This window comes from Coregonus lavaretus (genome assembly GCF_964263955.1).
Source record: "Coregonus lavaretus genome assembly, chromosome: 40".
NCBI lineage: Eukaryota > Metazoa > Chordata > Actinopteri > Salmoniformes > Salmonidae > Coregonus > Coregonus lavaretus.
This window is the reverse complement of record NC_140027.1, coordinates 10,566,495-10,695,098: the sequence shown is the minus strand read 5'-3', so window position 1 is coordinate 10,695,098 and position 128,604 is coordinate 10,566,495. Positions and strand designations below refer to the sequence as shown.

Sequence of the window (128,604 nt, the reverse complement as noted above, 5' to 3'; positions counted from 1 at the left end):
CTCATGCCACGTTCAAGACAATTAGGAACACGGAAACTCCTACAATTGAACGCAGCATAAGAGTTGCGGGGTAAACCACACATCACTCGAGGAACAACATTAATACCGTGTTCAAGACAACCTGGAACTCGGGAATTTGAGATTAGTAAACTAGTTGTAGAGAGATGAGGTCCGAGTTTCCCACTTGGAAATGATCAGAATCAACCAATAGGAAGCTCTATGCAAAAAAACGTATGCAAATTCAAGTTGTCGTGAACACAGCATAAGCGTAATTCAGAGTCCACAGACACAGACACGTGATAGTCCGGTGTCCCATTGTGACTTAGCTGACAGATGGGATCCACTTTCAGCGATCATTTGTCTAACCACGTTAGCTTTGCCCAGAGTGGCTCAATATGTGGTTGCTAGCCAAGTGGTTGCTAGCAAATCGACAGCATGCTAGGTATCAACACCCAATCCAGTAGGGGCTGGAAGCTATAGTGAACTTCGATTAGTCAATCACGCCACGATATTGCAGAGTATCCCGCCCTGTTCACGTTCCCTCGCCCATGCTCACATTGCCCAACGGTCCCCTGCCCACTTCGCTTCCCTCCATTGAAAATTAATGGCTTCTGTTTTTTCATCGCCCCCTATCGTCATCAGTGGATACCTACTGTGGACACGCAGCTCGAACATGCACCTTCAAACAATTGGGCGTGGATTACTCACTGTTACCTTACTAAATACTGCTACGTTTTTTCAAACGATTGGACCTTAAAGGTTGTATTTCCAGACAGAGGAGAAGGACACCACAGAAGACCTGTATAACGACATCATCACAGACAACGACCTGATCGAACCTGGTTCTCCTGTGACAATCACCCCGACCTCAACAAGCAACCCATCACTCACCAGCCAGCACCTGCAGCAGCCTTTCCACCATCTGTATGTAAGTACAATCCTCATTATCTTATATGGAGCTACTTGATTGTCAACTAATTTAGTAACCCCACCACCAAATGAAACAGCAGATTCCCATTTTTGAATTGTTCTGTCACCTCTGTCCTGAGCTACTACTAACACCACAAAACATGTGAGACCTGAGGCAGATAGACCTGCAAAAAGGAAGAAGCATATAAGTCCAGGGGAGGAGGCTAGAGAGGATCAACAGGGAGAGAATGTTGCTGACAACGAGGATGAACGATTCATGAATGCCATCATCGACCTCCTCGGGAAGCTACCGCCTCAACAAAAGACTTCGGCCAAACACAGAATGCATACTCCACCTATTGTATTAGATAGGCAAAAACCAGATAGATAACTTTTGAAAAACTGGTCCCAGAACTACATTATATATACAAAAGTATGTGGACACCCTTCAAATTAGTGGATTTGGCTATTTCAGCCACACCCGTTACTGACAGGTGTATACAATTGAGCACATGGCCATGCAATCTCCATAGACAAATATTGGTGTTAGAATGGGCTTACTGAAGAGCTCAGTGACTTTCAACGTGGCACCGTCATAGGATGCCACCTTTTCAACAAGTCAGTTTGTCAAATTTCTGCCCTGCTAGAGCTGCCCCGCTCAACTGTAAGTGCTGTTATTTTTAAGTGGAAACGTCTAGGACAAACAATGGCTCAACCACGAAGTGGTAGGCCACACAAGCTCACAGAACGGGACCGCTGAGTGCTGAAGCGCGTAGTGCGTAAAAATAATCTGTCCTCAGTTGCAACACTCACTACTAAGTTCTAAACTGCCTCTAGAAGCAACGTCAGCACAATAACTGTTCGTCGGGAGCTTCATGAAATGGGTTTCCATGACCGAGCAGCCGCACACAAGCCTAAGATCACCATGTGCAATGCCAAGCATCGGCTTGAGTGGTGTAAAGCTCGCTGCCATTGGACTCTGGAGCAGTGGAAACGCGTTCTCTGGAGTGGTGAATCATGCTGTGCCAACTGTAAAGTTAGGTGGAGGAGGAATAATGGTCTGGGGTTGTTTTTCATGGTTTGGGCTAGGCCCCTTAGTTCCAGTGAAGGGAAATCTTAACGCTACAGCATACAATGACATTCTAGACGATTCTGAGCTTCCAACTTTGTGGCAACAGTTTGGGGCAGGCCCTCCTGCTTCAGCATGACAATACCCCTGTGCACAAAGCGAGGTCCATACAGAAATGGTTTGTCGAGATTGGTGTGGAAGAACTTGACTTGCCTGCACAGAACCCTGACATCAATGTCACGGATTCAGCCGAGGCTGCCCCTCCTCCTTGCTCGGGCAGGCTTCGGCGTTCGTCGTCACCGGAGTACTAGCTACTACCGATCCATGTATCTATGTTCAACTTGTTTTGTCTTAATTGGTCACACCTATTTAACCCTCTGTCTCACACTGTGTGTTGTGCGTGTTTGTTCATGTTTTGGTTCGATAGGCAAAATCCAGATAGATAACTTTTGAAAAACTGGTCCCAGAACTACATTATATATAAAAATAAAATACAAAAGTATGTGGACACCCTTCAAATTAGTGGATTTGGCTATTTCAGCCACACCCGTTACTGACAGGTGTATAAAATTGAGCACATGGCCATGCAATCTCCATAGACAAATATTGGTGGTAGAATGGGCTTACTGAAGAGCTCAGTGACTTTCAACGTGGCACCGTCATAGGATGCCACCTTTTCAACAAGTCAGTTTGTCAAATTTCTGCCCTGCTAGAGCTGCCCCGCTCAACTGTAAGTGCTGTTATTTTTAAGTGGAAACGTCTAGGACAAACAATGGCTCAACCACGAAGTGGTAGGCCACACAAGCTCACAGAACGGGACCGCTGAGTGCTGAAGCGCGTAGTGCGTAAAAATAATCTGTCCTCAGTTGCAACACTCACTACTAAGTTCTAAACTGCCTCTAGAAGCAACGTCAGCACAATAACTGTTCGTCGGGAGCTTCATGAAATGGGTTTCCATGACCGAGCAGCCGCACACAAGCCTAAGATCACCATGTGCAATGCCAAGCATCGGCTTGAGTGGTGTAAAGCTCGCTGCCATTGGACTCTGGAGCAGTGGAAACGCGTTCTCTGGAGTGGTGAATCATGCTGTGCCAACTGTAAAGTTAGGTGGAGGAGGAATAATGGTCTGGGGTTGTTTTTCATGGTTTGGGCTAGGCCCCTTAGTTCCAGTGAAGGGAAATCTTAACGCTACAGCATACAATGACATTCTAGACGATTCTGAGCTTCCAACTTTGTGGCAACAGTTTGGGGCAGGCCCTCCTGCTTCAGCATGACAATACCCCTGTGCACAAAGCGAGGTCCATACAGAAATGGTTTGTCGAGATTGGTGTGGAAGAACTTGACTTGCCTGCACAGAACCCTGACATCAATGTCACGGATTCAGCCGAGGCTGCCCCTCCTCCTTGCTCGGGCAGGCTTCGGCGTTCGTCGTCACCGGAGTACTAGCTACTACCGATCCATGTATCTATGTTCAACTTGTTTTGTCTTAATTGGTCACACCTATTTAACCCTCTGTCTCACACTGTGTGTTGTGCGTGTTTGTTCATGTTTTGGTTCGATAGGCAAAATCCAGATAGATAACTTTTGAAAAACTGGTCCCAGAACTACATTATATATAAAAATAAAATACAAAAGTATGTGGACACCCTTCAAATTAGTGGATTTGGCTATTTCAGCCACACCCGTTACTGACAGGTGTATAAAATTGAGCACATGGCCATGCAATCTCCATAGACAAATATTGGTGGTAGAATGGGCTTACTGAAGAGCTCAGTGACTTTCAACGTGGCACCGTCATAGGATGCCACCTTTTCAACAAGTCAGTTTGTCAAATTTCTGCCCTGCTAGAGCTGCCCCGCTCAACTGTAAGTGCTGTTATTTTTAAGTGGAAACGTCTAGGACAAACAATGGCTCAACCACAAAGTGGTAGGCCACACAAGCTCACAGAACAGGACCGCTGAGTGCTGAAGCGCGTAGTGCGTAAAAATAATCTGTCCTCAGTTGCAACACTCACTACCAAGTTCTAAACTGCCTCTAGAAGCAACGTCAGCACAATAACTGTTCGTCGGGAGCTTCATGAAATGGGTTTCCATGACCGAGCAGCCGCACACAAGCCTAAAATCACCATGTGCAATGCCAAGCATCGGCTTGAGTGGTGTAAAGCTCGCTGCCATTGGACTCTGGAGCAGTGGAAACTCGTTCTCTGGAGTGGTGAATCATGCTTCTCCATCTGGCAGTCCGAAGAACAAATCAGGGTTTGGCAGATACCAGGAGAACGCTACCTGCCCCAATGCATTGTGCCAACTGTAAAGTTAGGTGGAGGAGGAATAATGGTCTGGGGTTGTTTTTCATGGTTTGGGCTAGGCCCCTTAGTTCCAGTGAAGGGAAATCTTAACGCTACAGCATACAATGACATTCTAGATGATTCTGAGCTTCCAACTTTGTGGCAACAGTTTGGGGCAGGCCCTCCTGTTTCAGCATGACAATACCCCTGTGCACAAAGCGAGGTCCATACAGAAATGGTTTGTCGAGATTGGTGTGGAAGAACTTGACTTGCCTGCACAGAACCCTGACTTCAATGTCACGGATTCAGCCGAGGCTGCCCCTCCTCCTTGCTCGGGCAGGCTTCGGCGTTCGTCGTCACCGGAGTACTAGCTACTACCGATCCATGTATCTATGTTCGACTTGTTTTGTCTTAATTGGTCACACCTATTTAACCCTCTGTCTCACACTGTGTGTTGTGCGTGTTTGTTCATGTTTTGGTTGTCGTTAGTGTGTGGGTTTGTTCCCTCCCTGCGTGGAGGTTGTTGTTCATTATTTTACCTACGAGTAAAGTACGCCTTTTGATTAGCTCTGTGTCCTGCGCCTGACTTCGCCTACCGCATTACACTGACGCCTTGACAGATACACGCACCTTAACATGGAGTCACCAGGTACAGCAATGCCAGCCGGATCAATGGAGGAACGCGTCCAACAACAAGCGGCCATGATCCAGGCTCTCGGCACCGCGATGGAACGAGTGGTTAATACCATGGAGCGATGGGAAAGAGGAGGTATCCCTATACCTCCTCCAATTACACCACCACCAACACCGCTGTCCTCCTCTTCACCATCTGGGTCCAGTGGGATTCGGCTCTCGCTCCCGAGGGCATATGATGGTACAGCTGCCGGGTGTCAGAGTTTTCTGCTCCAGGTAGAGCTCTACCTGGCAACCATCCACCCGGCTCCCTCGGGATACGAGAGCGTGTCCGCCCTCATCTCCTGTCTGTCCGGTAAAGCGCTGGAGTGGGCCAACGCCGAGTGGGGGGGAATAGATGCCACAACTGTAAGCTATGCAGAGTTTACCCCCCGCTTTAGGGCGTCTATTCCACCTCAGACAGGGGAAGAGGAGCGCGCAGGAGTTTGTACTGGACTTTCGGTCTCTGGCTGCCAGCGCAGGATGGAATGAGAGGGCCCTCATCGACCACTACCGTTGCAGCTTAAGGGAGGACGTTCGTCGGGAACTGGCCTGCAGGGACACCAACCTAAACCTGGACTAACTGGTGGATATGTCAATCCGACTGGATAACCTGTTGGCCACCCGCGGACGTCCGGATCAGGGGCCGTCCATTTCATCCCCCAGCACCTCCGACCCTACCCCTATGGAGCTCAGAGGTGCTGCTATGAGGGGAGGGCATTCAAGGAGTCGAGGCAGTAGGCAGAGCACTGGTGGACCGTTTCAGGTGAGTAGGCACCCAACTCACCCAGAGCTCCCTGTTGCGCATATGTGTATAGATGTTGTATTTCCCGAGTTTTCTTCTCATTCCCAGCATAAGGCGGTAGTAGATTCAGGCGCAGCTGGGAACTTTATTGATCGTCAGTTTACCCGTAGGTTAGGGATTCCTATTGTGCCAGTTGATGTGCCCTTCCCTATACATGCCCTAGATAGTCGCCCTTTAGGGTCAGGTCTGATTGGGGAGGTCACAGTGCCTCTCTGGATAAAGACGCAGGAGGGGCATGAGGAAACAATTAGTCTATATCTGATTGATTCTCCTGCATTTCCAGTGGTGTTGGGGCTTCCCTGCTTAACTTCTCATGACCCCACTATTTCATGGCAACAGAGGGCTCTCAAGGGATGGTCTAGTCAGTGCTTGGGGAGGTGTGTAGGTGTTTCCGTAGGGGCAACTACGGTGGAAAGTCCAAACCAGGTTCCCACCATGCACATTCCACCTGAATATGCCGATTTGGCTCTCGCCTTCTGTAAAAAGAAGGCGACTCAATTACCACCCCATCGACAGGGGGATTGTGCGATAAACCTCCAGGTAGGCGCTGCGCTTCCCCAGAGTCACGTGTATCCTCTGTCACAGGAAGAGACGGCGGCTATGGAAACATATGTCACCGAATCTCTGAGACAAGGATACATTCGGCCGTCCACTTCCCCTGTGTCATCAAGTTAATTTTTTTGTGAAGAAGGATGGTGGCTTACGCCCGTGCATTGACTACCGTGGTCTTAATCAGATCACTGTAAAATACAGCTATCCACTACCTCTGATTGTGAGTATGACGGAGTCATTGCACGGGGCGCACTTCTTCACAAAATTGGATCTCAGGAGCGCGTACAACCTGGTGCGTATCCGGGAGGGAGATGAGTGGAAGACAGCATTTAGTACCACCTCTGGGCACTATGAGTACCTCGTCATGCCATACGGTTTGATGAATGCTCCTTCAGTCTTCCAATCTTTTGTTGATGAGATTTTCAGGGACCTGCACGGACAGGGTGTAGTGGTGTATATTGATGACATTCTCATATACTCCGCTAGCTGGGCCGAGCATGTGTCCTTGGTGCGGCAGGTGCTTGGTCGACTGTTGGAGCATGACCTGTATGTAAAGGCGGAGAAATGTCTGTTCTTCTGAGAGTCCATCTCCTTCCTAGGACACCGCTTGTCCGCGTCAGGTGTGGAGATGGAGATTGACCGCATTTCGGCCGTGCGTAATTGGCCGGCTCCAACCACGGTGAAGGAGGTACAGCGATTCTTGGGTTTTTCCAACTACTACCGGAGGTTTATCCGGGGCTTTGGTCAGGTAGCGGCTCCCATTACCTCCTTGCTAAAGGGAGGACCGGTGCGTCTACAGTGGTCAGCTGAGGCGGACAGGGCTTTTGGCCATCTGAAGGACCTGTTTACTTCGGCTCCGGTGCTGGCTCATCCGGATCCTTCCTTGGCATTCCAGGTTGAGGTGGACGCGTCCGAGGCTGGGATTGGAGCTGTACTGTCTCAGCGCTTGGGTACGCCACCAAAACTCTGCCCCTGTGCTTTCTTTTCCAAGAAGCTCAGTCCGGCGGAGCGCAACTATGATGTGGGGGACCGGGAGCTGTTAGCTGTGGTTAAAGCTCTGAAAGTGTGGAGGCATTGGCTTGAGGGGGCTAAACATCCTTTTCTCATTTTGACTGACCATCGTAATCTGGAGTACATCCGGGCGGCGAGGAAGTTGAACCCTCGCCAGGCAAGGTGGGCCATGTTCTTCACTCATTTTGTGTTTACTCTCACTTACAGACCAGATTCCCAGAACGCTAAGGCAGACGCTCTGTCCCGACTGTATGACACAGAGGAGAGGCCCATTGAGCCCACTCCCATACTTCTGGCGTCGTGTCTGGTGGCACCGGTAGTGTGGGAGGTTGACGCGGACATCGAGTGGGCGTTACGTATTCGAGCCCACTCCCCCCCAGTGTCCAGAGGGTCGGATGTACGTGCCGCTCGAGGTTCGTGATCGATTGATCTATTGGGCTCACACGTCACCCTCCTCTGGTCATCCTGGCATCTTAGTGGGAAGTACTGGTGGCCCACATTAGCCAAGGACGTGAGGGTTTATGTTTCCTCCTGCTCTGTGTGCGCCCAGTGTAAGGCACCTAGACACCTGCCCAGAGGGAAATTACAACCCCTACCCGTTCCACAACGGCCATGGTCCCACCTATCGGTGGATTTTGTGACGGACCTTCCCCCCTCACAAGGGAACACCACGATCCTGGTCGTTGTGGATCGGTTTTCCAAGTCCTGCCGTCTCATTCCTATGCCAGGTCTCCCTACAGCCCTACAAACTGCTGAGGCCCTGTTTACACACGTCTTCCGTCACTACGGGGTACCTGAGGATATTGTGTCGGATCGGGGTCCCCAGTTCACCTCAAGGGTCTGGAGGGCGTTCATGGAACGTCTGGGGGTCTCGATTAGCCTTACCTCAGGTTTTCACCCCGAGAGTAATGGGCAGGTGGAAATAGTTAACCAAGATGTGGGTAGGTTTCTGTGGTCCTATTGCCAGGACCGGCAGGGGGAGTGGTCGGGTTTTATCCCCTAGGCAGAGATGGCCCAAAACTCACTCCGCCACTCCTCTACTAACCTTACTCCTTTCCAGTGTGTGTTAGGTTATCAGCCGGTCCTGGCACCTTGGCATCAGAGCCAGATCGAGGCTCCTGCGGTGGATGAGTGGTTTCGGCGCTCGGAAGAGACCTGGAACGCTGCTCATGTACACCTGCAGCGGGCCATCAGGCGACAAAAGGCGAGCGCCGATCGCCACTGCACTGAGGCATACACCGGGGGACCGGTTCTGGCTCTCGACCCGAAACCTGCCCCTTCGCCTGCCCTGCCGGAAGCTGGGTCGGCGGTTTGTGGGGCCATTTAAAGTCCTGAGGAGATTGAACGAGGTTTGTTATAGGTTACAGCTTCCTCTTAATTACCGTATTAACCCCTCGTTCCATGTGTCTCTCCTCAGGCCGGTAGTAGCTGGTCCACTCCAGGAGTCGGAGGTACGGGAGGTTCCTCCGCCCCCACTGGACATCAAGGGGGCACCGGCGTACTCGGTCCGTTCCATCTTGGATTTGAGGCGTCGGGTGGGGGGCCTGCAGTATCTCGTGGAGTGGGAGGGGTACGGTCCAGAGGAACGGTGCTGGGTCCCTAAGAGGGACATCCTCAATCCCTCCATGTTGAGGGATTTCCACCATAGTCATCCAACTCGCCCTGCTCTGCGTCCTCCTGGCCGTCCCGAGGCCGGGGTCAGAGCACGGCTGGAGCCGCGTGTCAAGGGGGGGTACTGTCACGGATTCAGCCGAGGCTGCCCCTCCTCCTTGCTCAGTCAGGCTTTGGCGTTCGTCGTCACCGGACTATTAGCTACTACCGATCCATGTATCTATGTTCGACTTGTTTTGTCTTAATTGGTCATACCTGTTTCCCATCATGTAGTTATGTCTTCCGTATTTAACCCTCTGTCTCACACTGTGTGTTTTGCGTGTTTGTTCATGTTTTGGTTGTCGTTAGTGTGTGGGTTTGTTCCCTCCCTGCGTGGAGGTTGTTGTTCATTATTTTACCTACGAGTAAAGTACGCCTTTTGATTAGCTCTGTGCCCTGCGCCTGACTTCGCCTACCGCATTACACTGACGCCTTGACATTCAACCCCATCGAACACCTTTGGGATGAATTTGAACGCCGATTGCGAGGCAGGCCTAATCGCCCAACATCAGTGCCCGACCTCACTAATGCTCTTGTGGCTGAATGGAAGCAAGTCCCCGCAGCAATGTTCCAACATCTAGTGGAAAGCCTTCCCAGAAGGGTGGAGGCTGTTATAGCAGCAAAGGGGGGACCAACTCCATATTAATGCCCATGATTTTGGAATGAGATGTTCGACGAGCAGTTGTCCACATACTTTTGGTCATGTAATGTATTTATACGTTGAAATTGCGTAGAAAATTCCACGTAGAATGGTTCAAAATCTTTTTTTATCCTATATTCAATATACTGTATATTGGGTGGTTGAAATTGTGTTGAATTTCCATTTGATTAGACATACAGTATGTTATTTGACCTTGTTTCAAGGTTGATAGTAAAATTGTATGTTGGAATCAAATCAAATCAAATCAAATTGTATTTGTCACGTGTCCCAAATACAACAGGTGTAGACCTTACAGTGAAATGCTTACTTACAAGCCCTTAACCTACAATGCAGTTTTAAGAAAGAATATCAAAAAATAATAAAAATAATAATACAAAATAATACAAAATAAAAGTAACAAATATTAAATTAAAGAGCAGCAGTAAAAATAACAATAGCGAGGCTATATACAGGGGGTACCGGTACCGAGTCAATGTGCGGGGGCACCGGTTAGTCGAGGTAATTGGGGTAATATGTACATGTAGGTAGAGTTATTAAAGTGACTATGCATAGATAATAAACAGAGTAGCAGCAGCATAAAAGAGGGGTGCAAATAGTCTGGGTAGCCATTTGATTAGGTGTTCAGGAGTCTTATGGCTTGGGGGTAGAAGCTGTTTAGAAGCCTCTTGGACCTAGACTTGGCGCTCCAGTACCGCTTGCCGTGCGGTTGCAGAGAGAACAGTCTATGACTAGGGTGGCTGGAGTCTTTGACAATTTTTAGGGCCTTCCTCTGACACCGCCTGGTGTAGAGGTCCTGGATGGCAGGAAGCTTGGCCCCAGTGATGTACTGGGCTGTACGCACTACCCTCTGTAGTGCCTTGCGGTCGGAGGCCGAGCAGTTGCCATACCAGGCAGTGATGCAACCAGTCATGATGCTCTCGATGGTGCAGTTGTAGAACCTTTTGAGGATCTGAGGACCCATGCCAAATCTTTTCAGTCTCCTTAGGGGGAGTAGGTTTTGTTGTGCCCTCTTCACGACTGTCTTGGTGTGCTTGGACCATGTTAGTTTGTTGGTGATGTGGACACCAAGGAACTTGAAGCTCTCAACCTGCTCCACTACAGCCCCGTCGATGAGAATGGGGCATGCTCGGTCCTCTTCTTTTTCCTGTAGTCCACAATCATCTCCTTTGTCTTGATCACGTTGAGGGAGAGGTTGTTGTCCTGGCACCACACGGCCAGGTCTCTGACCTCCTCCCTATAGGCTGTCTCGTCGTTGTCGGTGATCAGGCCTACCACTGTCATCGGCAAACTTAATGATGGTGATGGAGTCGTGCCTGGCCATGCAGTCATGAGTAAACAGGGTAGTACAGGAGGGGACTGAGCATGCACCCCTGAGGGGCCCCCGTGTTGAGGATCAGCGTGGCGGATGTGTTGTTACCTACCCATACCACCTGGGGGCGTCCCATCAGGAAGTCCAGGATCCAGTTGTAGAGGGAGGTGTTTAGTCACAGGGTCTTTAACTTAGTGATGAGCTTTGAGGGCACTATGGTGTTGAACGCTGAGCTGTAGTCAATGAATAGCATTCTCACATAGGTGTTCCTTTTGTCCAGGTGTGAAAGGGCAGTGTGGAGCGCAATAGAGATTGCATCATCTGTGGATCTGTTGGGGTGATATGCAAATTGGAGTGGGTTTAGGGTTTCTGGGATAATGGTGTTGATGTGAGCCATGACCAGCCTTTCAAAGCACTTCATGGCTACAGATGTGAGTGCTACGGGTCAGTAGTCATTTAGGCAGGTTACCTTATTATTCTTGGGCACAGGGACTATGGTGGTCTGCTTGAAACATGTTGGTATTACAGACTCAGACAGGGAGAGGTTGAAAATGTCAGTGAAGACACTTGTCAGTTGGTCAGCGCATGCTCAGAGTACACGTCCTGGTAATCCGTCTGGCCCTGCGGTCTTGTGAACGTTGACATGTTTAAAGGTCTTACTCACATCGGCTACGGAGAGCGTGATCACATGTCATTAGCTAGGTTTCCTCCCAATTAGCGACAGATTTTAATGCAAATATTCCACCAGTTGTGTGTTTCCACTGACTTGTTGCAGATACAAATCAGTGCGTGATGACATAATGCACACAACATTAATTTTTTGCTTACGTTTTCATTTACTGAATAAAAATCTAATGTTCAATGTGTTTCCATCGCATTTTCAACTCTACCGATAGTTTTGTCACAGAAACTGTTGTGTTAAATAGCAAATGTGCCTACTCTTGTCTTGGTATGTGCGCTCTAGCCAACAACTCGCAGTGCGGGTAGGCTCTGCAGGTAGGCTAGTATACATTATGAGATTATTATGGATAAGAGTGAGAATATTTGTATTTGTCAAGCGACAGTCAAGTATTGATCATCATTCCACCAGAATAAGACCCTTGATATTTATTGGATAGGAGGATCAAGCTCATCACCGTGCACTTTCACCACCCTGTGAAGTTCATCATAACTTATTTAATCTGTAGCCTAATAAACTGCATAGTTTCCCAAGTCATAGTGGGAGGATGACATGCCATGTCATTGCGTGACTCCAAGTTTACTTCGATATGATGGTTATTATATCAATATTTGCGCATAAAGAGGACCGTTAGAGATATATGGAACTCACACGGACCCGAGGACAATCAGACCCGAACCCAAATGGACCCAATGACAACCAGACCTAGACCCATACCCAAATGGGTCCGGGTCTAGACTATATTTTAGAATATTCGCATGACAATCTGTCTCCAATTGGATGGAAACCTAGCTACTGTTCCAAAATGAGATTGTTACGCAGTTAACACACACTGCCCTCAAACCAAGGCACGCTGTTTGCTAATTATCTATAGGCTATGTTTCAACCTGTCAATTTTACATGATTTTCTAACAACAGTTTGAAATGAGGTGCATTCCGCCTCCTAATTAATTCACATAGAAGTAGCCCATTTCACTGTGGCGGACAACTTACGTTTGCTATGCTAATGTGAGACAAGGATTAGCTATATGAGCCGGACAAACTTCTCTCTTCTATGAGAGCCCAAGCACTACACCAGTGTTTCCTCAGGTCAAGTATGCATACATTTGTGCATCTTCAGTCAGAACAGAACCTGCCTGAACTTTTTCCCCCTGGCGCATTTTCCGGCTGGCGCCTGCATTGCCTTCATTGTTGTTTTCCTATAATAATTACTGTGTTCGTTCCTATCAAAGTAAGTGCTTTATTACCTTATCATGATACAGTTTCTGTATATTGTGTTATGTCATTTATACTGTAGCACACCGTATTTATGTAGGGAGCATAATGTATTCTGTGTGTATTCCTTTATAACCGCGGACACGTGATTTCATAACCTGTATGGTGTTACACTCAATTTTGCTGATGTAGATTATATTAGTTCTGTAAAACAATGCTAATGCTAATGGCGTCAAATAAGTATTAGCTTGTGTTGTATCCTTTGAAGCTGCCCTGGCCTTATCATGACCATTGCATTGGCCTGTGTATTCATTTGGCCTGCATAGCTCTGTGCTATCCCGTTGTGGAGTCTTTGTGGAGCTCTTCAGTTATCATGTTACTTGTAATATTGTTTTATTGCTATATCCTGATATTTTATTCGAATTACTAATAATTCCTCTTTATTATGTACTTTCAGAAACCACACACACACACAGTGTTGAACATATTGCCAACATCATAACTGGAACTGGAAATCTTTCATGCCGAAGATTGAGGATAGCTTTTATATGATAGCAACATACTTTTTTGGAGAGGGAGTAGGGAGGATGAGGGAGTGGAGAGGATGATGAGGGAGTGGGGAGGTGGGTGAGATATTGTCACTGTAATTGCATAATGGAACTGTATGTGATTTGAATGTGAACTGTATGTCCAATTACAAAAAACCTTGTTCAGTAATCAACTCACTTGTTCGCTGGCGGTGAACTATGTGGCCATTGAGGACAGCAGTGTCGATCAGATATAAAAATATAGTCTTATACCACTTGGTGGTTTTCCAAGCATATGCCACAAAGCTGTTTATCATGTCCGCCTTATCCACTGCCCCCATTTTGCAATTATAGTCAAGCACACATTCTGGTTTGATCTTTCTCTCTCCCGTCAAGGGGTCCACCTTCCCTGTGGCTCTCTTCTCATAGCGATTAGTCTCCTCCACTATGTTCCCAACCAGCTCCTCTGTCAGAAACAGCTTGAAGCACTCTGCCTTAGAGGGAGATGGCATGGGGCTTTGCACTCGAGACTGGGACTCATCAAAGCCAACAGCAGGGCCAGGAGGGATGAAATGGCTGCCAGCCTTCCAGCTAACGCAGACCTCCTGTACTTCACCCACTGTTGGTGTGCCTCTATCACCACCAGCATCTTCAGAGGGACCTGGGACTTCGTTGGTGAGCAAGGGGTCCTCAGATTCAGGTTTCTCAATGCGGTAGCTGGCTACATACATGAACAACAACACTGATTGGCTCCAAATGAGTGTCAGGGGTGACGTGATTGGCTGCTGGTGTGGTGAAACATCCACAGATGGTTTGTTTACATAGCAGGTAAGGATAATTAACATGGCAGGTTAGGATAATTAACGTGGCAGGTTAGGAAAACTAATGTAGCAGGTCAGGTGAATTAACGTAGGAGGTTAAGAGAATGAGGTTAAGGTTAGGAAAATAGTTAGGGTTAAGCTTAGCTACAACGCTACAGTTGTCAACAACTGTTGTCCCCGACAGGACCACTAGATGGAGCTGTTGTAGGCCTAGCTACTCCATCTAGCCACAACGGTAGAAACGTAAAGAAACCATGGCGACAAATCATCAGTAACGTTAGCACGGGTCACTTGTATCAATAAATCACTATCATCATTTTTTTGTGTGGTAATCATTTCTTTATTCACTGTTTAATTCACGTTTTCAAGTACTTGTGACAAATCATGCATTCCGATTCTTGTATAGATTGTAATGGACACATATGATGTGTGTAAAATACTTTTTTGAAGGTTGTTCTGATTATGTTGAGCTAATGCTAAGCTATTTTGTTGACATCATTCAATGCATTCTGGGTGTCACGTAAAAGCCTGTCCGACCAAAGATGCTATATCAAAATGAGGTAAAGGGATGGTTCACTCAATCAAACAAATGTATGTATAAAGCCCTTTTTACATTAGCCGATGTCACAAAGTGCTTATACAGAAACCCCAAAGAGCAAGCAATGCAGATGTAGAAGCACAGTGGCTGGGAAAAACTCCCTAGAAAGGCAAGAACCTAAGAAGAAACCTAGAGACGAACCAGGCTCTGAGGGGTGGCAAGTCCTCTTCTGTCTGTGCCTGTGGAGATTATAAGAGTACATGGCCATTAAGGCTAGATCGTTCTTCAAGATGTTCAAACGTTCATAGATGACCAGCAGGGTTAAATAATAATCACAGTGGTTATTGAGGGTGCAACAGGTCAGAACCAACAGGTCCGTCTTCTTCTTCTTCTTCTTCTTCTTCTTCGATTGGCAGCTAATAAATGTTGCATTACCGCCACCAACTAGACTTGCTTGAAAAAAAGGAAAATAAATCAACAAATACCATACCATCCAACCCTACACTCATTAAAAACCCACCACCCTACTCCACTATTTAAACCTATCTAGTCCTACCTCAGGCCAACAGCCTGAAAGGACGGGACACCACCACTCAACACACCCTGTAACTCTTCTGACGTCAAATCTCTTCTCTGCAGCTGCCACCACAACCTTTATTTTCTGCGTAGTTCCATCTCTGCAGTACAGTTGATAACCATTGTTATGAACGCTAAAAAGCCAATCTTACTGAAGCATATATCACTCGTTGACATTTCCCTCTGTACTGATACAGATCTACTACTCACACGAATCCTCTCAGGATCCCTCCCCTTGACCCATCTTCCTCAACTTTCTTCACTGCCTCAGCATACGACATCCTCTGCTCTACTCTAACCCTGGTAACCTCAACCTGCCTCTCTCGCACCAGACATTTCTGATCCCCAGCCCAATAGGCACCTACAATTAACACATACCGCTTCTTTCCCCAATGCTACACATTCCTTTGTGCCCTTCTGCACACTTATCACACCTAGGAACCTCCCTCCTATACACTGCTGCCACATGCCCATAAGCTTGACACCTGTAACAACGTAATGTATTTTGCACATAAGCTCGTACGGGATAACTGAAATATCCTAACATCACTTTGTCGGGCAAAGACAACATCAAAACTCAAAAGAACATACAATGACTCTTCTGTTTCACCACTCACGCCACCCTGTCACTTCTCCCAAAATGTCACTCCTACCGTCACAGACTCATCTTTATCCTGACCATCAGTGCAAGCCTCGGGCTCCGAGAACTTCACCACACCTGCCACCTCCGATAATTCGCCCTCATTCACTTCCATTTCTCCTCCAGACCTCGATCCGGCGTACGGCTCACTCTGCTTACACTTTCTACCATTCTTCTTCGACAAACCATCTCCCTTTTCCCCGCCATTTTTACCCAACTCAAGTTCACCCTCTTCCTCCCTCTCTCTCTTCAACCTCCTCTGCCTCTCCTTTTCCCTCCATTCCTCCTCCGTATTCCAAGTATACGTCTCCTTATGATAATATTATACTTCTTCTAACATTCAATACTGTTCAAAAGTTTGGGGTCACTTAGAAATGTCCTTGTTTTCCATGAAAACATACATGAAATTAGTTTGAATAGGAAATATAGCAAAATGCATAGGAAATGTAGTCATTGACAAGGTTAGAAATAATGATTTTTAATATAAATAATAATTGTGTCCTTCAAACTTTGCTTTCGTCAATGAATCCTCCATTTGCAGCAATTACAGCCTTGCAGATCTTTGGCATTCTAGTTGTCAATTTGTTGAGGTAATCTGAAGAGATTTCACCCCATGCTTCCTGAAGCACCTCCCACAAGTTGGATTGGCTTGATGGGCACTTCTTACGTACCATACGGTCAAGCTGCTCCCACAACAGCTCAATAGGGTTGAGATCCGGTGACTGTGCTGGCCACTCCATTATAGACAGCATACCAGCTGCCTGCTTCTTCCCTAAATAGTTATTGAATAGTTTGGAGCTGTGCTTTGGGTCATTGTCCTGTTGTAGGAGGAAATGGGCTCCAATCAAGCGCCGTCCACAGGGTATGGCATGGCGTTGCAAAATGGAGTGATAGCCTTCCTTCTTCAAGATCCCTTTTACCCTGTACTAATCTCCCACTTTACCACCACCAAAGCACCCCAGACCATCACATTGCCTCCACCATGCTTGACAGATGGCATCAAGCACTCCTCCAGCAAATGTTCTTCTTTGTGATCCGAACACCTCAAACTTCGATTTGTCTGTCCATAACACTTTTTTCCAATCTTCCTCTGTCCAGTGTCTGTGTTCTTTTGCCCATCTTTTATTTTTATTGGCCAGTCTGAGATATGGCTTTTTCTTTGCAACTCTGCCTAGAAGGTCAGCATCCCGGAGTCGCCTCTTCACTGTTGACGTTGCGACTGTTGTTTTGTGGGTACTATTTAATGAAGCTGCCAGTTGAGGACCTGTGAGGCATCTGTTTCTCAAACTAGACACTCTAATGTATTTGTCCTCTTGCTCAGTTGTGCACCGGGGCCTCCCACTCCTCTTTCTATTCTGGTTAGAGCCAGTTTGCACTGTTCTGTGAAGGGAGTAGTACACAGCGTTGTACGAGATCTTCAGTTTCTTAGCAATTTCTCGCATGGAATAGCCTTCATTTCTCAGAACAAGAATAGACTGACGAGTTTCAGAAGAAAGTTATTTGTTTCTGGCCATTTTGATTCTGTAATCAAACCCACAATTGCTGATGCTCCAGATACTCAACTAGTCTCAAGATGGCCAGTTTTATTGCTTCTTTAATCAGCACAACAGTTTTCAGCTGTGCTAACATAATTGCAAAAGGGTTTTCTAATGATCAATTAGACTTTTAAAATGATCATATTGGATTAGCAAACACAACGTTCCATTGGAACACAGGACTGATGGTTGCTGATAATGGGCCTCTGTACGCCTATGTAGATATTCCATTAGAAATCAGCCGTTTACAGCTACAATAGCCATTTACAACATTAACAATGTCTACACTGTATTTCTGATCAATTTGATGTTATTTTAAAGGACAAAAAAAATGCTTTTCTTTCGAAAACAAGGACATTTCCTAGTGACCCCAAACTTTTGAACGGTAGTGTACATCTCATTCTTGCCCTCTCAAGGGATGCCATTTTCTACAGCTCCCTTTCAAAAGACTGTCTCCACTTCTTCCTTTCCAGCCCTACCTGGGACCCACCTCAGCAGTAAATGTCAGTTGGCTTTTCATAGCCAAGCAATCAGAGGTCGAGACAGCATGTGCGGTAGAGAGAGAGAGAGTAAACTTCCAGAAGTGAATGATGGGAAGTGAATGATGGTAAACGACACACCCCCTTCGCCTTCAACATGCATACTGCAAACAGACCCAACTCATCTTGTCACTTCTTATCTTTGGTTAATGCAAAAAAAATTAACATGGTGGCGTGCACAAACTCTATCCACTGTGGGGTTACTTTTAACTTTTAGAAAGTGTTTTACTCAATTATTTCGATCACTGGTGAGCTCACCCGTGATATGATGAATTGCAAATAGTAATTGCCATTAGCTAATTCAGATTATGATTTCTATCAGCTGAGAGTTGGCTAAATATGACTCACTCTTTACTCAGTTAGCGCTAGGATGTCACGCCCTGGCGTATGGAAGTCTTGTATGTTGAGTCAGGGTGTGGAGATCTATGTGATGCATTCTATGTTTGTATTCTAGGTATTGTGTTTCTATGTTTGGCCGGGTGTGATTCCCAATCAGAGACAGCTGTCGCTCGTTGTCTCTGATTGGGGATCATACTTAGGTAGCCCAGTTGCCTACTATGTTTGTGGGATCTTGTTCCGTGTTGGCTTGTATTGTGTATAGCCTTGGACTTCACGTTACGTTGTTTTGGTTTGGTGTTTAATATAAATAAACATGTTCGTATACCACGCTGCTCCTTGGTCTGACCCGTCTCTCAACGTTCGTGACATAGGACTAATGTAGCCTACATTTTCCGAATTTGGATGATAATTGTGTTATGCTGTTGCTACTTCTGTGAATGCCTGAACATTGCATCTAAAAAATAAACTGCTCACATTGAGGACATAATGTTGTAGAGACTGTGTTTGTGCAAAATGTTTCTGTGAAAAAACAATGTGGCCAGCTCAAACGCTGACTGTTGTGTCAATCGTAACTTGACATTCTAATGAAGTGTTCCAATCACACTGGTTTAAGCGTACACTGCAGGGACCACTGTAGAATGATCACACCAGTGTGTGTTCCTACTAGTCAAAGGGCTCGTGTGAGAGTGAAGTGTTGCATCTTAATATCCAACCTAGTCCATTAATTGATGATATGCCCTTTTTTTACAGATGTTGCAAAACATTGCAGCTTTTGATTGCTGATAGTTAGGCCTAGTGCACAGTTCTGACTCTGTCTGTTTGGTGGCCGACCTGCCTATACTGTGCCCCTCCGCTCTCTCTAAGTCCCACGCTAGCTCGCTATGAAAGAGATGAGTGTTTGTGTTCTCGGAAGTACGGCAACTAATCAGTCTCTTCCGTTTCAAGAATACTGACACTCAGAAATGGCAGTCGACACCATTTTTGTCACATCCCTAGCCTAGTTACACCCTAACACAGTGGTCTGAAACTCCTGGTTTACAGGCTACATTAAGCGTGCAAGTCACATTATGCTGGCCTGCAAAGTAATATGTAATTCCTATTGGAATACAGCCAGAGTGAGGAAATTGAGAATGACTGCCGGGGTAGGGAAGATTGATTATTGAGACTACCTAAACCACATCAACTGGAACAGCCATCTCAGTAATGGGTGCAATAAGTCCAACTTCTAACAGATTGGATTAGTTTAGAAAATATATGTTATTTATGTTTGTGTAGCATAAGATTACTCAACCAATCAATGTATATGCAAAAACACAGGTATTGAAACAAACAATTCTGAAAATCAACCTGCAATACATGCTGTGAAATATGATAATGATGAGTGCGGTTTCGAGTGGTTTTTAGCAAACATTAATTTTTATTTTACTCAACAAGCTTGTCCAAATTCAGCTCACTTCGAGCAGTTTGTTTAGTAAACACACTTTAACACATTAGCAAAAATTATTTTAATTTTGCCCTCAACTCACAGAATAATTTTGATTAAGCCATTGGTTAAAATTGCTTTTCTACGGTGCGGATGATGTCACCATAGTCTAGGATAGGAAGCAGCAGTTGGGTTAAGGTCTTTCTAATGGATACAGTAAAACAGTTCTTAGATCTGTATAGTAACCCAAGCTTATAGTTAATTGTTTTTCTTAGATAATCAATATGCTTTCCAAAAGATGAATCAAACAAATCCAAATACTTTAAAAAAATCAACACTTTCAAGGATTATTCCATCAATTGCATGAATGAAAAAAATTGCCAGCTGTGGAGTTTATTCTTTGTCGTGTACCAAACAGCATGATATGGGACTTTGATTTAAAACCAAATGATTTGCTAGAAACCATTTGTGTTTATCTTGTAGACTTGCTTGTATCTGCAAAACATTTGAACCATACAGTATATCCATACAGTATATTTGGAGGACTATCGTCAGCAGACCTGGGTTCATATAGATGCCTTTAAGAGCCACATTGTTGACAGCGCTCTACAATGCGTGATCTAATTGAATCCTTGCCTTCGCCTTCTTTGGAATCTGTATCAGATACGGATGGTGGGACTGGATGCTTGCCCAAGTCAGCGATTGTTGATTGTGCTTATGAGAAGATGAACATGCCTCTGAGTGGCACAGATGGCAGAGAGGGAGGGTGCAGGCTTCCTATTTGACAACCAAAGTTGGATCGGATTTAATTAATATTAAATCCAAACATGAAATTAAGCTCTGGTGTGTGGAATATCTGACCTTATTAACATTAAATTGAAAGATTCAGATCATGATGCAGATGTGTACAATGACTCTGCCATCTGCTGTTGGTAAGGGGAATCCAACACCATGTAACACTGTCCAGCCTCAGACATGAGCTCATTTTCTGTATGCGTGTGTTCTGTATGCAAAGACAGGTCTCAGTATGGTTAATAGGTGCATGGTATTATGACAACGTGAGTATCTTTCCAAATTGAAACAGTAATAAAACAACACAAATTCTCTCAACACTCATTTAATAGCCTGTTTTCACTTACAACACTTCAAAACCCAATTTCTAAACAGAATTTCTTTACAAAAGAGCTCAACTCTTTTCTTAAAAAGGGTTAGAATCATAAAATGGCCATACAAAAACTTAATAAAGAGTAAGATGTAAATAAAACCAAAGATATTTCAATAAACAGAAACTGATATGAAACAATACATACTGACATCATAAAAACAAGAGATTTTACCTTGTATTCTTTAGTGGTTCATTTAAAAAAGAAGAATACTGTCTGTCACATCATTTCAAATAATGTTTGTGCAAAAACATCTGCAAACTTTAATATACTTAAAAGAGCTGTAAAGCTCAATGTTGGAGTTATTTGACTGTCCAGTTTTTCTTGGTATTACTTTGCGCCGCTTGACTTCCCAAAAGTAGTGCTATAATATAAATATGTATTATGAAGTAGTGGAACATATTTATGTATCAGTTATGTATACATACACTACATGACCAACATCTCATTCCAAAATCATGGGCATGAATATGCAGTTGACCGGGGCAGCTCTGGCAGGGCAGAAATTTGACGAGCTGACTTGTTGGAAAGGTGGCATCCAATGATGGTGCCACGTTGAAAGTCACTGAGCTCTTCAGTAAGACCATTCTACTGCCAATGTTTGTCAATGGAGATAACATGACTGTGTGCTTGATTTTATACACCTGTCAGCAACGGTTGTGGCTGAAAGAGCCGAATCCACAAATTTGAAGGGGTGTCCACATTCTTCTGTATATATATTCTATATTTGTTTTCATGAAATAGTGGAACATTGTACAGTCAAATGAGTGGGATTGACTGAAGACCTTCCCTCTTTCCGAGGCAAAAACATGAGACACCTTGACCATCAGAAATGCATGAAGAAAGGGTAAAACATACGGTAACATACACTGTTGTTAATACTCAGCTACCATGGTGAAGATTAACAAAAAATATGTCAAATGTAATACCTATACATGTAGTATCTAATCGCAAGAGAAGCCATCGTTTTCAAAGGGTTGAAATTGACAAATGGGGTTACACAGTATCCCTTCTCAGCACATGCAAAACACTTAAAATCTCCAAAACACACTTTCATCCAAATGAAATGCATTTTTCGTGTCCAGTCACATTAGACAACACAAACAAAAGGTCAAAAGATGGAAGCGAAATAACTAAGGAAGGAATCTTTGATGTTTTGACTTCCAGGTTCCTTCCAGTGTCCTGCATAGCCTCGACTGAAGAGGCACATGACGTTATTTCCCTCATAGGTCTATGAGAAAACACACCTCATGAAAAAACAACACACAATACAACAACATTCCTGACATTAAAATGGTACCCTCAAACTGCACCCAGACTCAATCCTGGCAATTCCCTCAAAACCAATGAAGCCTGTGGCCCTTTTTGACTCAACGTTATGAGTGGGTCTATCTTTGAAGAGAGTATAAAAACAGAGCACAGTAGACAGCAATTAGTTCATTGTTGAATACGGCACGCTAGTTTCGTAAAGGGAATCCAGTCTTTCAAGAAGTTAGAAAAAAGAACACCACTTCAAAGTCACTGGTAAATAGTTAATTCTTATACCATTTTCACACTACTGTACCAACCCAAACTGTACTGTGTTTAACTGTATTTTCTTTTCACATGGTCATTTTGAACACAGTTCCAGCAACTATAGTGGATGCGTAACCAGGCCAGTGCAGTACAGCTCGGCTTGGATCGACTCAGTAGTAGTGTGAAAAGGGTATTACTGAAAACTGCACTGCTGAACCCTTTGCAGAGACAGTAGGCTAACCAGGTGTGTTAGAGCAGGGCTACAAGACATTCGTCTCCTTCTTTCCTCTCCCTCCCTCACTCTTCTCTCTCCTATTCACGTTTGTGTGTATACATTCTTGCATGCACCTCTTCACAAATTCACAAGTGAAGTCACTGCATTGAACTCGCCTAAGGGTACATCCCACTCACTTACGCCTATGTTCGGAAGAATGTCTCTCGTTATACAGTGCCAAGTTTCTTGGTTACTGATTGTCCCTATTCTGTTTCCGTACAATGTGCTTCTAAATCAAGAAGGCAAGTATACTAGCTAGAAAGTAGTGTATGAAAAACTTGAGCAAGTCACTTTTCTCACAAAAATAATGATAACGAAATACATCTCTCCATAGCAACAGGGGTTCCTCTGCAAATTTCACAGCAATTCCTCTCTTAGCACCCCACCCGTTCCCCTAAAAATCAGTAACACACACTGCCACCCGGCACACATTGCGAACACACACTCCAACACACCCCTTTGATCCTCTTACATTATATACAGGACATTTACCCACATAGGATTTCACAGAAATAATAATATAGTAACAAAACAAAGTGCCAACAAAGCTGCCATTACAGGTGGCCATTATAAGTGTCTAACCACAATATACACTATTATCCTTAAAAGGCAGCATACATTTTTGTACAAAACGTGTTGTTATTTCCTTCTTTTTTTTGCTGGTGTATAAAACAGTAACATTTGACGTTGACAACAACATCCATTTTATTATACTGGGAACACAGGTTTGTAACTGGACAGTTTCCACAGGAAAAGGACTAGGGGGTTTGTTTAAGTTTTTTTGCTTAGTCAGAGCAGCCTTGGCTGGGTTCCAATCTGGTGGATTACTCCCAGCCTTCCCCACTACCTTTGGTAACTTGGAGAGCCCACAGAGAGCTGAAAGAGTTGGATTCATTTCAAACTTAGAAATATATTTCTAATAATTGCATTTTGAAACATTGGGAACAAGCATATAAGGACCTATAATCTTCACTTGATGGAGCTATTACCATATTGATAGCCATTATTGATATTACCATATTGATAGCCTCAATACCTAGTAAATACAAATATCAAAGGACAGAAAGGAAGGGAGTGATTTTTCAGAATGGACTCCAGCTTGTCTCTCTCTATGGGAGATGAGGACTGTTCAAAGGACAAAGGGAACGGAGTGATTTTTTCAGAATTGAACCCAGCCCCAGTCTCTCTATGGGAGATGAGGACCATTTTAAAGGACAGAAGGAAGGGAGTGATTTTTCAGAATGGAATCCAGCCCGTCTCTCTCTATGGGAGATGATAAGGACTGTTCTGGGGTCAGGGTTTAGGGAGGGTGTAGCTGCATCCCAATATGTCGACCGGAGTAAGGGCGAGTGGGTGTGTCGAAAGGGAAGTAGTGGGCATGTGGAAAGAAGTGGGTGTGTCAAAAGCGCTCTGCTATAGGCTAGATGGTTTTGATTGAGCAGTTTTTTTTGTCCGGTTCTTACCATACAACTATCGTACTGCGAGAGTTTGGACTTGAGTCTGAGTCGGCCAAAGGATGAGTATTTAGTTATTTTTACACAAATAATTGTACATTTTAAGTGGTAAAACGGATGATTTTTTATTTTTTATTAAAAGTACTGATGATGGGTGTACTGTTGCTTGTATGCGTGTGCTCACTGTGACTGTCACCCTGATATTGGCTACTAGATAGCTACTTCCCATGCTGGGACAGTGGTGCTTGGCAAGCGGGAGCAAGGACACTGTGTCCAGGTGTTGTTGCCCTTCATATCCTGCCCATTGAGTAGACTGTATGTATGTATCAATGTGAAATCTCTATGGTTATCAATAGTAGTTATTTATTTTGTAGGCTGCTATCCTACTTTAAATAAAATTATGGGAGAAAAAAAAAATCCCCCCATTAGCTACCGCTGGCGACAACGTGACACAGCTGCCCAGTGGGAAGCACCTCCGGTCGGCAGGCACCTTGATACAAAACCGGTGCACTGGTTGGTGGACTATCGACTCGGCGTGCAGCCCAATCAGCCACGCAAAACGGTCTTGAGTGGCAACAAATCTGCCCAATTAGCTGATTCGCTTTCAATACACCCACTCCTTTCGACACACCCACTCGCCCATAGTCCGGTCGCCATATTGGGCTGGAGCTACCCAGACTTGGGTTTAGGTGGCAGTGATATGTCACATGGTGGGCTTGGTGTAGCCGAAGATGCCAACAGGGAAGTGCTTGACGTGAGTGGGCCACTGGGCGGCCAGCTGGAAAAACTTGACGTCATTCCACTCCACGCCGTCAATGGACACTATGGAGAGAGAGAGAGAAAGGAGAAAAATATGCAAAAGTGTTAATTTTCAACCACTTGGTGGCGATACTGCACTTCTTAAAGACTCAAAAGATTGAATTGAGGCTATTCAGAAAATTCACATTAACCTATGTGTGTGTGTCTTCAGCACCTACTCTACAGTATGTGTATAAACAGAATGAGTATGTAGTATACACGTATGATTGAACATGTGGGTGCATGCTTGCATTGAAGGGTTGCAGAGTGGGGTGTGTGGGTAGGGCTGTTGCGGTCTTGACATTTTATCAGCCGTTTATTGTCGAATTACTGTCGGTCTCACGGTAACTGACAGCTAATTAACATAAACACATTTAGCCTCCAAGCATACAAGCCGCTGATGTGCAACTTTGGAACATCTACATTTAATATACACCATCAAAATCCATTTAATATACACCATCACAATAAATCCATTATTTATTTTAGGCAGGTCTAAAGAAACATTATTATATGAAGAAAATGTATTTCAGAAGAAGATAATATATGTATTTTGGGCCATGCCACAGGCTGTAGGCTAGTTCATTTAGCAGACAAGATATGCTTATAAATCCCGTGCCATTATTTTATATTATATGATTTTATAGTAAGAAGAATATAATTGAACTTAGCTGAATAAAATAGAAAGGATATTTTTCCTATTCCGGAGCGAGTGCGCATATGAAGTGGCTATGTTGAGCGTAAAAGTGATCATTTGAAACAGGTCCTATATGCTAGATTTAGATTTATTTGGCAATTTTAGTTGTGTTGATACAAACCTTAGAATGTCTTAGAAATCAAAACATATATGGGCTGCATGATGCGACTATAGCCTATTGACGATTTAAGAAAGTCGCAAAAAAAGCTTGTGCTCTGTTCCTTGCCTCAGGCTTCACACGCTGCACTCTCATCAAGTGCCTCGAATAGTAAATGGAGGCAGCTTTCCACGGTTCGTTTTTTCAATCATGCCTGGTAGGCTATTCAGGTTTTATAGTGGAGCATGTACTTAATATTAGCAGCTGAGAAATAAATATAGTAGCAGCTGGGATCCTCCTCTTTCTGCTTTCACACAGGACCGCATATAGAAAAGTCTGGTCTTATAAGAACACTTATATCCCTCCCATGCATCAACCACTATTTGAGGAGCATTCAGCCCCTCGCTGCGTGACAAGTGATATTCCGCCCAAACTATTTATGCTATGGGCTCTCCAACCCTGTTTCTGCAGCTACCCAGTGCTTAATTTGGGCGTTCGGGAACATCGATAGTAACATATTTTCACAAAGAAACATATTTCATTTAAACTGTTGACAGCCTCTCTCGCTGCACGCTCGAGAAATGAATGAAGGCGAGAGAGGAGGACATGGAAAAGCACAGTGGTGAGATATTATGTAGCTAAAGGTAATGTGTCAGCCTATTCATTATGAAAATATACAAAATTCCCTATTACTAGGCTTTTCAAAAATAAATAAAAAAAATCACTATAATTGTAGGCTAACTCTGCCCTACACAATCAATTAACCAAAAACCATGATTTTTGGGGGGTTTGTATCATTTGATTTACACAACATGGCTACCACTTTGAAGATGCAAAATATTTTTATTGTGAAACAAACAAGAAAATTTGAGAGTGCATAACTATTCACCCCCCCAAAGTCAATACTTTGTAGAGCCACCTTTTGCAGCAATTACAGCTGCAAGTCTCTTGGGTTATGTCTCTATAAGCTTGGCACATCTAGCCATTGGGATTTTTGCCCATTCTTTAAGGCAATACTGCTCCAGCTCCTTCAAGTTGGAAGGATTCCACTGGTGTACAACAATCTTTAAGTCATACCACAGATTCTCAATTGGATTGAGGTCTGGGCTTTGACTAGGCCATTCCAAGACATTTAAATGTTTCCCCTTAAACCACTCAAGTGTTGCTTTAGCAGTATGCTTAGGGTCATTGTCCTGCTGGAAGGTGAACCTCAGTCCCAGTCTCAAATCTCTGGAAGATTTTCCCTGTATTTAGCACCATCCATCATTCCTTCAATTCTGACCAGTTTCCCAGTCCCTGCCGATGAAAAACATCCCCACAACATGAGGCAGGATGGTGTTCTCGGGGTGATGAGAGGTTTTGGGTTTGCGCCAGACATAGCGTTTTCCTTGATGGCCAAAAAGCTAAATTTTAGTCTCATCTGACCAGAGTACCTTCTTCCATATGTTTGGGGAGTCTCCCACATGGCTTTTGGCGAACACCAAACGTGTTTGCTTATTTTTTTCTTTAAGCAATGGCTTTTTTCTGGCCACTCTTCCATAAAGCCAATCTCTGTGGAGTGTACGGCTTAAAGTGGTCCTATGGACAGATATTCCAATCTCCGCTGTGGAACTTTGCAGCTCCTTCAGGGTTATCTTTGGTCTCTTTGTTGCCTCTCTGATTAATGCCCTCCTTGCCTGGTCTGTGAGTTTTGGTGGGCGGCCCTCTCTTGGCAGGTTTGTTGTGGTGCCATATTCTTTCCATCTTTTAATAATGGATTTAATGGTGCTCCGTGGGTTTCTGATATTTCTTTATAACCCAACCCTGATCTGCACTTCTCCACAACTTTGTCCCTGACCTGTTTGGAGAGCTCCTTGGTCTTCATGGTGCCGCTTGCTTGGTGGTGCACCTTGCTTAGTGGTGTTGCAGACTGCAGACTTAGTGGTGTTGTGACACTTAGATTGCACGCAGGTGGACTTTATTTAACTAATTATGTGACTTCTGAAGCTAATTGGTTGCACCAGATCTTATTTAGGGGCTTCATAGCAAAGGGGGTGAATACATATGCGCGCACCACTTTACCATTATTTATTTTTTATACTTTTTTGAAACAAGTTATTTTTTTCATTCCACTTCACCAATTTGGACTATTTTGTGTATGTCCATTAAATGAAATGCAAATAAAAATCAATTTAAATTACAGGTTGTAATGCAACAAAATAGGAAAAACGCCAAGGGGGATGAATACTGTATAGGCCTATGCGTATGCAAAAGCTGAAATATGCGTATGGGGGTTTTGAATTAATCATCACCTTAGAAAGCGCTGTCCATTTCATTATGTCAGGCTTTGAAACAACATCCACAACAACCATGTCTTCCCCTCAGTTTCAACCTGCTGTTGAACTTCTTTCTTCAAATTGATCAATCACAGTGAGGTGACTTTTAAAAGCATGATTCTGTTTTGATGATAAGTGTTTGATGTGATTTTCGATTTTATTTGCATTGATGTCAGAGTGGTTAGAGGGACAATAGAGCCCTGAGTACCAGGCCATTAGGACCTGATGGTTGTTAGCTTGTTGGGTATTACTAACAGAGGAGTTTACCGTGACTCAACGGTCACGTGGAATTTGACTGCGGTCATGACGCGTGACTGCAGGTGTGGCGATAATATGGTCACCAGTGCTTGACTTGGACTGAAATAGGTGCCAGTATTCATTTTGGGTGCAGGTACTGTTTATATTTTGGTGCAGGAGCTCCACAATACTTTTGAGCACATTTTCTATTAGAGGAACAGGAGCTCAAGCAGTAGAAAATGTGATGTGCCGGTACTCAGCTCCAGTGAGCTCCTGCCCAAGTCAAGCACTGATGGTCACCGCAACAGCCCTATGTGTGGGTGTGTGTGTATGCTTACGTGTGTGTGTGTGTGTGTGTGTGTGTGTTTGTCAGGCCTGTACCTCTCAGCATGGTGTGCTGGTGTTTGGCAGTGCAGATCAGCCTACTGATGCCCTCGATCACCTGGCTCTTGGAGTCCACCTCCTTCTCCTTGGGCTTTTTACTCAGGAATATCACTGCTCATCAAAGCAAGAGAAAGAGAAGCGAGAGAGAGGACATCAGTGAAGTAAAGAGATCATTTGCCATACAGGCTACAAAATATAATAAATGTTTGTTTTACTAAAGATGTAAAGGTAAAGACGTCGTTTTCATGACGACATCAACACAACATCTGGTTGTTGCTGTATTTGGCCAGATTACATCCAGAAAAAGACGTCTTCTTCATCAGGTACACATTTACATATAGAAAGACATAACATGCTATGAGTTGTAAGGTCGCATACATGCTTATAACGGGTAATAACGCATTCAACCCATTGGCTTTCAGTAAAGCGCCACCCACCTTTCTTGTTCTTCTCCTTCATGACGACGGTCATGGCCATGCCGGGAGGGGGGGTCAGCTCTCCTCCGTTGGGGATGCGGGACACCTGCAGCGAGCGGAAGTTGCTCTTTAGGGTATTCTTGATGCCCACGTCGCGCTTCTCGCCCTCCTTCTTCTTGTCAGCGCCGTGACATGTCCAGTAGTCCACCTGGAGCCCCATCACCTCCCCGCCCGTCACCGGAGAGCTGCACGGCGGAGGTATATGGGAGAAAAACGTTTTAGGAACGTAACAGGAACGACATAGGAACGTAACAGGAACGTCATAGGAACGTAACAGGAACGTCATAGGAACGTTTTGTAGGCATGAAAGGTAAGAAAAGGCCCAAACTGCCAGGTATAGTACCATCTGAACTTGTGCGTGGATGTGTGGGGCTGTAGCCAGTTTATTATGGACAACTTCCAGGTCAAGTCATAAAAAGGAAGAGGAGAAAGGGTCCAGTAGAACTCCAGTAAAAGACACAGAAGACAAGTGGTCGTTCCCCCTTCCCCACCCAACATCTGGTCTCCAAGGAACATCTGGATGGAGAAAGGTCATTCAAAGTATGCGGAGTATGTGGAGTGGCAGGAAAGTGGGGTGGGGTGGCGAAGGATGGATATCCTCTCTCACTCACTCCAGATTGGTCCATCTTTGGCCTTTTAAATTAATAATATATACACTGCTCAAATAAATTATGGGAACACTAAAATAACACATCCTAGATCTGAATGAATAAAATAATCTTATTAAATACTTTTTTCTTTACATACAGTGAGGGAAAAAAGTATTTGATCCCCTGCTGATTTTGTACGTTTGCCCACTGACAAAGACATGATCAGTCTATAATTTTAATGGTAGGTTTATTTGAACAGTGAGAGACAGAATAACAACAAAAAAATCCAGAAAAATGCATGTAAAAAATGTTATACATTGATTTGCATTTTAATGAGGGAAATAAGTATTTGACCCCTCTGCAAATCATGACTTAGTACTTGGTGGCAAAACCCTTGTTGGCAATCACAGAGGTCAGACGTTTCTTGTAGTTGGCCACCAGGTTTGCACACATCTCAGGAGGGATTTTGTCCCACTCCTCTTTGCAGATCTTCTCCAAGTCATTAAGGTTTCGAGGCTGACGTTTGGCAACTCGAACCTTCAGCTCCCTCCACAGATTTTCTATGGGATTAAGGTCTGGAGACTGGCTAGGCCACTCCAGGAACTTAATGTGCTTCTTCTTGAGCCACTCCTTTGTTGCCTTGGCCATGTGTTTTGGGTCATTGTCATGCTGGAATACCCATTCACGACCCATTTTCAATGCCCTGGCTGAGGGAAGGAGGTTCTTACCCAAGATTTGACGGTACATGGCCCCGTCCATCGTCCCTTTGATGCGGTGAAGTTGTCCTGTCCCCTTAGCAGAAAAACACCCCCAAAGCATAATGTTTCCACCTCCATGTTTGACAGTGGGGATGGTGTTCTTGGGGTCATAGGCAGCATTCCTCCTCCTCCAAACACGGCGAGTTGAGTTGATGCCAAAGAGCTCCATTTTGGTCTCATTTTACCACAACACTTTAACCCAGTTCTCCTCTGAATCATTCAGATGTTCATTGGCAAACTTCAGATGGCCCTGTATATGTGCTTTCTTGAGCAGGGGGACCTTGCGGGCGCTGCAGGATTTCAGTCCTTCACGGCGTAGTGTATTACCAATTGTTTTCTTGGTGACTATGGTCCCAGCTGCCTTGAAATCATTGACAAGATCCTCCCGTGTAGTTCTGGGCTGATTCCTCACCGTTCTCATGATCATTGCAACTCCACGAGGTGAGATCTTGCATGGAGCCGAGGGAGATTGACAGTTATTTTGTGTTTCTTCCATTTGCGAATAACCGCACCAACTGTTGTCACCTTCTCACCAAGCTGCTTGGCGATGGTCTTGTAGCCCATTCCAGCCTTGTGTAGGTCTACAATCTTGTCCCTGACATCCTTGGAGAGCTCTTTGGTCTTGGCCATGGTGGAGAGTTTGGAATCTGATTGATTGATTGCTTCTGTGGACAGGTGTCTTTTATACAGGTAACAAAGTGAGATTAGGAGCACTCCCTTTAAGAGTGTGCTCCTAATCTCAGCTCGTTACCTGTATAAAATACACCTGGGAGCCAGAAATCTTTCTGATTGAGAGGGGGTCAAATACTTATTTCCCTCATTAAAATGCAAATCAATTTATAACATTTTTGACATGCGTTTTTCTGGATTTTTGTTGTTGTTATTCTGTCTCTCACTGTTCAAATAAACCTACCATTAAAATTATAGACTGATCATTTCTTTGTCAGTGGGCAAACGTACAAAATCAGCAGGGGATCAAATACTTTTTTCCCTCACTGTAGTTGAATGTGCTGACAACAAAATCACACAAAAATTATCAATGGAAATCAAATTTATCAACCCATGGAGGTCTGAATTTGGAGTCACACTCAAAATTAAAGTGGAAAACCACACTACAGGCTGATCCAACTTTGATGTAATGTCCTTAAAACAAGTCAAAATGAGGCTCAGTAGTGTGTGTGGCCTCCACGTGCCTGTATGACCTCCCTACAACGCCTGGGCATGCTCCTGATGAGGTGGCGGATGGTCTCCTGAGGGATCTCCTCCCAGACCTGGACTAAAGCATCCGCCAACTTCTGGACAGTCTGTGGTGCAACGTGGCGTTGGTGGATAGAGCGAGACATGATGTCCCAGATGTGCTCAATTGGATTCAGGTCTGGGGAACGGGCAGGCCAGTCCATAGCATCAATGCCTTCCTCTTGCAGGAACTGCTGACACACTCCAGCCACATGAGGTCTAGCATTGTCTTGCATTAGGAGGAACCCAGGGCCAACCGCACCAGCATATGGTCTCACAAGGGGTCTGAGGATCTCATCTCGGTACCTAATGGCAGTCAGGCTACCTCTGGCGAGCACATGGAGGGCTGTGCGGCCCCCCAAAGAAATGCCACCCCACACCATGACTGACCCACCGCCAAACCGGTCATGCTGGAGGATGTTGCAGGCAGCAGAATGTTCTCCACGGCGTCTCCAGACTCTGTCACGTCTGTCACATGTGCTCAGTGTGAACCTGCTTTCATCTGTGAAGAGCACAGGGCGCCAGTGGCGAATTTGCCAATCTTGGTGTTCTCTGGCAAATGCCAAACGTCCTGCACGGTGTTGGGCTGTAAGCACAACCCCCACCTGTGGACGTCGGGCCCTCATACCACCCTCATGGAGTCTGTTTCTGACCGTTTGAGCAGACACATGCACATTTGTGGCCTACTGGAGGTCATTTTGCAGGGCTCTGGCAGTGCTCCTCCTGCTCCTCCTTGCACAAAGGCGGAGGTAGCAGTCCTGCTGCTGGGTTGTTGCCCTCCTACGGCCTCCTCCACGTCTCCTGATGTACTGGCCTGTCTCCTGGTAGCGCCTTCATGCTCTGGACACTACGCTGACAGACACAGCAAACCTTCTTGCCACAGCTCGCATTGATGTGCCATCCTGGATGAGCTGCACTACCTGAGCCACTTGTGTGGGTTGTAGACTCCGTCTCATGCTACCACTAGAGAGAAAGCACCGCCAGCATTCAAAAGTGACCAAAACATCAGCCAGGAAGCATAGGAACTGAGAAGTGGTCTGTGGTCACCACCTGCAAAACCAGTCCTTTATTGGGGGTGTCTTGCTAATTGCCTATAATTTCCACCTGTTGTCTATTCCATTTGCACAACAGCACGTGACATTTATTGTCAATCAGTGTTGCTTCCTAGGTGGACAGTTTGATTTCACAGAAGTGTGATTGACTTGGAGTTACATTGTGTTGTTTAAGTGTTCCCTTTATTTTTTGGAGCAGTGTAGTTTACAAATAGTTCAACTGCTATACCCCATCAGAACCCAAAATACAATAAGAAACTAATTCATGTGGAAGGTGTGGTCTGTACCTTGTGAAATTGTTTTATTGGCTACTGTGGCCAATGGGTCTCTGTGGGGGTTGTAGCCATAGTTATAAGGTTGAACCTTCAGATCAAATAATGGTTATGAGAGAAGGAAAGATAAATTAATTAACAAGACAGCTAGGGTACAGTACGTACCCGGCTCCGGCAAGGGTGGCTGAGACGGAGGGGGAGGGGGGCGGGGTGCAGGTCAGGTCCTTCATGTAGGGTGGTCCCGGCTGGGGGGGAGGGGAGGCCAGCATATTGATGCTCCCCATCACGGCATCATCAGAGTCCACTGGATATTAGGGAGGAGGAGGTTTTGTTAACGCCTTTTCAGCAACCAGTAAAATACATCTTTATCTGGTTTAATCTCGTTATCTAACCAGTTAACAACCAAAATATGACGTCTGTCCCATGGCACTCTTGATCTAGTCATGAAAACGTTGCTTTACCTGGTTGTAACAGTGGTTGTAATCTAGTTATATTATGTATTTTAACCAGAAAACCACTTTACAGGCAAAATATTAAATGATTAAGACATTATGCATACAGTATTTTGCCCGCTGGACCCCTTCTCTCTCAGTCTTCCCTTCTTCCACCCATCTCATTCGAAACAATGGATTACCAGACAATACAAAGCAAACGTCAAAGTTTCAAGGTCAAAGGTCAAAGGAAAATAAAGAGTAGGATGTCTTACTTGAGGTCGAGAGGTTGTGCTCAACGATGCCCACTTTCACCAGCTGAGGGGGGACAAAAACCACAATTGAGATTTACATTTTGGTCATTTAACAGACACTCTTATCCAGAGCGACGTACAGTCAAGTACATTTAACCAAGGTACAATACATGACCAAAAGTGTGTGGACACCTGCTCGTCGAACATCTCATTCGTGCATTAGTGAGGTCGGGCACTGATGTTGGGCGATTAGGCCTGGCTCGCAGTCGGCGTTCCAATTCATCCCAAAGGTGTTAGATGGGGTTTGGGTCAGGGCTCTGTGCAGGCCATTCAAGTTCTTCCACACCGAACTCGACAAACCATTTCTGTATGGATCTCGCTTTGTGCACGGGGGCATTGTCATGCTGAAACAGGAAAGGGCCTTCCCCAAACTGTTGCCACAAAGTTGGAAGCACAGAATCGTCTAGAAGGTCATTGTATGCTGTAGCGTTAAGATTTCCCTTCACTGGAACTAAGAGGCCTAGCCCGAACCAATAAAAACAGCCCCAGTCCATTATTTATCCTCCACCAAACTTTACAGTTGGCACTATGGTAGCGTTCTCCTGGCATCCCCCAAACCCAGATTCGTCGGTCGGACTGCCAGATGGTGAAGCGTAATTCATCACTCTCTATTTCCACTGCTCCAGAGTCCAACAGCAGCGAGCTTTACACCACTCCAGCCGACGCTTGGCATTACGCAAGGTGATCTTAGGCTTGTGTGCAGCTGTTCGGCCAAGGAAATCCATTTCATGAAGCTCCCGACGAACAGTTATTGAGCTAACGTTGCTTCCAGAGGCAGTTTGGAACTCGGTAGTGAGTGTTGCAACAGAGGACAGACGATTTTTACATGCTACGAGCTTCAGCACTCAGTGGTCCCGTTCTGTGAGCTTGTGTGGCCTACCACTTCGCGGCTGAGCCGTTACGTTTCCACTTCACAATAACAGCACTTACAGTTGACCAGGGCACAAACTGACTCATTGGAAAGGTGGCATCCTATGACGGTGCCACGTTGAAAGTCACTGAGCTCTTCAGTAAGGCTTCTACTGCCAATGTTTGTCTATGAAGATTGCATGGTTGTGTGCTCGATTTTATACACCTGTCAGCAACGAGTGTGGCTGAAATAGCCGAATCCACTAATTTGAAGGCGTGTCCACATACTTTTGTATATATAGTGTAAGAAAAGAACAACCACATATCATAGTCATTGCAAGTAAAACTTTCCTCAATAAAGCAGCTATCAAAAAAAATCTGTTCTCATTGTGTATTATCGTTACAGCTTCAAATAAATGACAGGTAATTGCCAGTCTACCTGGAGATAAGCGCTGAAAGATAACGCTCACGTTATTTCGTTGCAAGTGAATATTCTTACCCCAATAAATGGCACAAACTTCTGACAGGAGTCCTCATCAGGGCTGAGGGAGAGAGAATGGATAACAAATAATCATGTTAGTCTCGCGTTAACACAACGCTCCAGGATCAACACACTCCCTGTTTTGGATGTGGTGGTGTGATGGGTCTGAAGGAAGAATGAGTGTGTGTGGCTAAGGCATGTCCAATCGGAATTGATGAGACATGGCAGCTCCCAAGTGGTTCTGGAAAACCCGGAACATTTTGGGAATTAAGGTCATGCCGTGATGGGAATGCCAGGGAACGCTCCTTACAACCGACCCCTAAACAGGTGCGTTGTAAGCCTGCCGTGATGTGAGCAGTGGAGGAGGGGTGGAGTGAGTGAGTGAGGGGGTTAACATTGTTGGTGACATTGAATGTGAACCCAATATACAGGGTGAGTTCTGCAGTCCCACTGGTTTTGGTTTCTCAGTACTTGAGGTTACTGATTGGCTGAAAAAAAAATAAACAAGGACGAAAATCTACAGAACTACGGCACTCAAGGACCAGAGCCGTCCACACCCGCTATACATTGTGGGGCAAATCCTAACTTCCATTTATGTACATTTTCACTTAGTCATTCATTGATGTCAATGGGAGACTAAGAAAAAAGTTGACTTAAGTGGAAGCTAGGATTCACCCCTGTATTTGTAAAGGGGCCTTTATAGACAGAGGGTTAAAGTACAATTAGCATATTTCATATGTTCGGTCCCAGTCAACTACTTATTTGTTAAGTTGGTAGTGCCGCCGTTGTCTTACCAAAGCTATCCTTGCCTATAACTCACAAATCCCCTACAAATTAGCTCAAAAAGCTGGATATGGCTGGTGCAAAACCAAAATAACCTGCAAAATGAGGCCAGAGAGGGTGTATTTTTGGAGAGCATGGTTAAAAGAGCTGTGAGAAAAGCATGTTAGGACAGCAAAGAGGTAGGACAAACAGAGCATGACAAGTTCATCTCCCTCGCGAGACACACTCGAGAGTAGCATTGAGGGTTTTCTAGAGTTTTTCGAGATGGAAGAAGCATTCTGAGACTTTGCACCCTTGCTTTTCAAAGAGAAAGAAGACAAGTAGGTACAAACATTGCACAGTAAGCAAACTCAGTCGGGCCCTTGGTGTACAGTACAGCTTCCCCTGCCTATCTGACCAGAATATTATCTAGGACAGGGCTCTCCAACCCTGTTCTTGGAGAGCTACGATCCTGTAGGTTTTCAATCTAACTCCAATCTAGCGCACCTGATTCTAATAATTAGCTGGTTGATGAATCAGTTTAGTTATAATTGGGGTTGGAGCAAGAACAACCCTGCAACATTGTTGGAGAGCCCTGATCTAGGATAATCTTCAGGTGCGTCGCAATATTCTAACGCGGCTTCCTCTCCTGCTCTCCTGTTCTTCAACGGCACTGATCTGAAAACACATGATAGATGAAGGCATTAATCCTCTCTGCAGAGTTCAGACTCGATCGGCTCTCTTCATGTTGTGACAATGCTCAGTGGACTCTGTCCCTGTCACCAAGGGGAGACCGGGAGAGACCGGGATTAGCCAATCAAAAGTCACCCTTCAGTGCCCCTTTGTGTCTATAATACAGTGCACTGCGCCTGTTATACGCCTGGTCATCGATAAGGTGACCTTTAAATGTTTCCGTGCTCATCCTCCCTGGTGGATTTAAAGTGTGTCTCATTACACTCTTACAAGGCCAGAATTGTTTCTGAGGTGGGTCAACAGTGACATCTGAGCAGGGATTTGAAAATAACGGTCACACACGCAGGTGTGTGTATCGTGTGTGAGAGAGTGTGTCACGTGGCTGGTGTTCTCTACCTCCGCACTACACACGCTTTCTTTCTTCCTCCCTCCTTCCATCTCTTCAAACCACCTAATTAGATCTCCACTGTCATCTCTCCTTCTTTACACTCGTCCTCCACCTTATTCTTAATCTTGTCTTATCCCCTCTTTCCTGATGTCCTCCACATGTCCTCTCTCTCTCGGAGGTAATAGGAAAGAACGCATCAATGTCAACCTTTCTCTCTTAGATCTCATTGCGTCAACAGTTTCCCTACTGTTCCCAACTTTAAAGAGGAAAGTGTGTGGGAGACCTTAAAGGTAGAGTCAGCAATGTGATTCATCAACCACAGCGGGTGACTTCCTGCTTACAGACTTCAACGATAACAGGGTTTCAATCCACCAAGACGGCCACTATTGGCTCTTCCCAATTTGCAATTTCGGCACTCCTTTAAGGCATGCCGGCATTGGAAAGATCCAATAACGGCATTCTTGGCAGATTTGACTTTTGTTGTTGACTTCTGTAGTCACCCCGCAGTGTATGATGATGTAATATTGCTGACTGTACCTTTAATGCGGTTGTATATTATCCAAAGTCCACATATCCAAACCAAATCCAAACCAAAAGCCAACCAAGCCAGACAAACAAGTGGTTAAGACATTAAGACATGCAAAAACTCTAATCAATACGGGGGTAGTCGATGCAGACCAGATGTGAAGTTAAGACGAACAGTGAGTGATGTGTGGGTGAGTTAGACATTAGACAACAAGGGGTTACAGGTTATATTGGTGGACAAAATGCAACACAGCAAGGGGGCGGGGTCAAACGAAAGGCTGCGGCCAGGTACCTGATGTAAAAATCAAAATACAAGCTTCTCTTCCTTGAATGCAAATGAAAGAAAGAAAAAGGTAGAAAAACTCAGTGTGGTAAAATGGTACGAGTCGTCGTTGTTCTTTCTTCATGAGTTCATGAGTTATGAGTCAACTGTCGCAAAATATGTGCCGTCAAAGTGGAGTCGACATGTTGATATTCTGTCGGTGCTAATTTCAATAAGCGAATGTTGTCGATGAATGTGATTGAATGTGGTTGAAATTAGCAATACTGGTGTTGCTTTTTCCAAAAATGCATTCATGAGAATGTAGCCTCTAAATAGACACATCTGAAGTGTAGAGGGAGATACAATAGATCATCCAAATATAGTTTATTGGAGAATAATAGCATACAAAAATATCTACATACACAATATCTACATTTTACCAGACATTTCATAAACACACGCACACATGCACACGCATGCATGCGCGCACACACACACACACACCCTTAAATATCCCCCATTCATGCTGCACTCGCATGCTTGCACACACACACACACACACCTTACCTTTTCTGTTTGTAGGTGAGCATGGCCTCAGAGATGGGACACTGGTGCGAGACGCTTGCCCCGGCCAGGTACTGAGACACGCGGCCTGCCACATCTATGTTGTCTGGGGAAACGTGGGGAAATGATTTTGTTTTTACACCCTTTTTAAATCCCATGTATTATTATTATTCTTCATGTATTGTATTATCATACAACACCTACAGTAAGGCAACAGTAGAAGCATCATCATATACTAATAGTGTGGCTCTGAGCATATTACACTTAAATATTTTATAATACTTCCTGCTATGAATACCCTGTACATAAATAATAACTTATATTTTTTGTAATAATGTTTAAAATAATAAATACAATATTATTATTATAACAAACTAGTATATTTTAAGAACATTTAGAACGACTTGTGACGCATAATGCACCATAATGCTGATAGATGTGTCACGACTTCCGCCGAAGTTGGTGCCTCTCCTCGTGAGGGCGGCTATCGGCGGACGTTGTCACCGGCTTTCTACGTTTCTGTGTTCTATTTGTTTTGTCTTGATTGTACATACCTGGTTCCCATCACGTTATGATTATTTCCCTATTTAACCCTCTGGTTCCCTCATGGTTTTGTGCGTGATTGTTCTTTGTTTGGTGTTTATGACTACTGTGAGCTGGTGTATTTCCCTGTGTGGAATTAGTATTTACTTATTTCCGAGTAAAGTTTGTCTGTTACTCAGTTCTGTGTCCTGCGCCTGACTCCGTCCTACCGCTGCACACTGACACCTGACAAGATGTTCCTGGGAAAATTGCAGTTGGCTCAGAACAGGGCAGCATGGCTGGCCCTTAAACGTACACGGAGAGCTTACATTGATGACATGCATGTCAGTCTATCCTGGCTTAGAGTGGAAGAGAGATTGACTTCATCACTGCTTGTTTTTGTGAGAGGTGTCGACGAGCTGAATGTACTGAGCTGTCTGTTTGGAATACTGGCACACAGCTCGGACCCTCATGCATACCCCACAAGACATGCCACCAGAGATCTCTTCACAGTCCCCAAGTCCAGATCAGACTATGGGAGGTGCACAGTACTACATAGAGCCATGACTACATGGAACTCTATTCCACATCAGGTAACTGATGCAAGCAGTAGAATCAGATTTAAAAAACAGGTAAAAATACACCTTGTGGAACAGTGGGGACAGTGAAGAGACACACACACATACATATAGACACTCACTCTACACACACGTACACATATGTGATAGTGGAGTAGTGGCCTGAGGGAACACACTAAATGTATTGCGTAAAGTGTTATGAAATATAATGTCATGTAATGTTTTAAATGGTATATAACTGCCTTAATATTGCAGGACCCCAGGAAGAGTAGCTGGTGCCTTGGCATTATGAGTAGATCCCTATCATACATGGTATTGTGGCTCATAGTAAGTGTTAGCTGTACCTGATGTTGGGGCCTCCTGTCTGCCAAACAAGTCCCTCCAGCCGGCGTCCATGAAGATGTTGTTGAACTTGCTGTCGAACGAAGACATGTGTTTGGCCAGAGGGTGAGTGCCTGCAGAGGGAGGAGCAGACTGATTAGAAACAGGAAAACGTTTCTAGTCTGTATGTTGTTAGCCTGCTATGATACCCAGGGTCCTATATCAGATCTGTTCCTGTAACTATTGTTTTGCGTGCAATTTTCTGTTTAACATCAATGCATGATTTAAGAGCGTCTGCTAAATGACGTGAATGTAAATGTTATGGGAGTCATGAGTTATGCGTGCAGAATTGGAAATAGGCCATTATTTTCTACAGTTTGTGGACTTTTCCAATGCACGAATGAATTGGAATGTATCCCCTAAATCTACTGAATTGAAATGGAATTGACGACTAACCCGACTCTGGACTCCATGGCGATTGGCTGAATTGTTGCTTACCGACAGGGATGACCAGGAAGCGGATGTAGCTGAGCCAATCAGGCGTCTTGTTGGCCAGCTGCTCCACAAAGCACCTGAGGATGGTGCTGAGGTAACTCTGGTCTCCGGCCACCGCCACTTTGATGGTGGGGGGTGTTTGGGCGTTGCAGTTACAGCTAGCCAGAGAAGTGGGGAAAAAACATTACGAGAAACAGTAACTTGTTTCCACTTTATTACCATGTTATGACCCCTTTATTCTGCACTGTAATGGAAAGGGCTACCAAAACGTTTCACATATCAAAAATGATACGTCCCTAATCATGATCATCATAAGATCCACTCGCCTTGGTGACCACTGAAGTTAAATTCACATTAAAAAGTCTACAAGAAACCAGTACATTTTTACAATGAAGCCAAGTTAAAGTTAAATAGATGTATTTCTCTCAACTACAACCATTGAATTAGAAAGAGACCATGTTCTGCAGAGGAAGCGAGTTCTTACAATCTCTGGATCCTGGTGACGATGGTGTTGAAGGCTGCATGGACATCCGCACCAGAGATGGTGCACACGATAGGCTGGCTGTGCTCATGGAGAATCTCAGATAGATACTGCAGGGAGGGAGGGAGAGACAGAGAGAGAGGGGGTGAAAGGGGTTTCAAGACAGAGGTGAGAGGGGGCTTGGGATCAACTGAGCTGGTCAACCAGAAGCCGAATCAAAAGACCTCAGGTCTGGGCGTGTGAGTGTACATGCGCGTGCGCCTGTGTTTGTGAGTGCACATGCTTCAGAGTTGCATTATGTTCACATAAGCAATGGATTCCCCCTGATTGCTAAGCCTTTATCCAGTTAGGCTTAGAGATATGAATGTTTAAAAATACCTGATCTTGCGCATGTTCCTAAAAGGAGTATGTTTGTTGAGTGCACAGTTGATGCAAATACTACTGATAGAATGAGTAGCATAATACACTAGAAAGAATATGGTAAGAGGGTCATTTCATAGTATTTATACAATACTGCAATTACGATTTTGTATCTTTCCAAAAAGTGCACCATTTGGTACCAAGTGGATACCAACTGTTTAGAATGATTTTCTACGACCAGATAGTGCCCCTTGTTCTTACAACATTAGGCACACAGAGGTAGCCTACCTGGCCCTGCCAGTCTATGGTGTTGATGAGGATGATGCTCTCGGGGAGCTGCTCGTCAGAGATAAGGATCTGGTTCAGCTGGTCGTACACAGACTTCCTGGGGACCTGGCGGAGGAAGAGGCAGAAGTCAAAGAGATGATCTATCTGTATACACATACAGTGGGGAGAACAAGTATTTGATACACTGCCAATTTTGCAGGTTTTCCTACTTACAAAGCATGTAGAGGTCTGTAATTTGTAATCATAGGTACACTTCAAATGTGAGAGACGGACTCTAAAACAAAAATCCAGAAAATCACATTGTATGATTTTTAAGTAATTAATTAGCATTTTATTGCATGACATAAGTCTTTGATCACCTACCAACCAGTAAGAATTCCGGCTCTCACAGACCTGTTAGTTTTTCTTTAAGAAGCCCTCCTGTTCTCCACTCATTACCTGTATTAACTGCACCTGTTTGAACTCGTTACCTGTATAAAAGACACCTGTCCACACACTCAATCAAACAGACTCCAACCTCTCCACAATGGCCAAGACCAGAGAGCTGTGTAAGGACATCAGGGATAAAATTGTAGACCTGCACAAGGCTGGGATGGGCTACAGGACAATAGGCAAGCAGCTTGGTGAGAAGGCAACAACTGTTGGCGCAATAATTAGAAAATTGAAGAAGTTCAAGATGACGGTCAATCACCCTTGGTCTGGGGCTCCATGCAAGATCTCACCTCGTGGGGCATCAATGATCATGAGGAAGGTGAGGGATCAGCCCAGAACTACACGGCAGGACCTGGTCAATGACCTGAAGAGAGCTGGGACCACAGTCTCAAAGAAAACCATTAGTAACACAATACGCCGTCATGGATTAAAATCCTGCAGCTCACGCAAGGTCCCCCTGCTCAAGCCAGCGCATGTCCAGGCCCGTCTGAAGTTTGCCAATGACCATCTGGATGATCCAGAGGAGGAATGGGAGAAGGTCATGTGGTCTGATGAGACAAAAATAGAGCTTTTTGCCCAGCGACAGCCCCGAAACCTGAAGGATCTGGAGAAGGTCTGTATGGAGGAGTGGGCCAAAATCCCTGCTGCAGTGTGTGCAAACCTGGTCAAGACCTACAGGAAACGTATGATCTCTGTAATTGCAAACAAAGGTTTCTGTACCAAATATTAAGTTCTGATGTATCAAATACTTATGTCATGCAATAAAATGCAAATTAATTACTTAAAAATCATACAATGTGATTTTCTGGATTTTTGTTTTAGATTCCGTCTCTCACAGTTGAAGTGTACCTATGATAAAAATTACAGACCTCTACATGCTTTGTAAGTAGGAAAACCTGCAAAATCGGCAGTGTATCAAATACTTGTTCTCCCCACTGTAAGTACATCTTGTACACACACAAGCTTACTTTACTATTGCGCACACACTCACACACACCTGGACAGCGATCCTGGATTCTGGGGATGTCTCGCTGTCGATGCTGCTGGTCCTGTCACTCTGGGCCTTGGAGTTCTGCCGGTCCTTCATGGACGTGCTCCTAGGACGCCTCTGCAGCTTGTTCTCTGTTTTACTGTGGACCACAAACAGGCACGGACCCAATGAAGCACTGAGCCACAACTGAGCCAGGTTGAGCCACTGCTGAGAAATCTTAATAAAAAATTAAAAATCTTCACAAATACTAAATACTAAGTAGTAGATATGCCTACAGCAGAACTCCTCAGACAATCCTGGCCATCTAATCATCCCCTTTGACTCTCCACAGCAAAAACGTTTCAAGCTTTTGTTCTGGAAACATTTTGTGAGCACAAAATGGCTGCCACGCATTCTCTATGTGGTTGCTACTAGCTAGCTACACATTCATGGTTGAGTTAAATTATCCTTGCACAATAGAGAAATGTACAAAGACAAATGTGCAGTGTCTGTACTAGGCAGATTGCTTATTCAATGGATCTAACCTTGTTCATCAGACGCGTAGGTGGAAGTGGTGCTTGGGGACGTCCTTCTGCTGATTAGTTTGTTTATAGATAGGTGTAGCAGGGGAAATCACTGTATTGCGCTGAACAACCAATATACCAGATGCTGAATCAGAGAGGTAAACCTGATCTCTTCCTCTCTTTCCCTCTCTCCCCCTCTCTCTCTCATCCCATCCATTTTATTGAGGGAATGTGTCTTATCCAACTCAGGGCCTGGAGAGCTACTGGGTGTGCAGGCTTTTGTTCCAGCCAAGCACTGAGACACCAGTTTCAAATAATGAACTAGTCATGATCAATCTGGATCACAGTTAGTGGTATCAGGTGTATTAGTGCTGGGTTGGAATAAAGCGTGCACACCCATCCTTGTTTAGTCAGAGTGTAAAGGTTAATAAGCAGCACTGTGTGTGCGTGTGTGTGTGACTATATGTGTGACTGTGTGTGCCTGCATGCGTGTGTGTGTGTGCGTGAATGCATATATGTTATAAATGCAAGTGAGCGTTTGTGCTTGTGGGCGGCTACCTGGGCGACATGAGTGTCTGGGACTCGGTTTTGCAGAGTTTGGCCACTGGGCCGGGCAGTTTGTCCGTGCTCAGGTCCCAGCTTGTGGGGGTGGGGTTGGGGTTAGCCTCCCCTGGCCCTGTGCCAGCCCTAGTCTCCTCATCCTCCGCGTCCTGTACATAATGGGAGAAATGTAGTTCAAAATATATTTTCAATAAGAATGTACAGTCATACTAGGGTACTTCACTCATTCCATGGATTTCCATCCGCTGCACCATGTTCCCGCTGGTTCATTTCTCTCCCTAGAGAATTAACACTTTACAGTTGGTATTGTCAGTGGGGATTCACTGACACCAGAGACACAAGTCACGAAGGTTCACCCTGTGCGAGTTCAGAACACCTGTTTTACAGGTGAACTCAATTATCTGCATCCCATATGGCACCCTATTCGATTTATAGTGCACTACTTTTGACCAGATCCCTATGGGCCCTGTTCAAAATTAGTACACTACAGAGAATATGGTGCCATTTGGGACGCACCCATTGAGATAATATTTTTCTCAATGGAATCATTTACATTTTAGTCATTTAGCAGATGCTCTTATCCTGAGCGACTTACAGTTAGTGAGTGCATACATAATTTTTTAATTTTTCATACTGGCCCCCCGTGGGAATCGAACCCACAACCCTGGCGTTGCAAACTATCAACTGAGCTACATCCCTGTACCCTGAATCATGCCCAAGAGGTAGCAACCAAAACCAATACGTAACAGATTATGAAATGCACACAGTACCTACAAATCAGCTATTTCTGTGCAGGGTACCCATTGTCGATGCATTTCAATGTGCTGTCATGGTGAACGTGACATAACGCCTGGCAGATGTCCGTGAATACATTAACATGAAGCTCAGTGTGTGCATGTAAGTATCATGTGTTTGGCCACTGAACATCCTGTCCTTGGGCCCCAAACACAAGCCCCCTCAGAATGAATGAATGAATGAATCTCTCTCTCTCTCTCTCTCCTCTCTCTCTCTCTCTCTCTCTCTCTCTCTCTTCTCTCTCTCTCTCTCTCTCTCTCTCTCTCTCTCTCTCTCTCTCTCTCTCTCTCTCTCTCTCTCTCTCTCCTCTCTCTCTCTCTCTCTCTCTCTCTCTCTCTCTCTCTCTCTCTCTCTCTCTCTCTCTCTCTCTCTCTCTCTCTCTCTCTCTCTCTCTCTCTCTCTCTCTCTCTCTCTCTCTCTCTCTCTCTCTCTCTCTCTCTCTCTCTCTCTCTATGCGTCGTCAGGTGCCCCCTCGTTGCCGGGTTCCTGGGGTCTCTCTCTCTATGCGTCGTCAGGTGCCCTCGTTGCCGGGGTTCCTGGGGGTGAAGGAGTGCAGAGGAGGCATCGGAGCGCGAGAGACAACAGTGAAGAATAACAAACAGTCTGTAAAGCACTGCTCTTCTCACGGACCAATACGTACGCTGACGCCCTCTCTACAGCCAGCTGGACCTGGGCCTCAGTGCTGTCGGTGTGTGTATACAGCGTGTATGTACACAATGCATGTGCGTGTGCATGTATGCGTGTGTATTTGTGTGTAATAATGGAGGTCTTTGTGGTAACAGTGTAAATGTATTCTTGTTCGCATCAAACTGGTCGGGTGGAAGATAAACAGATGGGAGCTGATTTATGATAATGGACAAAACAGCAGCGCAGAGTGAGAGGGAAGAGAGAGAAGCAAAATGTTTGGGAACCCCTGATCTACTTCACCGACCAAAAAATGATCCACCCCAGTCTACCGTACTTTGTTCGGTCTACATTTTAGGAATGTTTACTGACAATTGCTGTATCCATCAGGCCTGTCGTGAGTTTTTTATCCGACAGGTACTTTACTCACAAAAATGGTTTGATGGAAACATGGTTAGTGAGAAAGAGAGAGAATGAAAAAAATTCAAGACCGGTAGAGAGAACGACAGACATCAAAGGAGAGAACAGGAGCGAGTTGAGGCAAAGAGACAGGCAAAAACAGAGACAGAGTGGAAAGAAAGATGGAGGTACTAGAAATCTGGAGACAGAGAGACCGGCCCAGCCATTGAGAAAGAGAGAGAACAGCAAAACAGACAAAGAAAGAGAGAAAGAGCACGTTGGAAGAGCACAAAATATGTTAAGCCTACAGGGATCCTCCAGAGGTTGCCCTGTGTAGAGTAAAGTTGTCCCTAGACACTGATCTTGGGTCAGTTTTCCCCCACTTATGGTTAAGGTTGGAATTGGGGGAATGGAAGTTGATCCTACAGCTGTACCTAGGGGAAACTTCACCTCGGCGCAGGATGCCCACTCACCCCTGCAGGAGACTCCAATCCGGTGCTGTCGTCTGTATACTTGGTCCCTAGTAGGACTTTGGCCCTGTCCGGGGACAGCAGATCTCCACCCTAAAAGGAGCAGAACCCAGGACGCAGTTACCAAAACCGCCTGCTAGGGGACGCCCTTGAGCATATCCTAATTCCATGTCTCTAATATAGAATAAGAAATCACATGAACTCTATTTACATATGCGCCAGCTGGCAGCAAAATAGCTGCCTACTAACCCTTAGGTGGCTGGCTACCCCCCTAGCTGGCTACTTTTTTCATGAGCTACAGCAGATTTTCAGGAGCACACTGTATTCATGACATTTCTATCTGCAACATTCCATAAGTTTGCTTACTTTAAGCTGGAATCCTTAATGGTGAAACGGTCTTTTGCGATATTACAACAACAAATAAGTTACTGCAAACAATGAAAACTGTTTTCTTCCCTCTGACATCATTGCATGTGCGATAGAACAGCAGAATATATCCTGCACATTTGTTTTACCGCGTCTCGCAACGCTCCTCACCGCTTTGTCAACAAAACAACAACAATACCAACGGCGGTGGGACTGTTTCCCCTACTGCGGATTCCATCTTTAACGTGCCCCAGAATCAAACTCTGAAATGCCTTTATCGATACTTTCATAGCTGGTGCCTACATATTTGATGAGACGAGCAATGTTCTAGGTAGAATAGATCCATATTTTGTGGCAATGTTTGACTCGCTTGAATTAACGACAAGTCCTCCTCAGTACAAATCATTTCTGCAGGCCTTAGGACACTGTGCACGCAGAATCGATCTGGCCTTACTCAATATCTGACCCTCAAACTAAGAAACCACACACACAGTTACAAAGTGTCTGGTGCAGTACACAGTACTACAATACATACAGTTCAGAGAATATCCAGGAATGGCCATCTAAAATGCCTGGCATATGGATGCCACACATAATTGACTATTTAAAGGGATAGCTACAAATGTACCTGATCTAAAATGCCTGGCATACGGATGGCAAAAATAATTTACTATTTATAGGGATAGTTCATCCAAGCAACAAATGTACCTCATCTAAAATGCCTGGCATATATATGGATGCCACAAATCATTCCTATTTAAAGGGATAGTTCATCCTTCAAAATGCCTGGGGCTTCATTTATCAATCATGTGTAGCCACAAATCTGGGTGTACACCATGCGTGAGATCATTTCCACGCAAAGTGTGAGATTTATCAATATGAACGTTTGCTTGAGTGTGTACATTTATGCACAGCCATGACCATGTGTACGCACAGTGCCAAGTGGTAGAATAAAGGAACTGCTAGTCAAGCGTAGAATTGGAAAAATACACTGAGTGTACAAAACATTAAAACGCATGCCATTCTGGTGCACATCAAAGTGCTATCCACCCTCGTGTTTATGGCAACGTGCACTTTTCAGCGGGAGCTTGCTGATCGGTATCTCAAATCCCTCGATGAGACAATGTTTTGGATGCAATCATCAGCTAAACGAACCGTAACATACCATTTCCATACACCATCGCACAACAGGTTGAAGTCAAGAAGGGTTTCTTTGCCATCAATGGGTTCCCAAATATGAATGAACGGAGCAATAGAGAGCACACACAGACATAAAAGCACAATCCCAAAACGAGTTCAAATATGTGAACAGAAAAGGCTTCCACTCTTAATGTGCAGGTGATAGGTTATGTGATGCACAAAAAACGCTGCTGAATGTTGCGGCCAGGTGGAACGCCCGACTCGTTCATTCTGCAGAACAGCAATGTTGGCCTATACACCTACAGCAGGGAGCTGTTGAGGATGGATGGCTTATTGGTGAGTGTTGCCTACTCATTTGAAGTATATTTTCCATTGCTAAAGCCACTTGAATTGTCTAAATGGTCCTCTCTTTGTATCTATGTTTTCATTTTTACTGGTCAAACCACAACTGAGCGAACCAAATAAAACAACGGTGTTGTATATTACCCACTGGCATTAAAGGGATGATTTTTCCCATATATGGTTAATTAGGGGTGTTTCAAAATGCAAATAGCCAAGGTCGTGCACAAGCATTGAGGCTGAGAACAATTGGTATTTATCAACGGTTATCTCCAACCGGTGTGCATATGACGCTCGTAGGATTGTTTGAGAAATCACAATTTTTCTATGCGTACGAACATTCTAAATTCCGTTCTTAATTAGTATTTTAGAATAGTTTTTACGCAATGTTGATAAATGATGCCCCTGGCATATATATGGATGTCACAAATCACTACTATTTAAAGGGATAGTTCATCCAAGCTACAAATGTTCCTCATCTTATGGATAGCTAAATAGACAGTAAACCTGGAGATCTAAATAGATAATGGGATCTGGATAGTCAGCAACCTACCCATGTTTGCATAGCTTTAGAGCATTGTTGGGTTAAAAAAAAGCAATGGGAGCGGTAAAACTCATGTTAGCATTAGCATGCTAATCCAAATGATATTTAACAGCTAGTCCAGCAGAGTAACAAAAAAAACATTGGTGTGTGTGTGTGGCGTGGGCTTGTTGTGGCCTTATGCTCCACTGGTAGCAAAGAGGAGTGTGTGTGTGTGTGTGTGCGTGTGCGTGTGTGTGTACTTACGATGCAGGCCAGGTCCCTGGGCTGGCTCTTCTGACTGTGCAGACTCCCAATCTCAGTCTGGGAGCTCGAATGGGACATTCCCTCAAAGAAGGGCCTGGGTGACAACCACATAAAAAAAAACATTTTTTAAACTTTCACATACATACTTGAGCGATAATAACTGAGCTGAGCTGGGTAGCAGTGACAAACTTGTGTACCCATTTAGGTGATGTTTTCATATTAGTAATTCAGCTGCAATTATCTCTCATGTTTCTCCCCTGCAGCAACTTTCTTTTCTCTCTCTTTGATTTGATGTACAGCAACAATGCACAAATAAACTCCCCTTAACACTGAGGAAAATATGCAGAGTCTTCACTTTGACTAGAGTGTGAACATTATATGGGGCCCTGTTTAAGTTTAGCTGTACTCACAACATTTTGTGAGGCCATATTTAAGTGTAGGTTTACTGGCGACATGATGTGGGGCCCTACTTGAGTTTGGGTTTAGCTGTATTTGGGACATTTTGTGGGGCCTTACTTTAGTTAAGGTGTACAGTACTGATAACATTATGCAGAACCTTACTTGAGTTTGGGTTTGGGCGTGCTGAGAACACTTTCGTTGTCCTCCATTTCAGGGCCGCTGTCACTCTGGTTGTAGACCTCAAGACTGTCATAGAGCAGGTCCAGATCCTCCTCCACCTCCTGGGTCTGGTCCACTGGGTCCGAGTCCAGAACCTAGCAACAACAAATGGACAGTGAAATAATCAGTCAATCAGCCAATCAGTCAATCTCTCCATCCATCCATCCATCCATCAACCAATCAAATCACTTCCAAAGAGCAAGTAATAGCACACTGGCAAGGAATAACTCCTCTGGCTGATGTGGTTGAAAGTTCAGAGTAGCATTGGTAACTCAGAAGATAATTGTATACATACACTCATTGGCCAGTTTATTAAACACACCACCCCATTTACGAAAATGGTTTGCTCCTGGTGGCCATGGTGTTCATGACTTGCTATATAAAGCAGGCAGACAGGCATCCAGTTACTGTTCCATTGAACGTTAGAATGGGCAAAACGAGTGACCTAAGCGACTTTGAGCGTGGTATGATTGTCGGTGCCAGGCGTGCCGGTTCCTGTATCTCAGAAACGGCCGGCCTCCTGGAAGGAGCGGCTCCAGTGGGCACGCGATCACCAACACTGGACAATTGAGGAGTGGAAAAACATCGCCTGGTCCGATTAATCCCAGTTCTGTCAGGATTTAGTGTAAGCAGCATTAAAAATATTGAAACATCAATTAAAAACTCATTGCTAGGGCCTCCCGAGTGGCGCAGCGGTCAAAGGCACTGCATCGCAGTGCTTGAGGCGTCACTACAGACCCGGGTTCCATCCCAGGCTGTGTCGCAGCCGGCCGCGACCGGGAGACCAATGAGGCGGCACACACTTGGCCCAGCGTTGTCCGGGTTAGGGGAGGGTTTGGCCGGCTGGGATGTCCTTGTCCCATCGCGCTTTAGTGACTCCTTGTGGCGGGCCGGGCGCATGCATGCTGACTTCGGTCGCCAGTTGTACAGTGTTTTCTCCGACACATTGGTGCCATTGGTGCGGCCGGCTTCCGGGTTAAGCAAGCAGTGCGGCTTGGCAGGTTTGTGTTTCGGCGGACGCATGGCTCTCAACCTTCGCCTCTACCGAGTCCGTACGGGAGTTGCAGCGATGGGACAAGACTGTAACTACCAATTGGATATCACGAAATTTGGGAGAAAACGGGGTAAAAAGTACACCGAAATAAAAACACAAAAAATAAAATATAATAATACACCTAAAACTCACTGCTAAGCGATAAAAAATCTGCGTTCTGCTGTATATCTTGAATTTTGTTTTTGTTGCAGGAAGAATAATTCATTTCCCCTTATATTCTCAGTAGTTGAATATCTCTGTTTAAATTTGATTCAAGTGACACTCATAGTTTGTGATTGGCTTTTACAAACGAACCCAACGTCTGGATTGATGCGGTAATAAACTAGTGCTGCCAATCAAGGGTTCAAGTGTTCCCACACCCCTGCTACTCTCATCAGTTCCACGTGAAGTGACACTCAATGAGTCATTTATGAGTATGTAATTATGATTCAATATATTGGCAGGTGCTGAAGCACAACTTTGGGTTAGGGAAGACGAACAATGTGAAACACTGGCTCTCGTGGACAATACTTTTTCAATCGTTTTCAAAAATGTATTTCTTCCGACGACAGGATGCATGACAAAGCTGTGACCGGGGTCAACCAATTGGTCCATAGAATGTCCTGTCAGTAAAATAAATGTGTTGATCCAATCCTGCACATAACCAAGCATTAATAAACCTAGCCAGCCCTGTACACATTGAACCATGAGGTGTGTCCCAAATGGAACCCTATTCCCTACATAGTGAGAGATGGGCACTGGTCAAAAGTAGTGCACTATATAGGGAATAAGGTGCAATTTGGGACATACTAATGGTGCCTTTCCTATTTAGGTCACTTCCTGCTTGAAGGAGAGGTAATATCGTTAAGGAGTTAGGTGATAAAGGAGAGCGGCGCTCTCAGGACGAGACTGGTAGACAGCTAGCAAGGTTAGGTTAAAGAGACAACAGTGGGCCTAGCTAACACGCTTAAATCAATTAAACTGATCTGTAAACAGAAAGGGTCAAAGACAATACGCTCCATATATCTGGGACTTCATTAACAGATAGCATGGTATAAAATGTATGCACTCACTAACTGTAAGTCGCTCTGGATAAGAGCGTCTGCTTAATTACTAAAATGTAAATGTATAATGGTATACTTTTTGCAAAAAGGGGGTACCTAGAACCATAAAGGGTTCTTTGCCTGCCCCGGCACTGTAGTAGGGGAACCCTTTTTGGTTGGTAGAACCTTTTCACAAAATGGTTCTTTGAGGGTTCTTCATTGAAAACAAGAAAGGGTTATCCTACAGGGATGGTGTTCTCGGGGTGATGAGAGGTGTTGGGTTTGCGCCAGACATAGCGTTTTCCTTGATGGCCAAAAAGCTCAATTTTAGTTTCATCTGACCAGAGTACCTTCTTCCATATGTTTGGGGAGTCTACCACATGCCTTTTGGCGAACACCAAACGTGTTTGATTATTTTTTTCTTTAAGCAATGGCTTTTTTCTGGCCACTCTTCCGTAAAGCCCAGCTCTGTGGAGTGTAAGGCTTAAAGTGGTCCTATGGACAGATACTCCAATCTCTGCTGTGGAGCTTTGCAGCTCCTTCAGGGTTATCTTTGGTCTCTTTGTTGCCTCTCTGATGAATGCCCTCCTTGCCTGGTCCGTGAGTTTTGATGGGCGGCCCTCTCTTGGCAGGTTTGTTGTGGTGCCATATTCTTTCCATTTTTTATTAATGGACTTAATGGTGCTCCGTGGGATGTTCAAAGTTTCAGATATTTTTTTATAACCCAACCCTGATCTGTAATTCTCCACAACTTTGTCCCTGACCAGTTTGGAGAGCTCCTTGGTCTTCATGGTGCCGCTTGCTTGGTGGTGCCCCTTGCTTAGTGGTGACTCTGGGGCCTTTCAGAACAGGTGTATACAGTGGGGAAAATAAGTATTTAGTCAGCCACCAATTGTGCAAGTTCTCCCACTTAAAAAGATGAGAGAGGCCTGTAATTTTCATCATAGGTACACGTCAACTATGACAGACAAAATGAGAAAGAAAAATCCAGAAAATCACATTGTAGGATTTTTTATGAATTTATTTGCAGATTATGGTGGAAAATAAGTATTTGGTCAATAACAAAAGTTTCTCAATACTTTGTTATATACCCTTTGTTGGCAATGACACAGGTCAAACGTTTTCTGTAAGTCTTCACAAGGTTTTCACACACGGTTGCTGGTATTTTGGCCCATTCCTCCATGCAGATCTCCTCTAGAGCAGTGATGTTTTGGGGCTGTCGCTGGGCAACATGGACTTTCAACTCCCTCCAAAGATTTTCTATGGGGTTGAAATCTGGAGACTGGCTAGGCCACTCTAGGACCTTGAAATGCTTCTTACGAAGCCACTCCTTCGTTGCCCGGGCGGTGTGTTTGGGATCATTGTCATGCTGAAAGACCCAGCCACGTTTCATCTTCAATGCCCTTGCTGATGGAAGAAGGTTTTCACTCAAAATCTCACGATACATGGCCCCATTCATTCTTTCCTTTACACGGATCAGTCGTCCTGGTCCCTCTGCAGAAAAACAGCCCCAAAGCATGATGTTTCCACCCCCATGCTTCACAGTAGGTATGGTGTTCTTTGGATGCAACTCAGCATTCTTTGTCCTCCAAACATGACGAGTTGAGTTTTTACCAAAAAGTTATATTTTGGTTTCATCTGACCATATGACATTCTCCCAATCCTCTTCTGGATCATCCAAATGCACTCTAGCAAACTTCAGACGGGCCTGGACATGTACTGGCTTAAGCAGGGGGACACGTCTGGCAATGCAGTATTTGAGTCCCTGGCGGCGTAGTGTGTTACTGATGGTAGGCTTTGTTACTTTGGTCCCAGCTCTCTGCAGGTCATTCACTAGGTCCCCCCGTGTGGTTCTGGGATTTTTGCTCACCGTTCTTGTGATCATTTTGACCCCACGGGGTGAGATCTTGCGTGGAGCCCCAGATCGAGGGAGATTATCAGTGGTCTTGTATGTCTTCCATTTCCTAATAATTGCTCCCACAGTTGATTTATTCAAACCAAGCTGCTTACCTATTGCAGATTCAGTCTTCCCAGCCTGGTGCAGGTCTACAATTTTGTTTCTGGTGTCCTTTGACAGCTCTTTGGTCTTGGCCATAGTGGAATTTGGAGTGTGACTGTTTGAGGTTGTGGACAGGTGTCTTTTATACTGATAACAAGTTCAAACAGGTGCCATTAATACAGGTAACGAGTGGAGGACAGAGGAGCCTCTTAAAGAAGAAGTTACAGGTCTGTGAGAGCCAGAAAACTTGCTTGTTTGTAGGTGACCAAATACTTATTTTCCACCATAATTTGCAAATAAATTCATTAAAAATCCTACAATGTGATTTTCTGGATTCTTTTTCCTCAATTTGTCTGTCATAGTTGACGTGTACCTGTGATGAAAATTACAGGCCTCTCTCATCTTTTTAAGTGGGAGAACTTGCACAATTGGTGGCTGACTAAATACTTTTTTTCCCCACTGTATATGCTGAGATCATGTGAAACTTAGATTGCACACAGGTGGACTTTATTTAACGAATTATGTGACTTCTGAAGGTAATTGGTTGCACCAGATCTTATTTAGGGGCTTCATAGCAAAAGGGGTGAATACATATGCACGCACCACTTTGCCGTTATTTATTTTAAGTTATTTTTTTCATTTCACTTCACCAATTTGGACTATTTTGTGTATGTCCATTACATGAAATCCAAGGGGGATGAATACTTTTGCAAGGCATTGTATAAAACAGAACAGTTGAAGCGTGCAATACTAACCTCATCTGTCACTTTGAATCTCTTCAACAGGGCCACAAACTTCTGTTTGAAGTTGGGTTGCTGTAAAAGGAGGGTGAGAGAGAGGGAGGAAGAGAGGGAGGGAGAGAGGAAGAGAGAGTTTGGTGTCAACAAAAGTACACCAAGAACTTGTCAGAATTATAATTTCTATTAGGATCCCCATTACCTGACGCCATGCCGTAAGCTAATATTTCAGAGACGTCAGTGTAACCAACAAAGCTGTCTTCAAACTCATGTGATGACAGCTCTATAATATTGAGAGCTCAATAAATCACAGTGAAGTTAACACAATAGAATTCTGAGTCTAGTCTTCACAGCCAAATTGTATTACGCTCCGGAGTGAAGTTTCCCCTAGGTAAAGATCTAGGATAAGCTTCCCCTCCTCCAATCCTAACAATATTAATTCATTGGGAAAATGCTAAACTGACCCAAAATCAATGTCTAGGGGCAATTTCACCCTACTCCCATTAATATGCTTATCTGAAGAGTGCCAGCATCTGAAGAGCACTTGGCTGCACCATTAAAAGTCAGTTAATGTTCACACGGCTTAGTGGCTTCGACCTCGGTGACCTTATGTGACCGTGACGTGCTGCATGATTCGCTGATTCACCAATGGCACATTAGGTCATTGGAGAGAGCCAGACGTATCATTATTAACAATGCCAAGGATTACTGATTGAAGCAAATACCCGGGCCTAGGGAAGAATATTTGATAAAGTGTGCGTTTATTTGTGATTGATGTTTGTGAGTGTATGTCTGAGTGTGTTACCAGCTCCCATGTGTGGGTCTCAGTTTGTGCGGGTTGGTGCCTGCTTAATTTGTCTCCTTAGTTGGTGTTTTAGTCTGCGCCATCTACACAGTGTTATGGTCTAAAAGAGGATGTTGAACTCATTCCAGGACATTTCTCCTGTCACTACTGCTTAGCTAAGGATTTAGGATTTAGAAGACTGTAGACATCTTCTGTGCCATCCCAGAAAATAACAAGACTGAGGAGCAGACCTAACATAGACACACCTTAAAGAGATTACAGTCGACTCCTGATGACTGCACCCATTTGCACTGGCTTGGAATTTTCGAGACGGCACACACTACACCTGAGCATGCAGTTATCAGGAGCAAGGAATTTAATTGGGACCGAAAAACTGTATTGCATTCAAATGTAGTTTGTACTTACAGTGCCTTCAGAAAGTATTCACACCCCTTGACTTTTTCCACATTTTGTTGTGTTAAAAATTGGGATTAAAATGGATTTAATGTAATTTTCTTCTTTTTTAAGATCCATACTAAATATTTGGTAATATCAAAGATTCATTTTAAGATTAATGAAAAATAAAACACTAATACTGATTAGATACAGTTGAAGTCGGAAGTTTACATACACCTTAGCCAAATACATTTAAACTCAGTTTTTCACAATTCCTGACATTTAATCCTAGTAAAAAATCCCTGTCTTAGGTCAGTTAGGATCACCACTTTATTTTAAGAATGTGCAATGTCAGAATAATAGTAGAGAGAATGATTTATTTCAGTTTTTATTTATTTCATCACATTCCCAGTGGGTCAGAAGTTTACATACACTCAATTAGTATTTGGTAGCGTTGCCTTTAAATTGTTTAACTTGGGTCAAATGTTTCAGGTAAGTTGGGTGAATTTTGGCCCATTCCTCCTGACAGAGCTGGTGTAACTGAGTCAGGTTTGTAGTCCTCCTTGCTCGTACACACTTTTTCAGTTCTGCCCACACATTTTCTATAGGATTGAGGTCAGGGCTTTGTGATGGCCACTCCAATTCCTTAAGCCATTTTGCCACAACTTTGGAAGTATGCTTGGGGTCATTGTCCATTTGGAAGACCCATTGGCGACCAAGCTTTAACTTCCTGACTGATGTCTTGAGATGTTGCTTCAATATATCCACATAATTTTCCTTCCTCATGATGCCATCTATTTTGTGAAGTGCACCAGTCCCTCCTGCAGCAATGCACCCCCACAGCATGATGCTGCCACCCCCGTGCTTCACGGTTGGGATGGTGTTCTTCGGCTTGCAAGGCACCCCCCTTTTCCTCCAAACATAACGATGGTCATTATGGCTAAACAGTTCTATTTTTGTTTCATCAGACTAGAGGACATTTCTCCAAAAAGTATGATCTTTGTCCCCATGTGCAAACCGTAGTCTGGCTTTTTTATGGTGGTTTTGGAGAAGTGGCTTCTTCCTTGCTGAGCGGCCTTTCAGGTTATGTCGATATAGGACTCGTTTTACTGTGGATATAGATTATTTTGTACCTGTATCCTCCAGCATCTTCACAAGGTCCTTTGCTGTTGTTCTGGGATTGATTTGCACCTTTTACACCAAAGTACGTTCATCTCTAGGAGACAGAACACGTCTCCTTCCTGAGCGATATGATGGCTGCGTGGTCCCATGTTGTTTATACTTGCGTACTATTGTTTGTACAGATGAACGTGGTACCTTCAGGCATTTGGAAATTGCTCCCAAGGATGAACCAGACTTGTGGAGGTCTACAATTGTTTTCCCCAAGGTCTTGGCTGATTTCTTTTGATTTTCCCATGATGTCAAGCAAAGAGGCACTGAGTTTGAAGGTAGGCCTTGAAATACATCCACAGGTACACCTCCAATTGACTCAAATGATGTCAATTAGCCTATCAGAAGCTTCTAAAGCCATGACAACATTCTTTGGAATTTTCCAAGCTGTTTAAGGCACAGTCAACTTAGTGTATGTAAACTTCTGACCCACTGGAATTGTGATACAGTGAATTATAAGTGAAATAATCTGTCTGTAAACAATTGTTGGAAAAATTACTTGTGTCATGCACAAAGTAGATGTCCTAACCGACTTGCCAAAACTATAGTTTGTTAACAAGAAATTTGTGGAGTGGTTGAATAACGAGTTTTAATGACTCCAACCTAAGTGCATGTTAACTTCTGACTTCAACTGTAAGAATTCAACCCACTGAGTAAATACATGTTAGAATCACCTTTGGCAGCGATTACAGCTGTGAGTCTTTTGGGGTAAGTCTCTAAGAGCTTTGCACACCTGGATTGTACAACATTTGCCCATTATTCTTTTTTAAACACTTCAAGCTCGGTCAAGATGGTTATTGATCATTGCTAGACAGCCATTTTCAAGTCTTGCCATAGATTTTCAAGCTGATTTAAGTCAAAACTGTAACTAGGACACTCAGGAACATTCTATGTCGTATTGGTAAGTAACTCCAGTGTATATTTAGGCCTTGAGATTTAGGTTATGTTCCTGCTGAAAGGTGAATTTGTCTCCCAGTGTCTGTTGGAAAACATACTGAACCAGGTTTTCCTCTTGGATTTTGGCTGTGCTTTATTCTGTTTATTTTTATCCCCCTCCCCCCAAAAAATCCCTCTGTCATTTAGGTTAGTACTGTAGAGGAACTACAATGTTGTTGATCCATCTTTAGTTCTCCTATCACAGCCATTAAACTCTGTAACTGATTTAAAGTCACCATTGGCCTCATGGTGAAATCCCTGAGCGGTTTCTTTCCGCTCTGGCAACTGAGTTAGGAAGGACTGGGTGTATTGCTACACCATCCAAAGCGTAATTAATAACTTCACCATGCTCAAAGGGATATTCAACGTCACCTTTAAAAAAAAAAAAATATCTACCAATAGGTGCCCTTCTTTGCGAGGTATGGGAAAATTTCCCTGATCTTTGTTGTTCAATCTATGCTTGAAATTCACTACTTGACTGAGGGACCTTACAGATAATTGTGTGGGGTACGGACATGGGGGTAATTATTCACAAATCTTATTAACCAATATTATTGCACACAGAGTGAGTCCATGCAACTTATGTGACTCGTTGGCCTGAATGCCAAGCGTCACGTCTGGAGGAAACCTGGCACCATCCCTACGGTGAAGCATGGTGGTGGCAGCAACTTGCTGTGGGGATGTTTTTCAGCGGCAGGGACTGAAAGACTAGTCAGGATCGAGGGAAAGATGAACGGAGCAAAGTACAGAGAGTTCTTTGATGAAAACCTGCTCCAGAGCACTCAGGACCTCACACAGGGGCAAAGGTTCACCTTCCAACAGGACAACGACCCTAAGCACACAGCCAAGACAACGCAGGAGTGGCTTCGGGACAAGTCTCTGAATGTCCTTGAGTGGCCTAGCCAGAGCCCGGACTTGAACCCAATCGAACATCTCTGGGACCTGAAATAACTGTGCAGCAACGCTCCCCATCCAACCTGACAGAGCTTGAGAGGATCTGCAGAGAAGAATGGGAGAAACTCCCCAAATACAGGTGTGCCAAGCTTGTAGCGTCATACCCAAGAAGACTTGAGGCAGTAATCTATTGTGTGTAGATTGATGAGGAAAAAAAACAATTTAATCAATTTTAGAATAAGGCTGTAACGTAACAAAATGTGGAAAAAGTCAAGGGGTCTGAATACTTTCCGAACGCACTGTATGTGGTTTTCAATGCAGGCCTACATTGCATGAGACTTTTAAAAACATTTTTACATTATGAAGGGCTTGATATTCATAATTTTTTACATGGTTCTAACACCATGGGACTTTAAATTGCATTGTATTGTGTTGTATGATGCAAGAAACTACATTACAAAATACAATTAATTATTATTACCAAACAAAGAATTAGACAATGTAGGCTACCCCTCTGCCTATTGGCTTATTTGCATATAAATTCACCAAAAAAAGAAACGTCCCTTTTTCAGGACCCTGTCTTTCAAAGATAATTAGTAAAAATCCAAATAACTTCACAGATCTTCATTGTAAAGGGTTTAAACACCTTTTCCCATGCTTGTTCAATGAACCATAAACAATGAATGAACTTGCATCTGTGGAACGGTCGTTAAGACACTAACAGCTTACAGACGGTAGGCAATTAAGGTCACAGTTATGAAAACTTAGGACACTAAAGAGGCCTTTCTACTGACTCTGAAAAACACCAAAAGAAAGATGCCCAGGGTCCCTGCTCATCTGCGTGAATGTGCCTTAGGCATGCTGCAAGAAGGCATGAGGACTGCAGATGTGGCCAGGGCAATAAATTGCAATGTCCGTACTGTGAGACGCCTAAGACAGCGCTACATGGAGACAGGACGGACAGCTGATCATCACACCTGCGGGACAGGTACAGGATGGCAACAACAACTGCCGAGTTATACCAGGAACGCACAATCCTTCCATCAGTGCTCAGACTGTCCGCAATAGGCTGAGAGAGGCTGGACTGAGGGCTTGTAGGCCTGTTGTAAGGCAGGTCCTCACCAGACATCACCGGCAACAACGTCGCCTATGGGCACAAACCCACCGTCGCTGGACCAGACAGGACTGGTAAAAAGTGCTCTTCACTGACGAGTCGCGGTTTTGTCTCACCCATGGGTGATGGTCGGATTCACGTTTATCGTCGAAGGAATGAGCGTTACACCGATGCACTGCAGTACTTAATGCAGCTTATTCAATTTCTGTTAGTCACATGTCTGTGGAACTTGTTCAGTTTATGTCTCAGTTGTTGAATCTTGTTATGTTCATACAAATATTTACACATGTTAAGTTTGCTGAAAATAAACGCAGTTGACAGTGAGAGGACGTTTCATTTTTGGCTGAGTTTACAAGCCTGTCTCAAAATACAACACCGCCCCTTTAATTAAGACGTAAGCTTTTTATGTGACTGGCTTTCCAAAGACAGCTTGAAATGTGGCCTACACATTTTGTGCTCTAGTAAGAAGCAGTAACTCCCCAATGCTGATCTATGCTTATCTATAACTTGGCTAATAACTCACTAACTAACAAAGAATATCAAAAATGTGCACAAGCGCGGCTCTGATCTGAACTGATCTGAAAAGCGCATTCACTCGTGGGTGATTGAAGACCGCTCATGGGCTACCCCTGCCAATAGACTTCTACTCCGTTGCGCTCTGGCTACAACAAAATCACAGACTCAATCTTGCAAAGTTAGACTTGTTTTGATTTGTTGCATTGAAAAGGGGCTGATATAATGTTGATTCGATCACAGAAAAAACGTTAATATATATAGTGCAAACTCTCTTGCGTATCTGTGCGGCGTGGTAGTCCTGGAGGAGGTGTGTGGCCGCGCAGGTGCGCAGCTTAGAGGAAGCGTTGCTCAGGGCTCTATGCTGGGGCTAATCTCATTCTCTGCACTAAAATAAACGTACATGCTAGGTTTAATGTGTAGTTGAATGAATTTATCCAACCACATTGCAAAGTTGTCGATGCAGGGAGGCTCCCCCATCCTTACCCTTGTCATGGATGTTGTCCGAATCATTTTCCTCCGGTTTTTCTTTGGCTTCCTCTGTACATCATCATCCTCATCGTACAGGTCCTATGAAAGAGAGCGTTTTGTGTCATAGAGATCAGTGTTTTACAACCCATGGGAATGTACCTTTTTGTTCCAGCCCAGCACTAACACACATCAAGATTAGTTGAATCAGGTGTGTTAATGCTGGGCTAGAACAATAAAGTGCAGTTCTGTGAGCTATAGATTGAGAAACACTACGCCAATGACATTTTGGTCTATAACTACAACTAGAACCCAGGAGAACTAGTATGCAGGGATTTACTGTATTGGTATACAGTGTGTATTTTTGTGTTCGTGACTGCAAATATCCATTACAGATAATTAGAACTGGAGATCTTCCCCAACAGCAAACTGTAATATATGCGCAGTGTCTCACCACTGGTTGAACAGCATCGTCGCTAGCTTCCTGCTCCGAGGAGTAGCTATCGTCGTCATCCTCTGAGTAGTTGTCCATATCCGGGGAGCGATCTGGGGTGAAAGACAGGAACATAAGCTACATGTCAATTCTCCCTTCACTCACTGTGACACTGGAGAATTTAGCATTGATTTTAAATGTCCTGTTGCTCCACTTGGAGGCTCTGAGCTAAAAGGACAAGGTCAAGTAGGTTTTAATACCTCTAATGTCACTCCACACATCCTCAAGAACGGGAAAATAGAATGAAAGATTTCATATAGCTTGCCGGCCATCTGGCTAATATTTCATCCTTGACAGATGATTTCATTGTGGGGCGCGGGCCGTCAGTTTCACAGTGAATTCCTTTACATTAGTGCAGCTGACATCTGTATTGTTTACTGGGCGTCCATTTTGGCTCTGGGAGCATGAGGATCCTAAGGGAGCGTCAGGTGCCAGGCTGTAACCACCTTAAAAACCACTGCGATTATTATCCTCAATTTTCCCTCAGTAACATTGGTCCTAATGTACTTAAGGTGTCATGGTTAGGGATATAGGCCCCGGTACTAACGGTGGCCTGTGGACACAGGCAATATGTTGGAAGGACCCTTCCCATGGGGCCAATAGTGGGTCTGTGGTCGGCCTAATGCACTTCAGTAAATGTATGGAAATCTATAGAGCGACACAAGGACGAGTGAAACGTTGAGACATTGAAAGGCTACACAGAAGAAGTTTCTTTCAAAAGCATTTTCTTCAGAAAAGTTAACCTCAGCCATTCTGTGTCAAGCCCTTTGTGAAAACGAGTTGTCAATATAGAAACAAATGTCTATTAAAATGTGCAATTGCCAAGGAAATGGTTTCACTCACGTGACTGTCAGGCTAAATGCAATGCAAATATGCACTTATTATGCAATTAAAAGCCATGCGATAGACTAGCATCCAGCCCAGGGTGTGTACTTGTACATCAAGCTTACTCATGCTACAAAAACAAGAGATATGCTCTTGCCCCAAAGGCCGTTCTGGCTCGGACAAGGATACTTTATGCAGTTAAATAACATTATGCCAAAAACAACTGTTTTCGGGATGAATAGCTTTCCTCAGTGTACGGGCAAACACTTGTGATGACAAGCACTGGTTTCCAGGTCCCCACCTAAGGCTTTGGCCTTGGTCTCTGGCTGCCCACTGCCGTCCTCATGGTCAATGGGCTGACTGGACAGGGAATACACGCTGAGCTCGGCCGCACGCACCGGCACCTCCTTCACGTTGCTATGGAGACCCAGGATCTGGGCTCCATCTGTCGGGTGCTGCATCACCTAGACAGAAGTCAGGACAGAGAAGTGTGTGAGCAACATTCAAATGTTGTTGCGTTCATTAATATGCAGGCGCAAACACACACACATACACATTCGTACATTTGCACACACACACGCACACCTTCAACTGAAGCGCACAGTTTTCATTCGAAACGGGGCAGCTTTATTTTCCTCCCCATGTTTTCTTCCTCATGTCTCACCAAATCGGATTTGTGCGTCTCACCATGACAGAAACCCCATCACAGCGACGCCTCTACTACCACCACACTGCACTTCTCTACGTTCGCTCTAAGCTCTAGGCTGTGTACCAAATTGCATACGGTGCCATTTGAGAGGCAGCCCCGGAGTTTCATTACCCATCAATCACTGGGGCAAGTTGCGTCGAAAATGAAAGCCCCAAATGTTCTCCAATCAGTGCTGTCATTCAAACCCAAGGCAAAGCCTGACGGCACTTTGTTCACACAGTCACATCTCTACTGACATGTTCTCTGTCATTCTCCCCGGCATGCTGTATTATTCAGCTGTTTGTAGAGGAGACCTGAGGAAAGTTGTGAAACTAATTGCGAGTGTATTGCGGATGGAGACCTGAGGAAATGTAGCTATGGTAGTCCTGTAATGTGATTTGGGGGAATGGGGAAGCATGCCTACATCCGGGGGCATGGTTTAATGTTGGCTGGTGGCTGTGTGGAATAGTTAATGTATGTGCATATAATGACACTGGCTGGTGTTCAGTACATTTCAAATAGTGGGTTTCTGGATATCGCTTCTGTTCACTTTATGCATTCGGTTACAGTTCCTTGTTATGGCCGGTTAATAGGTTCCTTCTTGCTTTGGCGGCTTTTAATTTAGCACAGACCTTTCTAAAAAAGGATTCTGAATAGGAACTGGTAGAGCAGCCTGATCTCATAGACTAGATGTAACATAATGTACGTGAATCACATTAGTATGATTTGTTATGTTTGGTTTGGTTACATAAGACAGAAGGTTACTTAACGCAAAAATGAAAGGAGGGTGGTTGGTCGGGGTGGATGGGTAGGCGTATAACGCAAACGTCTAGCAACCCAAAGGTTGCGTGTTAGAATTTCTTCATGGACAACTTTAGTATTTTAAGTAATTAGCAACTTTGCAACTACTTACTACTTTTTAGCGATTATGCAACTACTTAGCATGTTAGCTAACCCTTCCCCTAGCCTTAACCCTTTAACCTAACTCCTAACTCCAACCCTTTAACCTACCTCCTAAACCTAACCTTAACCCTAACCCCTAGCCTAGTTATGATATACATTAGCGTTAACCACCTAGCCAATGTTAGCCACAACAAATTGGAATTCGTAACATATCACGCGAAATGGATGATATTTACGTACAGCATAATACGAAATGCTCTGAGACCAGGTTAGGTGGAGTTGTCTATGCCTCCTGCAAACCAATAAAGGTAGGCTATGTGTTGAGGTATGAGTGTGTGTTGGGGTATGTGTTGAGGTGTGGGCCCTGCCAGAGTGCGAATTACACCTGTTTTGAGTGCACGCGCCTAATAATAAAGAAATAATTTAAACTGTCAAAATGTATTACCTTTTAATGTGGCATGAACACAACCAGTCATGATATTTTCATCTGATTGTCAAACAAATCACTTCAAAAAGTAGGCATGTTCGTCCACTCCAAAATAATTCCAGCATCCAAACTGCATACTCGCGCTATTTTATGAACGGAAATAGAAATCTGTTACAAAACACCAAAAAGTGTGCCTAATGACATTCAGCGATTGCCATTGATTAGGCCTACATTAATTGATGCGTCTTGCTGACAAACTGAGCTTTTTTGTAGCCTGAAAAGTCAGGACACCCTGAAATGCATTGGAATAAAGGCTATTTTTTATCAAGGACGCATGGCAAACAAATGGCGAAAAATGAGGAAGTACAAAGGAAAATCTATGCGTAAAGGAGCTCATCTGAAGCCGAAATTCAGCACTACTGGATGGACAGCGACGCCATAGAAATAAATGGTTCAAACCATGACAAAGAGGTGTTCGTTTCATTGGAAGATTTTATTTTCATATTTACCACTGCATTTTAAACGAATTGGAGAATGGTTAAATTAGCATTATTTAGAGACCCCCCAAAATTGGACTTTTGCTGCATTTAGGGGAGCTAACATCTCATTCAGGGAAGCTGAGCCCCGCCTGGCTCCCCCATAATTCGCACCATGGGCCCTGTTTTCCATAGTTACAGATTTATAACCCCCATGACAAGCAACGTGTGTTTGACTTCATATGCTGTTGTCATAAAAAAAATCGGTCACAAACATTAAGCTGTTGTCTTTACCTCTGCCATATTGATGACGCCCACAGCCAAGGTCTTGTACCCCAGGATGGTGCGGTTTTTATATCGCTTCCTCCTCTGCAGCATGATCTGCAATCGGTTGGCGTCCCTTTTGAGGAAGTGGGGATACTAGGGGGGGGGACAGAAAAGGGCGTAACACACATTAGGTGTTAAAGGAGGTTACATCACACCTTACATCATGTCTGTAGCTATAACAATATTTTTCCTCAGTCTGTCATTTCTTTGATGCCTTCAGATCCACCACCTCAGATGGGCTTTGAACGCCAACCTGAGGTGTGGGAAATACACTATAACTAAAAAGGGGGTATGATTTGTTTACATAGGCACTACCATTAATTTAGCAAAAAGCACTGTACATCAACCGTTGGCTACCGAAATATGTACTTCAGTCACGTAACGGATCACTCTTTGATACTTTGATATAATAGTTTTGAAAGCCGTGTTAACCTGGCCATACCTGGAGTGAGAAGGTTAGCTCAAGGTCAGTCTCCATCAGTCCGTCTGGGGGAAGGACATACTCATTGGACCTCAAGATGCGCTTGGAGCCCTGTGGCGGAAGATTTAAAGAGAGGCACAGTGAGAGTTAGGGATGTAATGGTGACTGAAACAAAGACATTTGGTGGTAACACTTGACTTTGCAATGCTCCTTTCCCTGAGAAACGTGTACAGAAACTCAATTCTAAAACTCACACATCCCTGTGTCAAAGAAGGAGGGTTTGCCAACGATGCCTAGATGGTAGGGGCTAAAGCTTAGGGTTGTTTCTGGACAGGGTCTTGGAGTTGCATGTTACCTCAGTAACCTACTGATCCAGCCAATTTAAAGGTAGACTCAGCGATATGATGTAGATGCAGAAAGTAAAAAGCATAATGGATCAATTTCCGCAACAACTAAGAGCGCTGAAGCACGAGGCTCAACTTCTTTGGTGCCCTCGCTACCACGTTGTGAACAGCGTGATGCGAACACGTGCACAGATACTATGTGTGACTGTGTGAGAGCATCTCGCTCATCTCAATATCTCTGGTGCTGCTTGTGGCAACGTCATTTCGCTGAGTCTTTCCCAGCATGCTCTATCATCTCACCCCACTCCCAATACAAGCTTGCTTTCATCGTGTATCAGTGGCAGTGTCCGAATACCCATATTTGCGTCCTAAATAGCAGGCTGTTTGAGTATGCGAAAACAATATTGTTCTATAGTATGTGACATTTTGAAAATCAAGTATACTTTAAATGCCTGGATGTCATACTCATTTCGGCTTTGACAACAGCTGATCAATTAGATATGGGGATGCGCTACCGAAATCAACGAATAGCGGGAAACAAAGCAATCGCGCATGACGCATTCTCAGTATGCGAAAATAGAACGTTTTATAGTATGGGCTCGTGGCAATGACTGGCGCGGAATAGGTGGAATGCTAACAAATACATCAAACACATGGTTTCCAGGTGTTTGATGCCATTCCATTTGCTCCGTTCCGGCCATTATTATGAGCTGTTCTCCCCTTAGCGGCCTGCTGTGGTATATGTGCACTACCGGTCAAAAGTTTTAGAACACCTACTCATTCAAGGGTTTTCTTCATTTTTTTACTATTTTCTACATTGTAAAATAACAGGGAAGACATCAAAACTATGAAATAACACATATGGAATCATGTAGTAACCAAAAAAATATATGTTATATTTGAGATTCTTCAAATAGCCACCCTTTGCCTTAATGACAGCTTTGCACACTCCATATTTAGTATAATAATATTTTATTGATTTTTTGAATTTTATAGTGCTTTTCATAATTATCTCAAAGCGCACCAAAAGCAAAAAATACATCATTATCATCATTAGTAGCCTACCTATAGTAGGCTAGATCAACTAATAGAGGCCAAGGCTTTGAGTGCATGCATCCTCAAAGATGGAGATGTACAGTTCATGGCTTGATCAGAGGAAGGTCAGGGATATGATTGATGAAGACGGAGTCTGGTGATGATCTTGTATAGGGCTAGTTCCCTGAGTCGTGTAGCCACTGGACTTCTCCTTCACAATGTATGGCATCCACTTGGATGATTCCTCAGCAGCTCTGGGCACCAGAAAGCTCACCACACACGGTTCAGAGTAGTAGCTAGCCAGTCGCCCTCATTACGAGCTCTCTGCCTCATTCCTCTCCTGCATCTCCCATTCCTCTCAAACTTCAGCTGACTCTTCAATTGATACATGCTTAGGCCTACGGTTAACTCAAGTTTACTCCAAATACGTTGTTCCAAATGCTAGCTACTTAGCTAATGTTAGCCCAAAACAACAACTCTCCGGCACTCTGCTGTAGTGAAAGGTCACTGGGTGGGGCTACAGACGATCCTTTCCAGTTCATACGCGTAGCCATCACTGATGGTGCATTTAAGACAACAGGGAACTCAGGGAAAAGGCCAGTGACATGCAGAAAAAAATAGGGGGAAAAACTGAACAACAAAGATAGAGATTGTTTTATTTTCTTTCTATCATGGTCAGTTAGCGCTTCATTAACTCTTAGTCTCCATGCTGACTGTTTGGTTTTCTTGTGGGAGGATAGTCTAGCTTGACATCCAAATCAACTGACTGGAAACGCAACAGGCTAATTGCTAACAAGACAACAGGGGAAAGCAGCAGTCAGCATCAAACTCCTATTGAGCTGTTGCACACAGCTGTACTAAAATGGACCAGCAGACAGTTATCAAAGTGATGAAACTTCACAATACATTCATTCTTTAGAGACGAAAGGGAGGAAGAAAGTTTGTGAGGAAAACAAAACACATGGAAAAATCTGGGTTCGGATGTGCATTCCTCTCATGGTGATTCAGCAAACTCAAAAGGGTGCTAGCTACTTCAAGACACTAATGCTAATTGATACCAGAGCAGGAAGAAAAGACACGTGGCTTCCAAGAGTAGCCCCATCAGGCACTGACAAGACAACTAAGTGCGTAGGTAGGTGTCGACTTCAGACAAGTCTGCAACCAAAGCTATTGGTTAGCCCAATGACAATACAATTAACTCATTTCTGAACGCATTCAAAAAACGGAAAGGACCAAACACAAGTATGCATTAGCGGCTTTTAACATACGGAACAAAACCACCACAATCTTCTGAGTTCTGTAGCTAGAGATTCAGAGAGTGACCAATAATAAACGTTTTCCTCCTGTCAATGGGGAATAGAGAGCAGTCGAGACCAGTCTTAATTCCTACCTACACTGCAACTTTTGGTTATTTTGTGTTGCCGCTCAACATGCCGTCATCAGAGGATCAGATGTGGCCATTTAAGTGCCTTTTCTGACAAGTAGCAAGCTGGCTGCTGAGACAGGCGCTAGCTAGCCATCACCATAAGCACAGGAGGAAATTAATAGACCTGAATAATTGGTGTTCTCAGAAATGTCCTGAAGTACCAAGTTACTCGTAGCAGGCAGGCTGCTGAGACAGGAGCTAGCTAGTCATCACAATCAACACAGGAGGAAATGAATAGACCGGAATGATGTTCTCAGAAAAGTGCTGAAGTACCTAGTTACTTGAGGACAGAGCAGCGGTGGGCAATATTGACTGACACTTCAGGGTCTTTTAGGGAACAGCCACCTAGGGTTTTCAGGTCAGGTTTTCTACCACCTGATGAACTGTAATTGTCATGCTGACATGTTTTCAATCTCTTGAGGTTCGTTGTCCTTGTACAACACCAGTGAACATGTCAAAAGGTTCGGACGTGTTGGGGACCTCTTAGATTAAAGTGAAATATATTTACCAATGTAAATGTCAGATATCTCTGTGTGCATCTGAAAGGTAAGTATGCCATGTACAGTATATAGAATTATTACAAAGATTTCTGATAATCTACCGCTTAATACTCTTGAAGTGCAAATGACCAGTGAATTTACCACCAGTAATTAGAGAGAACAGAAAGAACACAGTTCAACCACACAATGCTCTTTCTCTCTGACTGCACAGAACCCTGAGCAATACGCGAGCACTGGGCCATACCGCGACCAAAGCGACCACTTTGGAATGCAGAGTGCCTAAAGTAACGGTCGGTAATGACTCCCCTTCCCACATAACTGTAATCTTTTTCCTTTCTCTCTGTTCCTATCGAACAAGCTGTCACCTTGGTAACCGCTTGGGCAGTCCTCTGAGACTATTGAGCTTAGTGGAAGGAGAGATTCTGGGGAGGTTGTCAGGTGTGAAAGGAAAAAGTATGTAGCTTCGCAGTTCTGCCAAGGTGCATGAAATAAAGGATGTACAAAAGATATGCATAGAAATAGCTTGTAAGGAGGACCACAGAGAAGTAAAAAATATTTCCGATGTTGACCATGAGCTTTCGTTGGCCATTAGCTTTTGTTAGTTATTGCCATATCTGAGTAAATTGACTAGTAGTATTGACCTTGATATAGCCCTTTGATTTTGTGTTGTATATTTCAGAAAATAGTATGAGCCAATTGACGCAAACAGTTGTTCCCAAACCATCCCATAACACAAGACTTCAATGGTCAACAGCAATCCAAGTTCCTGTGTTTTTATGGACACTCCATTTGATACTAATACAATCCAAAGGACATTACTTAAATCGTCATAATCTTCTTAACCTGGACTCACCTGTATTTTGACAGCTATCACCACGGAGCTAAGCTCTCGGTCCAGTTCTTTCAGTACAATCAGCTTCTTGAGGGTCAGGCTGCACAATCTGCGGTCAACAGGGGAGACGGAAGGGATTTAGTTTCATTTCATTCATTTAGATCATTTCAAACATGTACAATGATCCACAAACGTCGTCATATATGATAAATGATAGCATGTATACAGTGGGGAAAAAAGTATTTAGTCAGCCACCAATTGTGCAAGTTCTCCCACTTAAAAAGATGAGAGAGGCCTGTACTTTTCATCATTGGTACACGTCAACTATGACAGACAAATTGGGATTTTTTTTCTCTCCAGAAAATCACATTGTAGGATTTTTTATGAATTTATTTGCAAATTATGGTGGGAAATAAGTATTTGGTCACCTACAAACAAGCAAGATTTCTGGCTCTCACAGACCTGTAACTTCTTCTTTAAGAGGCTCCTCTGTCCTCCACTCGTTACCTGTATTAATGGCACCTGTTTGAACTTGTTATCAGTATAAAAGACACCTGTCCACAACCTCAAACAGTCACACTCCAAACTCCACTATGGCCAAGACCAAAGAGCTGTCAAAGGACACCAGAAACAAAATTGTAGACCTGCACCAGGCTGGGAAGACTGAACCTGCAATAGGTAAGCAGCTTGGTTTGAAGAAATCAACTGTGGGAGCAATTATTAGGAAATGGAAGACATACAAGACCACTGATAATCTCCCTCGATCTGGGGCTCCACGCAAGATCTCACCCTGTGGGGTCAAAATGATCACAAGAACGGTGAGCAAAAATCCCAGAACCACACGGGGGGACCTAGTGAATGACCTGCAGAGAGCTGGGACCAAAGTAACAAAGCCTACCATCAGTAACACACTACGCCGCCAGGGAGTCAAATCCTGCAGTGCCAGACGTGTCCCCCTGCTTAAGCCAGTACATGTCCAGGCCCGTCTGAAGTTTGCTAGAGTGCATTTGGATGATCCAGAAGAGGATTGGGAGAATGTCATATGGTCAGATGAAACCAAAATATAACTTTTTGGTAAAAACTAAACTCGTCGTGTTTGGAGGACAAAGAATGCTGAGTTGCATCCAAAGAACACCATACCTACTGTGAAGCATGGGGGTGGAAACATCATGCTTTGGGGCTGTTTTTCTGCAAAGGGACCAGGACGACTGATCCGTGTAACGGAAAGAATGAATGGGGCCATGTATCGTGAGATTTTGAGTGAAAACCTCCTTCTATCAGCAAGGGCATTGAAGATGAAACGTGGCTGGTTCTTTCAGCATGACAATGATCCCAAACACACCGCCCGGGCAACGAAGGAGTGGCTGCGTAAGAAGCATTTCAAGGTCCTGGAGTGGCCTAGCTAGTCTCCAGATCTCAACCCCATAGAAAATCTTTGGAGGGAGTTGAAAGTCCGTGTTGCCCAGCGACAGCCCCAAAACATCACTGCTCTAGAGGAGATCTGCATGGAGGAATGGGCCAAAATACCAGCAACAGTGTGTGAAAACCTTGTGAAGACTTACAGAAAACGTTTGACCTGTGTCATTGCCAACAAAGGGTATATAACAAAGTATTGAGAAACTTTTGTTATTGACCAAATACTTATTTTCCACCATAATTTGCAAATAAATTCATTAAAAATCCTACAATGTGATTTTCTGGATTTCTTTTCCTCATTTTGTCTGTCATAGTTGACGTGTACCTATGATGAAAATTACAGGCCTCTCTAATCTTTTTAAGTGGGAGAACTTGCACAATTGGTGGCTGACTAAATACTTTTTTCCCCCACTGTATGCATACAAACACACAATAACATACGCACTATACACATATGTACACATGGATTTTGTGTTATCGATATGTAATAATAGAGGCCTGAGGGCGCACACCTAATATGTTGACTAAATACTTTTTCCCCCACTGTATGTCTATGTTTGTGTTGCTTTACAGTCCCTGCTGTTCCATGTGCCTGACTGGGCCTCTCTCCTTTTCACTGACAGTCACAACTCAACAATCTATGTGGTCCTTGCATAGACATTAAAACCAGGGTATTTGATCAATTGCATATTACTATTTGAATAAATCATGATAATAAAAAATGGTGAACTGAAAACTAACATGGCCAGGTACATTTTTTGCCCTGGCACCCTTGCGACCAATTAAAAATGTGTGTCGCATTGCCAAGTCAAACGGTCGCAAATGCGACTGTTTTGGTCGCAGTATCAAACCCTGTATTGAGACCTAATTAGTTCTCCGTCATTAATCTAACAGCTCAAGGAGAGGATATGCTATTGGATCGTAGGCTTACATAGGCTTATTACAATATAATACTGTTTGTTAATAAATGGTTATGAATCCAAATTTTGAATTTACAAATGATAAGAAATGCCTATATGTATGAATGTTTATATTGCTAATAAATGTTTATAAGGCTTTATTAAAAGTGGGTACTGGCAAAACCTGGAGGACTTAAATTGTGTGAACATTACTCATCCAATAGATTTAGGCACTCTTACCAGATTGTTGATTATTGGTTAAAAAGCCCTATCCATAAGGAAATATAAAAGACACTGTTTGCGAGTCTAGCAACATTAACATGACACAAAAAACTGCAGGCAGTGAACCATTGAACCGCAATGTATGAAAACAAGGTAGCAAATAAAAAATGTTTGCAAACTAACTGCATGCTCCGAAGAGATATCTTTTTAATTATTACAACATTTCAAAACTGCAATGGGTCTTCGTCAGTAGACCACGAAACCAATGTACGTTGGCAGAACATGAAAACATGACAAAAAAAGTAGGAAACAAAACAGATATTGTATTGTCGGTTCAGATCTGAATAGGAGTGCTGCTGTGAGCTGACGGTGGCCCTGAGCTCTTAGTTTCCAATCAGACTGTAACTGCGTCCCAAATGGCACCCTATTCCCTAAAGTGCACTATGGGCCCTGGTCAAAAGTAGTGCACTAAATAGGGAGTAGGGTGCCATTTGGGATGTAACCTCTATCGAAGTACTGCATTGCCAGAGTATGAGTCATACAGGAAGCTTGAGACAGCTCCTATTCTTCCATTCTAGTGCATTTGGAGGAGAAAGTAGAGCTGTGGTTGAATTAATGTGTTTCTCTCCCCTTTTCACACTCTCTCTCACTCTCTGTGATGGGGTGGCAACCTTGGTCAGCGGAGTAGAAAAATAATAACTTTCCAATTCCCCATGCGTACGGACACTTACTCAGAAACACGCACAAAAAAAATACAATGGAAATGCAAGCACTTTCAACAGACTTACACAAACAAACATACATCCTCGGACCCTCACACAGCTATCCCCCCCTCACCTCCCCCCCCCACACACACACACGCAAGCACACACACGTACACACAACCACACACTTCCGAGGGGAAGTTGGGGTCACGGTCTCTGTCTTTGAGACAGAGACTCTGGAGTGTAGTTGACAGGCAAACACAAACAGGCCAGTTCAACATCCAGCACTGACAGCACACACACTACAAGAGACAAGCACATGCATGCACATGCACACGCTCCCACACAGACCATACAAACACAAATATACACACACACACATAAAGAGATACACACAAACACACTTGGACACAAAGGGGCTGGAATGTTCGGAAGCAGTCATGGAGAAAACTTTGCGCTAACTCAGCAAAAAGCCAGACCACCTGATTGAACGCATTCTGTACCGGCCATTCATCGGAAGGACCGAGGCAGAGAGGCAGAGAGAGCGGGGTGGGGTGGGGGGGGGGGGGGGGGGGGGGGATGGACAGAGAGAGATGAAAAGAGAGAGAGAGAGTTAGGGGGAGGGAGATTGAAAGGTCTGGACATTCCAACACAGAGACCATGGAAAATAGATACAGTATATTTACAGGAAATACTCACTCACTGCAGTACACTAAAACTATCACAGTACCATAGAGGCACAGAATAAGTTAGAGGAAAAACCAAAAAATTGAGGAACTTATTCAAGAAAGATCAAGTGTAATACATTATAAAAATAAAGCGAACTTGGATGGAATATGGGTAGAAATGCATCAAATTCTTTTTTAATCTTCAACATAGAAATGCTACCAAAAATAATTTACTGAAACTATATTTTGAAAGAGTAAGCAAAATACTTTAACCCTCCCGTTGTCCTAGGGTCAAAATGACCCGCCACTGTGTTGAACCAACTTTATTTAATTTTTATATTTTTGGGATCATTTGTGAGAAGGAGGCAGTGAGACTTTAAAGAAAGTATCACTGCGTCCTTCCTTCAGAGGAGGAACTTGATGCAATTAAAGCCTTTAAGTCCGGGAAAACTCCAGGGCTGGATGGCATACCAGTTTTTTGGCAAACCTTTTTTGATGTACTCGAAGGACCGTTATTAGCATGTTTTAACAACTCCTATAAAAATGGTAGATTATCAGAAGGTCTGATTTCATTATTATTGAAACATGACCCAAGCGGTAACTATAAAGATCCAGTCCATACAAAAACTGGAGGCTCATTACACTTCAGTGTTGTGATGAAAAAATTCTAGCAAAATGCAAAGCACATAGATTTAAAAAGGTATTGTCGGATATTATTCATCCTAATCAGACAGGTTTTTTACATGGACGATACATGAGAAACCAGGCCTGGTATTCATAGCTGACTTTGAAAAGGCTTTTGATCAAGTACGACTGGAATTTATATATAAATGCTTGGAGTAATTCAATTTAGGAGAATCTCTTATACAATGGGTTAAATTTATGTATAGTAACTCTAGGTGTAAAATAGTAAATAATGGCTACTTCTCAGAAAGTATTAATCTCTCAAGAGGAGTAAAACAAGGTTGTCCACTATTGGCATATCTATTTATTATGGCTATCGAAATGTTAGCTATTAAAATCAGATCCAACAATAAAATCAAAGGGCTAGAAATGCAGGGCTTAAAAACAAAGGTGTCATTGTATGCTGATGATTCATGTTTTCTTTTAAATCCACAATTTGGATCCCTCCACAGCCTCATTAAGGATCTAGATATTTTTCCTAACCTCTGGATTACAACCAAATTATGATAAGTGTACTATATTACGTATTGGATCACAAAAAAATACAACTTTTACATTACTGTGTAGTTTACCATTAAAATGGTCTGACGGTGATGTAGACATACTCTATATTCATATCCCGAAAGAAAGAAATGATCTCACTACAATACATTTTAATATAAAGTTAGCAAATATAGATAAGATCTTGCTACCATGGAAAGGAAAATACCTGTCCATTTGTGGAGAAATCACCCTGATTAACTCTTTAGTAATATCTGATATGAGCAAAGAATATTCAATTTTATTTGGAACGGCAAGCCAGACAAAATTAAACAGGCTTATTTATATAATGAATATGAATTCAGAGGGCAGAAATAATTAATATTAAAGCATTAGCCCTCTCACTAAAGGCTTCAGTCATACAACAGTTATACTTAAATCCGAACTGGTTCTCTAGCAGATTAGTAAGAATGTCTCACCCCATGTTCAAGAATGTACTTTTTCTCTTTATTCAGATTACAACCTCTCACTTTCAGTTATTTGAAAATGAAAGCATCTCCAAAATATTGCTAATTTTAAAAAAAGCGATAGAAAGTTGGTTGCAATTTCAGTTTAATCCACCAGAAAAGACAGAAAAAATAATACAACAAATATTATGATTAAACTAAAATACAATAATTGCTAAAAAACATTATTGTTAAAAAATATATATACATACTACCTGTCAAAAGTTTTAGAACACCTACTCATTCAAGGGTTTTTCTAAATTTTTTACAATTTTCTACATTGTAGAATAATGGTGAAGACATCAAAACTATGAACTAACACATATATATACACACATATATATACACACACATATATACACACACATATATACACACACATATAAAACTATTGGATCCCCTGCTGATTTTGTACGTTTGCCCACTGACAAAGACATGATCAGTCTATAATTTTAATGGTAGGTTTATTTGAACAGTGAGAGACACAATAACAACAAAAAAATCCAGAAAAACGCATGTCAAAAATGTTATAAATTGATTTCCATTTTAATGAGGTAAATAAGTATTTGACCCCTCTGCAAATCATGACTTAGTACTTGGTGGCAAAACCCTTGTTGGCAATCACAGAGGTCAGACATTTCTTGTAGTTGGCCACCAGGTTTGCACACATCTCAGGAGGGATTTTGTCCCACTCCTCTTTGCAGATCTTCTCCAAGTCATTAAGGTTTCGAGGCTGACGTTTGGCAACTCGAACCTTCAGCTCCCTCCACAGATTTTCTATGGGATTAAGGTCTGGAGACTGGCTAGGCCACTCCAGGACCTTAATGTGCTTCTTCTTGAGCCACTCCTTTGTTGTCTTGGCCGTGTGTTTTGGGTCATTGTCATGCTGGAATACCCATCCACGACCCATTTTCAATGCCCTGGCTGAGGGAAGGAGGTTCTCACCCAAGATTTGACAGTACATGGCCTTGTCCATCGTCCCTTTGATGCGGTGAAGTTATCCTGTCCCCTTAGCAGAAAAACACCCCCAAAGCATAATGTTTCCACCTCCATGTTTGATGGTGGGGATGGTGTTCTTGGGGTCATAGGCAGCATTCCTCCTCCTCCAAACACGGCGAGTTGAGTTGATGCCAAAGAGCTCAATTTTAGTCTCATCTGACCACAACACTTTCACCCAGTTCTCCTCTGAATCATTCAGATGTTCATTGGCAAACTTCAGACGGGCATGTATATGTGCTTTCTTTAGCAGAGGGACCTTGCGGGCGCTGCAGGATTTCAGTCCTTCACGGCGTAGTGTGTTACCAATTGTTTTCTTGGTGACTATGGTCCCAGCTGCCTTGATCATTGCAACTCCACGAGGTGAGATCTTGCATGGAGCCCCAGGCCGAGGGAGATTGACAGTTATTTTGTGTTTCTTCCGTTTGCAAATTATCGCACCAACTGTTGTCACCTTCTCACCAAGCTGCTTGGCGATGGTCTTGTAGCCCATTCCAGCCTTGTGTAGGTCTACAATCTTGTCCATGACATCATTGGAGAGCTCTTTGGTCTTGGCCATGGTGGAGAGTTTGGAATCTGATTGATTGATTGCTTCTGTGGACAGGTGTCTTTTATACAGGTAACAAGCTGAGATTAGGAGCACTCCCTTTAAGAGTGTGCTCCTAATCTCAGCTCGTTACCTGTATAAAAAGACACCTGGGAGCCAGAAATCTTTCTGATTGAGAGGGGGTCAAATACTTATTTCCCTCATTAAAATGCAAATCAATTTATATCATTTTTGACATGCGTTTTTCTGGACTTTTTTGTTGTTATTCTGTCTCTCACTGTTCAAATAAACCTACCATTAAAATGATAGACTGAATTTCTTTGTCAGTGGGCAAACATACAAAATCAGCAGGGGATCAAATACTTTTTTCCCCTCACGGTATATACACATATATACACACATATATATTTTGGAAATAAAAATGTACATGGAAATAAAACACCATAAATACCTTATTTACATAAGTATTCAGACCCTTTGCTATGAGACTCGAAATTGAGCTCAGGTGCATCCTGTTTCCATTGATCATCCTTGAGGTTGTTTCTACAACTTGATTGGAGTCCACCTTTGGTAAATTCAATTGATTGGACATGATTTGGAAAGGCACACACCTGTCTAAATAAGGTCTCACAGTTGACATTGCAAAAACCAAGTCATGAGGTCCAAGGAATTGTCCGTAGAGCGCCGAGACAGGATAGTGTCGAGGCACAGATCTGCGGAAGGGTACCAAAAAAGTTATGCAGCATTGAAAGTCCCCAAGGACACAGTGGCCTTCATCATACTTAAATGGATTTAGTTTGGAACCACCAATATTCTTCTTAGAGCTGGCCGCCCGGCCAAACTGAGCAATCGGAGAAGGGGAGAAGGGCCTTGGTCAGGGAGTTGACAAAAACCCGATGGTCACTCTGACAGAGCTCCAGAGTTCCTCTGTGGAGATGGGAGAACCTTCCAGAAGGACAACCATCTCTGCAGCACTCCACCAATCATGCCTTTATGGTAGAGTGGCCAGACGGACGCCACTACTCAGTAAAAAGGCACATGACAGCCTGCTTGGAATTTGCCAAAAGGCGCCTAAAGGACTCTCAGAGCATGAGAAACAAGATTCTCTGGTCTGAGGAAACCAAGAGTGAACTCTTTGGCCTGAATGCAAAGCATCACGTCTGGAGGAAACCTGGCACCATTCCTACGGTGAAGCATGGTGGTGGCAGCATCATGCTGTGGGGATGTTTTTCAGGGGCAGGGTCAGGGAGACTAGTCAAGTTCGAGGGAAAGATGAACAGAGCAAAGTATAGAGAGATCCTTGATGAAAACCTGCTCCAGAGCGCTCAGGATCTCAGACTGGGGCGAAGGTTCACCTTCCAACAGGACAACAACTCTAAGCACACAGACAAGACAACGCAGGATTGGCTTTGGGACAAGTCTTGGAATGTCCTTGAGTGGCCCAGCCAGAGCCCAGGCTTGAACACGATCGAACATCTCTGGAGAGACCTGAAAATAGCTGTGCATCGACGCTCCCCATCCAACCTGACAGAGCTTGAGAGGATCAGCAGAGATTAATGGGAGAAACTTCCCAAATACAGGTGTGCCAAGCTTGTAGTGTCATACCCAAGAACACTCAATGCTGTAATCGCTGCCAAAAGATGCTTCAACAAAGTACTGAGTAAAGGGTCTGAATACTTACGTAAATGTGTTATTTCAGTTTTTTTATTTTAATAAATTTGCAAACATTTCTAAAAACCTGTTTTTGCTTTGTGATTGTGGGGTATTGTGTGTAGATTGATGAGATTTAAAAAAAAATGTAAAATCTATTTTAGAATAAGGCTGTAACGTAAGAAAATTTGGAAAAAGTCAAGGGGTCTGAATACTTACACACATACATACACATACATATACATATATACATAATTTACATACATACAAAAACAATATATGGGGAATTGGAAATGATGCAGAAAGCTGATCTACCCCCTAAAAAAAAAAGAAAAAAGAAAAAAAATGAAACTAACACAGTGCATTAGAGCAATGCTTATGTTGAAAGCCTCAAAGCTGATCTGCTAAAATGATCTGATATTTCTGGGGATCTGATTTTCTCCTAACAAAATATTTCCTGTTGGATAATACACACAGGGAACAGACTTAATGTGTTGTGAAAAGTGTTATGAAATGTAATGTCATGTAATATTTTAAACTGTATATAACTGCCTTGATGTTGCTGGACCCCAGAAAGAGTAGCTGGTGCCTTGGCAGCAGCTAATGGGGATCCTTAATAAATACAAATACAGTATCTCTTGTTATGGTTTCTCTTCTCCAAGCACTTTGAGTTTAGTAGTAGCCCATACAAGACTAGGAATAGTCCATTGCTACTTCCTTCATATCCCAAACCAACCTTCCGTAAAAAATATGGCCAACACTTTTGCATTACTTTGGCATTATTTATGGGTTAGTAACTATACTGTAACAACTTTAACTTGATGTATTTGAAAGTGTGTCCCAATTTGGATATAGCAAATGCCGTTATGTCAAATGCTCCTATGGGAAAGCGTCCAATAATCTGCAGCCTATAACATGGACACAACTGTGTGACAGGTGCTACTTGTCTTCAATACATCCCCCTGTTAGGAATGATGAACTGTATCGAGAAGCATTTTATTCATGCCAAACCCATTTTCTCATAACACCATTAGGTCCTCTCTGCCTGACAGTGCCCAAAGACAAACAGGGGGAGTGTAACGGTAAACTGCACCTCCGATGAATTGTGTTTCATTAGCATGACAGAAAGAGCATGTGCTCCCAAACCCCAATTCCCTGGAGACGAGGGGAAACGCGTTGAGGTAAAATGACAGATTATGCGTAACCGTTAAGCAATCAGTTACAGGGAACACATTGCATCTGTCAAAAGAATGATTAATGCACTTGGGACTATTAACATGGCAGCTGGTGGAGCACTACAATAGGCTTGGGTGGTATCCAGATTGTCATACCTTCATACTGACCTTGTGCCATATTCGGTAATACCGGTACTGAACACAAGGGACGCTATTTTCATACCCCACTGAGCCTTTGTAATCCGAAGGTTAGCAATGCTAACAAGTACATGTAAAATGCCATAGAGAATACTAACTAAATGCTAACGAGCGCATTGCGAACATTTTATACAGTCTCTGACCTAAACAATTTTCAGGACAGACATCCCAGCTAATTAAGTTATACACATAATAAAAAAATTGCTACTCACAGATGGCTGCACACACAAAACTTTATATATATATATAACTTGATCCATGAGGGGATTCCCTGCTGTTACAGGAAAGTGAAGCTTGATTTTGGAAGAAGCTAACCACTTAGTTAGATAACTAGCTACTAAATTAGCAAACCAAATGCAAACTGCAGAGCATTTAGCACATTTTAGACAGTTAACTTAATAGTTCTAAGATGTCTATCAGGCAAACATTTAGTTGTGAATTCCATACTGTAACTAGATCACCTGGTGCGTGTTGCACAACAGTAAGTGATTCAGAAAACTGGTCTCTCATCGCTGTGAGCTTGTAAACAAACACCACGTGACTAGGTACTACCAGTAAGCTTAATAATGCAAAATGATGTGACAGGTGAAATGAAGAACGCAATCTTTTTCTTCTAAAATATTGCACAAGTTGACTGCAGGTATTTACTTTAAAAGTAGCTACAAATATTCACATTTATAACAGAAACTTAAAAGAAGTCATTTCGACGGTATTTAAAAACCATCTCGTGGCTATTTCCAAATATCCTGGTATACGGTATATACGGTATACCACCCATGTCTACACTACACTGACTTAGAAAATAGGTCCTTAAAAAGGTGCACTCCGTATTCAACAGTGTGGCCACAAAACTTGGAGGACTGAGATTGAGTCTAATGCTGACCCCACATCAGTAGTTTGTAGCCCTTTCCTGCAGTCAAATTACCTAGTTGGATCATGGGTGGAACGTTATAATTTCTTTCATTATTTCTTAATTACTAGGCGGCTTCCACCCGGTTACGTAACCCTGCACCTTAGAGGCTGCTGCCCTATATACATAGACTTGAAATCACTGGCCACATTGATAACGGAACACTAGTAACTCTAATAATGTTTACATATTTTTGCTTTACTCATCTCATATGTATATAGTGTATTCTATTCTACTGTATTTTAGTCTACTTTTGTTTCAAAGTAGATTTGTTTAAGACTACCAAGAAACACTATGTGACCCTGATTTAGCCCACTGCAGTAAAAGGTTAAGGCAGAACAACTCATAATGGTTAATATTAGGGTTGGGAGAGGTGATCCCACATCAGTTGTTATTTGCAGAACTACTAATAATGGTTAACATTAGGGTAGGTAAAACTGAACCCACATCAGTTATTGAAGGCAGAAGGTTGTTAACGGGGGATTAGCTGTGGCATCAGGGAAGAAAGAAGGCTAGTCTCTGTTCCCGGGGAAATGTTTGTGGGTTAATGGGAAAACTAAAAGCTGTACTTATTTACAGTGTGTGTGTGTGTGTGTGTGTGTGTGTGTGTGTGTGTGTGTGTGTGTGTGTGTGTGTGTGTGTGTGTGTCTGTGTGTGTGTGTGTGTGTGTGTGTGTGGCATATGTGAGTGAGAGAAATAATGGATTTAGAAACGCTGCTGTATTGAACCCTTTCCGACTGAAGTGTACCGCAAGGTTCTGTATTGAACCCTCTTAGTTCTGCATTCTACTGCACTGTAGTCTTATCTACCATTTCTTATGCTATTATATTGTACTCTCCCCTTATTTGAATAGTAACAACACATCATCTTAGCTTCCTCTTTGGAAAATGTCAAGGGAATTACAGCTAAATGAAAGATAATGTAAATGCAGCAGGATTGAATTCGGCCCTTATGTCTCTGTGCAGTATGACTGCATAGAGACAGTGACACTACCATAAAACCCAATACACATGGATAAAGTCATGTGTTTCTGAATATATGGACTTGTATGAAGCCATTAATGGAGTCCTATAGTATTTAATTTTACAATGCATTATATGTGGTTCTTGTCAATGTAGTATTTTCCCCCAGCACTTGGCTCAGTGAATGAGTGATATCCCTCACCTTGTGCAAACACATACTACCACACGTACACCACAGACACACACCAACCTACACACACCAAACCACACACACACACTAATGAAAAACACCCCTGACCCTTGAAAGCACCGCGATGCTCTTGGATTAACCGAGCCGTGTGTGACATTGAAGGACAGTGGCAGAATTGCTCCTCACTACTTTATTCCCCCGAGTCGCACCACAGATTTATAGAAAAGAGAAAGGGCATTCAGAGCAGTCACCCACACACACATCCATGCAAGATATACGAATTAGAACACAAACGCGCACGCATGCACACACACACACGCGCACACACACAGGGAGTCTCTTTGTGGCCCATTCATACATTGTGCCCATATCTCTTATTACTAGAGGGGGGTGCTATAAATAATGGAAGGACGTGAGGAGGAGGTTTGTGATTGGCTGATGATACTGGAAGAAAGTGGCGAGGGGGGTTGTGATTGGCTGACGATAATGGAAGGACATGGGGAGGAGGCTTGTGATTGGCTGATGATAATGGAAGGATGTGGGGAGGAGGGTTGTGATTGGCTGAAAAAGCAGCTCGGAGTGTGTTTGCTGACTCTTCTCTGCACCCCAAAGGAGTTTAAAGGAGAAGTAAAAAACAGAGTTAGAATATACTGTATTAAGCTTACGCATGGTCAGAATATGGAGTAAAACACACACACAGACACTTGTATAGGCAATCATGACAGAATGAAGCACACAAATCATCACACAACTGTACTGAAGAAGAGGGGACACATTTCTGTAATCCTCTCATAGGTTTGACCTGAAATCGTAGCTCCCAAAATATTCTATAATTTCTTTCTATTCTTTCTGCCTTTGATCATGACCCAATACATTGTCCGTGAAGTTGCTAATCTCTCTGTAAGGGCCTTGACACATTAGAGAGAGAAGCAGGTTGCTTCCTGACTGAGTTGTCCAAGGCTTTAAGAAGATTAACTATGATTGGTCTAGCTCGTCCCCTTTCAGCACCAAAACAGGGACACAAAAACACACGGCTCCTAATCTCCCCGCCTCCCGCCAGGAAGAGGATTGGACGTTGGATTGGTCGGATTCTACTTTTGAATGTCGGTGAAATCTGCGGCTAAGGTTGTGTTATTGTTCTGCCTTTGTATTATGCTGTGGCTGCACAAGTGTTTTAAAAAAATGATTTAATCAATTAAATCAAAGTCATATCAACCCACCCTGTGAGTGACAATTACCTCAGTGTTTCCCAAGCCTTTACCATCGATTCCCTCCCACTTGCTGTGATTTCAAGTGGTTACATTTGAATATTTCAAAGTGGGAAGCAGTCTAAAACTATTGGCTGTAGTCTGTCAATAGATTGACTACTTCCGGTGACACAGCAAAAAACGAATTAGGAGTGATATCCGTGTGCACCATATACATTTTGATTACAAACTGCTTTTATATAAAAGCAGTTTGTAATCAAAATCTATATGATGCACACAGATATCACTCCTAATTCGTTTTTTGCTGTGTCATCGCTGGTAGTATATATATATATATATATATATATATATATACATACACTACCAGTCAAAAGTTTGGACACACCTACTCATTCAAGGATTAAACATTTTTTTTTATTATTACATTGTAGAATAATTGTGAAGACACCAGAACTATGAAATAACACATATGGAATCATGAAGTAACCAAAAAACTGTTAAACAAATCAAAATAATTTTTATATTTTATATTCTTCAAATAGCCACCCTTTGCCTTGATGACTTTTGCACACTCTTGGCATTCTCTCAACCAGCTTTATGAGGTAGTCACCTGGAATGCATTTCAATTAACATTTGTGGAATTTACTTCCTTCTTAATGCGTTTGAGCCAATCAGTTGTGTTGTGACAAGGTGTGTGTGTGTGTGTGTGTGGTGGGGGGGTGTGTTCATTTAATTTGTGGGGGGTTTTCAAGTCCATGGGGGGTAGAAATGGGAGAAGGTATCGTGGGGGGATATGATGCAGGATATATTACTATGATGGGGGATTTATCAATAAATGGGGGGCAAACACAGAAGAAGTTTATACGCTAAAGTCGAGTGAACTATCCCTTCACCTCGTTTTTTATAACATCTTTGGTCTGACAGACGCTTACATGACAACCAGAATGCATTGTATGATGTCAACAAACATGGCACCACACATTGCTGGCAAATAGCTTAGCATTAGCTCATCATAATGTGTACAACCTTCAAAAAAGTATTTTACACACATCATATGTGTCTATTACTATCTATGCAAGAATTGGAATGCGTGATTTGTCAACAGTACTTGAAAACATGTGACTAAAACAGTAAATACAGTGCCCTCCACTAATATTGGTACCCTTGGTAAATATGAGCAAAACGGGTTGTGAAAAGAATGTATTTATTGTTCATCCTCTTGGTCTTTCATTCAAAATATTCACAAAAATCTAACCTTTAATTAAAGTTAAATAATTGAAAGAAAAAATGTATTCTCATCATAAAACATGTATATATAACAAATATATGTGTGCCACAATTATTGGCACTCCTTCATTCAATACTTTGTGCAACCTCCCTTTGCCAAGATAACAGCTCTGAGTCTTCTCCTATAACGTGTAATGAGGTTGGAGAACACATGGCAAGGGATCTGAGACCATTCCTCCATACAGAATCTCTCCAGATCCTTCAGATTCTGAGGTCCACGCTTGTGGACTCTTCTTCAGCTCATCCCACAGGTTTTCTATGTGGTTTAAGTCAGGGGACTGGGATGGCCATGGCAAAACTTTGATTATGTGGTCAGTGAACCATTTTTGTGTTGATTTTGAGGTGTGCTTTGGATCATTGTCCTGCTGGAAGATCCAACCACGGCCCAGTTTAAGCTTCCTAGCAGAGGCAGTCAGGTTTTGATTTAATATCTGCTGGTACTTGATGGAGTCCATGATACCATGTATCCTAACAAGTTGTCCAGGGCCTTTGGAAGAAAAACAACCCCACAACATCAAAGATCCACCACCATACTTCACAGTGGAGATGAGGTACTTTTCTGCATGGCTATCTTTCTGTCTACACCAAACCTACCTCTGGTGTTTGTTTCCAAAAAGCTCTATTTGGTCTCATCTGACCATAGAACCCGGTCCCATTGAAAGTCCCAATAACGTTTGGCAAACTGTAGGCGCTTGAGTTTGTTGTTTGATGACAGCAAAGGCTTTTTTATAACAACCCTTCCAAACAACTTTTGGTTATGTAGGTGGTGTCTGACTGTAGTTTTGGAGAATTTCTGACCCCAAGACCCAACTAACGTCTGCAATTCTCGAGCTGTGATCCTTGGAGAGTTCTTGGCCACTGGAACCATCCTCGTCACTGTGCTTGGGGTCAATATAGACACACGTCCTCTTCGAGCTACTGTGCTCGAAATGTAGCTTGCTTGTTGCTACCTGGATAGCTAACTAAACAATTGCTGGAACGACCTAGCGAACAGACGCGAACTGGCTGAGTCGATTCAGTGGCTAGCTTTGCACTTGGCTAGCTAACAGTAGCTGCTAGGGGTAAGTTATAACCTACATTTGTGTTTTGTTTTTACTTACTGGTAACCAGAGTCGTTCAAGGGAATTTGGGACATGGGTGACTAGTTAACGTTAGCTTGGCTCTCTCTGTGTGTTCGTGCCGTGGGAGGAGTTTTATATATATATATATATATATATTTTTTTTTTCTTCCCGTTGGCAGAGAGCAATGGCTAGCTAGTATGCTAACTATTCTAGCTAACTATTCCTAGAAAACATTGAACCGCTGTAGTTTACAACAATTATAGTTTCTGAGGTGGAAGTTGGGAGAGTTATATGTGGGTGTTTCAGTGAAACGTAAGTGAGGGAGGCCACGCTCTCTCGCTTTCCCAGATGTTTAGTTCATTTCATTCCGATATCCTTTGCATTATTGTAGCCATTTTCTGTAGCCTGTCAACTATGTGTCTGTCTATCCCTGTTCTCTCCTCTCCGCACAGGCTATACAAACGCCTCACACCGTGTGGCTGCTGCCACTCTAACCTGGTGGTCCCTGCACGCACGACCCACGTGGAGTTCCAGGTCTCCAGCAGCCTCTGGAACTGCCGTTCTGCGGCCAACAAGGCAGAGTTCATCTCAGCCTATGCTACCCTCCAGTCCCTCGACTTCTTGGCGCTGACGGAAACATGGATTACCACAGAAAACACTGCTACTCCTACTGCTCTCTCCTCGTCTGACCATGTGTTCTCGCATACCCCGAGAGTATCTGGTCAGCGAGGTGGTGGCACAGGAATCCTCATCTCTCTCAAGTGGACATTCTCTCTTTCTCCCCTGACCCATCTGTCTATCTCCTCATTTGAATTCCATGCTGTCACAGTCACTAGCCCATTCAAGCTTAACATCCTTGTCATTTATCGCCCTCCAGGTTCCCTTGGAGAGTTCATCAATGAGCTTGACGCCTTGATGAGTTCCTTTCCTGAGGATGGCTCACCCCTCACAGTTCTGGGTGACTTTAACCTCCCTACGTCTACCTTTGACTCATTTCTCTCTGCCTCCTTCTTTCCACTCCTCTCCTCTTTTGACCTCACCCTCTCACCGCCCCCCCCACTCACAAGGCAGGCAATACGCTTGACCTCATCTTTACTAGATGCTGTTCTTCTACTAATCTCACTGCAACTCCCCTCCAAGTCTCCGACCACTACTTTGTATCCTTTTCTCTCTCGCTCTCCTCCAACACTACTCACTCTGCCCCTACTCAGATGGTAATGCGCCGTCACAACCTTCTCTCCCGCTACTCTCTCCTCTTCCATCCTATCATCTCTTCCCTCTGCTCAATCCTTCTCCCTCCAATCTCCTGATTCAGCCTCCTCAACCCTCCTCTCCTCCCTTTCTGCATCCTTTGACTCTCTATGTCCCCTATCCTCCCGTCCGGCTCGGTCCTCCCCTCCTTGACGACTCATTGCGAGCTCACAGAACAGGGCTCCAGGCAGCCGAGTGGAAATGGAGGAAAACTAGACTCCCTGCGGACCTGGCATCTTTTCAGTCCCTCCTCTCTACATTTTCTTCATCTGTTTCTGCTGCTAAAGCCACTTTCTACCACTCTAAATTCCAAGCATCTGCCTCTAACCCTAGGAATCTCTTTGCCACCTTCTCCTCCCTGCTGAATCCTCCTCCTCCCCCTCCCCCCTCCTCCCTCTCTGTGGATGACTTCGTCAACCATTTTGAAAAGAAGGTTGACGACATCCGATCCTCGTTTGTTAAGTCAAATGACACCGCTGGTCCTGCTCACACTGCCCTACCCTATGCTTTGACTTCTTTCTCCCCTCTCTCTCCAGATGAAATCTTGTGACTTGTGACGGCCGGCCGCCCAACAACCTGCCCGCTTGACCCTATCCCCTCCTCTCTTCTCCAGACCATTTCCGGAGACCTTTTCCCTTACCTCACCTCGCTCATCAACTCATCCTTGACCGCTGGCTATGTCCCTTCCGTCTTCAAGACAGCGAGAGTTGCACCCCTTCTCAAAAAACCTACACTCGATCCCTCCGATGTCAACAACTACAGACCAGTATCCCTTCTTTCTTTTCTCTCCAAAACTCTTGAGCGTGCCGTCTTTAGCCAACTCTCTTGCTATCTCTCTCAGAATGACCTTCTTGATCCAAACCAGTCAGGTTTCAAGACTGGTCATTCAACTGAGACTGCTCTTCTCTGTGTCACGGAGGCTCTCCGCACTGCTAAAGCTAACTCTCTCTCCTTTGATCTCTTCCTTCTAGACCTATCTGCTGCCTTTGATACTGTGAACCATCAGATCCTCCTCTCCACCCTCTCCGAGTTGGGCATCTCCGGCGCGGCTCACTCTTGGATTGCGTCCTACATGACAGGTCGCTCCTACCAGGTGGCGTGGCGAGAATCTGTCTCCGCACCACGTGCTCTCACCACTGGTGTCCCCCAGGGCTCAGTTCTAGGCCCTCTCCTATTCTCGCTATACACCAAGTCACTTGCCTTTGTCATATCCTCACATGGCCTTTCCTATCATTGCTACGTAGACGACACACAATTAATCTTCTCCTTTCCCCCTTCTGATAACCAGGTGGCGAATCGCATCTCTGCATGTCTGGCAGACATATCAGTGTGGATGACGGATCACCACCTCAAGCTGAACCTCGGCAAGACGGAGCTGCTCTTCCTCCCGGGGAAGGACTGCCCGTTCCATGATCTCGCCATCACGGTTGACAACTCCGTTGTGTCCTCCTCCCAGAGTGCAAAGAGCGTTGGCGTGACCCTGGACAACACCCTGTTGTTCTCCGCTAACATCAAGGCGGTGACCCGATCCTGTAGGTTCATGCTCTACAACAATCGCAGAGTACGACCCTGCCTTACACAGGAAGCGGCATAGATCCTAATCCAGGCACTTGTCATCTCCCGTCTGGATTACTGCAACTCGCTGTTGGCTGGGCTCCCTGCCTGTGCCATTAAACCCCTACAACTCATCCAGAACGCCGCAGCTCGTCTGGTGTTCGACCTTCCCAAGTTCTCTCATGTCACCCCGCTCCTCTGCACACTCCACTGGCTTCCAGTTGAAGCTCGCATCTGCTACAAGACCATGGTGCTTGCCTACGGAGCTGTGAGGGGAACGGCACCTCCTTATCTTCAGGCTCTGATCAGACCCTACACCCAAACGAGGGCACTATGTTCATCCACCTCTGGCCTGCTGGCTCCCCTACCTCTGCGGAAGCACAGTTCCCGCTCAGCCCAGTCAAAACTGTTCGCTGCTCTGGCACCCCAATGGTGGAACAAGCTCCCTCATGACGCCAGGACAGCGGAGTCACTAACCACCTTCCGGAGACACTTGAAACCCCACCTCTTTAAGGAATACCTGGGATAGGATAAAGTAATCCTTCTATCCCCCCTTACCCCACCCAAAAAAAAAACAATTTTTTTTTTTTTAAATATTATATTGTAAAGTGGTTGTCCCACTGGCTATCATAAGGTGAATGCACCAATTTGTAAGTCGCTCTGGATAAGAGCGTCTGCTAAATGACGAAAATGTAAAATGTAAATGTTAACATCTCCAGTTGCTTTAAACTTCTTAATTATTGCCATGATAGTGGAAATGGGCATTTTCAACCGTTGAGCTATTTTCTTATAGCCATTTCCTGATTTGTACAGCTCAACAACCGTTTGTCGCACATCATTACTGTATTCTCTGGTCTTTCCCATAATGATGGTTGACTATGGGAACTTGGCCTGTGTGTCACCTCATATTTATAGCCCAGTGAAACAGGAAGTCATGGCTTACCACTTAAGTGTTCCTAATCAGTCAGGTGAACTTAAAAACGTAAAATATGAATGGGAATATACCTCTGTTAGATTGTACTCATAAGAATTTCTAGGGGTGCCAATAATTGTGGAACAAATGTTTGAGAAAAATATGTATTATTTTTATTTTCACATTAATTTTTTTCAATCATTTTACTTAAATTAAATGTTAGATTTTTGTGAATATTTTGAATGAAAGACTAAGAGGATAAACAGCAGACATTTTTTTCACAGCCCGTTTTGCTCATACAGTTGAAGTCGGAAGTTTACATACACTTAGGTTGGAGTCATTAAAACTAATTTTTCAACCACTCCACAAATGTCTTGTTAACAAACTATAGTTTTGGCAAGTTGGTTAGGACATCTACTTTGTGCATTACACAAGTAATTTTTCCAACAATTCTTTACAGACAGATTATTTCACTTATAATTCACTGTATCACAATTCCAGTGGGTCAGAAGTTTACATATACTAAGTGCCTTTAAACAGCATGGAAAATTCCAGAAAATGATGTCATGGCTTTAGAAGCTTCTGATATGCTAATTGACATCATTTGAGTCAATTGGAGGTGTACCTGTGGATGTATTTCAAGGCCTACCTTCAAACACAGTGCCTCTATGCTTGACATCATGGGAAAATCAAAAGAAATCAGCCAATAGTACGCAAGTATAAACACCATGGGACCACGCAGCTGTCATACCGCTCAGGAAGGAGACGCTTTCTGTCTCCTAGAGATGAACGTACTTTGGTGCGAAAAGTGCAAATCAATCCCAGAACAACAGCAAAGGACCTTGTGAAGATGCTGGAGGAAACTGGTACAGGAAGAAGCCACTGCTCCAAAACCGCCGTAAAAAAGCCAGACTACGGTTTGCAACTGCACATGGGGACAAAGATCGTACTTTTTGGAGGTAAATGTCCTCTGGTCTGATGAAACAAAAATAGAACTGTTTGGCCATAATGACCATCGTTATGTTTGAAGGAAAAAGGGGATGCTTGCAAGCCGAAGAACACCATCCCAACCGAGAAGCATGGGGGTGGCAGCATCATGCTGTGGGGGGTGTTTTGCTGCAGGAGGGACTGGTGCACTTCACGAAATAGATGGCATCATGAGAAAGGAAAATTATGTGGATATATTGAAGCAACATCTCAAGAAATCAGTCAGGAAGTTTAAGCTTGGTCGCAAATGGGTCTTCCAAATGGATAATGACCCAAAGCATACTTCCGAAGTTGTGGCAAAATGGCTTAAGGACAACAAAGTCAAGGTATTGGAGTGGCCATCACAAATCCCTGACCTCAATCCTATAGAACATTTGTGGGCAGAACTGAAAAAGTGTGTGCGAGCAAGGAGGCCTACAAACCTGACTCAGTTCCACCAGCTCTGTCAGGAGGAATGGGCCAAAATTCACCCATCTTATTGTGGGAAGCTTGTGGAAGGCTACCTGAAACGTTTCATCCAATTTAAACAATTTAATGGCAATTCTACCAAATACTAAGTGAGTGTATGTAAACTTCTGACCCACTGGAAATGTGATGAAAGAAATAAAAGCTGAAATAAATCATTATCTCTGCTATTATTTTGACATTCCACATTCTTAAAATAAAGTGGTGATGCTAACTGACCTAAAACAGGGAATTTGTACTAGGATTAAATGTCAGGAATTGTGAAAAACTGAGTTCAAATGTATTTGGCTAAGGTGTATGTAAACTTCCGACTTCAACTGTATTTACCAATGGTGCCAATATTAGTGGAGGGCACTGTACATTATGATCCATACATACATACATACGGTATGCTACAGCAGAAACGACAACACGATATACAGAAAATAAGGAACTTACTTTGATAGGAACGCACACCAAAGTTATTATTTGTAAGGAAAATATCAATGAAGGCAATGCGGGCGAAACCCAGAAAATGTGCCAGGAGGAAAAAGTTTGTGCAAGATCTGTTCTGACTACAGATGCGCATTGTCTTCATACTTGATCAGGGGTAACACTGGGGAAGTGCTTGGGCTCTCGAAGAGAGAAGTTTTTCCTGCTCAGTAACGCCTCAAACATAAATTGTCCACAACAGTGAAATGGGATACTTCTTGTGTGAATTAATGAGGCGGAACACACCTCAATTCAAACTGTTGTTAGAAAATCAAAGTTGTTAGAAAATAATTGGAAATTGACAAGTTGAGACATAGCCTATAGATAATTAGCAGGCAGCGTGCCTTGGTTTGAGGGCAGCACAGGTTAACTGTCCTGTTCGTAACAATCACATTTTGGAACAGGGAGTGCATTCTGACATCATGCACATAAAAAAACTCACGCTGGGGCGACCGTTAGAGATATTTGGAACTCACATGTGAAAAGGTTGAATTCAGGCTGTAACACAACAAGATGTGGAAAAAGTAAAGTGGTGTGAATACTTTCTGAAGGCACTGTACATCATTGTTCTGACTCCAATATCTCAGATGTATTTAAATCTCTCCGAGGCTTGTTATGGTTCAGCAGTAAACAAAAACAGTTCTATCAGCCTCCCCATTTGCACACCCAAATGCAGATAATTTATGCTTTTTAGCAACTAGCATTCATCACTAGCAAATTATTATCATCCCCCCCATTCATAATATGATTTTTTTAAATGCCATTTAGAAGACACTTTTATCCAGTGACTTACAATACATTGAGTGCATTCATTTTAATATGTGATCCCTGCGGGATTTGAACCGACGACTGTGGCGTTGCTAACGACATGCTCTTAAGTGAGCCACACAGAACCACATTCTCTTGGTTTGTGTGGCTCATGTGATTTTGCCTGACCGAGTGACAACCCAAAGGCTGCAATTTATCTCTGTCATTGCTAAGCGCTAGTGTTACTGTAATGGAAGGAATTGATTGGTTCTTGTTGTTAATGACTGTTGTTCTCATGTGCCAAGCTAGGCTAGTAGCTTTAGCGGTTAACCTGTTTTTTATTGGAGTAAATGCCTGTGGTTTAGCTGTTAACATTTTTAAGTACAGCTCAAATATCCCTTGAATTAATACCCCATAGAAACTATATTGTCAATACTTTCTTGTGGCCAGCAGCAAGTAACATTGTAGGTTTAGTAGTAAAACCAATTGTTAGCTGTAATATCCCTCCCAGTTATTGTCCTGTATGTCTCAATAAGTGAAGATAGTGTTACCACCTTTTCTTGGCGCTTGGCGCAGGCATTTCCTATTGATTGCTTGGTTCCAACAGAAATAGGCAGGCTGCTCAGTCCCGCAGTGTTAGTCAAAGCAAATAGCCATCCCATTCACAACAGAACTGGGCTTAGATTAAACATTTGGTTAGAAATGTTTGTTTGCAATACACTATTACATGTATTTTAAAATGATATGATAGCAATTCTTATCCAGGCAGTGATATTACCCTTTAAGTACCATTTTAGCATGATATGACCTTTAAGTGCCATTTCATAGTTACAGTTACAAAGTTTTAAACCGGTTTATGTACATGCATTTAGTGCTGGAGATTACCCATTTTCACTATGTTGACTCATTTGTAAGTGAGAAACAATTGCATCATATTACTGCATTAGTAATGTGAAGCAAAGTGCAACCAAACCTGTCATTCAACCGAACCTGAACAATAAAGGTGATGAAGCCATCACTGCTCTAGATGTGTCAGAACTAGCATGTTTGAACTTGCTTTGGAAGGAATTGAGTAGTACAGCAGCCTGTAAAGCCTGAAGAGTCATGGCCACCCCCTGTAAATGTCACAAGCTGAGGATTGTTGATGTTGTGCCATGACTGTGTGGCACGACCATGGGATTACACAACCCCCGAGGCTGTGAGTATAATGTAGGGCACAGCAGAGAGAGAGAGAGAGAGAGAGTATATACAGTACCAGTCAAAAGTTTGGACACACCTACTCATTCCAGGGTTTGTCTTTATTTTTTACTATTTTCTACATTGTAGAATAATAGTGAAGACATCAAAACTATGAAATAACACATATGGAATCATGTAGTAAACAAAAAAGTGTTAAACAAAACTAATATATTTTATATTTGAGATTCTTCAAATAGCCACCCTTTGCCTTGATGACAGCTTTGCACACTCTTGGCATTCTCTAAACCAGCTTCATGAGGTAGTCACCTGGAATACATTTCAATTAACAGGTGTGCCTTCTTAAAAGTTAATTTGTGGAATTTCTTTCCTTCTTAATGCGTTTGAGCCAATCAGTTGTGTTGTGACAAGGTAGGGGGGTATACAGAAGATAGCCCTATTTGGTAAAAGACCAAGTCCATATTATGGCAAGAACAGCTCAAATAAGCAAAAGAAAAATGACAGTCCATCATTACTTTAAGACATGAAGGTCAGTCAATACGGAACATTTCAAGAACTTTGAAAGTTTCATCAAGTGCAGTCGCAAAAACCATCAAGCACTATGGTGAAACTGGCTCTCATGAAGACTGCCAAAGGAATGGAAGACCCAGAGTTACCTCTGCTGCAGAGGATAAGTTCATTAGAGTTACCAGCCTCAGAAATTGCAGCCTAAATAAATGCTTCACAGAGTTCAAGTAACAGACACATCTCAACATCAACTGTTCAGAGGGGACTATGTGAATCAGGCCTTCATGGTCGAATTGCCGCAAAGAAACCACTACTAAAATAAACCAATAAGAAGAAGAGACCTGCTTGGGCCAAGAAACACGAGCAATGGACATTATACCGGTGGAAATGTGTCATTTGGTCTGGAATCCAAATTTGAGATTTTTTGTTCCAACCGCCGTGTCTTTGTGAGACGCGGTGTGGGTGAACGGATGATCTCCGCATGTGTATGTCCCATCGTAAAGCATGGAGGAAGAGGTGTTATGGTGTGGGGGTGCTTTGCTGGTGACACTGTCTGTGATGTATTTAGAATTCAAGGCACACTTAACCAGCATGGCTACGACAGCATTCTGCAGTGATACACCATCCCATCTGGTTTGGGCAGGGTGGGACTATCATTTGTTTTTCAACAACAGTTTTCAGCTGTGCTAACATAATTGCAAAAGGGTTTTCTAATGATCAATTAGCCTTTTAAAATGATAAACTTGGATTAGCAAACACAACGTGCTATTGGAACACAGGACTGATGGTTGCTGATAATGGGCCTCCGTACGCCTGTGTAGATATTCCATTACAAATCAGCCGTTTCCAGCTACAATAGCCATTTACAACATTAACAATGTCTACACTGTATTTGAGATCAATTTGATGTTATTCTAATGGACAAAAAAAAATGCTTTTCTATCGAAAACAAGGACATTTCAAAGTGACCCCAAACTTTTGAACGGTAGTGTATATATTTTTAATTATTAGCATTTTTATGTTTAGCTCACATAATATAATTAAAAAGTATGCATGAAGATTTCTGTAATAGAATAAACATGGCAAAAACAAATGTAAACAGAATAAATGCATTTCTATAGCTTCCAAAATATTTTTTACAATCATGTCGGAGTGCCAAGATGGAAGCGCGGTGGCTTCAAAACATTGCTCCCCTGTCAGTCATCTAATGTATATATATAAATCATTGGTCAGAACAAAGAAGGGAAAGGGGATTGTTTGGTTTCGTAATAAGAGAGAGTTATCTGAGTGCATGAGAGGAATCTGTGCTTTCAGGGGGAAACCAAAACATGAACTTTGCAATGTTTCCTCCAGCATTGCACAGTCACAGCAGCCTACTGAAGGACGAAGGACGTGCAATGGAAGAAAAAGCATGTTGTGGTAAATTGGTGGTACCTGCAACAACCAAACTTGATGGACAATGTTGATTGGCTGGTGAAATGATGTCCAATGAGGTTAAAGTGGGAGGAAGGATCAGGTCAGAACCGTATTGTCCAATAAGGTTGCGGGGTGAGGCCAACATACACACCCCACAGATTTTTTTTTTTTTTTTTTTTTTTGGCCTACAGAGGCTAAAGAACAATGACGTTGTACACAACTGTGCACAATTTTCAGGCACCCGCTTTGGCTCGTGAGTGCTACTTTCAAAACTACTGGCTGAAATTATACAAATCCTTTATAACGCATCTTTAACATTCCACTTGCAACATTGGATCCCAGTTGAACCAAATAAAAGTGATGCGTAAGTGACATCAGTCACACTTGCATTGCAATATCAGTGAGTATTTAATGTAATGATTATTTTGATATGGTAATCATTCTGTGGAAAAATCTAACAGTATTTACGGTAAGGTAGGTCAACTCTGTAGTGTCCAGCCAAGTGCCCTGAGACTTTAACTGACCCTTTTACTGAGCCAGCCTTATTGACCCTATTCCTGCGGCAGTGAAACATTGTGTTCTGCACTGCCGAGACAAGTCCAGCTAAATGTGAATGAAACAACAAGAGCGGAGTCATCGCAGACACAGACTGGTTGTATGTATGTGTGTGTGTTTTGTGGCCGAGAGAGAATTGATGCCACAGCCACTCTCTATCGGGCCTATTCACTTCTAACTCCTGCCCGTGCCACCCCGAGGGCAGGAAGTGAGTCAAACAGGAAGTGACACAAGCTAGGTCAAACTTTAGTGTAGCAGGCTTTGGTGTATTTGAATAGGGTTGGACTAAAACACATTTCAAGCACAATAGCTGCAGTGATAACATTAGTTATAGTGTTTGGCTGGGGGATGAAGATAGCAGGATAGTTCAGGTTTTACATACATTTCTTTGGCATAGTGCTGGGCGAAATTAATAAAAATCCATAACATGATGATTATATCAATAATCACAACAACAACAGGCTAAATATGAGCATTTCTATTTAACAATTTCAGATGGCCCACGTTCCATAATAAATGGGTTGAACAAGACTTATGGCTCATTTGGCAAAGCACCAGATGTAGTCATTTATGAAACATCTACAGTGGGGAGAATAATTATTTGATACACTGCCGATTTTGGAGGTTTTCCTACTTACAAAGCATGTAGAGGTCTGTAATTTTTATCATAGGTACACTTCAACTGTGAGAGACGGAATCTAAAACAAAAGTCCAGAAAATCACATTGTATGATTTTTAAGTAATTAATTTGCATTTTATTGCATGACATAAGTATTTGATCACCTACCAACCAGTAAGAATTCCAGCTCTCACAGACCTGTTAGTTTATCTTTAAGAAGCCCTCCTGTTCTCCACTCATTACCTGTATTAACTGCACCTGTTTGAACTTGTTACCTGTATGAAAGACACCTGTCCACACACTCAATCAAACAGACTCCAACCTCTCCACAATGGCCAAGACCAGAGAGCTGTGTAAGGACATCAGGGATAAAATTGTAGACCTGCACAAGGCTGGGATGGGCTACAGGACAATAGGCAAGCAGCTTGGTGAGAAGGCAACAACTGTTGGCGCAATTACAAGTTCAAGATGACGGTCAATCACCCTCGATCTGGGGCTCCATGCAAGATCTCCCCTCGTAGGGCATCAATGATCATGAGGAAGGTGAGGGATCAGCCCAGAACTACACGGCAGGACCTGGTCAATGACCTGAAGAGAGCTGGGACCACAGTCTCAAAGAAAACCATTAGTAACACACTACACTGTCATGGATTAAAATCTTGCAGCGCACGCAAGGTCCCCCTGCACAAGCCAGCACATGTCCAGGCCCGTCTGAAGTTTGCCAATGACCATCTGGATGATCCAGAGGAGGAATGGGAGAAGGTCATGTGGTCTGATGAGACAAAAATAGAGCTTTTTGGTCTAAACTCCACTCACCATGTTTGGAGGAAGAAGAAGGATGAGTACAACCCCAAGAACACCATCCCAACGTGAAGCATGGAGGTGGAAACATCATTCTTTGGGGATGCTTTCTTTCTGCAAAGGGGACAGGACGACTGCCCCGTATTGAGGGGAGGATGGATGGGGCAATGTATTGCGAGATCTTGGCCAACAACCTCCTTCCCTCAGTAAGAGCATTGAAGATGGGTCGTGGCTGGTTCTTCCAGCATGACAACAACCTGAAACACACAGCCAGGGCAACTAAGGAGTGGCTCCGTAAGAAGCATCTCAAGGTCCTGGAGTGGCCTAGCCAGTCTCCAGACCTGAACCCAATAGAACATCTTTGGAGGGAGCTGAAAGTCCGTATTGCCCAGCGACAGCCACGAAACCTGAAGGATCTGGAGAAGGTCTGTATGGAGGAGTGGGCAAAAATCCCTGCTGCAGTGTGTGCAAACCTGGTCAAGACCTACAGGAACGTATGATCTCTGTAATTGCAAACAAAGGTTTCTGTACCAAATATTAAGTTCTGCTTTTCTGATGTATCAAATACTTATGTCATGCAATAAAATGCAAATTAATTACTTAAAAATCATACAATGTGAGGGCGGAGCTAGCATGTTGGAGTGAACGGCTGTGTGTGAGAGGCTCCTGCAACTTTTTTGCGAAATAATCTAACCTAACTTACTTTATGGCACTTGTTACAACAAACATTTCTTTCTAATACAATATTGTAACTTTCTATGTGAAAATGCCGAGTAATAAGCGACCAAAGGACAATAAATCCACATCGGAGGCCTACTCCCCACCAAAAAACGAGACAGAAATGGCGGAAGGCACAGCTAACAACGTGACACTTACAGAACTTACCCGGGCTTTGGGAGAACTACGTGTTGCTATAGCGGAGGATCTTAAGGCTACTATTGCTGAACTGGACACTAAAATCGAGAGCACCATTCGAACGGTCGCTTCGCAGGGCCAGAGTATTGTGGACCTTGAGAAAGCTTCTGAATTCAACGCTGGTAGGATCGACGAGTTAGAGAAGCTATGCACGTCATTGCAGGATAGTGTACAGAGGCTTTCGTGAAAGTGGTCGACCTGGAGGGCAGATCCAGGCGTCATAACCTTCGCGTTGTGGGTCTGGCAGAAGGGGTGGAGGCGGGCTCTCGCCCCACCGACTTCTTCGCCAAGCTACTGAAGGACGCAATGGGACCGGATGTTTTGGCTTCGGATCCCCTACTGGACCGTGCACATCGCGCCCTTGTCCCAGTGCCTGGACCGGGCCAGCGTCCTCGCCCAGTAATCATCTGTTGTGACAGTTTCAAGACCAAGGATCTTATCCTGCGCGAGGCTCGAATGAGGAGCAACCTGTTACATAAAGGGCACCCCTTACGTGTCTATGAGGATTATGCGCCCGATGTGGCAAAGCACCGTGCTGGCTACAGAGATGTCATGACCAAACTCTACAAACTCTATCTTCGCCCAGCCTTGCTCTTCCCTGCAAGACTAAGAATTACCGCGCCTTCCAGGGAGAAGATTTGGCTCTCCTCGGTTTTGGACGCAGAGAAGTTTATCCGGGAATATACGCCAATCCCCCGTACAGGTTAGAGTGCCTTGTCATTGTGTGTTAGGGTCTGCTCATGGACTCGAACCCATACTATACCATAACGGGTGAAACCGTATTAAACGGTCTCAGCAAGGGCTACCGAACATGTAATATGCTGAGCTGACCAATGGAGGGCGGTCAGAGCTCTCATTTAACGTTAATTTCACTTTCATTCCGACTGGGTTTAGAGCGATGCCTGTTTTGGAGGCCTTCCAGGTCAGATCATTGACACTTTCGGATGGATATACTTATATTCCCCCATTTTTGTTTTGTTTTGTTATTTATTTTTCAATTCTTACATTATTCCATATCATGTACCATGTATTTATTGCTTGCAGGGGTCTGGGGGTGATGGTTGGGAAGGGGCAGACACAGACACCTGGATAGCAAGTTGATGCTTTGTGCTGTTCTGCCTTTGTCATAGCCTGGCCCGCTCTCACGATTTGATTCCCACCAGCCCTCCGTGGTGCTTGTGTCTGTGTAGGTGTGCATACATATAATAATAATTATTTGTACTTTATTATTATTTTCTCTTAGCATTTTAGTATTATGTATGTGTATATTTTAAATTAGTATAGATTATTATTCTGGGGTATGAATGTTTGTGTATGTAGATGTGTGTGTATGGATGTATGTATGTGTGTGTATGTATCTGTATATATTTAAGAATATTTATTTTATATGTATATATTTTTTGTATGTATACATGTGTTTGTATGTGTATGTAGGTGTGTGTGTGTATGTATGTGTGTGTGTGTATGTGTGTGTATGTATATATGTGTGTATGTGTGTGGGTGCACGTGTGTGTGTGTGCGTATATACAGTGGGGAGAACAAGTATTTGATACACTGCCGATTTTGCAGGTTTTCCTACTTACAAAGCATGTAGAGGTCTGTAATTTTTATAATAGGTACACTTCAACTGTGAGAGACGGAATCTAAAACACCTCCTGGCTACAACATCTTCCAGTTATCTTCAGAAAAATGTATCTACCTTGGAATTTCCCCTCTCTGATGCAAAATCTCAAGGCAAACATACAATTTTGGAGAACTCTCCCAATTTCTCTGCTCGGAAGAATTAATGCCATTAAAATGGTCTTCCTCCCACAACTGCTCAACCTATACCAGAACATCCCAGTATTCATACCTACATCCTTTCATAAACAACTGGACTCTATTGTCAATCCTTTAATCTGGGATTATAAAACACACAGGATAGGTAAAAAACACCTATGTAAATCCAAGATGGAAGGAGGATTGTCTCTCCCAAATTGTATATTTTACTATTGGGCCGCTAACCTCCGCGTTGTTACGTTTTTGCTGGATGATGCACCCCCGCCATCCAGCTGGCTTAGTATGGAGCGTGAGGAGAGTCACCCCTTCTCTATTGGTGCTGTGATTTTGTCACCTGTCAATCTGGAGATGTCACTTTACAGTAACAATCCTATTATACATAGCACAGTCCGAATCTGGAAGCAAATTAAAGTCCACTTTGAGCTTAGACCAATATCATTCATGCTCCCTGTTGCCAGGAATCCCTCCTTTGCCCCCTCTAACCTTGATAACACCTTTGAGCGATGGGGAGAGTTGGGGATAAGTACCATAGGGGATTTATATATAGGAGGGACCTTTGCTTCCTTTGAATCGCTGAGGGAAACTTATAACCTTCCCAGAAGTAACTTTTTCAGATACCTATAAATTAGAGACTATGTTAGAAAACACCTCCCAACATTTGGGAATGCTAAACCTTCCATGTTTGACGGATGCATAAAAATATGCCTCACCTCAGACAAACTGATATCTCGTCTATATGACGCTTTTCAATCTGTTAGCGCACCCTCTACTGATGCCATTAAGGCAAAATGGGAGGAAGAACTAGGGACTGACATTTCGGTGGCAGACTGGGAGGATAGCTTGGAGTATATCCACACCTGCTCCATTAACTCCAGACATCGTCTCATACAATTTAAGGTATTACACAGATTACACTATTCCAAAACTAAACTGCATAGGATATTTCCTGATACATCCCCTATGTGTGATAAATGTCTGGCTGAGCAGGGTACACTACTCCACTGCTTTGCCCTATGCTCTAGCCTGTATGGTTATTGGTGTGGAATTTTTGGGGTCCTCTCTGAAGTTCTGGAGACTTCAATAGACCCAGACCCGCTTCTGATAATCCTGGGAGTGTCCGATTCCCTAAACGGATTAACCAACTCCCCAAAACAACTCATCTCTTACAGTCTCATTTCGGCAAAAAAATTAATCTTGTTGTTTTGGAAAAGGAGGGAAGCGCCCTCTACCAAATTATGGCTCAGCGAATTGGCAAACACTGTACACTTAGAAATAATTAGATATATTCTGAACAATAAATTACCAACATTTGATCAAATCTGGCAGCCTTTCCAGTCGGCGCTGTGAATTTGTACTTTTTAACGCACTCTCAATTGTCATATTGTAATCTACCTTTGGGCAGCGTGTGCTGGCCCCGCTACCCGAGCAGTCGGGAGGGGAATAGGGGGGGGATAAAGGGGGGTATAAGTGGGGGGGTTACATCTACCCTTTTTCTTTCTACCTGTCCCTGTTCTGTATGTCTTGTTTTGTAATATTTGTTTTGTGCCCAGAACTCTGGGTCTTGGCGTTCATATCTGTTCTCTTATGTTTAGATAAGAACTGTACAGGTGTCTTTCATACCTATACACCATTCTTATGTGTGTTCAATAAAAAATATTTGAACGAAAATAATCATACAATGTGATTTTCTGGATTTTTGTTTTAGATTCCGTCTCTCACAGTTGAAGTGTACCTATGATACAAATTACAGACCTCTACATGCTTTGTAAGTAGGAAAACATGCAAAATCGGCTGTGTATCAAATACTTGTTCTCCCCACTGTATGTACTGCTTATGCATGCTCTATAAAGCCTTTATACAGTTGTTCCTTTTAAGTGGGAGCCACCTTATGCAAGTCTGCTGTAGCACAGGAAATGCTCGAATGAACATCTTCAAGTAACTGACTGCCAGGCTTGATGGCTGGTTTCGTGGCGAGATAGATAGATGGTGGCACTTCCCACTTCCCTCTCCAAGTCTGTGGTTTCCTCCCTGCCTTTGTGCTCCATAGACACGCAATGAAGACTGGACTCAGTAACCCAGCACGAAATCAACAGGGCAGTTTTTATTAGGCACCAAATGGAAGAAAACAGACTGAAACAGGACGGAACTACCCGGACTCCTATAAGCAGCGCTCATTTTTATTGTCTGTTGCAAATCTTTTTTTAAACGTTATGCCCCAAAGAATATGGCCCTGGCTCTAATGGCTTGGACAGAATGATAACAAATGAGAGGCTTTGTATCTGTGGCCTTAGCCACAGGACCACAGACTAAGCACATCAATTCCACACTGCTGCTTCAGAACAATGACATGAGTCTGACAGCCCCGGCCTAAAACCAAGAGCCAAGCATTCGTATCGATCTATCTGTATCTGTCCCTTCGTATAGGCATCCAAACTGATCAGAGACCAGTTTTTAGTTAACAGATGATAGTATTGATCACTCAGCACTTCTAGCCTGACAATGTTTGGACAGCTGGGGAAGTCTGTGTAGTTGTGTTGGTTGGGAATAAACAGCAGACAACAAGGATTTGGGAAGTGAATAGGCAGGCACGGGATCGAAGGATTCACGCATTCACGCACGCACGCGCACATACACACACACACAGTGTCACTAATGCCACTAATGGCTGGTCGGAACTCAAGAGTAAGCAAGCCCGGAATACTGGAATGCAATATTTCCCCATGCTTATCCTGCTGCCTGTCATCAGAGAATTCCATAAGTCAAAATGTAAAATCAAAATGATTGTGCAGGGAGCCCTGCCTTGCCTAAGTAATAGTAGGAGAAACAATGAACCCAGACTACTGAAAAACAACAGACTGTTGCTGTGAAAGAGCAGTTTGGTCAGTGCTCTGGCCTCCTTGGATAATCTTAACAGGGCCCGGAGAAAGCTCACTAACCGCTAAAGCTACGGCTCAATTTCTCTTCCGACCGCTCGCATTTGAAGTGGAGAGCTCGACTGTTCCTGTTTCCTTACTTCCCCCCTCGTTCTTTCTCTCCCTCCACTTCAGAGGAATGTCAGATCACAGCTCCGCTATCTGCTGTGCCATGTGCTGCTGCTAACATGAAAGGCTAGGGAGCCGATGGGGAAACTAAGAGGAAGCTGATGCTACCGAATGGTAGTGCACATTATGGGGAGGAATCCTTTTTAAGTGGCATAGGGCTCAATCTTAAAGGAAAATTCCACCCAAAAACTATCTTTTGGTATTTGTTTGACTAGTCAATTGTTGATATAGTCCCAAAATGTTTTGCATGTCAGATACATGCTAAGATACTGTATCTCCCAGTCTCTCTCCCTACCGCTCTCTCTCTCTATAAATAGGCGGTGACCCGATCCTGTAGGTTCATGCTCTACAACATTCGGAGAGTACGACCCTGCCTTACACAGGAAGCGGCACAGGTCCTAATCCAGGCACTTGTCATCTCCCGTCTGGATTACTGCAACTCGCTGTTGGCTGGGCTCCCTGCCTGTGCCATTAAACCCCTACAACTCATCCAGAATGCCGCAGCCCGTCTGGTGTTCAACCTTCCCAAGTTCTCTCACGTCACCCCGCTTCTCCTCACACTCCACTGGCTTCCAGTTGAAGCTTGCATCTGCTACAAGACCATGGTGCTTGCCTACGGAGCTGTGAGGGGAACGGCACCTCCGTACCTTCAGGCTCTGATCAGTCCCTACACCCAAACGAGGGCATTGCGTTAATCCACCTCTGGCCTGCTGGCCCCCCTACATCTGCGGAAGCACAGTTCCCACTCAGCCCAGTCAAAACTGCTCGCTGCTCTGGCACCCCAATGGTGGAACAAGCTCCCTCACGATGCCAGGACAGCGGAGTCACTCACCACCTTCCGGAGACACTTGAAACCCCACATCTTTAAGGAATACCTGGGATAGGATAAAGTACTCCTTACCCCCCCCCCCCCCCCCAAAAAAAAATAAAATAATAATTGTAAAGTGGTTATCCCACTGGCTATAAGGTGAATGCACCAATTTGTAAGTCGCTCTGGATAAGAGCGTCTGCTAAATGTAAATGTATATATACACAGTTGAAGTCGGAAGTTTACATACACCTTAGCCAAATACATTTAAACTCCGTTTTTCACAATTCCTGACATTTAATCCTAGTAAAGATTCCCCAGTTAGGGGATCACCACTTTATTTTAAGAATGAGAAATGTCAGAATAATAGTAGAGAGAATTATTTATTTCAGCTTTTATTTCTTTCGTCACATTCCCAGTGGGTCAGAAGTTTACAGACACTTAATTAGTATTTGGTAGCATTGCCTTTAAATTGTTTAACTTGGGTCAAATGTTGCGGGTATCCTTCCACAATCTTCCCACAATAAGTTGGGTGAATTTTGGCCCATTCCTTTAACTTCCTGACTGATGTCTTGGGATGTTGCTTCAATATATCCACATCATTTTCCTTCCTCATGATGCCATCTATTTTGTGAAGTGCACCAGTCCCTCCTGCAGCAAAGCACCCCCACAGTATGATGCTGCCACCCCCGTTCTTCACGGTTGGGATGGTGTTCTTCGGCTTGCAAGCCACACCCTTTTTCCTCCAAACATAACAATGGTCATTATGGCCAAACAGTTCTATTTTTGTTTCATCAGACCAGAGGACATTTCTCCAAAAAGTACGATCTTTGTCCCCATGTGCAGTTGCAAACCGTAGTCTGTCATATTTATGGTGGTTTTGGAGCAGTGGCTTTTTCCTTGCTGAGCGGCCTTTCAGGTTATGTCGATATAGGACTCGTTTTACTGTGGATATAGATACTTTTGTACCAGTTTCCTCCAGCATCTTCACAAGGTCCTTTGCTGTTGTTCTGGGATTGATTTGCACTTTTCGCACCAAAGTACGTTAATCTCTAGGAGACAGAACGCGTCTCCTTCCTGAGCGATATGATAGCTACGTGGTCCCATGGTGTTTATACTTGCGTACTATTGTTTGTACAGATGAACGTGGTACCTTCAGGCGTTTGGAAATTGCTCCCAAGGATGAATCAGACTTGTGGAGGTCTACAATTGGTCTTGGCTGATTTCTTTTGATTTTCCCATGATGTCAAGCAAAGCCATGACATCATTTTCTGGAATTTTCCAAGCTGTTTTAAAGGTACAGTTAACTTCATGTTTGTAAACTTCTATCACAATTCCAGTGGGTCAAAGTGAATTATAAGTGAAATAATCTGTCTGTAAACAATTGTTGGAAAAATTACTTGTGTCATGCACAAAGTAGATGTCCTAAACGACTTACCAAAACTATAGTTTGTTAACAAGAAATTTGTGGAGTGGTTGAAAAACAAGTTTTAATGACCTAAGTGTATGTAAACTTCCGACTTCAACTGTATGTATGTATGTATGTATGTATGTATGTATGTATATATATATATATATATATATATATATATATATTATATAAACCCATCTCTCTCCCTCTCCCCCTGTCTCTCTTTCTATGGCAAGATGGCGCCGACAGATCGGGCAGCTCTGCTTCTAGCTCCCAAGCAACTTTGCAGTATTTTGTTTTTTGTGTGTTATTTCTTACATTACTAGCCCAGAATTGTTTTTGTGTTATTACATACAGCCGGAAATAACTTTTGGATATCAGAGCGGTTGCAACTCACCAGGATTACGACCAGGAATACGACTTTCCCGAATTGGATCCTTTGTTCGTACCCCCAGGGCAATTGAACTGATTCCAGAGGCTGATCCAAAACACCGCCAGCGGAGAAGAGGTATTTGGAGTGGACTTCTAGTCCGACTAGAAGCATTGCCGGCAGTGTATCAAGCATTAGTAACACACTACGCCGTCATGGATTAAAATCCTGCAGCGCACGCAATGTCCCCCTGCTCAAGCCAGCGCATGTCCAGGCCCGTCTGAAGTTTGCCAATGATCATCTGGATGATCCAGAGGAGGAATGGGAGAAGGTCATGTGGTCTGATGAGACAGAAATAGAGATTTTTGGTCTAAACGCCACTCGCCATGTTTGGAGGAAGAAGGATGAGCACAACCCCAAGAACACCATCCCAACCGTGAAGCATGGAGGTGGAATCATCATTCTTTGGGGATGCTTTTCTGCAAAGGGGACAGGACGACTGCACCGTATTGAGGGGAGGATGGATGGGGCCATGTATCGCAAGATCTTGGCCAACAACCTCCTTCCCTCAGTAAGAGCATTGAAGATGGGTCATGGCTGGGTCTTCCAGCATGACAACGACCCGTAACACACAGCCAGGGCAACTAAGGAGTGGCTCCGTAAGAAGCATCTCAAGGTCCTGGAGTGGCCTAGCCAGTCTCCAGACCTGAACCCAATAGAAAATCTTTGAAGGGACCTGAAAGTCCGTATTGCCCAGCGACAGCCCCGAAACCTGAAGGATCTGGAGAAGGTCTGTATGGAGGAGTGGGCCAAAATCCCTGCTGCAGTGTGTGCAAACCTGGTCAAGACCTACAGGAAACGTATGATCTCTAATTGCAAACACAGGTTTCTGTACCAAATATTAAGTTCTGCTTTTCTGATGTATCAAATACTTATGTCATGCAATAGAATGCAAATTAATTACTTAAAAATCATACAATGTGATTTTCTGGATTTTTGTTTTAGATTCCGTCTCTCACAGTTGAAGTGTACCTATGATAAAAATTACAGACCTCTACATGCTTTGTAAGTAGGAAAACCTGCAAAATCGGCAGTGTATCAAATACTTGTTCTCCCCACTGTATATACAGTTGAAGTCGGAAGTTTACATACACTTAGGTTGGAGTCATTAAAACTCGTTTTTTAAACCACTCCACAAATTTCTTGTTAACAAACTATAGTTTTGGCAAGTCGGTTAGTACATCTACTTTGTAAATGACACAAGTAATTTTTCCAACAATTGTTTACAGACAGATTATTTCACTTTAATTCATTGTATCACAATTCCAGTGGGTCAGAAGTTTACATACACTAAGTTGACTGTGCCTTTAAACAGCTTGGAAAATTCCAGAAAATGATGTCATGGCTTTAGAAGCTTCTGATAGGCTAATTGACATCATCTGAGTCAATTGGAGGTGTACCTGTGGATGTATTTCAAGGCCTACCTTCAAACTCAGTGCCTCTTTGCTTGACATCATGGGAAAATTAAAAGAAATCAGCCAAGACCTCAGAAAAAGAATTGTAGACCTCCACAAGTCTGGTTCATCCTTGGGAGCAATTTCCAAACGCCTGAAGGTACCACGTTCATCTGTACAAACAATAGTACGCAAGTATAAACATCATGGGAACACGCAGCCGTCATACCGCTCAGGAAGGAGACGCGTTCTGTCTCCTAGAGATGAACGTACTTTGGTGCGAAAAGTGCAAATCAATCCCAGAACAACAGCAAAGGACCTTGTAAAGATGCTGGAGGAAACTGGTACAAAAGTATCTATATCCACAGTAAAACTAGTTCTATATTGACATAACCTGAAAGGCCGCTCAGCAAGGAAGAAGCCACTGCTCCAAAACCGCCATAAAAAAGCCAGACTACAGTTTGCAACTGCACATGGCGACAAAGATCGTACTTTTTGGAGAAATGTCCTCTGGTCTGATGAAACAAAAATAGAACTGTTTGCCATAATGACCATCGTTATGTTTGGAGGAAAAAGGGTGTGGCTTGAAAGCCAAAGAACACCATCCCAACCGTGAAGCATGGGGGTGGCAGCATCATGCTGTGGGGGTCCTTTGCTGCAGGAGGGACTGGTGCACTTCACAAAATAGATGGCATCATGAGGAAGGAAGATTATGTGGATATATTGAAGCAACATCTCAAGACATCAGTCAGGAAGTTAAAGCTTGGTCGCAAATGGGTCTTCCAAATGGACAATGACCCCAAGCATACTTCCAAAGTTGTGCCAAAATGGCTTAAGGACAACAAAGTCAAGGTATTGGAGTGGCCATCACAAAGCCCTGACCTCAATCCTATAGAAAATATGTGGGCATAACTGAAACTGAGTTTAAATGTATTTGGCTAAGGTGTATGTAAACTTCCGACTTGAACTGTATATTTATATACAGTACCAGTCAAAACTTTGGACACACCTACTCATTCTAAGGATTTTCTTAATTTTTACTATTTTCTACATTGTAGAATAATAGTGAAGCCATCAAAACTATGAAATAACACATATGGAATCATGTATTAACCAAAAAAGTGTTTAACAAATCAAAATATATTTTGTATTTGAGATTCTTCAAATAGCCACTCTTTGCCTTGATGACATTTTTGCACTCTTGGCATTCTCTCAACCAGCTTCACCTGAAATGCTTTTCCGACAGTCTTGAAGGAGTTCCCGCATATGCTGAGCACTTGTTGGCTGCTTTTGCTTCACTCTGCAGTCTGATTCATCCCAAACCATCTCAATTGAGTTTAGGTCGGGGGATTGTGGAGGCCAGGTCATCTGATGCAGCATTCCATCACTCTCCTTGGTAAAATAGCCATTACACAGCCTGGAGGTGTGTAGGGTCATTGTCCTGTTGTAAAACAAATAATAGTCCCGCTAAGCCCAAACCAGATGGGATGGAGTATCGCTGCAGAATGATGTGGTAGCCATGCTGGTTAAGTGTGCTTTGAATTCTAAATAAATCACAGCCAGTGTCACCAGCAAAGCACCCCCACACCTCCTCCTCCATGCTTTACGGTGGGAAATACACATGCGGAGATCATCCGTTCACCCACACCGCGTCTCACAAAGACACGGCTGTTGGAACCAAAAATCTCAAATTTGGACACATTTCCAACGGTCTAATGTCCATTGCTCGTGTTTCTTGGCCCAAGCAAGTATCTTCTTCTTCTTGGTGTCTTTTAGTAGTGGTTTCTTTGCAGCAATTCGACCATGAAGGCCTGATTCACACAGTCTCCTCTGAACAGTTGATGTTGAGATGTGACTGTTACTTGAACTCTGTAAAGCATTTATTTGTGCTGCAATTTCTGAGGCTGGTAACTCTAAATGAATTTATCCTCTGCAGCAGAGGTAACTCTGGGTCTTCCATTCCTGTGGCGGTCCTCATGAGAGCCAGTTTCATCATGGCGCTTGATGATTTTTGCGACTGCGCTTGAAGACACTCAAAGTTCTTGACATTTTCCGACATTTTCCGTATTGATTGACCTTCATGTCTTAAAGTAATGATGGACTGTCGTTTCTCTTTGCTTATTTGAGCTGTTCTTGCCATAATATGGACTTGGTCTTTTACCAAATAGGGCTAGCTTCTGTATACCCCCCTACCTTGTCACAACACAACTGATTGGCTCAAATGCATTAAGAAGGAAAGAAATTCCACAAATTAACTTTTAAGAAAGCACACCTGTTAATTGAAATGCATTCCATGTGACTTCCTCATGAAGCTGGTTGAGAGAATGCCAAGAGTGTGCAAAGCTGTCATCAAGGCAAAGGGTGGCTATTTGAAGAATCTAAAATATATTTTGATTTGTTTAACACTTTTTTGGTTACAACATGATTCCATATGTGTTATTTCATAGTTTTGATGTCTTCACTATTATTCTACAATGTAAAAAATAGTAAAAATGAAGAAAAACCCTTGAATGAGTAGGTGTGTCCAAACTTTTGACTGGTATATATATATATATATATATATATATATATATATATATATATATATACACACACACACACACACACACACACACACACACAGTATATGGCCAAAAGCATGTGGACACTGCTTCAAATTTGTGGATTTGGCTATTTCAGTCACACCCGTTGCTGACAGGTGTATAAAATTGAGCACACAGCAATGCAATCTCCATAGACAAACATTGGCAGTACAATGGCCTGTACTGAAGAGCTCAGTGACTTTCAAAGTGGCACCGTCATAGGATACAAATTTCTGTCCTGCTAGAGCTGTCCCGGTCAACTGTAAGTGCTGTTATTGTGAAGTGGAAACGTCTAAGAGCAACAACGGCTCAGCTGCAAAGTGGTAGACCACACAAGCTCACAGAACGGGACTGGCGAGTGCTGAAGCGCGTGGCGCGTAAAATCGTCTGTCCTCAGTTGCGACACTCACTACCAAGTTCCAAACTGCCTCTAGAAGCAACGTCAGCACAATAACTGTTCGTCGGGAGCTTCATGACATAGGTTTCCATGGCCGACAAGCGTCGGCTGGAGTGGTGTAAAGCTTGCCGCCATTGGACTCTGGAGCAGTGGAAACGCGTTCTCTGGAGTGATGAATTACGCTTCACCATCTGGCAGTCCGACAGACAAATCTGGGTTTGGCGGTTGCCAGGAGAACGCTACCTGCCACAATGCATTGTGCCAACTGTAAAGTTTGGTGGAGGAGGAATAATGGTCTGGGGCGTTTTTTCATGGTTCGGGCTAGGCCCCTTAGTTCCAGTGAAGGGAAATCTTGACGCTACAGCATACAATGACATTCTATACGATTCTGTGCTTCCAACTTTGTGGCAACAGTTTGGGTAAGCTATACATCTTGAGAACTTGATTGGTGACGTGCAAAACATTTTGGGACTATATCAACAATGGACTAATGAAACAAATACTAATTGATTGTTTTTGGGTGGATTTTTCTTTTAAGGGCGGGAAGAAGCCAAAACTGTCTCATCCCTGGCAGAAATTGGTTGAGTCAACATAGATTCTTTGTGTCTTTCAACAAACATTTTAATGTATGTTTCCTTGTGTCAACGTGGCTAGTTGATTGAATTTGCAATGAGTCATAACCTTTCACTGGTTGAGTCATTGTAGGCCAATTTTCAATTTGGTGTTTTTTTGTGTAGTAGGACTACCAACAAAATATCTGTGAACTGAGGAACAACATAGTCAATTTTACTACAGTGAGTCCAACTTTATAGCGTTGAACGGCTGGTGCTCTATTGCTCTACTGTAGTGGCTTTAAGGGGAGTTCACGCCCTGGTTTCACATTGCACACAAATATTAGCTTAGCTGGCTAGCACTCTGGTGTCGGAACAGCTGCAGAAAGAAACACATGCTACAGCAGGGGTTATAAACCTCAGCTAATCCACACTGGACCAGACTATTTTCCTGACACACACACACACACACACACACACACACACACACACACACACACACACACACCTCCACATTCTAAAGCACAACAAAGATCCTGTAAGTGCTTGCCATAGTTCTGTGATAGTTTTCGGAAAAGAGAGCATGTGCTTCTGATTTGGGGTGAGGCCTTTTTGGTAATTCCTCCAATAACAATATGAAGCTGGGCCTCTTTCACTTGGACACACATGCATATACGCCTCAAAAGCTGACCTGAAAAAAATACACAAGCGATTGTCCACTGTGGCTCAGAGGGTAAAACAATAGATGGTATAACAACAACAACTACATAATATGTTGACATTTCTGTTGACCAAGGACCAGATTCTGAAATATTCACCACAAAAACAGGCCACAAATAACAAAATGTCAAAAGCATTATCATTCAATAACGAATGTGTATCGAATGCTAACTAGGTTAACGTCAGGAGGGCGAATGCTCTGACCATGATCCATTGCACACATTAAAAGGGGCCTGAGGCGATGACATCAGAAACTCGCAATTTAATCAAACCCGTGGGGTTCAGTTATCTGCTTTCAAGCCAGTAGTAGGCCTTCGGAGAGCACAGGATGAAAAACGAGCACAGTCGAGGTCCGTAAGCGCTCCCTTTCCAATTGCAATTAATTCCTACCATAGTAGTTTTAAATATTGAAGAGGATTCGGAGCGAGACAGAGAGACTTGACTCTTTTTTTACTAGCACTGACTTTGCTGATAGCTACCTTCATTTAGGAAAATGTACTTACTATGACTAGGATATGTGGTTGTCCCACCTAGCTATCTTAAGATGAATGTACTAACTAAGTCACTCTGAATAGGAGCGTCTGCTAAATGACTAAAATGTAAATGGGGAGAGCGAGAGATCAGCACCAGCTGAATGAAGACATCAAATCCACTGACAGGGGATAAGGAACCAGGAACTTTAAATCAGGGATTTGCACTAAGTGCCAGATCAAGTAATAGAAGAGGTTTTTCTTTGGTGACAAAAGTGCCATGCTTCATTACTGAACTAAGTGGATTCTGTATGTTGATGTGTTTTAAGCATTAAAATTGAAGGGAAAATGATTAAAGCTAAAGGGCATTGGCTCCAAAGTTCAACCACTTTTTGGGGCAATGCTTTACAAAGACCTCCTTGCAGGGTAACTCATGGGCTGTGTCTCAAATGGCTCCCTATTCCCTAGTAGGGCCCTGCTAAAAAGTAGTGCACTACATAGGGTATAGGGTGCCATTTGGGATCACCCCTGCTGTTTGCAGGGTAAATGTAAGGGTATAACTTTAGCCTTTAACCAATAAGCAAGTATGCAACAGTGGGTTGGTTTTGATTTGCACCTTACAAAAGGATGTACCATATTCAACTCAGTTAATACCTTACCACCATTAGTTGTGAAACTTATTCAATTTCCATAGGTAGCCATTGAGAATCACTGGATGTTGTACTATACATTAGCCAATATAGGCTTTTCATCGTTTCCAATATTAAATAGGTCACTCCCTATCCTACAGGACATTCAATCATGTCAACCCCATCCCTTTTAAACCAAGCTACCCATTTTACATTTACATTTTAGTCATTTAGCAGACGCTCTTATCCAGAGCGACTTCCAGTTAGTGAGTGCATACATTTTCATACTGGCCCCCCGTGGGAAACGAACCCACAACCCTGGCGTTGCAAGCGCCATGCTCTACCAACTGAGCTACAGGGGACCCCACTCCATCAGGAATAAATGGGCCCTGCACCAATTAAACACCAATAAAACAGCATGAATAGAGGCGCTATTGGCTGGCTAACCTCATTCCAGAGCACACGTTTAATTACTGTGTGTCCATCTATTCCTGGGTGGGTTATTAATCTCTACCTTCTGAGGAGAAACCGGGATCGGGTTGTGTGTGTGAGTGGCATATCAGAGACAGTGTTTTTTATTTTTTATAATGTGTGTGTCTGTGTGTATATGTATTAGGGCTGGGTGATATCAAATTAATTAGATTCATTCAAATGTATGTTTTAGCGCAATGCTTCAAATGCCTGTATCGCGAGAATCAAGGTTTTTATATTTTTCAGTTTTTATGAGCGTTCTGTCTTTTTGGTCTCGTCTCCTTCGCTCCTTCTATGCCGTGTGCACCTTCCCGTTCGCTATTTCAGCCACACATATTGCTAACAGGTGTATAAAATCGACCATACAGCCATGCAATCTCCATAGACAAACATTGGCAGTAGAATGGCCTTACTGAAAAGCCCAGTGACTCGTGAATACTGTATATCGTGAATCACCCATAACTTCGAAAAAGATCGAGATATGATTTTTAGGTAACATCTCCCAGCCTTAATGTGTATGTGTCCGATGCACATGTACGCGTACGTGCATGTGGAGGTCCCTGACCTCCCATCTGATCTAGAATGGGCTACCCTTTCTGTTCCCTTTGACTGAGATGAAAGGGTGGATTGGACTGATTTTTGTGACAGAAGACAAGCAGAGCTCTTCCTTTTAAACATACAGACGTTTCAAATGTCTGGAATGTCCTTTTATGGATGAACAGATACTAGTCCACCCAGAGAAAGAGGAATCAGGGATGGGTGAAGATGCACCTAGACTCTGATCTTGGGTCAGTTTTGCATTTTTCCCACTAATGGTTAATGTTAGGATTGGGGAGGGGAAGTTCATCCTAGATCTGTCCCTATGGGAAACTTCACCACAAAGGTTACAACTAACAGTTTCTATATGAGAAAAGGCTAAATTGATTCCTATATTGGTCCAAACTCAAATGGCCACCTCTTCATATAAATATCAATGCAGTAATAATATACCTACTCATGCTATAATCTGTGTCAGTTACTACCACATCTATTATGTTTTTTGATTTGACACAACAATGACGATGTACTAGTACAATGCTTACATTCACCAATGCTTGCACATATACAAGTTTGGACACACCTACTCATTCAAGGGTTTTTCCTTATTTTTACAATTTTTTTACACTGTAGAATAATAGTGAAGACATCAAAACTATGAAACAAAACATATGGAATAATGTAGTAACCAAAAAAGTGTTAAACAAATCAAAATATATTTTAGATTTGAGATTCTTCAAATAGCCACCCTTTGCCTTGATGACAGCTTTGCACACTCTTGGCATTCTCTCAATCAGCTTCATGAGATAGTAAAGCATTTCAATTAACAGGTGTGCCTTGTTAAAAGTTAATTTGTGGATTTCTTTCCTTCATGTTGTGACAAGGTAGGGTGGGTATACAGAAGCTAGCCCTATTTGGTAAAAGACCAAGTCCATATTATGGCAAGAACAGCTCAAATAAGCAAAGAGAAATGACAGTCCATCATTACTTTAAGACATGAAGGTCAGTCAATCTGGAAAATGTCAAGAACTTTGAAAGTTTCTTCAAATGCAGTCGCAAAAACCATCAAGCACTATGATGAAACTGGCTCTCATGAGGACCGCCACAGGAATGGAAGACCCAGAGTTACCTCTGCTGCAGAGGATACGTTCATTAGCGTTACCAGCCTCAGAAATTGCAGCCCAAATAAATACTTCAGAGTACAAGTCACAGACACATCTCAACATCAACTGTTCAGAGGAGACTATGTGAATCTGGACTTCATGGACGAATTGCTGCAAAGAAACCACTACTAAAGGACACCAATAAGAAGAAGAGACCTGCTTGGGCCAAGAAACACAAGCAATGGACATTAGACTGGTGGAAACGTGTCCTCTGGTCTGGAGTCCAAATTGGAGATTTTTGGTTCCAACCACCGCGTCTTTGTGAGACGCTGTGTGGGTGAACGGATTATCTCCGCTTGTGTAGTTCCCACCGTAAAGCATGGCGGAGGTGTTATGGTGTGGGGGTGCTTTGCTGGTGACACTGTCTGTGATTTATTTAGAATTCAAGGCACACTTAACCAGCATGGCTACCACAGCATTCTGCAGCGATACGCCATCCCATCTGGTTTGGGCTTAGTGGGACTATCATTTGTTTTTCAACAGGACAATGACCCAACACACCTCCAGGCTGTGTAAGGGCTATTTTACCAAGAAGGAGAGTGATGGAGTGCTGCATCAGATGACCTGGCCTCCACAATCACCCGACCTCAACCCAATTGAGATGGTTTGGGATGAGTCGGACGGCAGAGTGAAGGAAAAGCAGCCAACAAGTGCTGTTCGAAAAGCATTCCAGGTGAAACTGGTTGAGAGAATGCCAAGAGTGTGCAAAGCTGTCATCAAGGCAAAGGGTGACTATTTGAAGAATCTAAAATATAAAATATATTTTGATTTGTTGAGCACTTTTTTGGTTACTACATGATTGTGTTATTTCATAGTTTTGATGTCTTCACTAAATAAAGAAAAACCCTTGAATGAGTAAGTGTGTCCAAACTTTTGACTGGTACTGTTCAGTTCAAATAAAGTGTTGTCAAAGATTGTTCCATCAAATCAAATGTTGAGTGAATAGGCCTAAGCCTACTGTAAGTAGGTTGGACCAAAAAACTATGCTAAGTAGCCTATTTGTATTTGTATTTATTAGGGATCCCCATTAGCTGCTGCCTCTTCCTGGGGTCCAAACATATTAAAGCACTTCCATTACATATAAAACAAAATATAAAACAGTACATCATATGACATTATTACACCACTACCTATCTACAATACAAAATGTTTAATACCACCATACCACAATATCACAATGCGTGCGTATGCATGTGTCTATACCCTTGTGTGTGTCTCTTCACAGTCCCCGTTGTTCAATAAGGTGTATTTTTACCTGTTTAAAAAAAAAAGTGATTCTACTGCTTGCATCAGTTACCATAATTCCTAATTTTGCTCTCTGTCGCTCTTTTTTTGTATGGCCATTAGATTAATGTTTGCTTCAAGATGGGGGCAATTTTAAAAAACGAAAAAGTAGATTGTGCTGATTTATTGGCACATTGAACCATATCGCTGGCTTTAGTTAAACTCAGTGGATAGTGCTAAAACAATGACATAATTTCTGAATTCTGCCATTTTTACGCAAGTTGGCCATTAGGTTGAGATCTGGTGACAGACACACACCCTATGCTCCTTTGAGACACCTCTTTCAAAGTCACTGAGATCTCTTCTTCTAGCCATCGTAGCCATAATAATGGGCAATGGGTATTTTTATACATGACCCTAAGCATGATGGGATGTTAATTGCTTAATTAACTCAGGGACCACACCTGTGTGGAAGCACATCCTTTCAATATACTTTGTATCCCTCATTTCCTCAAGTGTTTCCTTTATTTTGGCAGTTCCCTGTAGATTCCCGAGGCAGTTTCATTGACTGGCAAACAGATTTTCTAGCTACATATCAAGTCTGTTTTGCCATGCAGCTCTGGAATGTAGGCTATGGGTGGATAGAATTCATAACAAACGGTTTAGCTCGGTGAAAATAACTCCATGTAGCCTAGAATAACGGTTATCTTCTTCAAATAACGGGAAAGTGTCCCTGTGAAAGTCAAAAGGGGATTATGCCAGGCAAACCCTTTCTATGGAGAGCAAAACAATAATACAAGTAGGTTATAACTTGTACAACAAGCTAGTAATGTAGCCTATGCAATTGCATATTCTTTTGTCTAGAAAACGGTTGTTCAGTCTGCGTATAGCCTAACCTTCTGTGGGATTAAGATAGCTTTATCGTCATGTTGTTCTTTGTCGTACATTCTTAAAATAAACATAAACAAAGCAGACTACGAGGGCAGACTGATTTAAAAAGGTAAATGTAAATGATAAATCCCGAGCAATTGACTGTCTAGTCCGAGTGACCTACACCAACAACAAACTCAACCAAATGTCATTCAATTATGGATGTGTGAGGTTGTTGCTACAGACCATGGAACAGACTTCAAAATGTAGCCTAGCTATCTTGTAACAACCACTCCGAATTGGAAACATTATTACAGACGTCCACTCACAAAGAAAAAGTATTACATATGTGCTGGGCAATGTAAGTAGCTTAGCCTACCTTGGAACACAACTTGGAGAAGAACGGTCTATTTCCCATGTTGCAAAAAGGTTCATAGGCACGGGCATGGGACCATCCGACCCACCCGAATTCGAACCCATGCCTCCTGCTCCAACCACGGCTCCGGGAGCAGTGGGCATAGGTGCCGGGGGTGGTCCACCGATCCCGCTGCCGCTGCCTGGATTCAGGAAAGCGGCCCGCACTCCTCCTCTCTCTACGGCCGCCGCCATCATCGCCTCTCCCGGGGTAGCAGCAGGCTATCAGGCTGTGATGCTCGCTCGCGTAGGCACCCTCCGCTATATCACAGAAACTTCTCAATGTAGCAGGCAGCTCAAGGCTAGCATATCGAGATAGTGCTGAAACAGAGGCATTCGAACACAAATCTGGGCGGGGCGTTATTCAGCACGCACACACAAAAACGAGGCACGGTTCTACTATTGAACGGTAGGGGCGCCCACAGACCATCTGATTTTTCAAAGGGGCTAGTCATTGGTTGATTGTAAATAAAAAATCAGAGCTGAATATTATTGGATTATCATAACATTAATTCATTTTAATTAACCACAATGATAATCCAATAGCTAGTAGACAATTATTGGTCTATGCATAATTATTGATTGGACACTTTGACCATAGTAAGACACGTTATATATTATATAGGCTAATGATACTTTATATCAGTGATCATTCATTCATATTTTTTTTTCTGCAACAACCAATGATGTATTCCTTAATATAAAATCATTCTCCTCTACTAGCCTATAAGCCATTACTGAGACGGAAATTGTGATATATGGTGATATAAAACTTTTCATTAGAAGCAAGTCATTTTAAAATGTAATTTTATAGATATAAAAAATCCACTGTGTCGCTTGCACATTCCATCAACAGTTGGAGAAAAGATGCTTCTGTTACACTTCATTTGAAGGTCTGCTTGTAATCTGTTTATTATATAGTTTATTACATAGTTTATTTTGTGTGCGCTTAAATTAGGTTGGTATTTTTGGGACTATTCCATTGGTTCCATTGTACTGGGCAAACTAAATTACTTGACATGTAGGCCTATTTGACCCAGGTCTGATCCCCAGCTGTAATTTCTGTCAATAGTTTTGCTGGTGAGCAGGCTGAGCACTGACTAGGACAGGGCTTGACTTGGTCCCAATTTAGTTACCCATAAGGAGCACCCACACCTTGTTTAGTATGATGTAGTGCCCTCCAGTGGCAATCAAAGATACATTGACTGCTGCTACTACTGTATTTATATGTGATTATAGCTTGAATAGGGACATTGCATGCATATCTTCTCTTCTGCTCATATCTGACATTAACAGGAGTAAAGCATTCTAGTGTAGTTATAATGCACTGTAAGACGGGTCATACGCATGTATATGACCCCCGCAGAATGTCTTATTACCCTCTTATAATGATCCTGACTAAAATAATTTGAGTCAGTTGAACATGTGCTACACAGAGAGACATATTATAAGCCTTGTGATAAGACATTAAAATTACAAGGGCTCACATATGGTTATAAAGTAATAAAGCATTAAACCTGTTGGCTTTACGTCAAGTGTTACTGCAGTTCTCAAAGGAAATCATATTTCTAAACCAAATATACTGGGTAGACAAGTGCACCAGCTCAGACAGGTCACCATCACTAATTGAATGAGAGGCAACAACTGCCATCACCCTTTAGGTAGTGTAACATTTTCTGGCCTATGCAGACAAAGAATCGATTATCTCTTCCTCTGAGCGAGTGAGCCCAGGGCTGCGTTCAGTACGTTTTCACGTTCTGGAACGTTCAATTGAACGGAAACGGTGCTATACCAAAGATTGTCTATTATATTGACAAGATAGTCGATTGACCGCTCTAACAATGGACATGCATGTCCTCAAAGATGGAAGGCAGGCGGGAGGAAGCGCAGATACGCGTGTGAACAACAGGCCATAGAGATAGATAGAGAACTCATCTTTGTAGTTATGCTATTATAGCGTCTGTGACAGAATGGGAGGTGCCATAGAGGCTATCTCCATTTTAAAGTATTCCGTTTTCTTCTTCTTCATTGGCTGATTGCTCCCAACTCATAGGAATCCCCATCCAGTTGACTACTATTGAAACCCTCAATGGCATGGTCCATGAGTCCTCTATCTCTATGACAACAAGCACAACTCCAAATTGAAAGCTGTTTTTTTTCTCAGTTGCTGAGATGCCACGTGCGTTTACTTATATCAGAATTTGTAACAACCTAACCATTACGAAACTTCTATTAGATCAAATAAGCCTCACATAGCAAATTAGCAATTACATTTTTTGTTGACCAAATTTGACACTCTCTCATTGACCTCCATATAAAAATCATTCATTTCGTGGGCTTATTTTTCGTGGACAGATTTAGAGTAAAACCTCTCACTTCGCCTCTTCCTCTCTGGATGTACTGAACGACCAGTTGAAAAACTGGGAGGGGTTGGGTTGTGGGTTGGGTAACGCTGTTAGCATGGCCACTGCTAAATACGTCATTGCTTCAAACCTCACCTTGCCACACCCGACCAAACGGAACCAAACGTACCTCAAAGTCTGTTCAAGAACGTACAAGAGCATTTTGGGGCAACGTGTCGTTCAGTACAAACCATTCCGCCATGTAGCAAACATTCATGCGAACTGAACCCACCTCAGCTTGGGAGACGGCAAATGTACTGTCTATTGAGTCCAGCCATTGTGGTTTCATCTCGCTGTGATATTCTCAGCCAGATTTAAAGCTCTCAACATGAAAAAATAATAATGAAATAATTTAATAGAACTGAATGAAGACCCCTTTCTCTTGGTCACAGATGGACAAAATCACTTCGTGCTTAAAGCTGAAGTTGTAACAAGTCTGCACACATTTGAATGGTGTCTCTACGCCGCTCAGTGGACGTTTAGGAGAAAATTCTCTGTTGACAGTTAAATTAAATAGTGCCAATATTATACTGTCACTAAGTATGATCATATTTATTTTACAATTATAAGAAATGTAAATCTTATAGTAAGTCATCTATAATTTGATTGTAACTATATTTAGAAAGCATTTCAGTCATTTGAAAACCTATTGCCCCACTAGGGAAAAAATAATATAGGATTTGTGATATTTACAGTGGGGAAAAAAAGTATTTAGTCAGCCACCAATTGTGCATGTTCTCCCACTTAAAAAGATGAGAGAGGCCTGTAATTTTCATCATAGGTACACGTCAACTATGACAGACAAATTGGGGGTTTTTTTCTCCAGAAAATCACATTGTAGGATTTTTTATGAATTTATTTGCAAATTATGGTGGAAAATAAGTATTTGGTCACCTACAAACAAGCAAGATTTCTGGCTCTCACAGACCTGTAACTTCTTCTTTAAGAGTCTCCTCTGTCCTCCACTCGTTACCTGTATTAATGGCACCTGTTTGAACTTGTTATCAGTATAAAAGACACCTGTCCACAACCTCAAACAGTCACACTCCAAACTCCACTATGGCCAAGACCAAAGAGCTGTCAAAGGACACCAGAAACAAAATTGTAGATCTGCACCAGGCTGGGAAGACTGAATCTGCAATAGGTAAGCAGCTTGGTTTGAAGAAATCAACTGTGGGAGCAATTATTAGGAAATGGAAGACATACAAGACCACTGATAATCTCCCTCGATCTGGGGCTCCACGCAAGATCTCACCCCGTGGGGTCAAAATGATCACAAGAACGGTGAGCAAAAATCCCAGAACCACACAGGGGGACCTAGTGAATGACCTGCAGAGAGCTGGGACCAAAGTAACAAAGCCTACCATCAGTAACACACTACGCCGCCAGGGAGTCAAATCCTGCAGTGCCAGACGTGTCCCCCTGCTTAAGCCAGTACATGTCCAGGCCCGTCTGAAGTTTGCTAGAGTGCATTTGGATGATCCAGAAGAGGATTGGGAGAATGTCATATGGTCAGATGAAACCAAAATAGAACTTTTTGGTAAAAACTCAACTCGTCGTGTTTGGAGGACAAAGAATGCTGAGTTGCATCCAAAGAACACCATACCTACTGTGACGCATGGGGGTGGAAACATCATGCTTTGGGGCTGTTTTTCTGCAAAGGGACCAGGACAACTGATCCGTGTAAAGGAAAGAATGAATGGGGCCATGTATCGTGAGATTTTGAGTGAAAACCTCCTTCCATCAGCAAGGGCATTGAAGATGAAACGTGGCTGGGTCTTTCAGCATGACAATGATCCCAAACACACCGCCCGGGCAACGAAGGAGTGGCTTCGTAAGAATCATTTCAAGGTCCTGGAGTGGCCTAGCCAGTCTCTAGATCTCAACCCCATAGAAAATCTTTGGAGGGAGTTGAAAGTCTGTGTTGCCCAGCGACAGCCCCAAAACATCACTGCTCTAGAGGAGATCTGCATGGAGGAATGGGCCAAAATACCAGCAACAGTGTGTGAAAACCTTGTGAAGACTTACAGAAAACGTTTGACCTGTGTCATTGCCAACAAAGGGTATATAACAAAGTATTGAGAAACTTTTGTTATTGACCAAATACTTATTTGTGTGACTGTTTGAGGTTGTGGACAGGTGTCTTTTATACTGATAACAAGTTCAAACAGGTGCCATTAATACAGGTAACGAGTGGAGGACAGAGGAGCCTCTTAAAGAAGAAGTTACAGGTCTGTGAGAGCCAGAAATCTTGCTTATTTGTAGGTGACCAAATACTTATTTTCCACCATAATTTGCAAATAAATTCATTAAAAATCCTACAATGTGATTTTCTGGAGAAAAAAAATCTCAATTTGTCTGTCATAGTTGACGTGTACCTATGATGAAAATTACAGGCCTCTCTCATCTTTTTAAGTGGGAAACATGCACAATTGGTGGCTGACTAAATACTTTTTTCCCCCACTGTATGCCCAAAACAATTGGGAAATTATATTATTTTATACTAATACAATTGGTCAGATAAATATATTTTGTTTAACAAGTAATGCAAACATTTCTCAAAAAGGTAGGGGTCAAAATTATTGACACGTATTGACACAACATTTTTGACCTTTCAATACCTAACCTGGATAATGACACTGAGCCTTTTTCTAAAATGTTTTATGAGTTGGAGAACATATTGGGAGGGTCCAGTGACAGCTAAATAGACCCATAACGTCAAAGACCCACCACCATATTTTACAGTAGGTATGGGGTTCTTTTCTGCTTATGCATTCTCATTTCGACGCCAAACCCACCACTGGTGTGGGTGGCCACAGAGCTCTATTTTCATGTCATCTGACCAAAGCACCGGTTCCAATCCAAGTGCCAATGCCGTTTAGCAAACTCCAGGCATTTACATTTGTTGGATGACATGAAAATAGAGCTCTTTGGCCACGCACTGCAGTGGTGGGTTTGGCGTTGAAATGAGAATGCATAAGCAGAAAAGAACCCCATACCTACTGTAAAATATAGTGGTGGATCTTTAATGTTATGGGTCTATTTTGCTTCCACTGGTCCTGGGGCCCTTGTTAAGGTCATCATGAACTTTACCCAGTACCAGGACATTTTAGCCAAAAACCTGGTTGCGTCTGCCAGGAGGCTGAACCTTGACCACAAGTGGATCTCCCAGCAAGACAATAACCCCAAGCAAGCACACATCAAAATCCACAAAGAAATGGTTAATTGGCCACAAAATGAACATTTTACAATGGCTAGCTCAGTCTCTACGGACTTGAAACCCATTGAAAACCTATGGTTTGTATTGAAGAGGGCAGTCCATAAGCACAGACGAAGGATATCAAGGATCTGGAAGGATTCTGTATGGAGGAATGCTCTAAGATCCCTCCCAATGTGTTCTCAAACTCAATAAACATTTTACAAAGAGGCTCAGAGACGTTATCCTCGCAAGGTGAGGTCTTGAAAGGTATTGAAAACAGTGGTGTCAATCATGTTTACCCTGAGTGGCGCAGTGGTCTAAGGCACTGCATCGCAGTGCTAGCTGTGCCACTAAAGATCCTGGTTTGAATTCAGACTCTGTCGTAGCCGACTCCGACCGGGAGACCCATGGGGTGGCGCACAATTGGCCCAGTGTTGTCCAGGGTGGGGGAGGGAATGGCCGGCAGGGATGTAGCTCAGTTGGTAGAGCATGGCGTTTGCAACGCCAGGGTTGTGGGTTCAATTCCCACGGGGGGCCAGTATGAATTATTATTATTTTTTATAATGTATGCACTCACTAACTGTAAGTCGCTCTGGATAAGAGCGTCTGTGTCACGGTTTCGGCCGAGGCTGCCTCTCTTCCTTGTTCGGGCAGGCTTCGGCGTTCGTTGTCTCCAGAATACTAGCTGCCACCGTTGCATGTTTCTATGTTCGTTTGCTTTTGTCTGTTTGTTGTGACACCTGTTCTCGTTTAGTGTAATTAGTGTCCTATAATTTCTCGTTGTGTTTGTCTAGTGTTGTGTGTGATTGATTTATTTCTGTCGTGTGTTGTGCTTGTAATATTACTTATTCGCTCGGTTGAGCTTTACTCCACTGTGTTGGAGCGTTTTACGCACATGGTTAGTGCGCCTTTTGTTTTGTCGCCTTCGTGCGTAGTTTCGCCTTCGGGCAAGTTTGTTCGATTTTTCCTTGTTGGAAATTGCACTAAAGTCTTTTGGACTATACTTCGGTGTCCTGCGCTTGATTCCACCACTACACCCACCTACAGCATTCGTGACAGTCTGCTAAATGACTAAAAATGTAGATTGTTTTGTATTACTTGTTAAACAAAATCTCTTTCTCTGAGCAATTGTATTAGTATAAAATAATATAATTAATTGCTTTTGGGTGCATACAATATAGCTCAGTATTTGAATTATTTATTTTATACAGTCATTTCTGCTAATCTTTATCAAGGTTGTCAGTCATTTCGGGCCCCAATGTACCTCCATAATATCAATTCCCATAATTAAAGCACATTTAAAGCCTGTATCATTATAACACATATTCCAGGGAGAATATTACGAACTAGACCATAGAAACCTTTATAGAGATGATGATTGAAACTAACTCTCATGAAGAGGAACTTGTTCTTTCATACCAGATGTTTAAATACAGGAACTAGGTTTACTATGATCCTTCTATAACACCCATCCACATCAGAAATAGGCTTGTTACAGTAAAGAGGAAGCCTAAAAACTATTAACCGTTACATTGCTTTCATATTCCCCTCACATCCAGGCAGGAGCATTCAAACCCAGGTAACGACTTGATGTATTTTTTCATCGCTACATTATTGTGCTATCTTCACAAGGTACTTATTAGAGGTTAATTTTTTTTAACTCAGGAAACTTTTCACGTTTACAAATGATAGAGAAATTTAGCTGTAAATACTAACAGTGTGTGTGTGTGTGTGTGTGTGCAGAATGCAGGTGAAACTCATACTAATGGCATTGTGTGCAGTGGTGTCCTCTTTCAAACAACCACTGAGCACTGAGCTGGATGGCATCTGGGAGGAGTGGAAAACCCAACACGGCAAACAGTATGCCAAGGTTACTTAGAGCCTATGGCAAACACAGTATGCCAATCATTTTAGTTAATCCTAACTTTCACTTAAAGATGCAATATGCAGAAATCGCTCCATAATTTCCTGGTTGCTATAATTCTAATAGTTTGCCTAACTTCACTTCATGTGACAAAACAAGCAAGTATAGTGTAGAGAATCATTGTACCATCTAAACCTCTATGAAATATATTTTCCATAACCCAAAATATGTTTATATAAAGCTGTTTGAAGCTGGTGTACAAAACCAAAAGTAGAAGACGCAAAAACGAAACGTAAGAATGGGAGGCATAGAAATAGTGCACATTGATCTACCGCTTCTTAGACTTACTTTCAATGAGAATGACAGATCTATAACACACATTTCTATGTGAATTTGGTCAGGTGGCCCAAAAAGTTACATATTGCACTTTAAAGTCAAATATTGTGCCCAGCTAGCACATAATGTTCTGAGAACCATATGTTTCTTAGAGCTTGGTGAAAGCGTGGTTGTCCTATGGTTATTTTGCACACAACCTTCCCACAACGTTCTGGGAATGGTACAGGATAGTTGCTTGGCTTTGAAACATTCTCAGCACATTTAAGGAACTTGACAAAATAACTTTATTTTCTTGGTATTTCATTACTTTAACAGAACGTTTCCTAAAAGTTCAAACATGGTTACATTTTATTGAATTTTTGGTAATGTTCTAGGAACGTTCTCCAACTGGTTTGTTATTGGGAATGTTCTCAAATAGTTTAGAGAAGGTTAAGAAACAATGTTCTTCTGTGGGAATTTCAGTACTTCAACATAACGTTTCCTACAGGTTTCCTCATGGCTCTTTTAAAGTAATGTTCTCATATTGTTCCGAGAACGTTAAGAAACAACGTTCTTCTGTGGGAATTTCAGTGCTTCAGCATTACGTTTCCTACCGGTTTCCTCATGGTTCTATTTAAAGTAATGTTCTCAAATCGTTCTGAGAATGTTAAGAAACATACTTCTATTGGAATTTCAGTACTTCAGCATATCGTTTCCTACAGATTTCCTCATAGTTCTATTTAAAGTGTTCTCAGAACATTAAGGTTCTCAGAACATTAAGAAAATGTTCCATAAAAAACACAAGAAAACTGTAGTAACGTTCAAAGAATGTTCTAAGAATGCTATTTAAAAACATATACATTCCGTTCTCAGCGTCAGCAAAACTCTCTCCATCCTCTATCTTGTTAAGTGTGTTCCACACCTGATCTTAATGAGTGCTTGTTTCCTTTGAAATAGGGTCTGTCTGAACAGACTAAAATGAACAGCTTTGTATGAATAAAAAAAAACATGGCATGCTTGCTCCATCCTGGTGGCGCAGTGGACTAATTCAATGGATAGAGACTAGAAATCATAGGTTTGAATCACACTGATGCCGAGTCACAATACAAAATAAATGTGTTTGCACGATTAATGCCTAAGCAAATACATTTCCATGTGTCCTCTCCTTGCTTGGAGTTCAAAACAGTTAACCCAAACTAAGCTAGCCGTCTTATTGAAACATTCAGTGAAAGTTTTAAGGAAATTATTTAAAAAACTCCAAATAACTTTGACATTTTGTTCAAAACATTCACAACGTTATTTAATTACCTTCAAATAACCTAGAATTTCCGTTCTCAGAACGTTAATAAAACTTCCCAGGAAAACATTCAGGGAACCATAGTAAAATGTTCTCAGAACCTCTCTGCAACCAATAAATTAACATTCCCAGAACAGGCAACATTTTCACTTCTGTTCAGTTTTACCGGTCAGGAAACGAATGCCTTCATGCCCATAACCAATGTGAAACCAAAATGTACGTTCCCACAACTTCCAAGGAACCAAGTGTGCTAGCTGGGTGAAAATGTGACTTAAGTGGAAGTTTAGGATGTGTTAAGATTTGCCCCATAGAGATTAATCATGACGTCAATAACTTGTGGGGCCTTTGGCTTATCTTTCTCAGGTGGACGAGGGCTTCAGAAGGATGATCTGGGAGACAAACCAAGGCCTCATCCGTCAACACAACCTGGAGGCAGAAATGGGCAAGCACACCTTCACCCTGGGAATGAACCAGTTTGGAGACATGGTAAGTCAAGCCACAATTGTAACTGGGCCAGCAATTGGATGAGCATGAAACATGAATTTAAGAAATATAAATAGGAAAGAGAGCAGCTTTTACAGAATGTTTTATTAAGTCCCAGATAAAGGGGAAGTTCAGTATTTTACAACTTAATATTAAAGAAGAGCTGAACCAAATAAACAACTTCTCTGGTTGAAAACGGCCTATGTGTCATCAATAGTAGTCATAAACATAAATTCTAGTGCCAAAATGGATTAAAAAGTGTAAATAGGATAACTTTCGTCATAAAGTCAGTATTTTCCAAAACTGAGTTATGTGAGATTTAACATAACTTGAAATGTTATCACTACAGAGGTACATATTAGGCCTACCTGTTTCTCCCATTGAAGACATTAGATGTCAGTTCGCTCCAGCAAGACACAAAACATATATGACTAGGCAATATTGTGGGAAGTACTGTATATGCTGTATTGTAGTAATGAATGACACCCCCTGCCCCAATTTGTCTAGACCACAGAGATACAGTACAATGCAGATATATCTACACATTCATTGTTTTATACAATATTTAATCAATTTCTAGAATAAAAATTTTCCTGACTAAGATCGCGATCCAATAGGATGCCGAACCATTCTAGTGTTCTATTTAATTCTGTATTCCAGACAAATAAAGAGTACAACACCTTGCTGACAGTTAATGCTGCTGAGGAGGAGAAAAGCCTGGATGGGATCCCCCTCTCTGAGTGGAACAGCAGTCTCTCAGCAGCTCCCGAGACGTGGGACTGGCGTCAATATGGATATGTGACTCCAGTGAAGAGCCAGGTTGAAGAGCAGCCTCTTTCATTTGTTCTCTCTCACTTTGGGGGCGAATCCTAACTTCTACTTAAGTCGAAGTTTCACTTAGTCTCCCATTGACATCATGCATGACTAAGTAAAAATGTGACTTAACTGGAAGTTAGGATTCTCCCCTTCATTTTTCTGTTATTGTACAGATTGACACTGATATAGAAAGGATTAAAGGAGTGGGTAGTCTAGGTGCCACTTATTAGACATGACATGAAAAGCCACTTTCTATGCATTTAGAAAGGTGAGAAAACTGTTGAGGTAGTGGCCTGATATGATGAGTAGAGACAGGAGTTTTTCCTGAGCACTTTACCAGGAAAAACATGCCGCCTTACTTCTAGGGGATAACTTCAAAGCACAATAGGGGAAATAAAACTTGTATTTTATTGTGGACTTTGCTATGCATTTACTTCTAGGCAATAAACTTCAAAGCAAACAGAAGATCTGAAAATTATTTTATTTGATCTAGGGACATTGTGGACTTTGCTATGCATTTGCTGCAGTCGGAGCCCTGGAGGGCCAGTTGTTTAAGCAGACAGGCATATTGTTGCCTCTGAGTGAGCAGAACCTGGTGGACTGCAGTGGAGACTATGACAATAACGGCTGTGACGGTGGCTTGGCCATGAGGTGTTTTAGTTATGTCTCAGATCATGGGATTATGTCGGAGAGGAAATATCCTTACACTGCAGAGGTATACAATATGTTACCATTAGGGTTGCAAAATTCTGGTAACTTTCCCAAAATTCTCAGGTTTTCCAGAAATTCCAGTTGGAAGATTCTTGGAATCAGGAGGGAATAACCAGGAAACCAGGAATCCTCCAACTGGTATTTCTGGAAAAAGTGGGAATTTTGGAAAGTACATAGAATAGATGAGTGAAAAGCTCACTGTAAAGCTTGAGATGATCAAAAATAAACTGTTTTCAGGTGGGCCCTTGTAAATACCAGAATGCAACAAAGGAAGCCTGGTGCAAGGGCTTCAACAGAGTTCCTTCTCTGGATGAAAAGACACTTTGTATGAGGTCGGCCCTATCGCTGTGTCTGTGAATGCCAGACATCCCTCCTTCAAACTCTACAAAGATGGTGAGCTTGGTGTCACACTCCTATGATTAGATGTGAACAAGTATACATGTACATTCATGTCAAGGGTACGCTCTCCAAAAAGAGGTCATAGATTATCTCTTTTGAGATTGTAGTAGTTTGACTTTACTGCATGGACTCTTCTGCAAACGTGTTACTACAATTTTAGGTGTGAACCATTAAGCAACATATAAATAAGAAGAGAAAACAGCCCTAGTCTTACCAATACCAGGTCATGTTTAACCTGCTAGTTTGAGGAGTACAAAGTGTCATTGTTGACAAAGGTTTACAGCCCAGGTTGGTCATACAGTGAAAGAACTCATACTTTACACATGGAGACACATAACAAAAATTACTTTGGAAACACTTTACTTAAAGCATCCAGGCATAACTTGTTATAACCATGTATGAGTCTTTATAATGTCTTATATCAAGGCTTATATTATGTCTTTCTATGCATACATTTTCAACTGGTCATTTAGCCCGTATCACTATGAAATTATTATAATGTTAAGGGGTCATACATCATCATGACAAGTCGTAATGCATTATAACCGCATAATGCATTATAACTGGATGCTTTAAGTAAAGGGTTACTATTACCTCTATTAAATTGTAAATAAATACATATGAATTGCACATTAACTTTTGTAGTGTTTCTTCTTTAGGAGTCATCTACCAGCCTGACTGTTCAACAAGAACCAACCATGCTGTACTGGCTGTCGGGTATGGTAGTTCTTACCTGGACTACTGGATTGTGAAAAACAGGTCAGTGTTTACTTTGACAGTATAAAGTCATCCAACAACTCAATATTAATGACATAGGGCAACATTTTCGATGCAGAAAATACAGTAAAACTCATCATAATCTGCCAGTGT

General features: G+C 43.0%; 1 protein-coding gene and 1 pseudogene across 2 annotated transcripts in view; one reads left to right on the top strand and one right to left on the bottom strand.

Annotated features, from left to right (window-relative positions):
* Positions 1 to 24,863: 24,863 nt before the first annotated feature.
* On the bottom strand, positions 24,864 to 116,446 carry LOC311113472 (phosphofurin acidic cluster sorting protein 2-like; the record flags this gene model as incomplete). Its single annotated transcript, XM_084156696.1, has 25 exons — positions 24,864 to 24,982; positions 28,686 to 28,799; positions 29,126 to 29,349; positions 33,238 to 33,376; positions 33,779 to 33,821; positions 35,166 to 35,208; positions 37,808 to 37,840; positions 38,345 to 38,447; positions 39,786 to 39,896; positions 40,261 to 40,415; positions 40,742 to 40,848; positions 41,387 to 41,491; positions 42,816 to 42,948; positions 43,871 to 44,022; positions 46,165 to 46,254; positions 48,794 to 48,887; positions 49,355 to 49,506; positions 54,242 to 54,301; positions 60,517 to 60,600; positions 60,953 to 61,044; positions 62,118 to 62,280; positions 64,605 to 64,730; positions 65,080 to 65,169; positions 69,217 to 69,304; positions 116,214 to 116,446. 25 exons carry the CDS (start codon positions 116,444 to 116,446, stop codon positions 24,864 to 24,866), a joined length of 2,853 nt encoding a protein of 950 aa, XP_084012822.1.
* A 7,147-nt stretch (positions 116,447 to 123,593) lies between these two features.
* Positions 123,594 to 128,604, top strand: part of LOC311113563 (procathepsin L-like) — a 5,361-nt pseudogene continuing 350 nt past the window's right edge. The window contains exons 1-6 of the transcript in view: positions 123,594 to 123,719; positions 125,689 to 125,811; positions 126,469 to 126,627; positions 127,118 to 127,339; positions 127,573 to 127,728; positions 128,394 to 128,493. The product of the transcript in view is annotated as a procathepsin L-like (transcript). The remainder of the gene's footprint in view (positions 123,720 to 125,688; positions 125,812 to 126,468; positions 126,628 to 127,117; positions 127,340 to 127,572; positions 127,729 to 128,393; positions 128,494 to 128,604) is intronic.